At 45.4% G+C, this 130,518-nt stretch overlaps 24 protein-coding genes across 24 annotated transcripts in view; 13 read left to right on the top strand and 11 right to left on the bottom strand.

The window, feature by feature from the left end:
- Positions 1-2,609: 2,609 nt before the first annotated feature.
- PtA15_13A70 (uncharacterized protein) lies at positions 2,610-4,617 on the bottom strand (the record flags this gene model as incomplete). Its single annotated transcript, XM_053162749.1, has 8 exons — positions 2,610-2,625; positions 2,702-3,052; positions 3,171-3,241; positions 3,314-3,442; positions 3,522-3,573; positions 3,658-3,767; positions 3,840-4,070; positions 4,225-4,617. The coding sequence occupies 8 exons, from the start codon at positions 4,615-4,617 to the stop codon at positions 2,610-2,612; spliced, it is 1,353 nt and encodes a 450-aa protein (XP_053026226.1).
- Positions 4,618-16,156: 11,539 nt separating this feature from the next.
- Positions 16,157-16,585, top strand: PtA15_13A69 (uncharacterized protein; the record flags this gene model as incomplete). Its single annotated transcript, XM_053162747.1, has 2 exons — positions 16,157-16,368; positions 16,471-16,585. 2 exons carry the CDS (start codon positions 16,157-16,159, stop codon positions 16,583-16,585), a joined length of 327 nt encoding a protein of 108 aa, XP_053026225.1.
- A 303-nt stretch (positions 16,586-16,888) lies between these two features.
- PtA15_13A68 (uncharacterized protein) lies at positions 16,889-20,728 on the bottom strand (the record flags this gene model as incomplete). Its single annotated transcript, XM_053162746.1, has 9 exons — positions 16,889-16,892; positions 17,147-17,493; positions 17,582-17,789; positions 17,889-18,040; positions 18,122-18,215; positions 18,292-18,572; positions 18,678-19,748; positions 19,839-20,469; positions 20,535-20,728. 9 exons carry the CDS (start codon positions 20,726-20,728, stop codon positions 16,889-16,891), a joined length of 2,982 nt encoding a protein of 993 aa, XP_053026224.1.
- Positions 20,729-21,897: 1,169 nt separating this feature from the next.
- Positions 21,898-22,242, bottom strand: PtA15_13A67 (uncharacterized protein; the record flags this gene model as incomplete). The annotated part of the gene is made up of 1 exon (XM_053162745.1): positions 21,898-22,242. The coding sequence occupies one exon, from the start codon at positions 22,240-22,242 to the stop codon at positions 21,898-21,900; it is 345 nt and encodes a 114-aa protein (XP_053026223.1).
- Positions 22,243-23,574: 1,332 nt separating this feature from the next.
- PtA15_13A66 (uncharacterized protein) lies at positions 23,575-24,888 on the top strand (the record flags this gene model as incomplete). Its single annotated transcript, XM_053162744.1, has 4 exons — positions 23,575-23,680; positions 23,773-23,886; positions 24,037-24,545; positions 24,697-24,888. 4 exons carry the CDS (start codon positions 23,575-23,577, stop codon positions 24,886-24,888), a joined length of 921 nt encoding a protein of 306 aa, XP_053026222.1.
- A 336-nt stretch (positions 24,889-25,224) lies between these two features.
- PtA15_13A65 (uncharacterized protein) lies at positions 25,225-25,857 on the bottom strand (the record flags this gene model as incomplete). The annotated part of the gene is made up of 4 exons (XM_053162743.1): positions 25,225-25,332; positions 25,429-25,515; positions 25,603-25,711; positions 25,814-25,857. 4 exons carry the CDS (start codon positions 25,855-25,857, stop codon positions 25,225-25,227), a joined length of 348 nt encoding a protein of 115 aa, XP_053026221.1.
- A 249-nt stretch (positions 25,858-26,106) lies between these two features.
- Positions 26,107-30,789, top strand: PtA15_13A64 (uncharacterized protein; the record flags this gene model as incomplete). The annotated part of the gene is made up of 22 exons (XM_053162742.1): positions 26,107-26,172; positions 26,247-26,356; positions 26,471-26,549; positions 26,633-26,705; positions 26,778-27,407; positions 27,487-27,554; positions 27,638-27,705; positions 27,776-27,844; positions 27,912-27,933; positions 27,994-28,099; positions 28,165-28,238; positions 28,309-28,392; positions 28,472-28,546; positions 28,621-29,136; positions 29,219-29,321; positions 29,401-29,469; positions 29,538-29,616; positions 29,678-29,830; positions 29,898-30,032; positions 30,105-30,414; positions 30,487-30,681; positions 30,760-30,789. 22 exons carry the CDS (start codon positions 26,107-26,109, stop codon positions 30,787-30,789), a joined length of 3,114 nt encoding a protein of 1,037 aa, XP_053026220.1.
- A 9,887-nt stretch (positions 30,790-40,676) lies between these two features.
- PtA15_13A63 (uncharacterized protein) lies at positions 40,677-43,184 on the bottom strand (the record flags this gene model as incomplete). The annotated part of the gene is made up of 2 exons (XM_053162741.1): positions 40,677-40,725; positions 42,919-43,184. 2 exons carry the CDS (start codon positions 43,182-43,184, stop codon positions 40,677-40,679), a joined length of 315 nt encoding a protein of 104 aa, XP_053026219.1.
- A 1,044-nt stretch (positions 43,185-44,228) lies between these two features.
- PtA15_13A62 (uncharacterized protein) lies at positions 44,229-45,188 on the bottom strand (the record flags this gene model as incomplete). Its single annotated transcript, XM_053162740.1, has 3 exons — positions 44,229-44,616; positions 44,730-44,758; positions 44,853-45,188. 3 exons carry the CDS (start codon positions 45,186-45,188, stop codon positions 44,229-44,231), a joined length of 753 nt encoding a protein of 250 aa, XP_053026218.1.
- A 204-nt stretch (positions 45,189-45,392) lies between these two features.
- PtA15_13A61 (uncharacterized protein) lies at positions 45,393-46,710 on the top strand (the record flags this gene model as incomplete). Its single annotated transcript, XM_053162739.1, has 2 exons — positions 45,393-45,768; positions 46,151-46,710. The coding sequence occupies 2 exons, from the start codon at positions 45,393-45,395 to the stop codon at positions 46,708-46,710; spliced, it is 936 nt and encodes a 311-aa protein (XP_053026217.1).
- A 12,646-nt stretch (positions 46,711-59,356) lies between these two features.
- Positions 59,357-62,038, bottom strand: PtA15_13A60 (uncharacterized protein; the record flags this gene model as incomplete). Its single annotated transcript, XM_053162738.1, has 9 exons — positions 59,357-59,865; positions 59,955-60,173; positions 60,247-60,424; positions 60,536-60,739; positions 60,821-60,954; positions 61,125-61,152; positions 61,243-61,515; positions 61,601-61,779; positions 61,849-62,038. The coding sequence occupies 9 exons, from the start codon at positions 62,036-62,038 to the stop codon at positions 59,357-59,359; spliced, it is 1,914 nt and encodes a 637-aa protein (XP_053026216.1).
- Positions 62,039-62,430: 392 nt separating this feature from the next.
- PtA15_13A59 (uncharacterized protein) lies at positions 62,431-64,143 on the top strand (the record flags this gene model as incomplete). Its single annotated transcript, XM_053162736.1, has 5 exons — positions 62,431-62,792; positions 62,874-62,884; positions 62,967-63,038; positions 63,136-63,887; positions 63,979-64,143. 5 exons carry the CDS (start codon positions 62,431-62,433, stop codon positions 64,141-64,143), a joined length of 1,362 nt encoding a protein of 453 aa, XP_053026215.1.
- Positions 64,144-64,515: 372 nt separating this feature from the next.
- Positions 64,516-66,232, bottom strand: PtA15_13A58 (uncharacterized protein; the record flags this gene model as incomplete). The annotated part of the gene is made up of 9 exons (XM_053162735.1): positions 64,516-64,563; positions 64,675-64,749; positions 64,885-64,938; positions 65,047-65,217; positions 65,295-65,314; positions 65,406-65,457; positions 65,564-65,642; positions 65,720-65,879; positions 65,962-66,232. The coding sequence occupies 9 exons, from the start codon at positions 66,230-66,232 to the stop codon at positions 64,516-64,518; spliced, it is 930 nt and encodes a 309-aa protein (XP_053026214.1).
- Positions 66,233-66,708: 476 nt separating this feature from the next.
- PtA15_13A57 (uncharacterized protein) lies at positions 66,709-69,058 on the bottom strand (the record flags this gene model as incomplete). The annotated part of the gene is made up of 9 exons (XM_053162734.1): positions 66,709-66,848; positions 67,594-67,612; positions 67,695-67,769; positions 67,842-68,066; positions 68,143-68,162; positions 68,271-68,322; positions 68,397-68,475; positions 68,557-68,716; positions 68,791-69,058. 9 exons carry the CDS (start codon positions 69,056-69,058, stop codon positions 66,709-66,711), a joined length of 1,038 nt encoding a protein of 345 aa, XP_053026213.1.
- A 1,718-nt stretch (positions 69,059-70,776) lies between these two features.
- Positions 70,777-71,781, bottom strand: PtA15_13A56 (uncharacterized protein; the record flags this gene model as incomplete). Its single annotated transcript, XM_053162733.1, has 5 exons — positions 70,777-70,905; positions 71,000-71,198; positions 71,264-71,388; positions 71,457-71,520; positions 71,603-71,781. 5 exons carry the CDS (start codon positions 71,779-71,781, stop codon positions 70,777-70,779), a joined length of 696 nt encoding a protein of 231 aa, XP_053026212.1.
- Positions 71,782-73,460: 1,679 nt separating this feature from the next.
- PtA15_13A55 (uncharacterized protein) lies at positions 73,461-74,186 on the top strand (the record flags this gene model as incomplete). The annotated part of the gene is made up of 1 exon (XM_053162732.1): positions 73,461-74,186. One exon carries the CDS (start codon positions 73,461-73,463, stop codon positions 74,184-74,186), a length of 726 nt encoding a protein of 241 aa, XP_053026211.1.
- Positions 74,187-74,766: 580 nt separating this feature from the next.
- Positions 74,767-78,463, top strand: PtA15_13A54 (uncharacterized protein; the record flags this gene model as incomplete). Its single annotated transcript, XM_053162731.1, has 5 exons — positions 74,767-75,294; positions 75,389-75,643; positions 75,734-75,895; positions 76,040-76,302; positions 78,457-78,463. The coding sequence occupies 5 exons, from the start codon at positions 74,767-74,769 to the stop codon at positions 78,461-78,463; spliced, it is 1,215 nt and encodes a 404-aa protein (XP_053026210.1).
- A 7,865-nt stretch (positions 78,464-86,328) lies between these two features.
- Positions 86,329-87,168, top strand: PtA15_13A53 (uncharacterized protein; the record flags this gene model as incomplete). Its single annotated transcript, XM_053162730.1, has 4 exons — positions 86,329-86,351; positions 86,565-86,773; positions 86,838-86,933; positions 87,089-87,168. The coding sequence occupies 4 exons, from the start codon at positions 86,329-86,331 to the stop codon at positions 87,166-87,168; spliced, it is 408 nt and encodes a 135-aa protein (XP_053026209.1).
- A 9,777-nt stretch (positions 87,169-96,945) lies between these two features.
- Positions 96,946-99,050, top strand: PtA15_13A52 (uncharacterized protein; the record flags this gene model as incomplete). The annotated part of the gene is made up of 5 exons (XM_053162729.1): positions 96,946-97,342; positions 97,418-97,556; positions 97,667-98,029; positions 98,111-98,310; positions 98,383-99,050. 5 exons carry the CDS (start codon positions 96,946-96,948, stop codon positions 99,048-99,050), a joined length of 1,767 nt encoding a protein of 588 aa, XP_053026208.1.
- Positions 99,051-101,154: 2,104 nt separating this feature from the next.
- On the top strand, positions 101,155-101,856 carry PtA15_13A51 (uncharacterized protein; the record flags this gene model as incomplete). The annotated part of the gene is made up of 1 exon (XM_053162726.1): positions 101,155-101,856. The coding sequence occupies one exon, from the start codon at positions 101,155-101,157 to the stop codon at positions 101,854-101,856; it is 702 nt and encodes a 233-aa protein (XP_053026207.1).
- A 13,503-nt stretch (positions 101,857-115,359) lies between these two features.
- PtA15_13A50 (uncharacterized protein) lies at positions 115,360-117,138 on the top strand (the record flags this gene model as incomplete). The annotated part of the gene is made up of 4 exons (XM_053162715.1): positions 115,360-115,483; positions 115,597-115,641; positions 115,706-116,302; positions 116,396-117,138. The coding sequence occupies 4 exons, from the start codon at positions 115,360-115,362 to the stop codon at positions 117,136-117,138; spliced, it is 1,509 nt and encodes a 502-aa protein (XP_053026206.1).
- A 1,232-nt stretch (positions 117,139-118,370) lies between these two features.
- On the bottom strand, positions 118,371-119,154 carry PtA15_13A49 (uncharacterized protein; the record flags this gene model as incomplete). The annotated part of the gene is made up of 6 exons (XM_053162703.1): positions 118,371-118,373; positions 118,480-118,507; positions 118,595-118,732; positions 118,831-118,882; positions 118,954-119,019; positions 119,103-119,154. The coding sequence occupies 6 exons, from the start codon at positions 119,152-119,154 to the stop codon at positions 118,371-118,373; spliced, it is 339 nt and encodes a 112-aa protein (XP_053026205.1).
- A 1,063-nt stretch (positions 119,155-120,217) lies between these two features.
- Positions 120,218-120,743, top strand: PtA15_13A48 (uncharacterized protein; the record flags this gene model as incomplete). Its single annotated transcript, XM_053162692.1, has 2 exons — positions 120,218-120,452; positions 120,529-120,743. 2 exons carry the CDS (start codon positions 120,218-120,220, stop codon positions 120,741-120,743), a joined length of 450 nt encoding a protein of 149 aa, XP_053026204.1.
- A 9,332-nt stretch (positions 120,744-130,075) lies between these two features.
- The window catches only part of PtA15_13A47 (uncharacterized protein), a gene marked incomplete at both ends in the record, with an annotated part of 2,281 nt that continues 1,838 nt past the window's right edge, over positions 130,076-130,518 (top strand). Inside the window, one exon of the mRNA XM_053162681.1 lies at positions 130,076-130,518. This exon is cut by the window's right edge and continues 1,053 nt beyond it. Coding sequence (XP_053026203.1) covers positions 130,076-130,518 — 443 coding nt within the window.

Raw genomic sequence — 130,518 nt, 5'->3', positions numbered from 1 at the left:
GGAATCACAACTCCCCGCCTATGGATGGGCTGAGCTTGAGTATATGAGGAGGGGGGGCTGCTGTCAATTGTCCCCCCAGGGGTTATGGTTGCGTCCTGGCCCCTCCCTGCAGGCCCCCTACTTCGCTTGGATAGGCCCCTGCTTGAGAATAAAAAATGCTGACCCTTTTTTGCTTGTTGCACTTTCACAAGCTGGAGGGTCTATCCATGGCACACAGTGTTCGGGGGTAATCTTTTCAACAGTGGCCATTATGTGGCTGCACGTCAAAACTTAGATCTTTTTTGCTGTGTTTTTGTGAATTTAATAAACTTGGATTTTTAAGACAGAAACACTCTTATGAATTTATCAAATTATTATTAAATATATATACAACTATAAATATTATTCCTTCTTTGACCACTAGATAGCTTATAGGTTATATCTGCCTTTAGGTACAAACCCATCTTTATCAAAATGTACTTGACAGAATTTATACTTACTTAAAGAAATTATACTTTGGTTTTCTGAAATCTTTCAGTGGAGACTCATGCAGAGTCACAGGGGAGGAGTGAGGTGTTGTAGTTGTGATTTTCAAGGTTTTGGAGGTGGAGCAACCCGGGTTCTGGCGTTTTATTTGATTCAATATCAAATCTCTGTGGTGTAGATCCTTCAATATTTTATGGTCAGATATGTGGAGAGTAAGATGGTTCTGGATCCTGTAATTGTATGGTAGATTGCAGGATGAGAATACACTCTGGATCTTCAGCCTCTTGAACCTTGAGAGTGCCGTCTGTGACATGTACAACTAAGCTATGTAAATATGAGAGTCCGCGCTAGAGAATGTCAAAGTAGACCTGGGTACCGCCCTGTTTTGTGGCCAAAGTTGGTACTTGGTACCACACCCGGCACCGCTTGGTGGGTACTGGCGGTACTTAAGGCAAGTACCACGGGTACCGCCGGCTTTTTTCATCAAACAGGTCATCAAGAGGTGGCCTTGACGACCGGAATGGATCATTCATCAAGTGTTCTTACCCTTGATGACTGGAACAGGTTGGTCATTCAGCGGAGGACCTCTCAATGACCAACCCGTTCCAGTCATAAAAAGGCCAGCCATGGTCATCGAGGGTACTCCCCTCAACAACCAGGACAAACTGGTCATTGAGAGGAGTTGTTACTCCCCTCAATGAGCGCACCAGGACTGTCCTCAATGACCTGTTGTTAGTCATCAAGGGCAGTTCAAAGCGGGCCAAGGGGGTTACCTGCATTCCCCAGCGGGGGCAAGTGGTACTTGGGGCGGTACCCGGGTACCACACTGCTTTTCCAGCAAAAACACGGTACCTCATACCACACCCGGCACCGCCGCGTGGGTGCAAGCGGTGCCAGGTACCGCCCAATGGGTCTACTTTGAAATTCTCTAGTCCGCACTACAGCTCATAATAGCATCAGGTGAGGGGGAGAGTGTTGTTGGACATCTTGATGGGTAGTTCTAGCTAGGATGGTCCAAGTTTGAGTTGTGTGTGTGAAGGAGTCTGTTTTGACGGTCAAAGGAATCCTGAAGGATATTACATGAATACATTGATCTGAAGATCCATTTTTTGATTTCCTGATAATATGCAAGTTGATCCTATCTTGCAGGGAGGGACTGGCTGCAAATGTGTTAAGTTAGGGAAAAACTACTTTTTCTCCACTGCCCCCAAGATCACTAAGGCCGTGTTTGGCAGTGTCATATTACGCAGTTAAAAATGCAATACCATATTGTAAAAAACATATTTTTAGGATAGTCTTTTGAAAGTAAGCTGTCATAAAGCTATAGTTTACTTCCAAAAGATCAGGCCCAAAAATGATGTTTTACATAATACTAATAGGGGGGTTCACAATAGAATAAAAATAAAACTTTAGGGCTAATTTTAATAAGGCCTTTATGATCAATTTTTTAAAAAATGAAGAAGTTGCTCTGATTTTCAGTGGACACCCATTCCTGTCCATCTTGCCAGATTTTTAAAAATTTGTTGATGTAAAGGGGAATGCCCCAATTATTTATTTATGGTGTTCAAAATTGCATAAGATCTTTTTACATAAAATCATAAACTGCAATTTTGGCTGGGAGATGTCACTTAGTTTTATGCATCTCCCAGCCAAAATTGGCTTTATGATTTTACATAAATAGTGTCATATGCAATTTTGAACACCATGATTGTGTAATAATGACGCTGCCAAACAGGGCCTAACACATCCTGATAACTGGCTTTACTGCCAACGCGCTCTCAATACGGCATAAAAATTGGGAACCCCCCGCTGGGGCATGTGAAAAGATAGTGACCCCAACGTGACTTGAACACGCAACCTTTCGATGAACCAGAGCGCCGACTGGAGTCGAACGCGCTACCATTGCGCCATGGAGTCTGTGGGAGGCGGGACCAAAATCCGCAATTGGTTCTTGAAAATCCTGCATTGAGCATTAATTCACGAAGGCAAGATTACTACTGAGGTCTGAGGCTTCCAGTTGACAGAATGACGAAAGAGAAAGTTAAAATAAAGGTGATACCCTCATGAAAGGTATTGCAACATTCTTCAGGAAGCTCCTTGCCGCCACTTTGCATCCGAGGAGACGAAGAAAAGGTATGAGAGCATTATTTCCATTTGCGCCTACCATTCGTAACGGCAAAACATGTTTAGTGATAAGGCAAGTCGATTACAATCAACCGGGCGTGGAAAGACTAACATTTGAAGTTCTTCAGAAAACCTAGCTTGGACCAAATTAACAGTTTCGGGGCCCCAAACTACCATGGGATCTTGTCGATCAACTAGAACTTTTTGTTGATGAGCGTCAGCTTCTGCGCGATCCATGACGACGCAGTTGGTCCAGTGTAACTCTTCGTTCATGGTCCATCTCACCATGCAAGGATGGGAGCTAACTTTGAGAGTTGGATGGACGACCGATCGACCTCTAAAAAGATCCTCGAATATATATCCGATATCTTCGTCACTGAATGGGATCGTCGTCGCGCCACACAATCGAAATTCTCTGGCTAATAGATCGTTGAATATTCTATGGTAAACCTTTGTTCGGTTTCTAATGCATATCCCAAATTGGGATCATGGTCAACGCGGAAGAATCAAGCGTGATTTGATGAGTCACAAGGTTCATCTATCAACTAGAACATGCAAAATTTATTGATTATACAACTCACTTGATTGGAAGGGGTTGGGTTGGAAAATTTGCCAACTGGGTGATGGCATGGGCAGCCATTGCTTGTCCAAACTATTTGCCAAAATATCGAAGCAAACAATCGACTCAAGCTGGTGGATACAAAAATACTATTAAACGACATACCATTGATGGCAAAGGTCCTAAAACTGGAAGGATGCGCACACGAAAGTCCGCCAGGGCTGAAAGTTCGCCTACATTTCCTTTTTGAAATTCGTCCTCAGGTAAAGGAAGTAGTCTGACATTTTCGTTAGGCTACGTCCCACAACAGCACAGCAAGACTAGCATGTATTCAGTAAACAGGATCGGTTCCGGATCTTGGAATTTGACTTACCTTCTCGGTGGAGTACACAACTGGGACACCGCTAATAATCCCATTTTGCCTCCTGGAGAGACGCGCATGTTGTCATTAAACCTGCCCGCTGATAGATTTTCTCAAGAGTACGACCCAGTTGTGAAAGTTTACCAACAGCCTTCTTCTCACAGAACGTGCCAATGGATCTTCAAATGTCATAGATATGTCCGCTATCTGAATACGTGACGGGTCGGCTTTGGAGGCCGCGCCTAGGGCGGACAAGACCTGGGACAGGAACAGTAGCCGGATGAGCACGTCATGACACGGAGAAATGCACAAGTTAACGTCTAAACATACTTTTAAATCATTCTTTTTACAATAGGTCAAGAGATCTACTTTCGTAGTGATGTTATCTATGCAATCTAACACCCAATCTGGATTTCCTTCCAACAACCTCGGCGCATCCGATAATGTAAATTGCTCAACAAGAGCGTCTATCTTCAGCCAGGGTGCAATTTTCTGATAAAAGTTTTTACATGATACTACTTTTGCAACTCCCACATCTTCCCGGGTAGCTGTTGCATGCCTCTAATGGAGAATCGCCATCCAAATCAACGTAGGGAAGGACAAAAATAAGAGGGGTCGAATCGTCAATTAAGTTCACTTTCTTTTTCACGGCGGTCTGAACGCTGCGTTGGAAATTAAACATGACTTAATTACATTGATATTCAAATCAACATACATTTAATGAGGATAAAGTGACTTGATCAAAATCGATTAACCGAATTCTTCCTACTCCACTACGAACCAGGGAAGTTGCAGCGGCACTACCGACACCGCCGAGACCAACGATGATCACAAAAGCGTTTCGCACGTCTTGATTTCCCTGGGGTCCAAGAAAAGCCAAGTTACGGGCCAGTTGCTCAGTTATCAAGCTTTCGTCATGAACCGGATTGACCGTGGACCGTTTGGTTCGAGATTTCGGCTGATCTGGAGTGGGCTTGGGGGATTCTTGAAAAGAGTGCATCACGAATGCCGTCAAAGCTCCAGAAACCACTCCCAGGACAATCGCCTGCGTGATTGAAAAATGCGTTCGACTGGCGTTCGAAACGCAGCTGGTCCAGAGATGTGCCATCGGAAAACCGTCCGGTGGAATCCACGCGTCAATCCAATTCCAGAGGAAAGGCCCTAGTCGATCAAAGCAAATATGGTTAAGCGGCAGGGCAGGTGAGTTGTGAAATTTTCCTCGGATCGACAAGACTTGCCCGGCCTACGAGGGAACTAGTAGGGAAGATATCACATTAGGGTTCCGTGAGAAATTCTTCGTTAGTATAGAGGTCAGTATACCCGCTTGTCACGCGGGTGACCCGGGTTCAATTCCCGGACGGAGAGATGTGGCGGCCATTGGCGATGCTATTTTTGCATCACGTGGGCCTCATTTTCGGATGGTCTTGAAAGCTATGTGAATTCCTATCTAACTTAAAGTCCCTCCCCATGCGGGAGGTCGGAGTTCGGAGATCGGGTGGTGGTACGGGGGGTAGCTCATTTGGGTGGAGCTTAAGTTTGGCTGGTGGCGAAGCCACCCCTCCCGCAGGGAGGGACTTACGGGCCTAACTTATCAAAGTCCCTTCCCATGCGGGAGGTCGGAGTTCGGAGTTCGGGTGGTGGTACGGGGGATATCTCATTTGGGTGGAGCTTAAGTTTGGCTGGTGGCGAAGCCACCCCTCCCGCAGGGAGGGACTTAGGCCCTAACTTAACTAAGTCCCTCCTCTGCGTGTGGCTGGGGGGGGGGGGGGGGGGGGGGGGGCGCCGACCGCAGGGAGGGACTTATACCCAAATTTGAGCGGGGGTGCTCGCCTGAGAGCATCGGGCGGAAATCTGGTTGAACTTTGAGAGGCTGTAGCTCGGTCTTTATGCGAGCTACATATGAGGTTCCGACCATCGATGGATGCGAATGCATCCTGTCTGTCTTTCTATCGACTCCGTTATTGAAGAGAATCACTCGAACAAAAAATCAAAGGAGAATAAAGGGAAAAGCAAATTTCCCCGCTCGGACCTGCGGGGCCAGGCACCGCACAAGCAGAGGGTGGTCTTGAGGCTTGCCTCTTTCTTCAAAAACCAATCAAAAAATCCCTTGATGCTATTGCGATGAGCTGAAGAGCTTAAAAATTCAATGATGTATATAGCTGCTTAAGTCCCGACAATGGGGGGGGCAGCGTTGAAGCTGCAGGCTGGAAAAATCAAAATGTAGATTTTCATCCTTTTTTGGTGGGTGCTCTGCCACCCAAACAGTCGCTTTAGGCGTAAGTCCCTCCCTGCGGGAGGGGGTGGCTTCGCCACCAGCCAAACTTAAGCTCCACCCAAATGAGTTATCCCCCGTACCACCACCCAAACTCCGAACTCCGACCTCCCGCATAGGGAGGGACTTTGTTAAGTTAGACTTGGGCCTAATGTGGGGGTCGTGGCGCGTAGGCCACCCACCAAAAAGTGGCGAAAACACACTCTTTGAATTTTACAGCCTACAGCTTTGATGCTGTCCGTCCCAGCTACAGGAACTTAGAAGCTCGTCGATGGTGCTGATTTTTAGAGCTGATTGTCCCCTCACCCAGCCGACCAGAAGAATTTTTGTAGATTTTTGAAGCAAGTCAAGGCAAGCCAGAAACATCCATATCTCACGCGGTGCTTGAGCCCAGGGGTCCAAGCACAGCCAGTTTTTGTCTGGCTTCTTCATCGTTTCTTTTTTGTTTGAACAGATCTGCTAAAATTCTGAGTCAACAGAAAGATAGCCGGGATGCCGGAGCATCTGTTAATGCCTGGGAACTCATATGTAGCTCGCAAAACGAGCAAGCTACGGCCTGTGTAAGCTGAACCACACTTTTCCGAGATTCTCTACGCGCCACGACCCCCACTTTAGTCCTAAGTCCCTCCCTGCGGTCGGGTTCACTCTGCTCCCCACTCAGCCTAGCAGGGGAGGGACTTTGTTAAGTTAGCTTACGGGCTATTGCACCATTTGGGTGGGAGGCCATCCACCAAAAAGTGATGAAAATCCACACTTTGAATTTTCCAGCCTACAGCTTCAACGCTGTCCCTCCCATTGTCGGGAGTTAAGGTGATACAGATGTTGCACATTTTTTAAGCCCATCAACTTATCATCAAACCATCAAGTGATTTTTTGATGGATTTTTGAAAAAGGTTGCAGGCCTCAAGGCCACCTCTTCTTGGGCGGTGCCTGGCCCCGCAGGTCCGAGCGGGGAAAGTTTCTTTCCTCTTTATTCTCCTTCTCTTTTCTGTTTGAGTGACTCTCTTCAAAAACGGAGTCAATAGAAAGACAGACAGGATGCATTCGCATCCATCCATGATTGGAACCTTATATGTAGCTCGCAAAACGAGTGAGCTACAAGCCTTTGAACGCCAACCAGAGTTTCCGAGATGCTCTCAGGCGAGCACCCCGACACAAGTCGTAAGTCCCTCCCTGCGGTCGGTGGCACTCTGCTCCCCACTCAGTCCCGCAGAGGAGGGACTTTGTTAAGTTAGAATTCCTATATTCCTGGACAATTTCTGGTGAGCTGAAATGAAGCTAAAATTTCAATTGCGCAGCGTGCACATCTCCCCTGGTGAGGTGATAAAATGTTGCTGGTGAAACCAACTGTGAACCCCCCCTATTATAAATACTGGAGGACTTCCCATCACTTTTGAACAGATCTGGAATTTCAGATTTCGCAAGGAAATCTGAAATCTGGAACTCTGGATCACTTTGGGGATCTTCAGGGACCTAGATTTCCCTGCAAAATCTGAAATCTGGCTGGTCAGATCTGACTTTCCAGATCAACAGGAAGTCCTCCAGTATTGTGAGCCCCCCATTGCAGATGATGTGATCAATTTTGCCTGGCATTTTATGTGAAATCTGCACCAAAACTTCATCTGATGCCATGAGAATTTATAAATATATGCACTTCTTGCAATATATGCAAGCAGGGCCCAAGTCCTTGAGCATAGAATGTGCCCAAGCATAGCCAAAGCCAAAAGACACCTCATAGGCCAATTCCTGATCCCTTCTTCTATAGATCTGGAGAAATAAATATCCAACCACCCCATCATCAAATCTTCTTTGATGAACCAGCTGAAATCTGGCCACTCACCCCTCAACCAATAGTACTACCTCTTCAGGGCCAAATGCATACTTGACCCTGTATGTCCCTTTTGCACAGGAATGGAAACAACAATCCACTCATTGTCACCAGGGGAGACTTTGACACACTCTCCAGAGAGTGCCTGACTGTAATTTTATGCTGTTCTGGTCTGATGTCAGTCAGATGTGTATTAGGAAATGATTGGTAAATCATTTGGAATTGAATGGGAAGCCTGTCATAATTTGTGAGGAAGTATCACAGCACCTCATGCAATTTTGTACAGAACTGTTTCATTCTTCAAGGATGACTCAATTACAACCTGTAATGAAACAATATTTACTCAATGCCCAATTATTAATCATTTATGGCAAATTTCTGTTGACCAATTTTTCTATGTGCAAGGGGTTTCACACAACGTAAATGTGATACGTGGGGGCTTTAATGGCTTTCTGACCAGTTTGTACTTGTAATGGAGCTGTGAAAGGCCCCTCCAGTGATCTGTCACCCTAATGTACACGCGTACACAAATGTGACATTGGCGAAGTGGAAAACAGCTCACGTGCATGTGCATGGAGACATTGGAAAACAAACAAATCACAAGCTTATATCTGTTGAGAAGCCAGGATGTCTAGATGAAATCTGGTACCACACACCTCCAAGCTTGACTTGACTCATATTTTCACCCTAATTTCATCCTTTTTTGGCTCAATTCTAGATGATACCGGCCTTCTTTAGTGAAATATGCCAATTGAGATGGGCCTTTCACATGATTCTAGCAGGGGTGTACATGTTTTCGATCTGTGGGAGGCTCAATCTGTGAATAACCTTGTACATGCACACATGAGGGTTACTGTAGCAAAGTGAAAACAATGACCACCTTCATGTGCATGTAAATTAGAGATTGCCAAGTGGAACCGGGTACCTGCAGTGTTTTTCATGATATTCAGACACCCATACCCGCACACAACACCTGCGGGCGGGTACCGCGGGTACTTGTGCTTTTTCTTATCCAAATCCCCCTCTTGATGACGGGTACAGACCGTTCATTGGGAGTGTTGGTTCCTCTTGATGACCGGGGTCTGTCCCAGTCATCAAGAGCCTTGTTTCATATCAATGACTGGGGCAGATCCTGGTCATTGGGAGGAATAAACCCCCTTGATGACTGGGACAGACCCCGGTTATCAAGAGGGTTGATTCCTCCCAATGATGTTATGAGCCGCAGCGCGGGCTCTGCAGCGCAGGCTCTGCAGCGCAGACTCACATGTACATAGACTACACGTACATGTCACAGACCATACTCAAGGTTCAAGAGGCTGGAGATCCAAGCCTCTTCCTCATCCTGCAATCTACCATCTTGAATCCAGAAACCTCAGAACCCCAGACCCTAGACTCCATCTTCCTCTCCCCAGAACAGACCATAAAAAATGACCATGATCTATCCCGTTCATTGAAACTCTGAGAGGATTGATTCCTCTGGCACCCGCAAGCGGGTACCCGCCAGATGCTGACAGGTACCTGCGCGTGGGTCCACTTGGCAATCTCTAATGTAAATAATATAAATGGAACCCCAAGAATTCATCTCAATCAACACAAAGTTCAAATTGAATTATGATTTGATTGCAACCATTGTGTCTTAGTGGGTTCAACTGTGTTCCAGTTGCATTCCAGTTGACTTCTGCATGACTTCTGGGTGATTTATGCATTAATCCAGGATCAGTTTCAGATCATTTGTGGATTAGTTCCAGAATGTTTCATTAATTCTTACAATAATTTTATCAAAGGTATCCAGCACAGTTATAGAAAAAGGATGCAGTATGGCACTCTCTGGAGAGTGCGTCAAAATCTCCCCTGGTGCATGGAGCTGTGAAAGGCCCCTCAGGTGATCTGTCACCCCAATGTATGCACATACACAAAGGTGAAATTGGCAAAATGGAAAACAGCTGAAATGCATGTGCATGGAGACATTGGAAAACACAAAAAACTCACAAGCTTGTATGTGTTAAGAAGCCAGGTTGTCTAGCTGAAATCTGGTACCGCAAACCTCCAAGCTTGACTTTACTCATACTTTCACCTTATTTTCATCCTTTTTTAGCTTGATTCTAGATGATACCTGCCTTTTTTAGGGAAATACACCAATTCAGATGGGCCTTTCACATCATTCTAACCAGGGTGTACATGTTGTTGATCTTAAAGAGGCACAGCCTGCAATTTGTAACAACATTGTACGCGCGCACATGAGGGGAAAATTGGCAAAGTGAAACCAATTGACACCTTCATGAGCATGTGAATAATATGAATTGAACCCCAAGAAATCATCCCAATTAACAAACAGTTCAAATTTAATTATGGTTTGATTGTGGCCATTGTGTTTTAGTGGTTTCAACTGTGTTCTGATTGAGTTTCAGTTGGCTTCTGCATGACTTCTGTATAATTTATGGATGAATCCAGTATTAGTTTCAGAACATTTGTGGATGAGTGCCAGCATTTTCATTATTTCTTGCACTACTTTCACCAAAAGCATCCAGCACAGCTCTGAAAAAAGGTTACGGTATGGCAATCTCTGTAAAGTGCATCAAAATCTCCCCTGGTGTATAAGAAAAACTCACACAAATGATTTCAATTGAGATGCAAGAGATCCAGAGAAGCTTGTGTTTCTACACAAGCACTCGCCAAAGTTTGCTCTTCACCAAGCTTCAATACACAGTAACTATTCAAAAAAAACTGTTGAGTCCTTATCAACACTAAAATGGCTGTTACACAGGATCATCTAATATGTCAACTGGTGTCAGTTGCACAAGTTTTTCTTGCAGTTACTTCCTCAACCTGTGTCAAAAATGCTGGATTTTGTCTTATAATGTGTCTTGTGCAGAGTCTAAAAAGAGAAAATACCCTGGTGAGTTGTATGAGTTGTACATTAAATACTCAAACAGAGCACTAATAATATCCCGGCTCCTCCCCCTCCCCTTTCCATCCCAATTTAATTGCGCCCCAGTCTCACAAACTCATGCCAAACCCTCTGCTCCTGCAGGGCAGAGGCCCTGTGTGTACATAACAACATGGCCAATGTGGACATGTATGTTAATGAGGGCTCCCTGCCTGATTTCAACAACCAACTAGCAGAAAAGCTAAACTGATTGATTGACACATTGATACCTTGGTTTGAAATTCTGTAGAGAGCCGTTTCTGGACTGGCCTACAAGCCATCTGGGGCAGCTCAAGCAGCTAAATTAACTAAGTATGTGGTGGCACTTATGGCATATGCCTTATTGTTGAAGAAAAAGCTGAGTATGAGCTGGGCAAAAAAGCTGAGTATGAGCTGGGTACCAAAGCTGAGCATCAGCTGGACAGAACGGAGGATCAGTTGGGCTAATCAAAAACTGAACAGGACGTCCTTGGTATATTTTGGAAGTTGAGGAGATGGTTGGGATATTGGGGTAGATAGTGGATAGATATTGTATAGATGGCGGGTAGCTGGCTGGAGCTGGCATGATGTCACTTCTCATCAACTGAATATTTTATTTTCCTGGTGCTGTGGACTATTATGCTAAAGATCAGACTCATTGTGGAGTTCTGAAGCTTAGCAGAAATTGGTGGGGAAGAGTGGAATTCATTGGTGATCACTTGGCCTGGTACAAATTCTTGAAGAGAGGTGGACTCAGTCATTTCTTAACAGGACCAGTGTCAGGGCGCGTCTCTAAACCAGTGTCAGGGCGCGTCTCTAAAGTGGTGACGCCCTGAATAGAACAGAACAAGTAGTGAGTTCCTAAAGAGGAAAACACGCTCAACTCAACCGCGGAGCGGGAGGAGAAAGCCGCGCCTCTGGTGGAGGGGCTGGTAGAGCTGAGTCGTACCTGAACCTGAGAAGGTTTGTATAAAGAAACTCTAGCTTACCGGGTATGGTAGCAAGTGGAAGGAAGCAGAAAGAAAGGAGAGCTGGTAACCGCGGAGGTAGCGGTGGTAGCGGAAGATACAGCAGAGGCGGAGGTGAGGAAGGCAAGAGAAGAACAGACTTGAAGGTGTGAGAGGAAGTGAGATGTAGCTAGATAAAAGCCCCAGTTGTTTTGTATAAAACAAGGGTGACAGGTGTAGTAATCTAAATAATAATCTAAGGAACCTTCTTTTGCTCAAAGGTCCCAGGTCTTTATAACCTAGGAAACTGGACACGTGTAGGCTTCATGTCCTCACAATCTTCTTGTTTGATCACAATCCACGCGTAGAACATTCCCGTGTTTGTGCTCACTCAAGCACAACAACCGGTGAGAATCACCTAGCCAAGCGTGACAACCAACAGCAGGGAGTCACATCTGGTTGAATCCCCAGCTTGTTTGCACTTATGCGCGCACACATCATCTGTGGTGCGTGTTGTGCCTGGAATGGCATTTGGTGCGCACCCGTCTTCTGTGGCGCGTGTTGTGTCAGCGTTGGCACTGTCTGGACTAGCCAATGGCTGACAACCAGCCTTTATTTCTACAGCGGAATCTGTCAGCAATGGTGTGTCTGCTGTTGAGATAAAAGTGTGTTGCCTGATGAGAATTGGTGCTACTCCTCCTTCTTTGATAACTCTGGGTTTGAATGGCTATTGGCACTGGGTTTCCGCAATGTACAGACCTCTTCATCACTCTGCAATGAGCCTGATATGATCTTTCTAGTCTACATAATATTCAGCCATTCTGTTTGCAAGTAGCCAAACTCTGCAAGCAAGTAAGAATGTTTTGGGTGATAAAAACTCTCTATGTTGTAGCAATACACAAAAGCTCGGCAAGTGAGTCTTTAACTACAATAATACTGTATGATGAGTAGTAAGATAGTAGAATGAAGAAGTGAGAGAAAATCCCCCCAAAAGGTCCCTGTTCCTCCACTCCCTCCGCATAACTCTGCTCCCAGCCAACCTCACCCGCATCTTTCCTTTCCTGCACTTGTCAAACTCCGCATTCATCACTTCCCAGCCTAGCACATCTCTGACGCTTGTTCTCCTGCACCCTCTGACTAGCCTCCAACCCCAGTCTCTACCTGGGGCGTCCGCCCCAACGTCATCCGCTTTGATGCTGTCTGCTTCCGCTGCCCCAGTTCAGCTGGTGCTGGTCCACCCTATTCAGTCCGTCTGTGAGTCCTGCCAAAGTCCTACTCCAACCTTTCTGCTCAGTCCGCCTGTCCGGAGTGTGGCTCAAACCCCGTGACAAGTACCTGGTCCCGCAGCTTCCCCCTTCGCCAACTTTCCGTGTGCTTTCTAAGCAGTACATTCAAGGTTCCACTCAGTCTACGTATCAGAGGCATAAGCCTGCATGCTTATCCCCTTGTTTGGATATGTAGCCTGAGCATTTTCTCAGCCGCCCCACTGCATTCCTGCACATGCTACGTTGAGCAGACATTCTACGCCGCTAGCCCCATATAAATCACCACACCGCTGCACTACAGAAAAAGTGGCCTTTTAGGGCAGCACAGCGGTTGACCGCTACATGGCCAGACCAAAAAGCAATAGCGCAGCAAGAACACCACTGCGCTACTTGCTACGTGTAGCAATTGTCCGCTACCCTGCCAGTGTCATTAGCAAAAGCGAAAATTTGCTATGGTACCCGCTAAAATAGCGGAATAGTTTTATGTTCTAAACATATTTTTATGTGTTTTAAAAACTTTGTCTTTTTTTTGTTGTGGCTCCCACATGGCATAGAGAAAAGCAGTGCTGACCACTACGTGACTGCTTCTTTAGCAAACTTTCTTTTTTTTTGGAAAATCAAAAAGCGTGTAGCGCAGCAATCTGTCCACTGCACGTAGCACATAGCACAGTGATCTGTCCACTGCACGTAGAACATAGCACAGCAATCTTTCCACTGCACATAGCGCTTAGCACAGGAATCTTTCCACTGCACGTAGTGCGTAGCGCAGGACCCAAAAGATTGCTGCGCTAACCGCTTCACTGAACTAAACGCAGCACAGCAGATACACCTTTGCTGTCAGTATCTCATCTAAAAGAGGGCATCCAATAATGCCACAGAAATCAAGGTGCTGCACCTTGGAGAGGGCAGAAATGGGAAAACTCGTGGTGGGTCCCACAGATCCTCCAACCTCTTGTCTCTAAGAAAAACAGGGTGCATAGATGGATGATTTTATCCAATTTGGAGAAAGCGCAGCATTGCTATCATGCCTGACAGAGCGCTTTCAAACAGAAATTAGGTGAGTTAAAGCTTCTCCATTGGAGAAGAGTTCCATCCAGAACTGGGGACACCTTGGTTTTTCAGGCCTATAAGTGTTGGGGTATCTGTTTCCTATTTCATCTTGTTCTGTGCTTCCAACCATTTAACCTGTATTTCACACATCTGGGGCACTGTTGTAGGTAGTTCATCTAGTTCAATGGGTGGGAGTGGAAATTCTTTTCTTCATCCTTCCATGTACATACTCATCACACACCATCCATTAATATAGGTCAGTAGTTTCTTTCTTTCATCTCTCTTTTTTTTCTTTCTCTCAGTGCAATGAATCATCCTTCCACACAATGTATGTTGATTCATTGAAAAAATAAGCTCACCAAAGCCAAACAGCCCCCGCTGTTGAGCTGCTTTGTAAACCCAGCTGATTTCCAGCTCCAAAAACCCAAAACTGAGACCCCAACATTTCCCCCAATCACAATGGGAGAAATGAACCACTGTAGTTTTTATTCCTGTGTTTGCAGGAGGAAAAATTCCAAATTTTATCTGTACTCACTATAAGTCTAAAGATCCAAACAGAAAACAAACATGGAATCTACAGCCAAAATAACCCTTAGTCACCCAATGTAACCACCCTCTTATCTCTACCAAATCAGAAGATACATGAATCACACATTTTACACACCAGTCTGGGACAGTTTTACAGAGGATTTCTCACATTGTTTCACACCTAAACTCAGCTCTAGGATAGTTTGGATTGAATATGTGTTGGGTATGGTGGATGAATTCCTTTGTTTATTTTATTTCCTTCCTTTCATACCAGTTATTGCACATACATATATGATACTCATGTAAAATATTTTTTTTAATAAGATCCAGCATACCCAACACTAGGTCCCAGGTGTAGCGGATCTCATATTGGCATACTGGCAATGGTTCTTAGTGTATTTGTATTACATTGGAAACTCAATACATACAATACAAATGTATTGACTGTGCCAATCCACAAGATATTACATTTGGGGAGGGCAATACATTTATGGTGTTCAAAGTTGATTTGCATAATTTTATGCCTGCATAAATCATAAAATCATAAAATCTTTTTTGCAGGGGATATGACTGTCTGATTATGTAATACAAAATTTCCTCACCAAAATATTCTTATGATTTTATGATTTATGCATGCATAAAATTATGCAAACCAACTTTGAACACCATAATTATCAAAAAATACACCTTATTGTATTGGATAAAAATGCAATATAAATACAATGCATATGCTATGCAAAACAATAAAATACATGCCATATACAAATACATGTATTGTATTTGTTGCACCATTGATACCCAACCTGCCCTCCCGGATCTAATCCTTAAGCTGCACATGAATAAATGGAGGACTTCTTGTCAATCTGGGAACTCCGATTTTTCCAGATTCCACAGGGAAATCTGGGCTCAATGGTCCCAAATCCTAGATCTGCCTAGATTCCCCTGGGCAAAATCACCTAACTTAACACAAGTCCCCCCTGGTGGGAGCGCTGTGGCTGGCGGCGAAGCCGCCCCTCCCGCAGGGAGGGACTTGTGCATTATCCCAAATTTTACGCGGGAGCAGAAAGTTCATTTGGCTGAGAGGTTTTTAAAATTTTTATAGCTCCTCCCCCAGCCTCTCCACCAATATGCCCTATCTGTACCCTATGCTACTTTTCTTTCTCTACATTTTGGTCTACTCAGATTTTTTCTATCTCAATCTGTTGACCTTTTCAAAAGATCAAAAATGCACAAGTCTTCCAAATGAGGCTCCACTTGTTTGGGACTCCAGGAGTTGTTTTTCTGGCTACAAGATAGATAAGTGGCTCAAATTGATTGCAAGAACAGAACCTACAGCTCTGTGTATTCAGTTTTTCTATATTGGTTGGGATTTTTAGTGTAGCAGATCCTTTCTGCTCCTGCTTAAATCAAGACATAACTCATAAGCCTCTCCTGCGGAGAGCCCTCCGGGCGGGGTCCCCCGGACCCTCCGTTCAAGAGGCTTAGTTAAGCTAGCAAAATCACCATATCTTTGTTTGGAAGGCATCCAAAAGTTCAAAACCTCAGCATCAAGCTGCATGAAGGGATGTTTTGTAGAAATGAAATATGAGGAGAAGACGAGTCAAGGCAAAAAATCATGCCCTCGGCCAGGATCGAACTGGCGATCTCCGGATGACTCACCCCTCGGGATAATCACATTACTATGCAGCTACATATGAGACCGGCGCTCTAACCAGCTGAGCCACGAAGGCGATGTTGAGGGGTGTTTTTGCCGGTACCTATAATTTTGGCGCAGACAAGAGGGGTTAGCCAGCGATCTCGGGGATGGCGGTGTGACGAAACGAGCAGGACAGGACGCCAAGGGAAATAAAAGATGACGAAAGACGAGGCGACCGGCCGGACGGGTTGCTTGCCGGTAGCCGAGAACCACGGCCGTGGTGTCGATGACGACGAGCACGGCGTTGTGGAGGGCCCGTGCACGAAGATCCATCGACTCGATCAGTTCTTCTGTCAACCCGATACCCTTCGAGGCTCCCGCATCAGCCCGAAATGGACTTGTGCTGCTATTCATAGATTCTTCAAACTGTCAGTCTGGTTTTTGCATCAATCTTGATCGTGTGTTTTTCTTTTTTGGAGGACAGCTTTGATCTTGGGAAAATCAATTGATGAATTATTTTTAATCAAAAGATGCCCGAGTCTGAGAGACCCTGAACACCCCAGTAGGCTGATTTCCGTAGAGATCCAAGCGCCTCCAATAGAAATTCAAAAACCGGAAAAGGCGTTCGACTACTTGCGGGTGTGAAATGGACACCGGCTACTATGCAGGGACCTCGAATCCGCACAAACAACACTTTTTCACCGATAGAACTGTGCCCCTGGTTTAAAGTACAACACAAAAATAGATACAAGATTTCGTTATTTTTTTACATCATTTGAAAACAAATTCATGTGCATGTACACAAGAATATATACATATAAGTTATATCTAGCACTGATAAGTTGCGTATAGACAAAAGAACCAAGATGAGACAGGGTGGGGGGGGGTCAAATTTACCAACCTGGCCCACCCGGTCCATTCCCATTTTTATTACTGTTATTTATAATATTACCTGGGGAAGGATTGTTGTGATTAGACGAGAAGGAGGCGGATAAGTTCTGTAGAAGTTGTTGGGCGTGGGGATTGAAAGAGGACTGGTGTTGTTGGTTTTGGAGTGTCTGGAAGGTGTGCAGTTGCGATTGCTGCTGATGTTGATGCTGAAGCTGCTGTTGGTGCTGTTGCTGGAGTTGCGGGTGATGATGCTGTTGATGCTGTGGTTGTTGCTGTTGAGGAAACAGTTGGTTTCGATGTTGGTTTTGAGCCAACATTTGCTGGATCAACTGTTTCTGAGCAACTGCACCCAGATTAGAGGGTTGTTGTAAACTGGGATTGATCTGACTATTCCCGTTATGATTATTAGCTACACCACTCATGACATTGTTGTTATTAGAGAGCTGGTGGAGCAGGCCAGGTGAGCCAGTCGCACGTGAGTTTGGCCTTGCAATCGATGTCGAAGAGGAAGATGGTAGTGGGCCTGGTTGTTGCTGTGTGGGTTGAAATATTTGATAGGGGATCGGAGTCCTTATGAAGATTATGCCGGTTAAGCCTCGTATACTTTGGTTGTATAGGATCACCACGCCGTGGCCCATGTCATCGAAAGGGACGACGAAAGTCTAAATGATGGATCAACCAATTGAGAAAACAACCAATTGTTTGCCCAGTCTTTCCCATAGCCAGAAATATCTGAAGAGGAACACATACGTTAACCTTCGCTAACCGTTCGCAAAGTTGTTTGTGAATAATTTCATTTGGCAATCCCCCATTGCTAGGGCAGGGAGGTTCAGGTAAGAGATGGATTACTGTCCCAGAAATTTGTGCGGACTGAGTATGAGCGGAAAGCTCGGGCATATTTGTTGGTCTAATCGGATCGACTCTCCAAATCTTAGGCCATGAGTCAACCGTGCGTCGCCTGATTTTTGGTTAATGTTGGGAGCAAAATGAGAGCCGTGATGGATCAGTTCCTTGTCGTGGAATTAGTTCAGTGCAAAATCATTCATGTCTGACTTACAACCATTCATTGGTGAGCTGATTGGCGGTAGGGAGGACTCCGATAGGAATCGAGACATCCCTCGTTTGAACCTCATTACCGTTATTGACTGAGCCAGACATGGTGATGTTCCAAATCAATCGGCCCTTCCATAGGAATGGCCCATCGGACCTCTTAGAGCAGAATATCGAGTAGGATCAGCTTGTTATATGCTACTTCCGGTTTTATCCATGAATAAAAAGCGGACGACTGACCGAAGGTGGAGAAAGAGCAGGTGGTGGGATCGTATTCGGGTTTGGTTCGTTAGCTTGAGAAGCGGCTTGAGCTTTCATTAAGTGTGCTCGGATTCTACCCCAGCGGAAAAAAGAAGAAAAAAAATCGCTAAGCAGATTGGCAAGAAATAAACCGAGGAAGAGGGACCAACAGTTCATTGATCGTACTCGCAATCTTTCGATTGGCATATTGACGCTGATCCTCAGACAATTCACCACGTTTAAATTTTTCCTCGACAGCGGCCATTTGTTCACGGGCTCTTTTTTGGGCCTGTTCCATGAGAGACTTATGTGTCGGATGAACGCTCCTCCCTGGACCGTTAAGATTCATCAGCTGTGATTGTTGTTTCGGGGGTTGCTGTTGGCTTGGAACAATCGACGCTGCGGGAAGTAAGCTGGGGGTCAATTGAGATGAGATTGCAGATGAAGTGGGCTGGTAGGCATCCGCAAGTGTTGTTATAATTGTCAGCAGTTATTGTTTGTTCTTAGTTGTTCTAGCCTAGCAAAACAAAATTATTAGTTTGGAAGAGGTACTGACAGGACGCTGAGAGGCAGTATGTTGGGTCTGAATCTTGTGGCTCTCTTGGAGTTGCTGCAGCTGTTGAAGTTGTTGCTGCTGTTTTTGTTGTATTTGAGGTGGTTGGAAGATCTGTTGAGACTTTTGTGATCCGGTTTGGAGTAGTTGCTGAGGCTGAGTTGGATTAGGCGCCGAGGATGAATATTGGCTCAAAGGTTGCGAATCATTAGGTGAAGGTTGGGTGGGTTTCTGTGGGGAGGTCGGATGAGGTTGACAGGCGGGCAAGAGGTTCTGAGGGGCTTGGGAGGGAGCTTGTTGATTTGGGAGGGGCAAAGCCTGGCTAGATTTGCCGCTTGGCAGAGGGCCGGTTAACAGTGCTAATGCCTGTGAGAGGGCGTCAGTTGGAGGGGTCGCGTCAACTGATGCGACTCCAGGTGTCGACTGAGATCGGTTTGAGGCAAATGTGGGAGCCAGGCTAGAGTTTGAGTGATTCGCAGGGTCTAAGATAGATTGAGGTACGGGTGAAGACTTGTTTCCACCAATTAGGAAGGATAATCCTTGGGCCAAACTATTATCGGGCACATTCAAGGCCTTATCGGATTGTGCTGATGTCAACGGGGGCGGGTTGGAAGATGAAAGGAAGGGGGCAAGGTGTTGTGTTTCTCTTGATTGAGCGGGCTGATCTTGTGGTGGAATGACAACAGGAAATCCGATCATAGTTCCGCTGTTGGGTGCATGCCTGCTGACTGAGGGGTGAGGAGCACTGGAGACTGTGATCGAGAATGGGTTGGATGATGGTGCTAATAGAGCGTGATCATCGCCAGATTCGGTGCGAGGGCGCTTAACCGATGGGTGAAAGCTGCCATCTTGGATCCCATTGGTAGCCAAGTTTCTAGATGTGACAGATCCAGCCAGATGTGAATTGGGCGAGAAGGGAATTGGGCCGCTATTGGTGGACATCAGGGCGGCGGGGCGTTTATTGGAAGGAGCATTGATATCAGTCAGACAGTTGATGATGACTGAATGAGTGTGGTGTAGTGGCATAATCGAGCTTTGCTGGCGGAGCGCGTGGAATGTCTGGGGACCAAGATGCTATAAAAAAAAGCGAAGGAAACATACAAGTATGAGGGCAGCCAGTTTTTTTTTTATATTTATTTATTTAAAAAAAATGCTCGTGCTTACTCGTCCTGTAAAAGTCAGCAGACGTGGAGTGCGAGCGATTGAGATGAAGCCAAATACGATAGATTTCCGTTCGAGCAAACCGATTTGCTTGTCATGAATCCATCTTCCTTGGGTATCTTTGACGAATCGGCCGCAAAGATCGTGGAAGGTGAGGCCATCGTATTCAGCCATCTGGTTGAACATGGGGACTGTTCTGGGAAGGTCATCAGCGGCAGGCTCGAAGATCTTTTGAGGAGTGGGATGCGGCCCTGGAGGTCCGATATCTGATGCGGTGATGATGAGAATATGTTTGTGATGGGTATTCTGTGGCTCGGGCTTGGTTGTATTACGGGGACGAGGATGGGCGGAGCTGGAGGATGGGCTTCGGTCGAGGAGCTCGACTGCACAGACGAGCGCCTCCAGAATGGCAGGGTCATTGCCGCCATAGTCGAGCAAGTCATCTGGACCAGCAGGGTTATCAGATCGGGATCGCAAGGGCAGGAGATCAGGGATGATGAGTGTGAATTGGTCGAGATCCAGGAAGGGGTAGGGACGAGTGATGGATAGACTGGCGGGTACGGATGGGGGGAGCGAGGTAAAGAGGACCGGGACGAGTCGGAAGAGGGCGCCGGGATGGAGGAATTGGAGGCCTCTGTGGTTTGGGAATGGGATGAGTGGTGAGTGTCGGGCAGCAGATGTGGGTAGTCGCGCGCTGACCTTATGTAGGAGAGCATATACTCGGCCCCATACTCCTTCCAGTGGATCCGGGATCTGAGGGATCCATCGATGCAGAATACGCAGGAGACGACAGGCTGGTTCTGGGTGAAGCTGGGGAGGATCGATGGCTGGCTGGCGGTGGTGGAGGCGGATGAGAATGGGAGGAAGCTGGGCTGGCTGAGAGTGTCGGCCATGGTATCCGGGCGTGCGCTGCTCCTGCCGGCGTGCTGGCCGAGCCGAGCTTAAATAGCTCGGCGGGATATTGCATACAAGCCCCCCTCTGCTTGCAGCAAGCCCCTTGCCTCGTCGGCCGAGGCGCATTCAAGCGAGACCAATCTCTGTGATCACGGTTTGTAACGACATGGAGGGCCTGAGAGGCTTCAGGTTTTGATCCACAGGGGTCGGGGGGCCAATCGAAGCACTACGTTTTATTGCTCACTTCGGCGAGTGCAGTGCTCAGTTTGTAACACTTTGATTATATACTGCAACCAAAATTGCATGCCTTGAACTCCACCAAAATCGGGACATTTTGAATGCTCTTTTGACAGTGTCAATCATTAACTCCTTAAACTTTTTTTTTAGAAATGTGGGACAAGCAGAGAATCGAGACAGGACTATCAAAAATTATTGTTACCAGCAAACAGGCAAAGACTACAAATAAAAATCTGGAGATAATGGAGAAGAAATGTTTTAACAAAGATACTGATACTCTGATTCAACAACTTGGGAAACTGAAGTATACGATTGGTTGGACAAAATTGGAAGGGAAGGAGATGGATGGATAGATCCTTTCTTGGCGATTGTACTACGTTTTAGAAACAGATAATTACGGGTTTTGCATGATTGGCTTGAGTAAGATTACGGAGAAACAGAACGGATTGCTTGATGCTTTGAGTAAGATTATGGAGAAACAGAACGGATTGCTTGATGCTTTGGATTGGGAAAAAACTAAACTACTACTGTTAACTAAACTACTACTGAGGAAGATTAGAGAGGGAATTGATGTATACTATTACTGAGGAATGAAAAGGGACTACGTAGCGACCGGTGGTCCGTGTGTGCTATCGATAATTGAAAGTTGTTTGCGTCAAGTTTGATTTTATATCTGAAGTAAAGTACTTCATGTCCAGTTGAGCTTGTGCCAACATGGGGCAATCTGGACCCACTCGATGGGATTTTCCTCTGTGAAGAATCTTTCGATGATTGAAAGATCATCCGGAGAGGCGAAGAGAGAGTTTATGTTGGAAGGCGAAGGAAAGCTTTCAGCTTTGATGAGATATGAGCCATGAGCTGGTGCCATGCGAGCCATCCATATCCGCGAGTCGGAGCGGTGATGGTCATTCGATTCTCTTTTTGATGCTTCCTATTTGAACTGCCACCAACTTTTGATAGATTGGATCAAGGAAGGAGAGGATGAGGCGAATGATTTGTTGGAGGATGAAGACTGAGAGTACAGTGAGGCTGGCTTTCCGACGATCGACGGCGAGCGGGGTCCGACAAGGTAAAGGATGAGCTCAATTTGGGCTTCCCGGTGATCATCCCGCTGGATAATTGGGTAAGCCTCAGTAGCATAATCAACAAGTGGCTTGAGTGCTTTTTGGGAGAGAATTGGGGTAGCTGGTCTGGGTTGCTCGTCCATCTCGCTGACGAAATGGCTCTCGTAGGAAGGGAACGAGAAGTAGGTGGTGTGTGGGGAGTTTGTCATCATTTCTAGAAAAGGATACTTTGGTTTCAAACAGGGAGTCAGTTAAACCGAACTGTTATTGTCTTCTGATAGAGATTAAACCCAATTTAGACTCACGGGATGACTTTTTGAGATGTGACGAAGTTGCCTTTTGGAAGGGATTCAAGCTCGACTGTGGATAAGTTCCTGAATCTGAGAAATGAGGCCGGCCGAAGAGGATAAAAGTTATCTTCGGAGTATTCTGGAAGGGGATGAGGGAGGCGATATTGGAAGGGAAGCTGTTCAAGATGATCTTTTGAGTTGGGAGTCCAGTTGAGAAAATGGGTGGATGATTGGATGAGGGACACCAGAACAGAAGAAGTACACCTCCTTATATGATGATTAACATCAAGGGCATCTGCCAACAAAGCCATCTTGACAATATCCACTAGTCACTCCGTTAGATTGAGTGATTGCGTGGATCTTGCGCGCCATCTTCAAGTAGCTGGAAAAACTGGATAATTTGGCTTCAAACTGGCGCCCGGCACCGGGAGGGCTGGTTGTGATCGGCTGGATAAGGTCCGGATCCCTTGACGATTTCCAAATAGACCAGTGGCCCTAGTGAATCAGGGCTCTACGAGGAAGTTGAAGTTACAGTGCCAGTCGGCAAGCTGTGATTGGTCGGCGGAAGATGGCATTTGGGGGCCAACTGACACAAGAAGGCACAGCCTGGCCCTCTAGTCCTACAATCTTTCCGCTTCGCCTGACACAACCGGGTCATCTCCGCGAGCTTCTGGAGAAAAAAGTAGCGCCGGACCGTATCGGGCCCTACACGTTGGAATCTGTATGTACATCTGTTCATTACGCGAGAGGCTCGAAGGGAACGAACTTATCCCAAGTCCTCGCCTGCCAGGGGGCACGGCGCGAAGCAAACTTATCACGAGTATCCCTCCTCGGGGGAGCGTAGAGACCCTTCGCGCCTCCTCGGAGAGGCTTATTGAGCTCAGGCGCGAAGTGCCTCGCACAAAGTGCGACCTCCCCTGTGAGACAGACCCGGCGGCTCGCACAGGGAGGCTTTTTAAGCTCGCGAAGGGAAGTGAAAACTTGACAGCATGCTCGCAACCGGTCCCTCTTCGGGGCGGGCGGGCGCCCTTCTCCAGAGAGGCGTTGTCAAGCTCGGCTTGCAGCTTCGTGAAGCGCGACAGACGGTCCGGGAGACCCCGCCTGGGGGAGGGGGGGCTTATGTCTCTGGCAGCCAGTGCGCCTGCGGCAGAAATTCTGGGTCACCCACCGGCCCCTCTTGGGGGCTTGAACAGCAGGCACGAGTCTACTTCAACTGTCTCGTGACCCTGAACGCTTCCCAAACGACCAGCAAAGATGTCTATCCTTCGCTCAGATTCGCGCACTGAGGCCGATGTGCGCTCGTTGACGATGAGGATGTCAATTTTGTCGCGGTCGGATGGTTCTGGACAATTTTCCTTCGGTCAGTTAAAGATCTCTCCATTCCCTCTTTCAGATCCCAATCCCCGGACTAATTTGATTTCTTCCACTGAAAAAACCTGGTCTCAATTGAAGGTGACCTCAAGGCCTTGGGAGCGGTGACTGGTCCGGCTGAAGTTCGAATTAGGGATGAGAAACCTACGGAAGCTTCTCTCGAAGTTAACGTTGTCCCGGTTTGTGGTCTTCCGGGTGCATAAAAACTCGTTGGAATTAATAATAAATGATCAGACTGTTCTTATTGCCGTCCATCAAGAAGAACTTCCTGGAGTAACTTGAGATTACTGAGACAACTCGACTCTGACTTAGATGTTACCTTCATTGATCGTATGTGACCTACAGGACCCGCGACAAAATCTTTAGCTCATTCGATTAAACTGTTCTTTACGCCGCTGATTTTACTGAACAAATATCCGAGATCATTGATCCAAATCAATCTTCAAACACTCTCTAAGCCGACCGATCGCTGGACAAACGGGTTCTCGACGGCCTCCCTTGAGCAATCGCCGGTGCCCCTATTCGACGAGACCCAGAGTGTCACCGAGAAAGCCGCGCTGATCAACGCCGCCAGTCTCGCTCTGCTCGACGCCGGAGTAGGCATGAGGGGATGTGCATTCGCGGTCGGGGTGGCCATTATACCCGCATCCGCTGCTAGGTCCAATCACTCAGACCAAGCCCTCAACTCCGATCAAATCGTCCTAGATCCTAACCCGACCGAGGAGTCTTTCGCTAAAAGTTTGCATCTGGTAGGCTTCCATTTCGGCCATGGGTTCAATACTCAAACAAGCTCTGGCGATAGCATTGGTAAACTCGCCCTGTGTGAAAGTAATGGCACCTTTAGCTATGATCAGGTAAGTCATATCTGTTCTTCACTACTTGAAGCACCACCCCACAAGCAACCAGATAGACCTGCCACTTTTCAAACAACATATGAGGACTGCTTGACTGATCGAAAGATCTTTTTGGTTTCGTTCGCGTGACCGTATTTATTTGTCTGGCCAGCTACAAACTGTTGTCAAATTCAGCTCGTTGGCTACTCAACAGATCCTTGCCTTTGTGCGTCAAAGCTGTGAGACAGTATATCAGCAGGAAGATGACTCCAACACTGTTTCCGAAATTGTCGGGCAACCTTCTTCAACCGCTAACACTGCTGCCGAGAACAGGAAGAAAAAAAAATCTAAGAAGAACAAGTGACCCATTGTGATATACATATACATTTTCTTTGGTTTCATGTCATGTCTCTTGTCCCCATTATTACTAGGAGATCCCCAATGAAGACGACGCAAGGGAAAGAAGGACGCGGATAAATGACCATGTTCATGGGAATCCGGGCAAAAGCTCTCTTTTTTTCTGGGCGTATACATCTCAGACAAGTTCCCGTGCAACACATCGCAGCGCATACGCACCAAGAAACACTCTCGGGCGGTACATCGGTCTAGCATGAGCTCATCAGGAGCCGGATGAATGTGAGTTTGGAGTATGCACAAATTAGCCGGCTGCAGTACTTTAAAGTTGTTATGCGGAGTTAATTCAAGGGATGGCTTGAATGGGTTCGGCCTTTCGAGAGGCAGCAAGTGATAAGACTTGTTGAGCTTTCGATAATTCATCTGTCCCCGCCAATTCCGTCTGGTGTGCGTTCTGAGAAGCAATCGAGAAGAAGGAAAGTGAGAGACAAGAGAACAATGAGATTGGGCAGTCTGATCATTTGTTCAGCCAAACTAAAATTCCTCTTACCACCAAGTCGTTCAATTCTTCAACCGCTTTCGACAGCCTTTGCTTGACATCCGGAATCATCTTCACTGTCTCATCCAGGACTTCTTTCTACAAAAAAGCCACACAGCAAAGTGAATTCATTGGCTTTGGGGAACTAGACAGGTTTTCGGACAAGCTCAGGTAGGTAGCGCCAACCTGTTTGCGAATATTCCAGTCGTCATCGGGCGTGTCTTGCTTCACTTTCTCAATCCTTTTCAGTTGGTTATCGTACTCCTTCTTGTACGAGTCTTCTTCCTTGATCAAACTAATAGGAAAAGCAAGTAAAACCAAAACGATATTCATTTGGACAAAAAAACACAGCAATCAACGGAAGCTGACAGCGGATAGTAGTCACTGCAACACCCACCGTTCAACTACCCCAGTCTTGATCTTCAGAGGTCGGGATGCCATACTCTAGTCCTTCGGTATATATTCGTCTGGATATTCGATTGAAAATATATATGGATGGTTGGATCGAACAGAGAACCGTTTCAGCGGTGGGCCGCAGTGTCAGCCTCTTGACCATCATCAAACTTGACAAGACGCACATAGTCGGGACTGACTCACCATGACTTGGTGAAAGGCCTGCGCCCTGTGACAGGTGACCCATCGACAAGCTGATTGTTGCCCGGCTTGAATGGAGATGCCAGGAATCAACTCATGACCATGGAGCTGAAGCCGGTCTCACAAGGTTCGAATGCGACTCAGTCTGAAGTGTACTTTACCGTGAGAGCCATTTTACATTGATTTTGCCCTCATGCAGAAGGAAAAGCTGAAACCCATCTGAACCTCTTCAACAGTGCCTCTGGCGGAAAATTCAAACGCGTAAAAATAAAACTTGGGAAGGCGATGGGATCTTATGCATCCGAGGGTCTAGTTGTTACATCAAGTCCCGCGATGATGGTTCACAGTTGCGTCAAGCATCCTTTGATTCGATTCATTGGTTTTCATGCTGTTGTCTGCTGTTTTGTCCTTGAGTCCACTGTCTAACTTCAATGTCTACCTCCGCCCTTTGGTTTTCTAGGGTCGCATCTGGTCAGTGGGCGGCTGACCGTGAATGTGTCTCGGGCAAGATTTACATGATTGGGGGCAAGGAGGTTGAAGTGAGCACCTGATAACCAAAGATAGCTGCATTGATAATTGTGAACTGAGACCAACGCTCGTGAAATCGGATGTGGTTGACCAGATTGATCAATCAATCTCTCCGCAAGAGGTGGAACAGGAAGGAAAGTCAAGCCAATGGGAAAACCCAATTACCCGTGAGTTCTGTGACGCAAGACCACCATTCGCCACATAGTTTCATAATCATTTTCTCCGTGTTTGCCTTCAAGACGCACTTCCGGCCCTTCCTCACGCTGCCAAAACTACTCGGAACGTGGACCTCAAATTTAAACCTCCGATGCGCTTTACTGGCTCAACTCGGCCGTCGAACGTAACGCATGCTGACAAAAGCAAATATTTCGCCAAGCCAAATGCTCCGTCCACCATGCTCTCCAGCGGGCTCAAGCGGACCAAAGTAGAATGTCTTGCTCATGGTGAGATTGACAAGTTGACGACAGGAAAAGAGCCTAAGCGATTCAAACCTCTTCTACTCAAAACCTTGCAGAGCGCGCCCCAGACTAAGCCTACCTTGCAGGAGGCACATCAAGATCAAACTTTCGTCTGCTTATATCGCAAAATCAAAGCTTCCAAAAACTCGACTTGGGATGGCGATGGTATTCTGTGCTTAGTAGAATCACAAAGGGGTCCAATGGCTGTCTTAAAAGACAGTGGAAATCGTAAAGTCTTGGGAAGCATGCTGTTGGGACGCAACCCCGGTCTGCAAGACGGTTCGCTTATCCAGGTGGGAAGTCGAGAAGTTGAGATTCAGAGGCCAGCTACAGAATCGGAATCGTCGGATTTCAATAAGAATTCCCAGGAGAAAGTAGAGGCTGATTGGACCGATATAGTTAAGAACGAGGGTGAGCCAGCCCGTAGATGGATTGCAATGTCTTATTCTTGCAGGGTATGGCACAAGGTAATGACCTAACTCATCCACAGCTCCCGGTGCCAGTTTCAAAGATCCCATGCTTGTCAAACGCCTCAGCCACAATGGGCCGAAGTTCGATGTAGGTGACGTCGAAAAGAACACTTAATCCTATTGTACAAGACCTTATTCTGATGGTTCTATTCTTCTGTTTCCTTTTTTTAGCCTCAAGCCGAGGGCGCTTTGGTTTTGACAAAACCTAGTAAAGCATGGCTGTCGAAGCATGATCTTCAGTACGCCCTTCCGCTCTTATGCAATTCGTTCTATTCGATTGCCCGATCATAACTGATTTCCTCCGTTTAGAAATGCTGCGGTCATCGATGTAGTAGTTGATCCTTCTATCGCGCGATCACTCAGGCCACATCAAATCGAGTAAGTCTCACCGTCGAAAATTGTGCTGATATGAAGAAGTATCTGACATTCTGAGTGTGCCATCAAGCGGACTCAAGTTTATGTATGAAGTGTGCAGTTTATGTCTGGTCAGATAACATTCCAAAGAATTGACTCTCAATTTTGTTCAGTGTACCATGGGGCTTCGCGAAGTCGGTGGTAACGGCTGTATTCTGGCAGATGAAATGGGTTTGGGGAAAAGCATACAAGCCATTTCCCTACTTTGGACTCTCTTGAGTCAGTGTCAGATTCTTCAATATTTCTTCGTGATACCTCAAACTAACCGTGTTTTATCCATCCAGGGCAAAATCCTATCTCAGGTCAGGGTCCGGTTATCAAGCGGGCAATGATAGTTTGTCCAGTTACATTGGTGAAAGTGAGTTATATCAGTTGGGTTCAACCTGCTTCACAGGCTTGCTCATCATTGCGCAATATTTTGAATATAGAACTGGAAGAGGGAGATACGCAAATGGCTTGGGAGAAGTCGCTTGAATGTGTTTACAGCTGATGGAAAAGCCGACTTTAAGCAAGTCAGTAGTTTGATTAGCTTGACCATTCGGGAAGCAAATGAGGCCAAAATTGATTGATAAAATGAAATGCCTGATCCAGTTTACCTGCAGTCTATATTACAACGTTTTGGTAATCGGATATGAGAAGCTGAGAACTCTGTCCAAAGAAGTTAACGTTAGTCCACTATTCCATCACTCCTTCGTAAGAAAGTCTGGTTGATTGATCTCACTTTTGCCATCCACTATTAGTCTATGTATCCCCCGATCGGTTTGATTATCGCAGATGAAGGACATCGCCTAAGATCCATTGAGGCCAAGACGACGCAAGCTTTAAGATCCTTGAAGACCAAGCGACGCGTAGTTTTATCTGGCACCCCCATCCAGAACAACCTGACGGAATATTATGCGATGGTTGATTTTGTTAACCCTGGGATCCTGGATGACTATCGCACTTTCAAGAAGAAATTCGAGCAACCGATACTCAAGAGTAGGGAGCCTTGTTGCAACCCAGTTCAAAGATTGGAAGGCGAGGCTCGTGCAGAGGAACTGGCAAAAATGAGCCGCCACTATGTTTTACGAAGAGGCTCCGAAGTGATTCAAGAACACCTTCCGCCCCGCCATGATTATTGTGTATTCATCTCGCCCACCACTGTCCAAAAAAACATTTATGAAGCTGTGTTAGATTCGCCGGAAACCAGAGCTATTTTCTCGGGGGACATTAGCCAGCATCTCGTCCTGATGAATACTTTGAAATTACTCTGCAACGTGAGCAAACGTTATCCCTCTGTACTTGTACTTTATTGCGAGTCTTACTGATTGGACAACATTTCTGCTGGTGTATTCACAGTCGCCTGGATTGCTAATGAACGAATATTCAATTAAGAGCTTGGGTCAAATTTCTTCCACATTATTCCCGGCTTGGGTAACTCGTGATGATGTCCAACTCTCAGGTACGATGCAATCCACGAAATAGTTTCTTTGGCCTACTCCCTCGGACCAGCGCATGACTGACATATATTCTGAATTCAGGCAAATTGATAGCCTTGGCTAAGTTTTTAGCGATCCTGAAAAATAAGAACGAAGAGAAAATTATTCTAGGTACGCGGTCATTTGAATAATGTTATCAAATTTCCAGGAGGATCATTGAACCCAAATCATTTACGTAGTTTCCAACTTTACGAAAACCCTTGATATCGTTGAGAGTCTTTGTAAGGCGAGCCACTACTCATTTTGTCGCCTGGATGGGTAAGTGTCCTAAATGGATGAAAAAAATATCATATACACCACTGATCAGTTCGGTCTACAGTAAAACCGCCCAAAACCAGCGAGACAATATTGTCCAGGTCTTCAACCGATCGTCCCCTAGCGCCCAATTCATTTTCTTGCTCAGTAGCAAGTCTGGAGGAGTTGGATTGAATCTTATCGGGGCCTCAAGGTTGATCTTATTTGATGGGGATTGGTGAATGATTTTTGGATCAAAACATACGATCGTCCGTCGTACACATTTGACACACATTGTTCAACAGGAACCCAGCAACAGACTTACAAGCAATGGCACGCATATGGAGACAGGGGCAGAAAAAGCCCTGCCATATCTATCGCTTTCTCACTACTGGCACAATTGATGAATGCATTTTCCAGCGGCAAGTGACAAAAATCGGGTCAGCATGGATCATAAACACCGGAGAACATTTTATCTTTGACTGATGTGCTGTATTCTTTATGTGTGACAGTTTAGCAACAGATTTGATGAATGCACCCGAAGCTGGCGAGGAAACTGGTGGTGGTGGTAACACATTCACGAAAAGCGAACTCAAGAGGGTTTTTGAACTACACAGCGATACAAACTGTTATACACACGACTTGCTTGAGTGCCAGTGCTTGGAAAACAAATCAGTCGAAGCACCGGAGGAATGGAAGGATGAAGACCAAATCGAAGAGCCTGTGGCCTTTCTGGACCAAGCGGATTCTGAAGGCTCGCTTCCCGACTTAGACTCGATCGGATTCTTACCTGCATCTAAGTTTAAACCATTAGACAAAAAAGTAAGTTTTATAAATTATACTCTTGCAAAACGTTTGTTCGGGTGCTTACCGGGATAGAGTGAGGACTTTCAGGAGGATGCGTTCAAGCTCAAGAGAAAGTTGGCTGAATTGGAAAAGTGGGTTCATGTCGATGCTACTGATCCAAAATCGGTGGATGAGTTAGAGGACGAGATTCTTAGTCAGACTGTGTCGGCGTTGAATCCCAAGTTAACCAAGAACATCGATGAGTGTTCCAAAGATGATCAAACATCCAAAGATGGGATAGTTGTAAGTTTTTGAATACGGATCCTTTTTTCATGCTTGAAGAAGGCTTCAACCAAAAATTGATGTATCTGTTTCAACTAGACATTCATCTTTAGCAAATCAATCGGATAGCTTTCGGACAAGGGCAAATCATTCGGACAGCTTTCGGACAAGGGCCAAAATCTTCACACATGCGCAACCAAGGGTAAATGCAGTTGAATCATCGACCTCATTTTATCTGGACTGTCAATTTAAATACCACTAACTCTTTATGTAGACCATAGCAAGTTGTATGTAGGAATTCAGGCTCTTATCTCCACGTTTTTCGTTTGTACAATAGTGTCATGTCTTAATCAATAAGAAACATCCTTCGCTTCTGCGGTGTAGTGATGGCAGGAATTATATGATTTGACAATGGGGGCTATACGCCGGCAATGGAAGAGAAATTTAACAACAGACTCCATGGCGCAATGGTAGCGCGTTCGACTCCAGCAACGGTCATCGAAAGGTTGCGTGTTCAAGTCACGTTGGGGTCACTGTCCTTTTTTACAGACCAACATAAGGCTGGCACCCGGGGGTTCGGGCGGGGGGTTAGCCTCATCCCGAACCCCGCATCCGAAACCACCCGGGTGGAACAAATTTTTTGTTACCCCTGAGCTGCTGGCTGCCTGGCAGCGGAGTTGAGGCCGTGCACTCGCAGGCTTGACAATCTTTAGCACCCTCAGTCACGATGAAGCGCAAGAAAACATCTCACCCTGCTCCTGCTGGCGCTGGAAATTCCACCAGTTCCACCTTGAACCACCCCAATGTTATTGAGATCAATGTTGAAGATGAAGGAGAAAAATCTAGCCAATCTCAAGCTCATTCCGCGAAGCGCAGTTGGGTGTGGACCTATTTCAAAGAAACTGAATCTGGAACCCATGCAGTCTGCCAATTTGTGGGTAAGACTAACGTGATTTGTGGCACAAAGTTGAAAAAGGATCAAAGTAGCAGCACAAAAAACTTCCACGAACACCTTCAAAATATCCATCAACTTGTTGATCCAAAGCTCAGTAAAAAGATTGACAAATCTCAAGCTGGCATTGGACGGTGGACCAAGACTCATCAGCTGGCCCCAAAGGTAAATCTCCGGCAACTTAACTTTTGTATTTTTTTTTGTATCAGTCATGCTGAAGGCCCCACAATTTTTTTAGTTACAGTTGAACCAAGAGTCCCTGAAGACGGCTTTGATTTACTTTATTGCCGAGGCCGATCTCCCCTTTTTGGTTGTGGATAGGCCTTTGTTCAAAAACTTGATCAGACTCGTGAACGAAGAAGCGGCGAAGTTGATGGACCCCATCAATCGAAAGACTATGGCAAATCACCTGACGAGGGTGTATCTCCATTCTCAAGAAAAGATGAAGGCTCAATATCTCCAGCGCCAGGATTTCATCAGTTTTACCCAGGACGCATGGACAGCCCCGAACTCAACTGCTTTCATGGGTGTAACCGCCCACTTTATTAATAAAGATTTTGAGATGATTGATATGACCATTGGAGTCCCCAATGTACGAGGTACGTACTCTTGATTCATACTGCTTTCCTCCGCTCTCTTCATTCACTGTCTGTGCTCGATCTGATGTGATATTTGGACATATTTATTATCAGGCAAGCATACCGGAAAAAACTTTGCTGACCTATTCCATCGTGTGCTTGAAGACTACAACCTCCTCAGCAAACTACACACCATTACTGCCGATAATGCGACTACGAACGGAGCGATGGCTTGAGAATTGAAAGTTCAGATACCATCTTTCAACACCGAGACCCGCCTTTTAGGTTGCATTGCCCACATCATAAATCTAGGGGCGAAAGCGGGTCTTGCGGTCCTTGGCGGCGTTGAAGAAGACCACAATGGTCAAGAAATCTCGATGGCAGATGACGATGACGAACAGAATGCCAACAATCCTGATGCGCCCGGATTTGGCAACACAGTCATGCGCATCTCGCATCTGACCTCCGATCCGGAAGGCAATGGAATCAACCTCAAAACTATCCTCAAGAGAATCCATGGCATGTGCACTTACGTTTGGTTTTCTCCGCAACGCCGTGAACACTTTTGTAAGGTTGTCAAATTTGTACAGCCAGAGCTTAAGGAATCCGGTGCCAAGCTATTTTGCCTGGAGATTGATGTGGCTACTTGGTGGAACTCGACTTTTGCGATGTTCAACCGTGCAATCCAACTTCGCCGGTCTTGCATCCACTTCTGCAATGAGACTTCTGAGACGAGATCGTTCATCTTATCCATGCCAGAATGGGATCAAGCAGCTAACCTGATGCGCTTGCTAGAGCCTCTTAACAAAGCAACACAAATGCTCTGTGGATCCAACTACCCAACCTTAAACACCGCACTCCCTGTTTATATAGTCTTGATGAAGCACTTGAAGCGAGTTCAACATGGTCTATATGACCAAGCACAGCTCATCCAACCTGCCACCCAGATCATCAACAAGATCGAAAGCTACCTTTGCTGCGCACTTGGCAAACCAAGCTACATATGTGCAATGATCCTCGACCCAACCTTCAAGACTGCCGTCTGGAAAAGAAACAAAACCTTTATGGAGCAGCACTATGATATGCCAGTCGAGGCGATCCTCACAACTTTCTGTGGGGTTTCCAAGACTTTCAATGAGATGCCCGATCCCCCTCAGCAAACCCAGTTGAACCCGGGTTCAAAGAAGAAGACATCTAGCTTCTTCTCTTCTGAATTATACAAACCAACAACTGAGCTGGACACAGTCGAGGCGGAGATTGATCGTTATCTCAAAGAAGACCTTGAATGCAAAGGAAAACCAATCTTGAAGTACTTGTCTGGCCGACAATCAAAATATCCGATCTTGTCAAAGATGGCTCGGCGCTACTTGGCCATTCCGGCTACAAGTGCAGCCTTGGAGAGAGTCTTCTCTAAAGGCCGTCGGGTAGTCTCTTGGCAGCGCGCATCACTTGATCCTGAAACCCTTGAGCAGTTACTGTGTCTCAAGGGATGGTATCAGCTACTCGACAGCCCAATATAGTTCCTCATCCCTCTCTCCCCATGCATTTTTTCCCCCAACGCTCATATAAATTAGTTGATACATATGTTTTTTACTCCAATTGAGTTTTTTTTCACTCCATATGCTCCCCTGTCTACCTTCCTTGCCTCTAGGTACACACATTGCTCGCCTCATCGGAGCACCAAAACCCGTTATCTTGCTACACTTAACCTCCCAAGCCCGTCCATTAAGTACTGCCAAACCACCCGGGGGTTCGGGCGGGGTGTTGGCCCCATCCCGACCACCCGCACCCGGGTGGTTCCACCCGGGGGGCACTTTTTGGGTGCCAGCCTTAGACCAACAATGTGGTTGCCTCGTGCCAAAGACTCAATTAAATACATAAGCATAGGGTATTCAAAGTTGCATATGTCACTATTTACATAAAATCATAAAACCAATTTTGGCTGGGAGATGTCAGCATGCATAAAACTTAAAGTGACATCTCCCAGCCAAAATTGCAGTTTATGATTTTATGTAAAAAAAATCTTATGCAATTTTGAATACCATAACCATAATAACACCCTTAATTCTTGGACTCCATTTGTACACGTTTCATGCCTATCCATTTTTAATGCCTACCATTTATGGTGTTCAAAGTTGGTTTGCATAATTTTGTGCATGCATAAATCATAAAATCATTTTTGCAGGGGATATGACTGTCTGATTATGTAATACAAAATTTCCTCACCAAATAGTTTTATGATTTTATGATTTATGCATGCATAAAATTATGCAAACCAACTTTGAACACCATAATTGCTGACAAGGGGGGGAGGGGGTGATGCAAAAAAAACCTGGGGGCACCAAAAGTAAGCCAAGGTGTGCTGCTGAGAGGGGGAGGGGCTTTTCTGGTGCACTCTCAGGAATTTCATACGTCTTAGTTACTACCCTCCCTTACCCAGGAAGACACTTGTGGTGAGCGGGTCTGGGCCAAGCTTAACAGCCTCTCTGGAGGAGCACTCATGGCTACTACTCTGTTGTACATATACTATAGATAGACTCACACAAGACTTTCATGTTACATAGGGGCAGCACTTTGGGCCTGTTTTAAAAGATTTTCAGAATCTCCATCCACACCTCAATTTCCAGGACTTTGGCCCTGGAAATCCAGCTCCAAGTCCCCATCCTCCTTGGCCACATGCGTCCACATCACCCACCACCACTCAACCCACAAACTCACATCACCAACTGTTACAATACACATCACTAATGTAACACCCGTGCATTACTCCACCTGTAACCCGGCCCCCAACACAGCACTATCTCCACATAAATACCAGTACATCCTTGCTCCACCCATGTAACACTTAGTGACTATACACTGCCCTCAACACAACACCATTGCCTCACACCGGACCCGGCCGGCACCTGTAAATTGTTTCTCCACCCGTTTAACACTACCCTACCCCCAAAATAACACCATCTCCCTGCACTGGGCCTGTCTGGAACCTACGTGAAGTGTAACTCTTTATTGTTTGTTTTTCTTATATTCTACATTCCTATCTAATTTTATGGTTCCCTACGGGTAATGATACATTTCCATGTATATTTCAAGAAAACAAAACACAGAGAGTACATGATACATATTGTTTTTTGAGAGGAACTGAGCACAAATGAGAAGAGATTGAGACAATCAGCCAGAAAGGCCGTCCTCCTAGGTTTTCAGCTTTTTCCTTCTTGTTGTATATAGTCCCTCCCACCCCAAAAATTTATGCGGAGTGTTTGTGAGAAATATAACTTTATTTTCCACACTTGATCCATGTGAGAAAAAGGACAAAAAGAAAGCCTAGAGAAAACACCAACAACAAATCACAGAAATTTGCAAGCAGTGCCGCCCACCCCAGAATGAGAACCACTTATCACTGCACTACATTCTTACATTTTTATTCTTCTTTTTTTTCAACTCCGCCTTAAACACCATGAAAGAAACAGAGGCCAAAGAAAGCAATCCGCAATCCTGAACTTAAGAGAAAATGTGCCGCAATCCAAGAGAAATCATCCATAAACACCGCAAGGTACCTGGTCTGCCCCAGTCAGTGCATAGCACAGTGGTATTCAACATGTTTTTTGGGACACTCGAATACTGATTCATCAAATATTTGAATATTTGGAGATATTCAAAAGAAAACTTCCAAAAATCACAAAAAACATCAAAAAAGACATTTAAGGTGTTTTGGTTTGTTTCTGTAGATCAATAATTCTTATTTTCTGTAGTTCACTTTACTGCTACACTCCTCCGGCCGTTTCACATTGGTCTTTCTGTTGACACTCTCCTAGTTCAATCAAACTGGAGAATGTCTTGCAGCCCATTCTCTTAGCTTGAGAACGGGTTTTAACAAGTTCATTACTAGTTCTCCGGCCGTTTCTTTTTGGCTGGAGTTCTACCATTTGCCCCTCAACTTGGTCTTCATCGATTAGGTCCCGCGACTCAATGAGATAACTACGCCGCAGTCCTCTGATTGGGTCCCGCGACTCAATGAGCGGCGCTCTGCGCCTCTACTACTAAAAAGAACTGTAGTTTTTATCTTATCTTTAGCAGCCCTTTGTGCCGCAACTTCATATAATAGAATAGTTAGCCGGGCTCTAACTTATTATAGTAGCCCGTCTGACACATATTAAGACGCATTTTATTTCAATTTAGCATGTATACTATGTATTGCGTGTATTCTATGTAATCTTCTGAGAGAAAAAGGTGAAAAAAATGGAGCTCCTCCGGGGCCCAAATGGCCCCGGGTGGCAATTTGAGGAAATATTCGAGCAAAAATATGCCCTGGCATTATTCGAATCAAATCAAATACAAATACAAATACAAATACAAATAATTGAATTGATTTGATTTGAAGTGCTATGCAATGGCCCCAGTAGGATTTCCACTCAAAAATCCCCATACCCCGCTCCTATAATACAGATAGACAACAAGCCAGTGAAAAGTATAACAAAAATGAAAACAAACTCTATAGGGTAACAAACATCATGGGGTGGCTAGTAACTCTGTCTGCAGACCAGCTAGTGCACCCCCTCACCAATTAATCACTTTTAGCGGCCACACCCCACCCCGGTTGTTGGACGGCTGTCCCAGCGGGCTCCGCCAACCTACAACTTTTCCACAGGGCCATAATTTCTGGCAGCTTGTCCTCTGACGCAGAAGACTTGTCAAGATCCGCAACACCATTTTTGTCTGCAGAGCCAGAGCCAGAACTTTGTGTAGAGCTGTCCAAAACGCTGTCTTCCACTGGCAACACAATCTCCTCTGAGTTGTCAGAATCCGTAGTCTGATCAAAATTTGTAGTTCCGGGCACATAAAACCACTTTATTTGACTCTCCGCCACCCATCCTGTCAACAGAGTACCATCTAGCTCCTCCAGCTGATAGCTTCCACCCGGAAATTGAGAACTACGTGATAAGGTCCGTTCCAATGGCTAGCAAAAAGCTTCCCCCATTGGGACTCCAATTTCCGGGTGTAAAGCAGCACTAAGTTGCTCTTGTAAAGCGCATCCCGGATCCAATGAGCAAAATTCCTGTTCCAATAGCAAACCACTTTAGGCTGGCTTTCCCGCAACCTTTTTGCCGCTTTTGCCACAATGGATTCCTACTGCAACAATTGCTCAGCTCTTGCCACCAGCAATTTTTCAGCCGTCTTGACTTTCCAGAAATCAATATCCGATTCCAGCTAATTCAACATCTCAATATCTACCAGAATTAACGGCTGGCACCCAAATAGCAACCCTTCAGCTGTCAGCCCCGCCCCCAGTTTCGTGGAAATATAATCCGCAAATAACACCACAGGTAGTTATTGTTGCCACTTCCTCCCTTCCTTGCTGCATAGCCTGACCAGAGATTTCTTGATAGGTTGATTTCCCCACTCCTTCTGGGTAGTACTCCATGACATGCCCAAATTTAGCTCTGCACAATTCAACTATTTTCCGCAAGCTACCACAAAACTCCACTCCGCCATCAACCATTATAACTTATAAGACATATGCATCCAAAGCGCACAAAACAATCCTCTTACAATATTTGCTTGACCTTTTCCACCGTACAATTAAACAAAGGCTGAGCTTCTACCCATCCAGACAGATTGTCCCGGGCCACAAATAGATACTTGAATTTGCCTGCCTTTATGTGCACCACATCCAAAGAAATCCGACTGAACAGAGACTCCTCTCCTGTAGGGTTGTCAATTTCCTTCTGCTGGAAAAAACTCCGTCACTGACAAGCCTCACAACTCCAAATCAAATTGTGAATACTCCACATAACGCCAGTCCACCAGAACCGTGCCCTGATGCGCCACAGTGTTTCTGCTTCATTGCAATGACCCAATTCTTTGTGAAGACTCCACAACATGCATTCCTGATCCGCCGTCAAATTCACCACCATCAAAGGAATAGGAGAACTCCACAGCCACAGCTGATCACCTTGAAGAAAGAAGCTAGTTCACTTCCACCACACCCAATGCTAGCATTGGGCAGATACTTCACATGTTTCAGGTAGTGAACCAGAAGAAAATACCGCTCTGATTATCCCAATGGCAATCCAGGCCCATCTCTGCTGTCTCCTGCAAGGTTCACTGTTTGCAGGTCCAGTATCCTCCACTATGATTTCCAATTGGGGATTGGTACAACAGACTGCAGGCTGTTTGGGAAAAATATCTCCAAGCAGTTATGGCTTGCAGTGAGTCAGGTCTAAGGATATAATTTATGTACATGCCATTAGGGGGGTTCACAATTGAAATTTACAAAACATTAGGACACATTTTAAAGTGTTTATGAACATTTTTTCCAAAAATTGAAAAATTGCACTGATTACCAGCATCACCTGCTGCTGTGCATTTTCTCAAAATTTTAAATTTTTGTTCATAAAGGCCTTAAATTTGGCTCCAAAGTTTAGTAAAATTCAATTTTGAACCCCCCCCCCCCCCCTATTATATACATGACTGGCCGTCAATGAAGGTTTCAAATCTATAATCAGAGAGCCCAAATTTTTTGGTTGGGTTGGGGAGGTCAGGCTGACACAATTCCCCACCTTGGCCTTGTGTCAACTGTAAACCTTGGTGTAAGCCTCTCTGGTGAGACTGGGCTGCCGCCCAGACCCTCTCACCACGACTGCCTTAGCTAAGCTTGTGTTTCATGTTCCACACTGGACAGAGCCCTTCTATGTGGACAGCTTAGGTACAGCCGTGCACGCAATGTATGGGTGGGTCATGATGTTGGATTGGGGGATCGGCACAACAGACTGCAGGCCGCTCGGGACAAATAGCTCCGAGCAGTTATGGCTCGCGGTGAGTCAGGTCTAAGGATTAGTTTATGTACAGAGATTTTTTGCCGTTGTGTACGTGACTGGCCGCCGGTGACTGAGGTTTCAAATCTATAAGGAAGCCCACTCGCTCTTGAGGGAAAGGATAAAAGAAGGGCTTGAAGTCCCCTCTATTTTGATCCAGTCAACCTTGTCCCCGTATTATCTGTCCTCTTATAGCAGACAGTCTCTCATTGAATTTACACCAGGGCTCATCTTTAAGCCCTAAATGTTTGCTCGGCTATTGATTTATGGCTCCTTCTCAGCTTTCCTGGCGGTGAGAGCTGCTTTTGAACCAGCTCATGATGGTGCATATCTTTTTCAGACAAATCAACCCAGCTTGACTGACTACAAATCCGCACGGAGTACCGTATATGCTTGATGCTGATTGCTTTATTTTTTGTAATATCATTTGGCCCTGATCATATGCAGCTGCTGGTTCTTCTCGTTCATACCATCTTTCGGGTGAGGACCGTAAGTTCCTTTTTGGAAATGAGACATGAAGAAAATAGGAAGGATAATCTTATACTCATGATATCCCCATTTGGAACTATTTCCCAGCAACATCTGAGAAGGACAGCTACACAATCACACTAGATGGGCATATCCAGAGGCATTTCCCACCTAATGCTTTTCAAATTGGTAAATAGCCATTCTATGAAAACCTCATAGATGACTGATCACACTAAACTTGATTGTTGCTTATTTTCTTGTCTTTTATATACAAAAAAAACAGAAGGATTGAATTTGGGATATAACACACCAGAGGGAAAACACCTTCTTGACACAAAGAACCTTATTTTTGATCTGAGGGGATGTAAGTCATTCTTACACAGTTTTCTGGAATCATATCAAATATTTATGTTGCTCATTAAATCTGTATGATATCTTAGCAACTGGTTCACCGAATGGAAGAAAATTAAAGCTGGAAGAAAACAGATTGACTATGGAGGATGGAACAATCATTGAAATTCCTCAAGATGAATTCAATAAAATTGGTCAATAAACTTCCAACCAAATCTCACTACATGTTATTCAGCATGCTTGAATTAGTTAATTTAATATGATGTTTTTACTACAGGATCATTTCAATTGACTGAGGGAGAAAAAAAATATTTGGCTTCTTTGAATGAATCTATTTCACCAAACCAATCTATAGATACTTCAAAATGTAAGCAAAACCTTTAAATATACAAGTGGATACATACAGGTTTTTTTAACAAGTGTTTTTTGATGTTGACTCCAAAACAAATCAGTTGTGGTGACATCAAAACTTGTGGAAAGAATAAGTGAGCCTACTCAAACCCTGTTTAATAAAATTGTCATACTTGATTCATTTAATTTTATATGATTTTTCTACTACAGGATCATTACAATTGACTGAGAGAGGAAGAAAATATTTGGCTTCTTTGAATTTATCTATTTCACCAAACCAATCTATAGATACTTGGGAATGTAAGCAAACCCTTTAAATATACAAGTGGATACATACAGGTTTTTGAACAAGTCTTTTTTGATGTTGATTCTAAAACAAATCAGTTCTGGTGTCCTCAAAATTTGAGGAAAGAATAAGTGAGCCTACTCAAACCTCATTGGTTTTTCAACACTCCAAAAAGGATACTCATTTTGTTTGTTTTCATCAATAATCCAGGTCAACTAAGATTCCTTGACAATGATTTGGAGGATCTTGAGCAGTTTTTCTTTCCTTTTGATGTAAGAAACAAACATTCAATGGAGGAAGAATCAGACCACAGATTTGCCATGAGAAAGTACAATATTGGTTCAGAATGTCTTTTTCAGCTTCTACAATCTGCTAAAAAAATCAAAAACAAGATATATGTCTTGAGTCAAATCAAGCGTAAGGAGCTTGGAGTCTTGGGAACATTTCAAAGAATAAATGAGCTCATGTTTCAGCAACATACACAACCAGAAGAAGCTTTGAAATTGGCCCAAATGTTCATTCAAGATTCTCCAGCACACATGAAAGAAAAACAAGAAGCATATCTGGATTCATTTGTTCATGAAATCCAGGATTTTATGAGTGATTGGAAATCTATATTTGGTGATAAAAACAATAAGATTGTTCTTTATTCAATGAAAGTCATTGATTTCTTGTTCAAACATAATTTCATAAAACCAGAAAGGGTAAGAAAGATCATTCATGATGATGAAATGCTATGGATTGTATGTCATTGCAATTTTCATTACCTTAGTGGAAAGGTGCTATATTCAGCATACAATCCAAGATATGGAATGCACAAAATTACTCATCAATGGTTCTGGCCATACAAATTCCACTTTTTAAGTAGTAAGTTGCTTGATTTTGCAAATAATAAAGTTTTGGTGGATGTATACTAATTTGGATCCTGCTTTATTTAAAAATATGAACAAAAAACTATAGTTTTCACCAATGAAAAGGATCAATCAATAATAGATCTCTGTTTTTAATTTTCAACTTTGTTTTATTGCTTGGAGGACTCTGAAATGAAGAAAAAACCTGAATATGAAGCATGGGATAGATTCAAGAAGGATTTTTCAAGCAAAGTATACATAGATAAAATCTTGGACATCAACAAACCAGAAAACTTGGAATCACTGAATTTCAGAAAAGAGGAATTTAATGCCAGATTGTATATCCCAAATCAAGTCTTGAAAAATGTTTTCTACCTCACTGCATTGTTGCTGAATTTGTCCCCAGAGGGGCCTCCTGCAAGAGCGGTTTGTGAAGTTTTGGATTCAATTCAAAAACTTTATCCAGGTGTCATGGAAGAGGCACTGAAGTTGCAATACACCCAGGAACAAATTGAATACATAATTTGCTCAAAAAAAATAGGATTGGAATCCTCAAGGTACCAATATTTATCTCTTATGATGGCAGACTTAACCGATCAATACCAAATGCATGAATCACATGAGTACAATCACCGCTCATATCTGAGGACAGACTTTCACTTCAATTATCTGGTATTTAACTGGGGCTTATTTCAATTTGACTACCGCACTTCAATATCAAAGGCATCTAGAGAATTGGAGAAAGCTAAAGGAAAATTGGAAGTCATCTCACCAAAGTGTTGGGAAAAAACGCCACAGCTCGTGAAGTTCAGAAAGTTGATAGATTCTCAAACAGAGAAAAAAGCCTTCGAAAGAATTGATCAAGACATTGAAACACTTGCAAAGGCTATGATGGAAGAAAAAATTGCAAAGAATTATTGAAGATTCTTTTAAAAGAATGCATGACTTGTTTCTGTTTCACAATCATACTTGGTAAAGATTTCTAGGCATTATCTGATTGCACTCAACAAGATCTTGTCACTTCTGGTTTATTTCCCACATCTTTCTTTCTTTTCCCCCCTTACAGCTTGGTGGTCATTACTCATCTTTCTTCCGCTTGAAGTTTGGCATTTGTTTCCGTTCTTTCCTCTTGATTGTCGGCTCTATTGGGCTGTATCCGTTTCCTCATAAATGGATACTACAGCTTTGTGGGTTAGTTTTGCATATTTAGTTTCTCATGATTGGTTTAGTTTTGGATGTTTCCTGCAAATACAGTTTATGTCGTGATTTGGATCTCGCTCGTTCTGGTATCCATGGGTTTGACGGGCTTCTATTTGATCACCTTTGAACAAAGAAATGTTAAAACTGAACTTTATCGAACTTGACTATTGAGCCCATTCAATGTATGTATTCATACTGTGAATCAAATCAATATTCACCTCCACCAAATAGCAGACATACATACTGATTCTGTTGAACAGAGGAAATGGTTGACCACTTGCTGCAAGCCAGGCCTTACAAACAATGACATTTGAGGTACAACTACAAGCGAGAGAAATGAAAAGCTCCACATTTGACTCAGACTGCAAGATCGTGTCGAATCAGACCTATTTGTTGGTTGGAATACTTGGAGAATCTGGCGCGCTGGGAGGCTGGTGTGCGAGTGATGGTTTGAGTAACATCATTTTCAGACGATGTATATTCCTTCTTGGGACAATTTTTTGACTTTTGATGATTGATCGAAGCCGGCGACTGTTCGATTGACAATCCTTTGGCTTGGGGAACTTGTGGGAGGACTTCTCCAGGTCTTGAGGCAGTGTAGCCGTTTGTGAAAGTGTTTTTGGCAAACAGTTGCTCAGCTAGATCGGACCAAGGAATATGATTGGTTCTCATGCTGGCGACCTTTCCTTTTTTGGATGTTCCTGAAGTATAAAAGGCAAGTGCTAGTAGTTAGAAATCGGATCAACGTGAGTCACTATTGGAAAAGCAGACTGGACTGTAACCCTTATAAACGCTTTGATTGTCGCGGTGAGCATCGGGTCGATATACAGTTTTTGAAGTGAATCTTTCTGATTGCTGAGCTGACCAAGGGTGAGCACGATTCCAAAACGCTCGTTCATCTATTCGGCAACCTGAGACCAACCCTCGTTCTTCAAGTTGGCGTAATTTGTCCGCTTGCCCAACCCGACTTGAATTGGGATCTGATTTATCAAGAACGTCAGGAGTACGGTTTTCTGGTCGTTTGTCGAGTGATGGTTGCGCTTCTTGCCCGGTTGCTCCTCGTTTTCATATTCTTCTAGAGCCGACTCATCTTGATTGGATTCCGACGCAGTTTTTTTTTTTTTCTTTTTTCAAGGACATCGTTCAAGCAGCAGTCTTCTTCGTCTGCGACTGAGGGGTCAAGGGCGTTTGGCTTGCATCGGAAGTAGGCCATTTATTTTGCAATGACGTGAGGCTGGCGGGAGGTGTAAGGGGCCGTGTCTCTGGCGGATTGGTGGCTTGTTCGGTGGGCTTTAGCGAGCTTGAGACTGATCCAAAAAGACTGGGATCGATTGGGAGCAATGGAAGGTTGGCATTCAAAATACATCTCGAAGACAGGCTTTACGAATCGGAGAAAGCCAAGGGCCCGTTCGGCCGCGCGTGATCTCGAGGAGTCGAGATCCAGATACTTGAGATAACACTCTACCCGAACACCTCACAGTATCTCAACCTGGGACAAAAGATGCCGCATCAAGAATAATGCCCATCGTGACCGTTCGGAAAAGCAAGATGCCCTTTGTTTATTGAGATTATAAGCTTGGCTATACCCCTTTCGCATATTATACAAACATCACCGTACCAGACAATTGGAGGAAGTTTTACGGAGTAGCTGCAGAATGAAATCATGACAGACCATTCAAAATTCTTGTGAATGAAGTTGGATGGAATTTTGTCTTGTTAATGGTTTTTGGCGAGTAAGCGCGAAGCACCTGAACGGATGATTTGAGTGATTTCGGTTTTCTTTCTAGAGTTCTGATCGACAAAGACATGGACGAAGTTCCCAAAGGCATGACAGCCAATGAGATCGTCTCTTAATCTTGCTGGATCGATCCCCTCCTCCTTGGCCAATTCCGCGCGAGTGGACCATACAGCGACCCTCCAAACAACGCTCGATCTCCCGATATGTTCGGTGGCTAAACCGACGATGACCCGTGTTGGGAATCCGACCGGCTTCAGATAGTTGCATTCGGAATGGACTACTAGGCCCATCGATGGCTCTTCTTCTTTACATTCTTCTCGCAAGAATTTGTTCACTATCGTGTCAAATAGCTCGTAGTATTTCGTGCTATTATGTTCAAAAATGAACCATCATGGATATTCGTGATTGGATGCACAGTCAGCCAGGTTGCTTGCAACGGAGTGCTTGGATTGGATAAGACTCTACTGAAAAGCACTAACTTGTTCATGTGTCCATAAGCGTCATTGTCCTAGTCTCCGTCACGATGGGATTTGAGGCAAAAATATAGATTAGCAAGAAGTTTCTGCAAGGACTGGAGTGAAGCGATATGCAAGGGGACTTACAGACCAGCGAGTCTGAACGGGCAACCAATAACGATAATTGCTCGGATCTGACCATTCTATGCTTGCGCTCGGAGGGGGATTATGCTGGGTTGGCTGGTCAGGGGTGTTGGATGGCCGCGAAGACTGTTGGCCGGGTGGGGTGTTCGCAGGACTGCCGAAGATACTGCGCTCCTGACCGTCGAGGCTTCGGCCAACGGGACTGGCACCGGAACCTTGGAGATGGTAAGAGATTGCTGCTAGTCGTAGGCTGGCTGGACTCTGGAGGCTCGTCATCGTTGCGCGAACACCGCCACTCCGGCTGCACAGCTTGACGAGGACCCTTGCCATCGCTCGCATGGGATTCCCCCGGAGTTCTATATTTTTCTGCTTTTGGTCGGATCCGGGGACCCGGGAGTGCAAATTCCGGGGGTTGGGATGACCGTTTCCGGGGGTTCGGGTGACCGTTTTCAAAATCCTGCCGCTGCGGAATCTATTCTTGCGAGTGGTCAACTCCCCTCGGTACTTTTCAGGCACACATCTCCCCATCTCTCTCCACTCGCCATGAGCCATACCGACCCTCTATTGTTTCCAGTCGATCCCAGACTATTTGGATCAACATCAACCTCGCCGAAGCCCACTGGACAAGCAGCCCATCCGCCAGAGACACAGCCCTTTGCACCCCCCAGCAGCATCAAGCCATCGCAGAAGAAACGACCAAGCGAGACCCTCAAGACCCCACAATCACAGTCAAAGAAGACCTCTGCCTCAACGATGTCGTTCAAAGAAAGGAAGAAGGCTGCGTCAGAATCCGATCACGACGAGTCCGCTCCGGAAGAATCTGAAAACGAAGAAACCCCGAGCAAGAAGCGCTACCATCACTGGACAAACGACCAGAAGATATCACTCCTGACGTTCATCATCAATCAGATTCAACTCGGTTGGGGCAAGCCGACGAACAACGGAAACATCAAGGACGAAGGTTGGATTCAGGTCACCAAAGAAATGAACAAGCGCTTTGGAGTCGTGTTCACCCTTGATCAGCTCAAGAATCAGAAAGGTTCACTCCGAAAACTGTACATCGACCAAAAATTTCTCCTAGCTCATTCGGCTTTTGGGTGGGATGATATCGCCAGGATGGTCACCGCCGACGATCAAACCTGGACCGCGTTCATAAAGGTTACAGTCCAGTCTCATCTTCTCATGGTGATGCATGTTGGTCTGATTGCTAACCACTACCGCTTATCTTGAAATACTTCAGGCCCATCCCAAAAGGAAGTTCGTCCGCCTGAGAACTAATCCGATCCCTTGGTCCGATCTAGCCGAGCAACTGTTTGGCAGAACAATCTCCGCGACCGGGTACACTCCTTCAAGACCCGAAGAAGTCCCCCCACAAGCTGCCCAATTCGAAAGAGTATCAACGGATCAGTCGCCTGCTTCAATCAATTGCCGAAACTCAAAGAAGTTTTACAAAATGCAAGATACGCCCACGTCCGACAATGCTCGTCTTGAGACTGTTCCTCAAACCATCACTTGTACTGCATCCCCCAACCGCGTGAGATTACCCGATTATGAAATTTCGAAGAGCGAAGTGGATGATCTAGTTGACGTTCTTCGCGCGACTCACGGCAACGACGACATCAAGTCGGTGTCCCCGAATACCGGTGTGAGCGTCAAAGACGAAGGCCCCTCAGCAAAAGTCAGTGTGCGGGGCGAAGCACTGAAACTGCTCTCCTCGATGTTTCTCGACCACATTTCAACCGAAGAATACGTCCGATTTGTCAAGGTCTTGCAGTCTGAGTCAAATGCAGAGCTTTTCATTTCTTTGGCTTCTACATCCAATGTCTCTGTTTGTAAGGCCTGGCTTGCAGCAAGTGGTTAACCTCAGTCCCCTTGCCTCTGCTCAATGAAGAAAATATAAATTCTGTTTGTGCAGGTGGACATCATTTCACTTAATAGATGGCTCACCCAAGCTCTGACAATCCTTCGGTTCCAAAGCACGATATTGATATCAGATACTCCTAAAAAAATTGGAAGTTTTTGATTGACAGTCTTAAATCTTTGTGCAAAGGGGGTGTGAAAGAAAGCCTCTCAAACCCATGGATACCAGAACCAGAAAGATCCAAATCACAACAAAAACTGTATTTGGCAAGGAAACATCTAAACAAAATGAGAAGCAGAGTATCCATTTGTCAAGAAAAGTATATAACCTAATAGAAATGATAATCATGATGGAAGAACAAAAACAAAGGAAAATTTTGAGGGGAGACAAGGAATCTCAGTCTATCTATGGCCCTGTTTGGACATCGCGTTATATGTTATAAATCATCAATTTTATGCTGCGCGACCCCTGGAGGTCCTGGTGGAGACGGGGGGGGGGGGTTAATTTGGGGTTGCGCGTTGCAAATCTGATGATTTATCACGTGTACTGTGGCGTCCAAATGGCGCCTAAAGCTTCAAAAAATTCATCATGAGGAAAAATAGATGCTAAAAATTAACACAAAGTGGAAATATCTTTGTTGAGCCTGATATTGTAGCTTGATTTTCAAACTCGATCAGGTAATTAGCTGTCTTTGGAAATAAGCTTGCAAAAATCTTTGTGTGTTCTTTCTTTGATCATAGCCTGTTCAAGTCTTTTTGTCTCTTGATCAAAATATTCAAAGGCATTCTTCTCGTTTTGACAATGTGTCAACTGCCTCAACTGAGTGAGCTGTGGTGGATATATCTTGTGACTGCCTTCAATTTTGTTTACGGCTTTTTCAAAATCTTCAAAAGTCTTTGATATTGAACTGCGATAATAAACTTGGAATGATCCCCAGTTATATACCAGATAATTGAAGTGGAAAGTTGTTTTTGGTTTCTCAATGATTGAATAGTTGTATGGTTTGTATTGTGAGGTTAAGCTATTCATCATGAGAGTTAAGTATTCATACCTTGAGGCTGCCAGGAGTAAATTTTGTGATTCAACGATGTATTCAATTTGCTCCTTGGAATTTTCTGCCCTTTCATGCGCTTCTGCAATGGCACCAGGATAAATTTTTTCAATAATATCTAAAACTTCACAAACAGATCTTGTGTCAGATCTAAATTTGGAATGTAAGAGTAAAAAGGTGAGGTGGTAAACATCATTCAAAACTTGATCTGGAATATCCAATTGAAAATTATTGTTCTCTCTTTTGGCAGCCAGGAATTCCAGAGGTTCTGCTTTGTTACTGGCCAACATTTGATCTGTGTATAGCTTCATTGAAAATTTCTCCTTGAATCTGTCCCATTCTTGATTCTTATTTTTGTTGAATGTCTCAAAGCAATCATACAAATTTTTAATTGCAAATCGAAAATCTATCATTAATTGATCATCCTCAGTGGTAAAAACTTTTTTTTTCATTTTGTGTTTGTAAAAGCAAGGATCAAGATGAGTACACATTTTCCAAAACAAATTGTTTGAAAAATTCCGCAACTTACCACTTAGAAATTGGAAACCATATGGCCAGAACCATTGCTGAGTAATTTTGTGCATGCCATAGAATGGATTTTCATTGAAATGCAGCAAATTTGCTTGAAGATAAACAACATTGAAATGACACGCATTCCACAACATTTCATCATCTTGAAAAATCTTCCTTACACCTTGCTCTTTTATGAACCCATATTTGAACAAGAAATCAGTCACTTTCATTGAATAATGAATCATCTTGTCATCTTCATCACCAAAAATCAATTTCCATTGATGCATGCCATCTCGGATTTCATCTAAAAATGAATTCAGAAATGCTTCTTGTGTTTCTTTCACATTCTCTGGAACATCTTGAATGAAAATTCCCGTCCATTCCACAACTTCTTCAATTTCTATATTTTGCTGTTTCATTATCTCGTTTATTCTTTGAAGTGTTCCCAAGACACCAATCTCCTTCCTCTTGAGTTGATGTAGTACTTTTATCTTCTTATTAATTGTTTTGGCTGATTGCAGCAGCTGATAAAGCCAATCTGGATCAATTTTGTAATTCATGATTTCAAACTCAAAATTTTCCTTCATTGAATCTTTGTCTCTTGTGCTCAAAGGAAAGAAACATTGGTTAAGCTCCTTCAGATCATTGTCAAGGAATCTTAGTTGACCTGAATTTTTGACAGAAAAACATGAACGTCAGCATCATTTTGGGATTGGTAAAATAATAATGAGGTTTGAGTAAGCTCACTTATTTTTTGCTCAAATCTTGACATCACCAGAACTGAAAGTTTTCAAATCAACACCAAAACCTCTTTTAAATGAATCCTATCTGCTTATTTAGGAAAATAGTATACTTACAATCCCAGGCACTCATAGATTGATCTTGTGAAATAGATGTATTCAAAAAAGCCAAATCCTTTTTTTCTCTTTCAGTCAACGGATATGATCCTGTAATATACAAATAATATAACACCAATCAAAAAAAGTAACATCAATAATATAAATTAAGATTTGGTTAGAAGGTTATTGACCAATTTTATCAAATTCCTTTTTAGGAATTTTAATGACTGTTCCATCCTCCAGAGTCAATTTGTTTCTAGCTCGCTTCAATTTTCTTCTACTTGATGGCCTGGCTGCTAGGATATCATGCCAATGGATTGCATGAGCAAAAGAGATATTTAATCTGATTTTGTTTGATTTGGGAGATAATTAATTGAATGACCTACATTCTCTAAGATCAAAAATCAAATCCCTTGTGTCAAGCAGGTGTTTTTCCTCTGGTGTGTTATATCCCAATCCTTCTGTGTTTTATTTGTAAGAAAATGCAATGATTGTTAATCAGGCAAGTGTGATCATCCACATGTGATTTTTTCATAGCTATTTACCAATTCGGTAAGCATTAGGTGGAACATGCCTCTGTATATGCCCATCCAGTGTGATTGTGTAGTCATCCTTGTGGTCAGTTTTTGCTGTTAAATAGTTCCAAAGAGGAAAATAATAAGAATCACATCAGAATTTCAATTTTACTATTGTCTGACATGTCCAACAAGGAACTGACATTGATCCGGCTGCAACACTTGAAGTTGTGAGGGGCCTTCATGCCCAAGATGGCACGAACAAGAAGAACTAGCACCTGCATATTATTGGGACCATATGATATGATTGAAAAAGAAGCAATCAGAATGATCAATATGTGATCAATAACTTTGGTTGTTTGGTCTGAAAATACTGTTTACCATCACGAGCTGGTTCAAAAGCGGTGTCAACAGCCAGGACAGCTGAGAAGCCATAAAGTAAGAACCGGGCTAACATCCAGTCTTCAAAATGAGCAATGGTATAAATTAAATAAACAAGAGGATGTTGGCTACAAAAATGGTGGGAGGTTGACTGGCACAAAACAGAGAGGCTTTCAAGCCCCTCTTACTTACATTTCTTTTTCATCATGAGCAAGCATGTTGATACAGCAGTAACAATCGGCGCCCGTCACAACGATGGCTAGGGCCAAAACTGTAGCTTTACATATCCTTAGACCTGACTCAGCGGAGCAATGCTGCTCAGAGATGTTTGGCCCAAGAGGCCTGCAGTCTGTTGTGCCAATCGCCCAATACGACATCATACCCCCCTCATACATTGGGTGCACGGTTGGACCTAAGCTGCCTGAATAGAACGGCTCCGTCACTCAAGTATGGGAAGTTATCTCAGTACATACATACTCAGTGCGAAACATGAACCCACTACCTCGAATTGAGTTGCAAATGTTGAGCTGAGCGTGATCAAGTCGCAAGAGCAGGATCGATGAAGTGTGCCGGGCAACCATACGGCCTCCCGCCCTCGGTGTGCCATTTTCTAAGGAGCCAAAGGAGAAGACCGCATAGGCCACGTCACTCAAACCGGGCAAATAGTTGAATAGGTTAGAGATAAGCCCCGACACAATGTAGCTGATCTCGTCTGTTTTGATGCCGAATAATAGATGGCAAACAGTGTTAATTTAATTCAGATAGTTTGCAGTTCTGGGCAAGAAAAACACATTAACCATGATCCAATACAGCTAACCCAGGAGAGCTTGCAACTTGGCGCGCAAACTCCGAGACTTTGTGCCGCAGTGGCCAGACTTGTCCGCAGCTCCAGACATCCGTGCGCGCGGACCGTGCCCGGGGGAACCCGGGGGAGGAGCCTGCAGGAGAGCTGCCTGCCGCCGACCCAAACCCTGCCTGCCGCCACCACCAACCCACCACCCACCACCGCCGAATCGACTGCCGAGCGACGCCAGCCTGCCACCGCCACCAATTTCATCCATCCCCGTTGTCCATTCCATCCACCGCCGCTGTCGAATCCAGCCACCACCACCATCATCAAACCCAGCAGTCGCCACTGACATTGCAGCTTGGATTCTCTCACAGGTATGTTCCTATTTGATTTCCCTTGAATGTCACAAAGCTGATCCCTCCTCTAGACACCATGTTTGTCAAGTATTCAGCCTCCTTCAAATTCATCGTTGTTCGGGCAGCCCTTGATGGAAAACCACTCGCCGAAATCAACGCGGCAAATGGATCTGAGGTTAGTTCTGATTCCCTCCGACGGTGGTGTGTTCTATACGAAAAGACTCGTTTGGTTGTCGTCGATCCCGAAACGTACGAAAAAAGGGGGCGCCCTTTGGCTCTCAGTGAAGAAGAACGATTGTTTCTCTTGGAGCTAGTCACCGACAACCCAACGATCTACACCAGGGGAGAAAGTGTGGCACTCTCTAGAGAGTGCCAGGCCGTAATTTTATCATGATGCTGGTCTGAAGTGAGTTAAATGTCAGTGTTCACCTCTTGTTTAATTTTTTTTTATAACTCATTAGGAACTATTGCATGTGAGTATGATGATTTTATGCATGTTGGATAGTTCAACTCATGAGTCACTCCTCATGAATTGCTGTTCAACTTTAGTATATCTTGCTCATAAGATTAGATTTCTTCATCTTTCATATTCTGATTTGGCAGGACATGCCAATGACTGATCCTCAATTCCCTTGCCATAGGCATCGAAGTTTTTCTTTCAACAGAGAGCATCTGTGATAAGTATCTTCATATGGGTGTGTCATGTGTAGGCCAATTGGTGATCACTCATCCAAGCCAACTTGGCATGGGGGTATATGCAGTTGTATGAAGGCTTATGATATTGTCTTCTCTCCCTTTTTCTGGCAGGATTGGTTTCCTCTAACAAGTTGCTGCAAAGTCCATGTGTACAGTGCTTCCCAGAAAGCAAGTTTTCTGGGACCACTCACATTTGCAAGATTCTTTTTCATGTCACCAGATTATGATGCCTTGCATCCTCAGTGTACACATGGCTGTATAGGATGTGAAATGAATGCTGGGGCACTACTGGAGCAACTGCCACCTGCCCGCACTCAGGCTGGGTGCACCGGACTACTCCAAGTCCTGTGATTATGAGATGGCAATGCCACTGGACCCTACAAAGTGAGAGGATTTGTATGCTCCAGCTCTCAAGCCATGAATCTCAAAATTGTAGAAGTTAAAAAAATCCCTAATGGCTGTAGCCACACCAGGTTGAATACATGATGATGAGGCATAAGTGGTCGCTTAACAAGATAAAAAACTCAAAATTGACCCCTCCCTCAGAGCAAGCTTTTTAAGAAGTGCTGTAGTTTGAGGCACCAGAACAAGGCTGATGGGAAGTAAAATCTCCTCCCAATGACTTTTCTGTACCAGTTTTTGAGGGGAGTAACAACTACTCTGGAAGACCAATCTGTACCGGCAATTGGGAGGAGTTGTTCACACCTTGATAACTGGTGCAGGCGGAGTAACAACTCCTCCTGATAACTGGTCTTTACCATTCTTTGGGAGGAGTCGTTACTCCCCTGAATGCTCAGTACAGGTGGTCATCAAGGGGAGCAACGACTCCTGAAGACGGGTCTGTACTGTTCATTGGGGGGAGTTGTAACTACCCTCAATGACCAATACTGAGCAGCCATTGAGGGGAGTTACACCTCCCGATGACTGATGGCAGCTGGTCATCGAGGACTTGTGACTCCCTTTGATGGCCGGTCAGTACTGGTCATCAAGGGGAGTAACAACTCCCCTTGATGACTGGTCTGGGCTGGCCATCGAGTGGAGTTACATCTCCTCTCAATGACGGGTACAGACCGGTCACCGAGCGGAGTAGCAACTCCTCTCAATGGCCAGCCTGTACTGGTCATCGAGAGGAGTAAGTTTACCCTTGATGACTGGCACAGGCTGGTCATCGAGGGGAGTGACAGCCTCGACGACCACCTGTACTGGTCATCGAGGGGAGTAACGACTCCTCCCGATAACCAGTACAGCTGTTCATCAAGAGGAGCTGTAACTCCCCTCAATGACCCGCACGGGAGTTCATCGAGGGGAGTTACAACTCTTCCCTAAAAGTGGTCATCACAAGGAGTTGTGACTCCCTTCGATGACCTCCCGTACGGGTCATCGAGGGGAGTTACAGCTCCTCTCGATGAACAGCTGTACTGGTTATCGGGAGGAGTCGTTACTCCCCTCGATGACCAGTACAGGTGGTTGTCGAGGCTGTCACTCCCCTCGATGACCAGCCTGTGCCAGTCATCAAGGGTAAACTTACTCCTCTCGATGACCAGTACAGGCTGGCCATTGAGAGGAGTTGCTACTCCGCTCGGTGACCGGTCTGTACCCGTCATTGAGAGGAGATGTAACTCCACTTGATGACCGGTATAGACCGGTCATCGAGGGGAGCTACTCTCTTGATGACAAGCTGGATTGGCCATACCGGTCGTTTGAATACTGGCACAGCTGGTCATCCAGATTCTTCAATGTCTTCGATGACCAGCTGTTATTGATACATACATAACATATTTCCTAGCACCCTGATGTGTGGCCAAGCATCATCAAGGGTGTCCTGGTGGACCCAGCATGTATGTGTCCACCCTAACGTTCGGCCGAACATAGGAGTGGACATGTCACGCAAGTGACACAGAAATGATGCCCCATGACCAGGCAAACTCACCAGATTGTGTAGCATCTCCACTGCTGATGCCAAACCAGGTTACTAAACCAAGTATGGCAGCCCAAGCCCACTCTAGCAATGTCACGGCGGGTGGCAAACCTGCATCAAAGCCATGAATTTGCCTCTTGGGAACTATCCTATTTGAAATTTGGAAGCAGGATACCACCCCACCTTTGTGAGTATCACACATATCCATTGTGATCCTCCCTCCACCTCCCCTGACATTAAACCTATACCGCCCAATTCACAACCATAAGCAGCCAATTATGACAGCTTGCAGTGCTAAGCTCACCCATTACACAGTGCTAAAACTGTGCTCCGGTCACTGGACTCAAGGATTTGGAAGCATCATTTAGATCCTGTGGTGGAGATGCTAATCCCCACCACATGTCCCCATTGACAATTACCGGACTGAGCCCAGGTCTAATGTGGACCATGAATCAACACTGAGAAGAAGATGTAGCTCCTGTGTGATTATGGCTCAGAGGGGCTGGTGAGAAAGCAAGGACCAAGAAACTCATACATGCTCCGCAGCTGCAAGTTCCATCATCATACTTCACAGATCCACCTGGCTCCAGGAAGGATGCACCATTGAGCCTACTCTAACCACCTTGGAGGTCTTGAGATTCTGCTAAAGAGAAATTATAAAATATTGGGCTCTATGAGGTTTGATTCAACCTCCCTGAAATTATAATCTATGTGCTGGGACAGACAGATTTATGATTCAGCCTACTGCTGCCCTTATGTAGCTATAATTTAGAATCATACCTCATGAGATCCCACAAAAGAATCATTGTTTTTGCATCTTAAATTTGTGAAAGTAGCCCATGACCTGAGCCCAGAGCCTACTAAGCCTTCAAATACAATTTAAGTTGATTTGCAATGGATTCATGCATTGGCCAAGGTGAAAATCTGTTTTTCTGCCATATTGAGTTACCAATGAGATCAGCTTTAGTTTGAAACAACATCAACATTTTCTGGCGCTTGATTCACACATACACAAACTGTTGAAATCTGACACAGTTCCCTAAGGAACATACGGTCTGGCACTCTCTAGAGAGTGCCACACATTCCCCCCTGGTGCTACCTACAAGAAATTCAGCAGGCACTATCCACTGAATGCAACCTCCAAATCTCAGTCCAAACCATCTCAAACGAGCTTCATGGACGCCTCCAAATGAGTCAAAAAACTATGCGTGAGGTAAATCCGAATCAAGACCGGACTCAACGAGCCAAGTACCTCCTTTTGATGGCCAACTTTGAGCCTGAATGCCTCGTCTTTACTGGTCAGTTTTATTTCTTCTCTCTCTGAATTTTTATTTGTATATAGTAGCTAACACCCTCCCTCTCTGAAAGATGAAAGCGGGGTATGTTTGGATGCAGTGATCCGCACTCGGGGTTGGGCTCAAGTGGGTGAGAGGACGTCACGGCTCCCGGTAGCGCGGGCTACCCACCGCTTCAATTTAATCCCAGCGGTGGCCCTGAGTGGGCTGGTTGCAGTGATGATACAGTCTGAAACTGTCAAGCGAATCGATTTCGAGACATACTTAGAGCATGTGTTGGTGAGTAGCTTGATGGATTCTGCGCGCGGCATCCTAACTGACCACTTTTTTTTTTGAAGCTTCCAAATATGAATCCATACCCAGGACCCCAAAGCATCGTTGTGATGGATAATGCGCAAATCCATCACAACGGGAACATCGAACGCATAGTCGAGGATCACGGCTGTCTGCTGATCTATCTTCCGGCCTACTCCCCCGACCTGAACCCAATTGAAAAGGGTTTTAGTGTGTTAAAATCATCACTCAGACAATATGGCGAACTTGATGGGGGCGAAACCAATGGGGAGGCAATCGAGGCCTTTGCAAGGCTTGTTTTCACCGACGAACTCATGCGAGGCCTGTTCCGAGGGTCTGGTTACACCGATTAATGGATCCCCGGACTACCGGCTGCCCGTTTTTTTGACTACCGGCTGCCCGTTTTTTTGTATTGATAAACAACTTGCTCAATTCTTTGTAACATTACTTTGTAATCAATGTGCTCGATTCTTTGACTTAACATTCGGTTTTTCTGCATATTTATCTGACTCCGGATGTAATTAACCACAAGATTGAGACTTCATTGGGAAAACGGGTCTGCTGAGATCCACCACAAGATTGAGACTTCATTGGGAAAACGGGTCTGCTGAGATCCTCCCGTTCCAAGAGCCTCCCATTCCAAGAGACCCATGTGATGCGCAAACTCATCTTGGACCAATCAAATGGACTATTGATTGCTCCTTCAAATGGACTATCGATTATAACAACGTTAACCAGTTTTATTTACAAAAAGAGATGGTTGGAAGGAGGTTAGAATTTACATAAAGAGATGGTCGGAAGGAGGCTAGAATGCTGGAGCTACAATGTATTGATGACTTTGAAACAATAAGGAAAAGGAGTACATAAGAATGGATCGGGGGAGTAAGATACTTATTGGTTTCTAGAAACCTTCATTAAGTGATGCGCATATTTCTTTGCAGATGAGACAATGGATCGGGCGGGGCCTTCGGGGATACCTCTGCTGGCAAGCTCGTCAGAACTGAAGGACTTGAACATAGTCCAGTGAGTGATCCCAAGGGTTCCGATCCCCTCAATGACTCCGGGGGAATCTGGATTGACGTGTGCAAATTCGAGGAAATCCTCGAGGCTGTGGTCCTCGCCGCTTGGAGGGGTTATTGGTGACAAAGCCCGGGTGGGATGTTCTGGGGTGCTGGGGCCGGTCGGGCCGGTCATTGAGTTCGAGGCGGCCAGTTGCGAGGCGGCCAGTTGCATTGGGTTCAAGAACACTCCCGGAGGCATTGAAAATCCAAACTGTGTTGGATATTGGAATCCGGCCGACGTTGTTGGATACTGAAACGCGGCCAAAACGGGAGCTGGAAGTGTGGGGTGAACTGGAGCTTGAGGCGGCGGTACATCCTCCTTGGTCTGAAATTGAAAGCTGTCCGATTTTGGGGGAACACGGAGGGTGACTTGGCCGGGGTTGGTCTTCTATGAATCTCATGAGCAGTCAGATCAGATCCTCAGCCATACATCCCAAGGGAATAAAGGGAATAGAACACACTCACAATCGCTTTGGCCCACATAGCAATTCGCTTGGGAGTCATCTTGAAAAACTCGTTGGGGTTCTCGGGATTGATGAACACGCCGACCTCGTGACTTCTAGTCAGGTGTTCAGCGGGTTCGTGGATACAGCCAAGTTGCTGCACCAAGTCCGTGAGGGAAGCCGCTTCCTGTGCACCTGCGGAGGGCCCATCGGATGGAGTTTCTTCAGAGCTGGGACCGGCATGCATGGTCCTGAGGTGTTTGTAGGCAGATTCTTTCTAAAATATCACACAAAATGAGGTCAATGATGTTAAGATAGTCTACCAGGGTTTCCTTTCTTTTTCTGTTTCTGCTTCTTTGTCATCTGCCACATACATGTCACACACATATTCACTTCATTTCACATGTTCTTTGTATACCTGAGACAGCGGGCGTGGAAGGCTCCTCTCCTCATCCTTCCACACCATACTCACACTCGACCCGCCTCGTGCTCGCTGCTCTCAGGTACGGTTATGTTTCTTCTCTTTCTTTCTTCATGTTTTCTCTTTCCTTCTTCTCCTTTCTCTCATGATGTGCAATGATATGATCCTTCCACACCATACTCACACTCGACCCGCCTCGTGCTCGCTGCTCTCAGTTCCCTGTCTAGCTCATCAAATGAGACATTCCGACTGGGTTGAGGTGGACAGGAAAAAGCCACTTACCTGAGCTACAACTATCGGATCTTTCTGGACCAAGCAACATATAATCTGGCGGCTTTCCGGAGTGCCCTCGGCAACCAGGAGGAACTGGGTGAATATCTCATCGGAATCGATTCTTTTTTTTTGGGCTGCTGAAAACACGCGTCCATTTGGGATAATCGCATTCCAAACAATGTTACCTTTTAGAGCTTGGGCTCGGGCAAAGAATCCAAGCCCCTCGTCTTCGCTGTGTTCAATCTCATTGATTGCTGCAGCTTTGAAACTCTCGAGATCGTAGTTGTGAGTGTCCCAGTTGATCATCAGCTTGCCAGGTTCCGATTCGACTTTATTGTATTGGGGGCCAATGGAACCAGCTAGGCTTCGTCGCTTGCGGGGGTTTGCAGCAGGAGGTTTGGGAAGGGGCGTAAATAGGATGAACTCAATACTTATGGGAACCTCAGGGCGGCCCGAAGTGGATCCTGCACGATTGGGAAGTGCCTGGCTGTGTTGTTGAGAGTGTAGCCAATGATTGAGATAGTATCAAGTCGCTCAATCGGCTGGTGGCTGCGCTCGATCGGCTGGTGGCTGGTGAAGCTGGAGGTAAGCCCGAGAGTGATGGGTCGACGTGAGACGGTCTTTGCTGGCTTTGTATGAAGGCGTCCCGGCGGCGGTTGCGATCCGCGACCAAGTGAGCAGTGCCATCAAAAAGCGAGGGCACGTGTCTGTCGGCAGGCGGCGTCAGTGGGTGGTGGAACCATTCGCGGTATTCGGACGGTGAAACTGAACGATAACGGGAGTTATTGTCCATCCCGAACCTGCTACTTTTACGGAAATGATCAATTGCGGCATAGAAATTAGTTCGTGGTGAGAAAAGGCCCACACATGATGATGATAAACCAAAATAACTCACGTGTGTTGGATTGTTCCCCAATGGCACAATGGTTCCAAAGGACCGTTGGGGTTGATTTTACTGGGGGTGGCGGTGGCGGGGTTGATGGATTCGGCGGTGGTGGGTGGTGGGTTGGTGGTGGCGGCAGGCAGGGTTTGGGTCGGCGGCAGGCAGCTCTCCTGCAGGCTCCTCCCCCGGGTTCCCCCGGGCACGGTCCGCGCGCACGGATGTCTGGAGCTGCGGACAAGTCTGGCCGCTGCGGCACAAAGTCTCGGAGTTTGCGCGCCAAGTTGCAAGCTCTCCTGGGTTAGCTGTATGTAGCCAGCTCTCATGTTAGATTTGTTGAAAGTTGAAACACTTCTTGTCAAGCCCCTCTTTAACATCTTCCTGTAACATGCATGATCCTTTCATCCTCGTATCTATGTGCATGCTATGTACATGCATATATTCATGTACTCATGTGTAAGTCAACCAGTCACTAAAAACCATACAAAAGTATTTCAGATACATAAACAAAATAAAGGTTTTGTTATTTCCTTTTTTGGGGAGGGAAAAAAGGAAAAATCGAAGTGAAGGGAGTCTGGAGATAGTTGGGTTGAGGAAACAGACCAGGGATGGAATGAAAAAGAGGAATCCAATGTAAAATGACGAAGGCGTGGAGGCAGGGAAGATTTAGATGAGAGGAGCACGCCATGCTTGTTGTAGGAAGGTTTTTTGGGGGTTGTTATCAAGAGGATTACAGCGCACGAAATCCTGACATGGCTGACAAGGGATCAGGTGGTTAAAAGGGGGATCTGAAAAGATATGATAATAATCAAAGAAAGGGGGAAAAGAAACCTGGTTGTTTTGAACACGAAGAGAATTCTGTCGACCAGCCGAGAGAGTTTGACAGAGCATGCCAAGGGGGATGAGGGGAATGGTTCATGTTACGTGGCGGAGGATTGTAGGAGGCTTCGGAGGGCGATGATTTCGCGTTCGGTGAGCTCGATAGAGCGAGCGATAGACCGCCCGAGTCTCCCGCCACCATGGACAGCACCGAAGCCGATGCGTGCCTCGTCCAAGGCGGCGGCCTGATTTGCCCTCAAGTTTTCAAAGAGCTGCAGTTCGAGTTTGATCTGGCGGGCATTGGTGGGCTTGGTCTCGGCGTCGACAGTCGACGCGCACATGTAGCCATACACCTGTGCGATCACCGATCGCGTCACCACACTACTCGGATGTCCTACCCCGTAAACCTCGTGCACGCCGGTCAAGATCTGCTGCACATCGCTCGTCGCTTGGCTGAGGTTGCTCTTCTGGGATCGCATCAGATAGCTCGCCATCCGCATCCGCCGGAGATCTAGAATCGGGTAAAATCCGGGTCCAAATGTGAACGGCGACAGTTTGCTTTGGAACCATTCCATAGCCTTTTCAGCATAATAAGCCGCTTTGGCTGGCTCTATTTTTTTTTTTTTTTTTGGAGAAAACAAAGCATGCAAATCAACCCTTCTCCTCAAAAGTTAGGCCTATGTTGAGAAAAGTACCCACCCTTGGCAGGATCTAACGCTTTGCCTGATTTTTTAATAGCTGACCGCTGTCCCTCCACGTCAATCAACCTAGAGAATCCACAATGTGGACAGGCGATTTCCTTTCTGACAGCCCGTTTAGAAGAAGATGGACCGGCATCTGGACGACTACCACCGGGTGAGGACATCTCGAAAGCTGGGGAAGATATATTACAGGAATCTGGCGCGTTTGGCCTTTTTGCTAAAAAATAAATGAATGACCAATAGCCATCTTAGCTCAGTGGTTAGTAACACAGGGTAGTGATGAAGCTTACGGCCGATGGAAAACCAATTGGTGCATTTGGGACATTTGAGCGCTTCCCGTGGATCGACTTGCTGATCGTTGGATTCAGATTGACAGGCCTGACAGTCGCAGACGAACTTGTAGCGTTTCACGAGTTCATTCCGACGTTCTTGTCGGGTTCCGGCAGAGTCGATGTAAGAGGTAAGAATCTGTAAGAAGGGCGTGTCCCGCAAAGCAAAACCAAGAGACAAGACAGTCAATGTAATGCCTGGGCAGCCTGTGTAGCGTTTGGACACATCTTTCTAAATAAAATTAGCTACCTCTTCTCCAGGTTCGATGGGCTTGATCGCGATCACTTTGACCCATTCTTTCCCAGCCGTGCTACCAGCTCCTTCTCCTCCCTCAGGAAAGACAACGACTGCGTTCGGGGTGCAGGAATGATTGATGAAGGCGGCCGAGGGAACGAAGACGACGCCGATCTGATCGAGAATAATCGAAGTGAGCGTGAAAGAGTTATCGATGAACTGGAGGCATCCGAAGTCAGCTGTCTATTCTTAACCGCCAGGCTAAAAATAAGGATACATTTTTTTCGGAATCGCACTAACCCGTGAACATAATGGCAGTAGAGCTGAAGCGGAGTCAAACACTGCTAGCAATTCCGGATTCCCTACGTATCGGCTGAGAGTGACACTGAGTTGCATGAGCGATTCTTTTTGAGTTGAGTTATATTCATTCAAGTCTGATTGGCGTATGTTTTTTTAAGATACGAAGGGCGTCAGAAATCGATCAGTTGTGTGAACCCAAGTCTTGATGATGGATTTTGTTTTTCAATTGGGACAACGAGATTAAGATGTAGTTCTCAATTATAACCTCCAGACAGGAAAAAGAAAGAGAGAAGATCAAACTAACGGTGTTGAAGCTCGCTCAATCCTGTCCACTTAAATTCAACACTTAAATGTCAGGAGTTGTTGGGGTTTGGAAATGGGAGACTGAGAAGATGATGGGCAGATGAAGTGAGATGGCACACCCAGTCGGGGTTGAGTTTTTCTTCTTTTCGTTTCTTCCAGATCAGTCTTCCCAAGGCTCGTACGGTCGCGCTCGGGATGCGTGAGATCGTCTGGGGATCGTTCTCGGGTTCATCTCCTCCAAGTCCGAACGAATCTTTCAGACCGATGCCCGTCGTGCTACTCGTCGACTTGGATTTTTGATTGGCCTTGGTGGCGTCTTCTGCTAGTTTCGCGTAGTTTACCAAGGCCGTGCATTCGGGTTTGTGTGATGCCCAATCCAGCTGTTGGCAGTTCTATACGCGATCATCAGATATCAGCTTGAGTTGTTTAATGTTTGAATGTTTATTTGTTTATTTTAGTACATCAACCAATACGAACCGAACCGCAGTAGGCTATGACCTTGCATTTTCCACACCTTCGTATCGTCCGATTAGATGGAGCGGATGGGTAGTCGAGTTCGAAGTCTTGCTTCTCCAAGAAGCAGCAAGAACATCTTGAAGATAGGCAAGAGGTATCGAGCACGGCGACATGAGGGGTTAAATTGAGTAGGGTGGTGCCTGTAGAGGTAGGTCATCAGTCTCGACCAATCAATCAATCGGGTGAGCTGTGAGTTTAAGTTTTCAGACCTGGTCTGATTTTTGAGTTGAGCTGCTTCTTTAGGAATAGTCCTCTTCCCCTCGAGGGTTTGTTGGAGTCGATTGAGATGTGAGTGAGTTTATTATTTTTGAATATTTTTGAAGAACAGTTGTTCGGCTGGTCTGAGCCGGAGGGGGTCATTGCAGGTTGGTCGTGGCTGCTGCTGGTCTTGACTGTCATTCTTCTTCTCGTGGCCGATGGTGCGTTGGCTGGCCTGCTCTCTTCATGGCTTGCTGCTGTTTTCGTGGTTGTTGCGGTAGGGATCCGAGTTGGACCCCCTCTGCAGCCCGCCTCGGGTTAGGGCTCACCAGTAAGCCCCCCTGGAGCACCCCGAACACTGAACAGGCGGGCGACATCCTCGCCCTGCCGCTCGGCCGGAGGTTCACAGCTCAGCCAGCGTCGCCAGAAAACCGTCGCGACTGTGAAGGCTTCGGCTCAACATATTTATTTAAAATCGAGCACAAAAAAGTATCGACTCAGACCTTGCGAGTGGCACTAATCACAGAAGGAAGTTATCCCTACTTCGAGACGGTCAAGCTGAAAACTCGTGTGGACACGTCTCAGAGGAAAAAATGGTTGCAAAGCCAAAGAAACGACTGGCGTCGGGCGAAGGAAACTTGAGTCGATCTCCCTCCGCAAAACTCGCAAGCCCCAAAGGACACCGCAAACAACCCAAACCACGAGCCCTACAGTCTCAGCAGCATTCTCTACCCCAAGCGCTGATTGACCCAAGAGACCACGAAGGAGAAGAAGAAGAACAGCAGCAATCAAATCCATCTAGTCCATCAAACAATCATATCATCCCAGATCAAAGGCCATCTCTATCCACTGGTCGAGAGGAACACGACGCTGAGGAAAATCAGGAGGAGGAAAGTCAGGAAATGATCAAAGAACGAGAAGCCAGAGAAAGAATATTCGATGAATTCAAAGACGAGTTGAGTCGATTTGATGATCATCAGCTAGGGCCTAAAACTTCACAAGGCTGATGGGAACTTCTATCATCCTCAAATCTAAGATACGTTGACAGTACGTTCTCCGATTCCAACCAAGGCCTGCATTGATACAAAAACATCACCCACTCCCCTTGACGTTGTCTTTCTGCGAATAGTTATTGACCAAATTCCACTCGACCTCAATCGGAAATACAGTTGCATCACCGAACTCGAAGAATCACTTGAAGGTTCGTCAATAGAGTCGAAGCACTTCCAAAGTACACTCAGAAGAGTCCTTCATTTAATACCTGCCTCTATCCTTCTCACTACCATAATTGATCGCAGAATGTAGACGAGAGCTGCATGAAGACTTGATAGCATATACCAACTTTGCCAAAGAGATACAGTCAACATCAGGCCCCGAACCGATGACTGGCGGGCCAGCGGTCGAGGCGCCGGACGACATTGCCAATAGACTGCGGGCCTTGGCACAACCGGCGCTCTGGGGAGTTGTCCCAATCCCCCCGATAAGCTCGAGTACATCGTCGACCCTGCCCGAACATCTGAAAACCTTACTGATCGAGATCTCCGGAAAGATCACTCGTATACAAGAGCTCTCCCATGACAAACTCAATCTGGCCGAGTCGGTCTATCTGGCTTTAGACCGGCAACTCAAACGGCTTGATGCTGATCTCGAGACCTATCAGGACTTAGAGGACCAAGACGCTCAGACTGAACGTCACCACCGCGAGGCCGTCAATGATAATACCGAGAGGGATGATCAATCGAACGAGCACCTGAAACAGCCGCATCCCGACCAGACTTCTCTACGCGAGCTACAAGCTGAGCAGACTCCCCGGGAGCCCCAGTTGACACCCCGGAAATCGCCAAGTCGGAACCGCTCGCTGCCCGCCACCCCTGCCTCAACCCGTCGCAACCGCCAAACGCGCCTCGCCGAGGAGACTGAGGAACTGCCAGTCGAGCCCTCAGGATCGTTCAACTCTGCAGACAATCAGATGCTCTATTGTTATTGTCAACAGGTCGCTTTTGGTGATATGCTTGGCTGCGATAATCCAAATTGCCAGGGCGGTCAATGGGTAAACTCCCTTCATATCCCCTTCATTTTCTAACCAAATTCCATCATATGAGTAACAAAAAAAGACTGATGTCATATACGGCTTCCTTTAGTTTCATTTGGAGTGTGCGGGGTTGGCTGAATTACCTAAAGAGAGTGATACAACTGAATGGTTCTGTCATCGTTGTCTTGCCGAATCATCTCCTTCCAAACACCCCCCTTCTTCTGCTTCCAATCTCGGCAAAAAGAAAAAGAAGAAAACCGGTCGCAGGAATTGATTTGCTTCTCCTTTGCTTTTTTTGAGGAGGGTTATTGGTGTAAATATGTTCGGGTTGGGGACTCATTCTTCTCTATCTGTTTTGAAATAAATATTGTTATATATTAATCGATTACAAATTTGTATCATCCCACACCATGAACTGTTTTTTTCTAAACCAATCAACATCAGTACTGTTTCAAAAAGGGATAGTAAAACCAAGCTCAAAGTTGACTTGAGTTACTACAGTTCCATATTAACTCATCTGGGTGAAAAACAGTGTTGAGATTACATATAAAATATTTCAATCCAGAGTCTACATAAATGATAACAGGAAGAAGAGGACAGGAAATCTACTTGAAACTAATAAATCAATTAAATAATTGCATTACAGCTATGTAAAGCTACCAGGTAACGGGGTACCGCTACAAGTCCAGGTTTCCTGTTGATGATGAAATTTGGTGAAATAAAACATGGGTTTAGTATAGAATGATCACAAGATGAAAATGGCAAGGAATAGCAAGTCAATGCCATTTTTAAGAATTTTACTTACATCCCTGGATCCGGGTTGTTGAACCGACACATACCAATCACTAGGATTGGAGCCTAGATTCGAGCAATCAGGAAACTGATTATTTACCAGACAAAATATCATGAGCCTGTTAGTCGTCATTATTCCAAGGTTTGCGGTGTTTACTTGCCCTCAGGTTTTTCTTGAAAGTACATCATCATCTGCAGAGAAACAAAATGAATACAATCTTACCGTTTGTAAATTGAATCCTTTGCCCTTCAGAATTGGGATGACACCTGGTACAACCTGAACCGGAGGATAAGTGTTCGCAAGACATCAACAAAACTTGTTTTTCAAAGCAAGGATCTCAGAAGAGACTGGAAACTGTTGAATCTGCACAAAAACTCGACTCACTTCATCGACAGTGAAGGATTTCGTTTCATGATTTAATACGTTGGTTTGTTCCGGGTAAGAGCGATAACTTTCAATGATTTCAGAAGAGCTCGGAGGTGCTTCTAAACTGTCTGCTGAATCTTGTGACCACATAATTAATCCTTTGTACCCTCTGTCTTGCAAAACTTGTAACTGCAAGGGCAATCACAATACCAAAATAAGTTCAGACACAGAAAACCCTTCCTTCATCTAAAGATTCATTTGCTTACCACAAGGTCGTTGTATTCCCCTGATTTCAAAGAATGGGTTTATTGAGATGAACCATTTATCAATTCTCTTTCAATATGTATTCAAATCAGGGATTCATATCTTTGACATACCATAAGGAGGTCTAAAATATAGTGGTTTAACACCTAAGATTTTTACCATAGCCTGGTTTCATTTCATACGTCGCACATTGTTAAAATGTCAGTTTCATCACATATGCTATGTGATTACAATCAGCTGATCCACGTTTGGTGCGCAATAAAAAACTTACCGTCTCAATTAATTCCAGTTGATAGGATATTTGTTGGTAATCCCCTTGATTTAAATGGACATGAGACCAAGTATGGCTCCTACGTATGGGCGCCGTAATTGTTGTCAAAATAAACTGGAAAAAGAGTAGGCTAGCAATGTAACAGAGCATTCTTACGCAATCAAGTGTCCTTTGTTAAACCTTTCAACTAGAACCCCTGCGTAATCGTAGATACAACCAATGTTATTCCCGTTGATGAAGAAAGTTGCTTTGGAATTGGAGCCATCCAATGTTGCATCCAACCTTGAACTAAATTCGGAAGGCCCATCATCAAAAGCTAATGGTAAGGAGATAGTGTAAATTACATTGAACTCAAGTCGGACCATCAAAGCGTGATTAGATGGAGAGATTATATTTACTGAGTGAAAATGATCCAGGTGTGCTGCAGGTAGTGTACACCGGAACGGCCGAACCAGCCCTGGCAGCAAGACTCCTAGTGTTTAGCGACGAGTTGTGATACATAGTGGTACCAATCACTGGGGTATTTTTCGAATCCGCATCAGCGTTGCTTAACACAAAAGCAGGGCTGTGAGTCTGACGTGGTTGCACCAAGCTCGAATCAATCAGAATGAAGAAAGCGATAATGGAGTTAAGCCATTGCTTGGACTTCTTTCCCGAGTTTTGAACCATCCTGAAAATTTCCACGTCGACCTCCGCGTCCTCGCTCTATCCACTTATCCGCGTTGCGGGACTGGTCAGACTGCGATAAGCCGTGATAATAATCCTGTTGAAGAAAGAGTTAGACTGGCTACGAGCGGTCCAAGGGCGAAAAATTTTATGGTGCACCATCAAAAGTTTCTGCCGCTTTAATAGCCACATGTCATGCTCAATGGGGCACACCTCTGAAACTTGCCCAGAGGATGAGTCGGCTAGGGAGTTGGAAGGGTGTCTCGGTTGCGTTGGAGCGGCAGCCTACTGCCGCCCAGGGCTATTTAGCGCTCTTGCCTACCTTGGGCTGTTTAGTGGAGTCGTTCACCAACAGCTTAATGAAGCCTGCTTCGGCAAGTGGTTCAAGTGTATCAAACACGGGAGTAACCAATCAGCGGCTCAGATCAAAGGCTCAGATGCAGATCTGAAAATCACGGCGGTGCCGAGGGATCCGCAATTTACAAATTGATGCCGCTGTCCTCTCGGTTACAGACACCAGTGTACAACCGACATTGCTCGTCGTCGACAAGCGGCACCTCCACAACATCAGTCCGAATTTTGCCATTAGAAATCAAGTGAGGTCGGTTAACCGTCTTCGCTGGGCCGAGTGTCGCCGTTGTCAGTCATGTTGATGAATCGTACTTTTCGCAAGGTTATGGAGGACGAAATTACGTAAATATTTACATCGATATCAATCCGCGAACGGGTTGCCTCAATGGCGTGAACGGTAATATGTGACATTCTCAGCAACACTTTCATAGTAATCTGGCAGAATGCTACGAACTTCGAAGGGCGAGACCCCCAGAATTTTTGGCGGTCCCTCAGTTACAATACCACACCAACTTGCAATAATCCAGCGCAACAAAGTGAGTAATGCGTTTGTACTTGCAATGGTGGATAACATCGTTTCAAATCTGCGACCCTCGCAGATGTGAGAGTACATAGGCACAAAAAGTGTTGATTTTCTTTTATATGGTCCCCACATCACTTCAAAGGTCATATTTTTCAACCATGAAGCGTATCTCTAAGTTATTGATATATTAATGTTTTTTTTGGAAACATTCAACAGATTCTGTGGAGTCTTGGCCTTAATTGTTCAATGGAAATTAAACTGGTTCAAATTCCATCAATGCTTAGGAAAAATGAGGTGTACAGTTTTATTAGATGAGCATCATAAAGAGTTTGGGAGTTAGACTTAGTCTTCATAAATTAATAACGTCGAATGCCTTTTTGCAAATAGTGTCAATGAGAATTATAGCTTTGTGTAAATTAAAGGGAGAACCTCAAAAACGTTTTTCTATGCGCTGAATATATTTATTCAAACATTCCCGGTGCTGGCGTACCATCACAAGTCCATGAATCCTGTGATTTGGGCAGAACGAGAACCACAGTATCAGTACAGCCCCAGGTTAGAAGTTTGTTTTCAGGCTTGATAGAAACTTACATCCCTGGAGCCCGGCATTTGGACGATTTCGTACCATTCATTAGGGGTGGAGCCCAATTCTAAGCAATCAGCAACCTAATCAGTCCAGAGGAAGAATAAATATCAGCGCGTATTCCAAGATTTCAACCAATACAAGGAAGAACTGACCGGTAGCAACTTGAACCCCTTCGCCTTTAGTTTCGGGATCACACCCGGAACAACCTCATCAATCATAAACTTGTGAGTTTCATGGCTCAACACTACGGTTTTGTCAGGGTAAGATTGATAATTTTGAATAATTTCAGATGAGCTGGGTGGAGATTCTAGGCTGTCTTGTGAATCTTCTGACCAAAGAATTAAGCCCTTGTAGCCTCTTGCCCTTAAAACCTTGATCTGTAAAAACGAGACAGATGCATGGTTAATTTCTACGATGGCCAGATCGAACCTTTCTGAACAAAAACACACTCACCACATCATCGTTATATTCACCTAGGAGAGTTGTATAAGAGAGTTGTAATTATTATATAGAAAATAGAAACATTTCTGGGGTTAACCGATTTACTTCATGGAATCAGGATTTCAACTGATTTCACACACCATAGGGGGGTCTGAAGAATAGCGGCTTGACTCCCAAAATTTTGATCATAGCCTGGTAAGTTATCAAGCAATGATGAGCAAGTTTTCTTCGTTTTCAAGGTTATGGTATCTTTTCGGCGAACGTACTCGTTCGATCAATTCAATTTGGTGATCGATTTGCTTGTAGGTACCTTCGGTTAAATGAACATGAGACCAAGTATGGCTCCTGCAAATCAGAGTGAGGATAGTCAGTTGTTCATTTTTATTAAAAAACAATGAAAGAACCAGACAATCCATGAGTACTTACCCAATCAAGTGGCCTTTTTTGAACCTTTCTATCAACACGTCACTGCGATCATAGACACAATCAAAATTATTCCCGTTTATGAAGAACGTCCCCCTGAGGTTAGCCTTTTCCAAAGTTTTATCTAATTTCGCGCTGAATTCTGTTGGGCCATCGTCGAATGCTAATGAACATGCAAAAATGAAGCTTCAATATACCTTGAATAGGGAATAAAAACTAACATTCTCGGTCCCTTACTTAGTGAGAAAGATTTAGATAGACTGCAAGTGTGGTAGACCTTCAAGCCCGAATGAGCATGGGCAGGGCGGTTTCCAACGGCTCGTGAGTGATTCGAAGGTTGAGGGTGGTTAGCATGTGTGTTATCAAAAATTGGTGGAGAGGTCTTCTGTCGTTGCTCTTGATGTTTCTCTGGTTGATTTTCTGTATGTGAAGGTAGAGTCACAACTTCAATACTGAAGACTGCTGCTGGGAGTAGGATTAGCGAGAGAAGTATCCAAAGGTTCATCTTATTTGAAGAAATATTCGATGTTCCTGATGTTGGCATTTTGTTTGCTTTTGGCAAGGATGAGAGTTAAGCAAGAGGAGTGAGTAGTTGGGATAAGGGAGATGGACAACCTGGAACGGGGTTAAATAATCTTCGAAACGAGCTCTTGCTTTGGAGATTAAACCAGTTTCTGAGAGGGCTGTTACAAAGCGTTTCTCGCCATCTCAAGCTTGGATTATTCTGAACAATCAAAGCAAGCCCGATGGTTTGGGCTCGTTCGGACAAGATTCGTTCTCGTCATGTGCCCCCCTTGCTCTGAGAGCATGTCCGGATATGTACCTGATTCGCCTTCTCAACTTGCCGGTCACACTGCAAAAGACCACTAGAAATATTTCCAAGCATCTTTTGTTCGGGCCGCATGTGACCAGACTGGGTTAGGCTTAGTTACAGTGTCCGTTGCTTGCAAATTTCAAACCCGGTCTAGTCTGTCTGTTCACGGCACACAACCATCTGTGGAGGAATGTTTGCCCTTCCAGTCCAGCTGTGTATGTAAATATGTGACGGAAAGGGTATTTTAGCATCGGGGTCTTCTGTGGGGTCACGAAAGCACATATCCTCACTTTTAACCCTTTTCTGCTCAGAAACCTAGTATGTCAATTGTTTACAGTTGGCCATCATCAAACAATGAGTCGATGCTGAGACTTCAGAGGAAATGCGGTGTTTTAAAGTCGAGGGGAGAGGGGTCCCGAGGCAAATCTTTAAAATTCATACATGGTTGCCAATGTCATGAACGAGCCGATAAAATCGATTTGGAGCCTCACTCAAAAAAGTCCCTGGCGGCTTTTGGGTTGATAGTTCAAGCCATCGGGATGTGTCCTTGGGGACTTGTGTGAAGTTGGGTGAGAGGAAGCGGCCTTGGCTTGGTCTTGATGTGGTTTGAACTTTGCAATGATAATCATGTATTATGGTGTTGCGAGCCGGCCGACCCTAAAGCCCGGTTAGCCTTTTTTAAAATTTTGCTAAGATGCATAGGAGCAGGTGATTCCAGTGCAACTTATCAATAATCTTTTAAAAAATATTCATACATAAACACAAATGTGTCCTATGTAATTGTGAACCCCACTATTAGGTTTCTGTTAACACTGAAATCAGCCTTCAATAGGTTTTATTCTACAGGCGTAAATAGGGTCTTACATGGCTACATGATTCCCTAATCCCTCCTCCTTCGGAGGTCGCGTCCCTGCGCGACGGCGGCCCCCCTCCAATAGAGGGACAGTTAAGTTAGACACAGGGTCAGCCTTGAGCCATCTCATTGGAAGGGAATTTTGAGTGAAACCAGCATCCCTTCACTGGTGATTGAAAGCAACTCCCCAAAACTCGGATTGCAACCTATTGCAACCCCTAGGTTGCACAAACCCAAGTTTATTTATATGGAGAATCTACGTAAATGTAGACAAAAATCTTATTTACTCATTTTGAAAATTTGGATCTGGCTTCAGTTTGCAGAGTTGAGGCTTAAAAAATTCCTAACAGAGCACATTTGGTTAACTAAAACGTGATTGAAATTCCAATGCTCAAATGATCACAGTGTCCTAGTGACGTGTAGAGCAGAATCGCGGGTCCTGAGGGAGAACACTTGAGCGCTGCTTGAACAGTTGGATTCAACCCATGTTGTATGTTGTTTGCTTGGGACACGTGGCGAATAAGTTCGGATTCGCAATCGGTGAGGACGGGGAGATCTATTTAAAGACTAATCGAGAAATTATCGAAGTCTCTAGGTAGACAGATCCCCACAACCCAGGCGAGTTGAAGTTCTGACCAGATGAAATCAGGACACCGTGGCCTGTGTCGCCAAACGATACAAGAAGCTGCATCATTTATGAATCCACAGCCCGGAAATCAAATGTTAGTATCAGTTCTATCTTCACCTGAATGCATACTTGCACCGTCAATCGCACGTACCAGACGACACAAAAGTTGTTGGAATTTCGCGAAAATAGCTTGGTTCATAATCCCTCCACTAACGGCGCTGGAAGGGTCCTCCAGCAAGCCAATAATAACTTCAATGGGCTTGGCAGTCATTGTGAGTCCGATCAGTTCCATGGGCATCGGCAGGTCTTCGATTTTCCAAACTTGTGGCCATGATTCAGTTGAAATTTGCCTGAAGTGCATATCAGAATTTGGATATCAGCAAGATCGATTATTTGAGGGAAAAAAATGTCTCACAAAATCTTTTCTGCGTTCTGAGCGTTGTGCAGATAAACACCGATAGGAATCGAGATCTCCCCTTTCTGAGTTGTACCAGGAATGGGGATGTCCCAACTTAGTCTCCCCCGCCACCAGAGTGGGGGCTAAGATTTGAATCAATTCGTCAACTTATTTCTTGAAGAATTATGGATCAACCAAACAAGCCACTAACGGATACCGGTGGTAGCACACTTGGAATCGATACATTGCTAGCTTGCGCCCCGGACAAGGAAATCCTGCGAAATAATAAAGCAATTAATACTATTTTTATCCTTTGAAGCAGACCGGACGTTAGCTCAAGGGCGGAGTGGAGCTGACAATATTAAGACCGATGAACAGATGCTCGACGAGCTTTCTTTTGCCGCAGCCTCCGAAATTTCGCCCCTTTTGAACTTCTGATCGATAGAGGTCAACTCTTTACCATAATGTCCAATTTCTAAGTCCAGCGACTGCTGCCAAATAAATGAAACACTGTATTCCGAGCTGGCAGGGTCCATTAGTAACTTTTCGCGCCGTGCCTGTGTTTTCTGGTGGGTCGGAACGATTCGCGCAGCGGTAAGTAAGATTGTATTAGTCGGTTAGAAAACTTAGATAACGTTTTCTCTGCAGCTTGCGGCTGAGAATAGGGTAAAGTGTCCAAGTTGATCATTGTAAATGAGCAACGGTGAATGAAGACCAAAACCGACGAGGCTTGAGTTCAAAGGCTCGGAACATTCTGTGATTCCTTTGAAAGCTACACACAAGCGAAGAAACGGTCTATGGTCATTTTCCTTTGTGCATCTGATTAGGAGTGCTGTATAGAATCTTTACCCTCAGGCTCCAGCTACTTACATACGCCACGCGTGCAGCTTGACTCCTTCATTTATTTGGCCTCACGCGACTTCGTCGGCGTCTCAGGAGGAGTCAGGACTATTCTCCACTTGCGAATATGGATCAACTCATGTCATATTAAGGATGCGGTCCTTGTCACGATTACAAAAAAAAATTGGTACTCGTAGATACGGCAGCGCCTTGAAGTGTCACAATATTCCAAGAACAAATGAACCGATTTTTTGCCGGAGCCAAAGTCGGTGTCGAAACAGTTTTACGCGACTTAAAAGGGCCAATTTTTATCAACAGAGCATGTTACTACTACATGCTATGTACTTCAATCCTTTCATACACCAGCAATTGTGTAGCCATAAAAAAGGTTGTGACAAGCTAATCACACGCGGTTACTTTGTGCCCCTGAATCCAATCTGAACACTGGCCTGCGAATCTAGTTATCTTGAATACGACGCTGCCAAGCCCAGCCATCAAAACTCAGAAGGGGCCGACAAGCTTCAATCACATCCCAAATAAAGTCCACAACAAGCCGGTTGGAGGCCTCCAAACACCGCGTGGCACACGCCCCATGAAAGGCGCCGAGCTGCCATCCTGTTCCTCAGTGGCCTGCGCAATCTGCGGGCCACTGCTGCGGCGTGCACATCTTAATTGGCGGACGGATTGCATTTGGCTATACAATATGGACACTTTCCCCCATTCTGTCTCTTCAACTGGAGGTGCCGGAAGTCCCTGCATCTCTATCCTCCCAAGAGCGGCCTCATTTTCCACCCCCGTTTAATTTAACTTCAAGTGAAGTGGATTTTGCATATCCATAATTTGTACAATATCCATAATTGAGCCGTATGCAAGAAGACCCAGATTACGTAACTGGAGAATTTCTGATGATGGTCGCGACGAGGCTTCCCTTCTTCTCTCCCACCACAATCGAGAGCCATTGGGGTGTCCATTGTCTGTATGTGTACGTGTCATTCTTGACGTAATTATAACGTCCTTGACTCACTCTGTCTTTGTCGAACGCGCGTCCTTTTTTTTGTTTGGTTGTTCTTCTGGCGAGAGGCTGAGTAGCTCGGCTGAGTGTGCCTACATAGCTCAGTGGTCTTGCGCAGGTTCATGAGCATCTTTTGATGGGCTGGCTTTATTCGAACCCGGATGTTCCATGCTGATGCATCTACCAATTGAAGGCCGGATTACATACATATTTAACTCGCGTTTGAATTTGGTGCGGATAAACATCTTTAAACATCTCCCTCGATGCAGCATCTTTCTGTTTTCTTGCTCAAGTTCCAGAGATCGTTGAATTTGGTAGTCCTTATAACCGTCCACTTGTGCCCCTCCGTCCTACAGATCCAGCATGTCCTCCTCCTCGTCGGCGTCGGTGTCGGCCTTTGCTGGTGAGGATCACAGTCCCAAGCCAGCAGCGAAGGACTCGTCGAGCCATGTTTCATCATGTTCTACGCGATCATCCACCCGGGCCGGCTCAGAGTGCAAGGGGAAGAAGCAGAGGAAGCCGACGGCCGATGCCGGGACGGCGGACGATCAAGTCATCTGGGCATCCCCGCCGCAATCGCAGATCGTTGGGCCGATACACCTTCTCAAGCTCAGCTCGCCCGACGGCTCGACCGGCGATCACGACCCGGACGGACGGCCGCTCCGAGCGCCCGCTCGACTGGGCGGCCCGCCGACGGCTATCACCTCCGCGATCCCGCTGGTCGGTACGACAATGCTCGACTCCGCCGAGCCTCACCCGGAGCCCAGGCCGGCGCCGGCTGCGCCCCATCTGGCCAAGGACCGTGCGAAGCGCAAGAGGACTCCCGACGAGCAGCAGCCGCCGGCTACGACCACTCCTCCAGCTGGCGACTGTCAACCGGACCCCCCTCCCAAACTGGCTGGATGGAACCGAAAAACGATCCCACAGTTGACTAGCATATTCATCGCTCGCCCCAGATCCTCCGCTCTCTTCCGCCTACCCAAAAGACCTTCCCACCGCTCCAAAAAACTCTCTTGCTCGCATCGCATCATCTTTGGTCGTCGACCCGCCTCCTCATCTAAACCCAGGCCAAGAACTAGACCATCCTGACTACATAGCTCCCATCTATTAGTCACTACGCTACCCATTCATACCCCTTCTCAAAAAGAACACTAACTTGACTCCAAAATTAGAAAATTTGTAACACCCTTGAAAAAAAAACTTCTGCCTCGTGATAACTTTATTCTTGAAGCTTGTTGTACCTCTACACCCCCATCTTGCTTGCTTCCTCACACCAAGATAGGGGCTTCTTGCAACCCTCGGACTGACTCGATACTGTTTCTTGATTGCGTATTTCTGCGTTTTCTCTTCCTTGATGATCCAACCCCCCTTCCTTCCCTCTACTTGGTTTATCAGAAGCGAGGCCACAAAGAGATTTTTTTTTATTTTTAAAAAAAATAAGTGAACTAGAATGTGGACTGTTTTTCTTGTGTGTTTGGATGTTGTTGTTGTTATCAGTTAGTGTTTCCTCCCAAGACGAAAGTTCAGAGAAATCATACATCGTTGAGTGATCTAGTGGGTCCATGTGACGTCTGGGGTGCCGGCCCTTTGAGGGTGCGTTTGTGTGCACTTTGTTCGCGCCGGCCTCCTCGTGCGGGAGATGATCTGACTGGCAACCAGCAAATTAACGATGCACCCCGCCGGCACGCCCTCGTCGACCCGCTCGAGCCACTCGGCGACGGCCAGTGCCGCTGCCAGCCAGGAGGCCGACCGAGGCCTCGTCTACTGGGACGAACGCAGCCAGCCAGCCATCCCCAAGCGCACCGCCGCCCTCGCCGGGATCCCCTCCCCCTCGAAACCAGCCACCCACCACTCGCCCCTCGTCGACAGCCTCAACCTCCAGACCAACAAGCCCCTCCGATTCAGCAAGCGCAGGAAGAGCAGGACCGACCACGAGCCACAGGAAAACCGAGCCCCAGCCGAACCACCCCTCATCCCCAAGAAGAAGGCATGGGCCGAACTCACATCCAGGCTCAAACGACGCGAACTGGACGCCGCCGAAAACACGGCCGACCCACACATCGACCCCAAGACCAACCCTGCTGCTGACAGCCTGCCACCACGCGTCGGCGCACCCTCAAATGCCCCTGATCCACAACATCAACCGAACCCTCTACCTAACGAACCTCCTCAACTTCCGCCCCAGACTACTCCTAACGTCGGTTTTTTTTCTTCTTCATTATTTTTCATTCTCTTGTACCGCTAAGACGTTGGCCCTGTGACTCAATGCTTCTCTTCTTCCGCTTATCAAGGGGGAATCCATACCCACCAGAAACCATCCAAATGTACCACGGCAACCTTCTGCACCGATTCGTGAGGCAGAGGAAGACGCGTCAAGCCACAAGCCTGGGCCAGCACCGACCTTGAAGAATGATGATGAGGGGAAGATGAAGGAGCAGAATGGGTGCGAGCCCTGGGAGGAGGACGAGGACCCGGACTTCGGGAGCCAATTGCTGCTGCTGGCTGAGCGCGTCGAGCAGGGACAGAAGGCCAGCCAGGAAACCGTCGTGCCCTCGGACAGGAATCTCGAAAGCCCAGCCACGACTACTGCAACTACAACGACAACAACGACCACGTCCGATCACAGCTCTGCCAAGAAAACTATCCTCGCTCCTACCACTGCTACTAATACCTGGAAAACCGTCGACCACAAAAAGAAGCCTCTCCCCGCCCCCAGCAAACCTCCTCTCACCCACCCCCACCCACGGCCGTTGGCGCCCAAGACGGCCGTGCCCACGAAGACCGTGTCCAAGACGACGGTAGGCAGCAGGACGATGATGGGGAAGCAGCCGCAGCCGGCGGCCCCAGGCGCCAGCCGGAGCCCGATCATCTACCGGACCGCGCTCGTCTCCAAAGCCGCGCTTCCCACTCATGTCCAGCATCCGATCCCGATGGCCATCAAGAGCGGGGCTGGGAAGCCCAAGACTGTTGGCGATGGCCGATGGAGCGTAGGCGGCGGAGGGGCGAAGCTGGCCGACCAAGGACAAGCGACGGCGAGACCGGAGAGCGCGGCCCCGAAGCCCAGCTACTCGGACGCACTCCTCAATCGCCCCACCCGCCGCCCGGCTGTCCGCATCGACCCACACAAACTGTCTGGCCCCCCTCCCAGCGCTAAAGACCTACCCCTCATCCCCGCCCGCCATCCAGACCTAGACCTCGACTCCTTGTTTTGTGGCATCCAGGGCGACGATCTCGATTGGGACCCGGACGATCAATAAGCCTTTCCGCCGCTCTCCTTCTGCTTTCTTCTGTCGTCTTTTTCGGACTTCTGTCCTTTTATCCAAAACATACCTCTCACGTCTATCTATCTATATATATATGTCTTCTCCTTCTGTTATCTCGTGTACATATATGTGTTTTTTTTTGTCTAAGTTTCATGATTTAATGTGGTGTTTATCTCGATACCAATTTCTTGGACCAAGAGCCAGAAACACCATCAGCCTACATCGGTATCCCGAACTTCGTCAAGAAGCCCTCGGCCTCCACTCCGACAAATTGGATCTAAATAATCATGTATCCATCAGCTCGGCGAAACACTTCGCATTTGTGGACTGTGGCCATCGCTATCGGGCCAGATACACTATCTTTCAGCCGACTTCCAGCTCTGTACACACAGGGCCAGCCAAAACTTTTTTTCCAAAAGTGTTGGGGATGTGGAGGCGACGATCACCCATACATACCTCCTGGCCCGACCCCTCGTTTGCTTCGTTGTCGACCTGCGAAGTAAGGTTATATTTCAATCGACTTCGGAGTCTTATCGGGTCGTCTTCCTGTCAGTGTAGGCCTCTAATATATACGTACCTGACTGACATCTTTGTAAACCATTTTTATCAAACCGGACATCAGCATCGAAATCCTAGATAAAACATGCAAAGCTTAGATTGTAACAGTATCGATCGCCGCCGGTTTTCCAGTGTCTTCATTTTAACACCGATAGGACGGTTTGGCTCTCATTTCTACCACCTGGGCCCAGCCAGAACCTTCTTTGTGCCGCATCCTCCATACTCTTGCGCGCATTGATGGCGTAGATCGAGGCGGGGCTCGACCTCTCTCTAGAGAGAGTCGAGTCCTTCTGACATCGGCTTGATGCTGCAGTATTGGCGGTACTCGCCCAACTCAGCCTGCGAGTTACTTTGGAGCATGGCACATGTCAACACCATCACGGCGGGCATTAATCAGCGGGGTTGGCTTGCATTTTGTTATGCTTCTAGGGACACTTGCAGCAGTATGCTGTCTTTGCGCGGTTTGAGGTCTTGCTCCCATATTCACTTGGCAGGACAAGCGTTGGGACGGAGCCGCAGTCACACACCTCTTGCAATCAAATGTCAGTTCCACACTCCGTTTCCATCAGTCTCTATCAGTTTCTATCACGGTTTGAGGCCTTGATTGCTCACCATTATGAGGTCACTTGGCAGTATTGATAATGATCGGTCCGGTGCCATGATTCATGGCACCCGACCGATCATTATCAATACTTGTCATGGATTCATGGCCCATGAATCCATAACAAGGTTCATACAACGCGTCTACAGCCCTCCGCTCGATCATCAACAGGCGCTAATGACTGTGAGTGAGGGGCTCGACGAGTGTTCACCTGAGAGAACATGCGTTGTGACGAAGCCGCAGTTGCACACTTCTTCCTATCCAATGTCTCCGTCACATAGTACTCCCTTTCTGGCAGTACTTTATATTGAAGCACCGCACGCATAATATTGCCCAGATGATGCTTGGATGGCGATCCAAATGACATCATGATGCCCATGTACACCTCCTCTTTATGGCCCTCGTGAATTCTTTGCCTGGCTTCTAGCAACTTCTCTGATCTGCCTTGCCCATTTGCACTCGTCATCCGAGTGGAAGGTTTCGCCCAAATGACGCCAAGATAGTGCTCTATCCTCATATAATCACATAGTCCTGTTTTATGTATCCTAGCTCCGTCATTCTTTCTTCCTAATTTGCATCAATCATGGCAGTTTCCTCACTGTTTTTTCAAATTGCAGCTTTGCTGGTCTTGGACCTCTTCAAAGCACACCAAAACATGGCTGCACACGGTAAATTTCCTCAGTTGCTTACGGATCTAGATGAGTTGTGTTGCATTTATGAGATGCCAATTGGGTGACTTCCCATCAAAATCTGGGGACCATGCAGAATTCATTTAGCGCCTTAAAGGCTAGATTTCTCAAACAAATCTAGACTCTTGGGGTCTAATTGAACATCTGCAAAAGTCACAGATTTGATTGGAAGTCTCCCACCATTGGAACTTGTTTATACATTAAGACTTATTTTAACTTCTGCTGATTTCTTCTGTGGCCTTATCTAGTACCTAGGCCTGGGATGATGGCCAAAGATATACCGGATTCTGCAATGGCCACCATGAGTGATAACACAGCGCGCTCAGCTGAAGTTGGCTTGGTACCCACATCTTCAGCAGAAGATGAAAAGCTGCGCAACAGGATAGATACTCTTCATGGTGAGCTAGGGTTGACAGTTATGATGGGGAGAATAAAGCAACTGAGCAATCACTTCCCTTGTTTCATGAATTATATGAAAAAAATGTTTATGTGCTAATTGAAGATAGGAAAAATCAGATGGAGATTGATTTTCCAGTTCTGAATTGGCATATGAAAAGTATCATCAGGAAGTCTGATATGGGTCAGCTTGATAAATTCAATTCTGAAAGGAATCAAAATTTAAAAAAGCATGTTGAAAAATTGGTATCCACTCATCAAGTCTTATCTTTTCAAACACAAAAAATGATTTTTGAATTGAGAAGTGCTATGAATACACTTAAGAATTGTGAAATATGGGGAGAAACCATGCTTTATGACCATGAAGTCCTACCATCTTTCTCAGCAAAATATTCATCAGACAGTTCACTAACAGTTGAGTTAGATCCACATTCAATGCTTGTAATAGATGATTCATTTTTAAAAAATATGCTTGAGGATATGAGTAATACTTTACATGAACTAAATTTGTTAAAAGCAGAAAGCCATCCCATCCAGTACTATAATGAGAAAAATCTTATAATAACCAAACTACAAGGTATTATTTTCCAACAAATTAACTACATGTATAAGCACAACATCATATCTGAAGCACATTTCCAGGAGTTTTTCAGAAAAAATGATAACATCAAAATTGCTGCAAAAAACTTGATTGAAACTTCAAAAATGATCTACAGAGAGTGTGCTTCTCATGCCATTTTCCCAAGTAGAGCTGTTATTCATAGGAACAAGAAGTTTGCTCATTTCAGGAGCATCATTAATGGTGAGTGGAAATATGTGTTCATCAAAACTTTTATCCAGTACATTCCAACACTGACTGAACATTTTTTATTACTCTTGTTTCAAAAACATAATAATCTGGTAGCCCTTGAGGATAAGGATCAAAGATACTTTTGTTTCTCAGCTTTTAAGGAATTTATACTATATCATACAAGTGAATCTGATTGTTTTGCCACCTCGTCATGGCAAAATTACTTGAAGCACAACACATTGTTTGAATCATTGGAAGATAGACTTGAGAAGACAACTCAGTCAATGCATAATCATGGAATTGAAATTAAGATTAGTCCATTAGATATGTTTTTGAAACTCCAAGGCACATTGAATGATATGGATGGAGATTCATTTGAAAAATTTATAACAGACAAGATACTCTCATCCGTTGCTGTGGAATTTCATGAAGAAAATTATGGTCAGCTCTTCTCAAAAGAAAGACTAACAGATCAAGAGTTACCATTAAAATTGAAAGTTATGTCTTCCATCTTTCATGCAATGGAACAACTTGGAAACATAAAACTGGAAGTAAATGAAATGAAGACTTCAAAATCTCTTGGAGAAAATGGTCTTTATATTGATCAGACCCCAGAAAAACCTGCAGAATATTTTTTCAGAGAAATTGAAAAGATATCCAAAGGTTTTAATGACAGTATTTCAAAGAACCAATTGGATGATCAACTAAAACTTCAAGATATAATTCAGCTGCTCAAAATATTTGAAGAGCACAAAGATCATATAAATAGTCAGGTTAGAAATGCTGGTTTAAAATCTGAACACCAGCAAAAAAGTCTACCAAAGGGCTTCATTTCAACATGCAAAAGTGTAATTTTGCCGTTAGTTGATTTTTCATGGGAGACTTTCAGGAGCATTTTGTTCTAGCTGTTACCTCAAGGTGTTTTGTATCTTTAATTTTTTAAACTGGGTCTCAGGGATTTGGAAACAATTTTTTATTTTTTATTATTTTTCTTTCATATCAAACTCATGTTCATCTTTTCACTGTGTTCCATCCCTATCATGTGATGTAATCATTCCATATGTTAATAAAAGTGTGGAATTGCCAAAAACCCAGATAGTTAATACATGTTGATTTTTCAAGATTTTTGGCTTTGAGGAATATTTTTTGCTTTTGCGGGCACGTGCAGGAGCGCTAGCATCTTTGCAAGGTTTGAATTCTTGATTGTTCCCAGTAAATATGAGGCCATTTGCCAGTGCTTCTAGCTCACTGCCAAACCCAAATTCTTGGAGTACAGTTTTTTCCAAGCAGTTGCTGAAAGGAATTTGCCTGAAAAGTTCTGAAATCTTCTTGATCTGTATTGCCAAACTTGTTTGGAAAACATGTCCAAAAACTGCTTGGAAAAAACTGTCCAAACATTTAGTTTACACACAGATTGTATATCAAATACATTGGTCTTGGGTACTACAATTTGAATACACAACTCACATAACAGTCATATTCATACAGAACATCCAAGTACCTTCGTTTGATCATTTACAGGACCTGATTGGGTTAGGGGGTCAAAAACTGTTCACTTTGGAGAACATGTGGTATCAACACGCCACTAGCACACTCAATCTTGCCCAGATGAAGCTTGGATGACAAAACAAATGAAACCATAATGGCATGCACATGTACGTCTCTGTCCAGAGATCATGGAGTGTATATTCAGGGTGTAAACGGGTTGGATTTGGGTTGAAAACAGCGCCCTAACCCAACCCAACATTTAGCGCGGGTTGGGTTGGGTCAGGGCAGATTTTAAAAGATGCTGCCCAAACCCAACCCAATGTCATACTTTTTTGGGTTGGGTTAGTTTGGGTCTTGGGTCGACCCGACCTATTAGGCGCCAAAAACCCCCAACTTGATTGTTGGAGGCGCCATAGTTGGGTCGCAGGCTGACCCAATCAGGAAATAGGCTGCCCGAACCCAACCCAAAAACTTTACAAGTTGGGTTGGGTTGGGTTTGGGTCATGTCATTTTCTTTAAGAACGTGCCCAAACCCAAACCCAACCCAAAACCCGCCCAAAACCCGACGGGTCTTGGGTTGGTTTTGGGTCAGCCCGACCCATTTACACCCTGAATGTATACCCAATGTCCATCAAATTCTGCAACACTGTAGAAATAAAGGCTGGTCTTTCCCCTAATCTTCAGTGCTCTGCAATGAGCCTGATCTTTAGCATAATAATATGCAGGTGATAGACACCACCCCAAAAAGGATGGCAATGAGTTCAAATTGCCATGCTCTAACATTGCTCTAACACAACTCTATATGTATCTTACTTCCCTCAAAAACACCTCTTACTTTCCTGAAACAACCCTCTTACTTTCATCAAACACCTGGCACCACCCCAAAAAGAAAGGTAATGTGTGCTTATGGTCATACTCTAAAGCTTCTCTTACTTGGATGATTCCCTAACTTAACACAAGTCCCCCACTTTGGAGGGCCCTGGTACAGCCTGGGCTGGCGCAAAGCGCCCTTGCACAAAGCGCAACCTCCGAAGGAGGGACTTAAGACTAATGTCCACTTTTTGGCATGAGGGTTTGAGGCCTTTTGTTGGGTGTTTTGTGCCATTCAAATTTTGACCCTGTTCCCAAAGGGCCCCAGGCATGCCCTTTGGATCATGAAACTCGTCTCACTCTTCCCTATCTTTTGCCGCTACACAAGTCTCTGGAAGTCCAAGCGTTCTCCTCCCATGACCTTCCAAACTTATGGTCTTTGGGGTATTCTGGGCTGTATGACATGTTGGATTGAACTGACCTCGGAAAACAGTATGCTCATTCAATTCAATTCCACAGGATCCAAGCTCTCCAAGCTCTGGTCAATATGCCTCGGCCAATCCAGCTCATGCATCCAATCCTCATTATGAGGACATGGATATGAAGCCAAGATGGTCAGCTATATTGACCCTTCAGGGCTTCAGCAGAGGCTTGTCAGTTTTTGCTGTGTGGAGGACAAAAGGAAAAAAGGGCATAAAAAGCCACAAAAGCCCCAAACTCTCAGGCAAAAAGTATGACATAAGTCATAAGCCTCTCCTAAGGAGAGTCCCTTTGGGACGTTGGGGTCCCCCCCCCTCCGTTCGAGAGGCTTAGTTAGGCTAGGATAATTCCAGTGTAGAGCCAGGGTGCTCAGTAGTGATTTTGGACGATTGTCCAAAATAACTTCCAGGATGTATGTGCAATATGAGTAGGGAGGGATGGGATTAGTTAAACAAGTAAAAACAAGTTTAAATCTCAGTTACATGATTGTATCACAAGGTTATACTTGGTGGTAAGACCGGGTAAGACCTATGCAATAGCAATGTATTTGTTATGAGCTGCACCCGCGCGCCGTAAGCTGTCCCAGGGCATGTCATCTTGTACATACATGTCACAGCTCCACTGCCTGTAGTGTGAGCCGGGGGGAGATCATCCAACTCTCCCCAGCTAGCAATTTACCACCTAGCTAGAAAAACCCGCGCACCAGAACCCCAGACCCCTCCTCACTGCACAGCCCGGCCCTAACAGCATTGATCATGGCAATGTGTGCACATTGCCATCCTTTTTGGGGTGGTGAGAGCTCTGCATTCCGTAGGCACAAGTCTACAATAGCAATTAAGGGTAAAGGGTAACATAAAGCTCTTCTAATACTCTGAGTACCATCCACAAGTAGGAAATGCCTCAGCGGACAAGGGTGCTGTTGGCACCAGGGTACTGCACCCGTTTTTTTCACCCAAACCTGACACCTGGAAGGTACTGTGGGTAATTTTGGTGGGTACCCCCCTTAAAACAAAGTGATTGGAACTTCAATGGAAGGACCCCTCCTTCCGGTTGTGTTGGGTTGTGCCTGTGCCTCTCAGCTGATGAGTTTCTGAGTAGTGATCAGGAGGAGGGAGGAGCCCCTCCTTCATTTTGCTTTGGGTTGGGCCTGTGCCTCTGAGCCAATGAGACACCAAGGCTCAGCAAACCTGACCAAAAAAGCGATTGGAAGGAGGGAGGAACCCCTCCTTCTGGTTACTTTGGGTTGGGACTGTGCCTCTCAGCCAATGAGATTGTCAGTACTGGCCATTTGGAGAGTGAATGCCATCTCTTGATTGCCTGTACTGGCCGCCCAAGGCTCCAATTGCCGAGAAAACTGTTGAAACTGCAACTACCCAGGTTTCCATTTCTCTCACTGTCACATCTCTGTCACTCTTTTTCTCCCTCCTCAATGAATATGCATGTCCACCTTCTGCCCACAACCTGTCCCTCAGTTGTAATAGCTATAAAAGTTTGTGCATCTAGATAATAAATCATTATCAGTTCCTGTGCCTTTTGCCTGAGATCAAGTCTCTTGTAGTGAGAGCATTTTTCCCTCTCACAAGCTAGCAGCTTAGCCCCCTCTGAGGGCTTCCTTGTTTTTGTTCACAAACTCAGGCCTTTTTCCTTGGGTCTTTTTTCCTCCTCTTGCCGACTCAGAGACACAATTTCATCAAAAACTTGGGGGCATTTGGCGGGTTCTGTGGGTGCGGGCGCGGCCAGCGGGTACCCAGGTACTGGTTTGTTTTTCAACAAAACCTGACACCCAAAACCACATCTGGCACCGCCTGGTAGGTGTGCGGCGGGTATGACAGGTACCTACCTGCGGGTTCCAGGTACCCAAAGGTATTCCCTATCTGCAAGCTGTACAGTGTAAGTAAAATGATGAGTATTGAGATAGATGATAGAAAGAAGAGAAGATAAACCAAAAAAACCCTCCCCTCTGCTCTCCAAGCCTATCTGCTTCCTTTGCCACCCAAATCCTAACTAGTCTGCCATCTCTGCCTGAGCATCCACATGCCACATTTCCAGGCTCCACTCCTCTCTGATGATTGACCTCCCACATCCTCTGTCTAGCCCCCAAAAGTCAGTCTCTCACCAGCTCTACCCGCTTCACCTGACCTGGCTCACCTTCTGCCATGCTGCTTCTATCCAGTCCACACCTTTGGTCTGCCACAGTGTAGCTCTTGCCCTCTCCCCCAGTCCATCTATCTGGTACAGCTACCAATCCATCCTTCCCGTGATTTGTACCTGTTGCTTTCTTTCTGTATGCTGTGATGAACAAAAGTGGTCCCTGCGTAGAATTGGCAGGACATGCTGCTCCAAGATAACTCCCGGGTCAAGTTGGGTGATCTGGAGAAACTCCCTCCGCAGCTCCTCCAACGTTGTAGGGCTCTGAGCAGGGTAGAATAAAGTAAAGTACGTAAAATAATAAAGCTCCGCAAAAGTAAACCGTCAAATAAAGCTCCACCACATAAAGAAGATAACTCCGCAAAACGCAAGAAAACAGCCGTAAAGCAAGAACAACCGTGACAGATAAAGCAAGTCCGCAACATAAAAACTCCACTCTGCAACATACACAAAAAGTAAAAGAAGCACAACAGTCCGCAAAAGTAAAGTAAAAACAGCAAAATAGTCTGTGGGGAGTATGATGCAGAATCCTCCCTCCCCCACCATGGTTTTATAGAGAAAAGGAAGAGAGCTAAAAGATATCCTCTGCCCGCCTCCCACGCACGCCATCCGCTAAATCTGTTCACACGCGCACACTTGTCATCCGCCAAGCGCTATAGACACATGCACATCATCCGCCAAGCGCTATAGACACACGCACATCATCCGCCAAGCTCCGCTCTCACGCTAACTCCTGTTGTCTCTGCCGCTTGCCTTTGACCGCCTTCAAACTCCTCTCCCTAGCTTCCACGCCCCTGTCTAGCCTATGATGTCAGGATCCCACACACCGCCCTTTTGGCTGCCACAGCTTCCCAAAATCACCACCTCCGCTAGCCAGTCCGCGCTGGCCTGCTCAGTATGAGTCCAGTTCCGCCGTCAAGCTCCGCGCGCCGCTGCCTTCAGTTGTGCGCTCCGTTCTGCTCCGTTCTGTGTCGTCTGCACTCTGCACCGCCCGCACTCCGCACTGATTGCTCCGTGGACAATTTTGACACGTGTTCCAGAATTGATCATCACAAAGCATTTGCCTGTGATTCCTGAAATTGCCACCTGTGCTTTTGTCACCAAATATGTGGTGAGCTCAGCAGTGCGTGCATTCCTGTCCGTGCTATTGCCAAGTGAACATTCTGTCAACATGTGCCCATATAAACCACCATAACACTGCTTGACCAGGTGCAATTTCAATCAATAATTACAATAGATCAGATTATGCTCCTAAAACTCACTGTTTTTCTTGTTAAAAGTTTCCACTCCAATTATTCTTTTGTTTGTCCTGGCGCCGCATCCGGCACCACCGCGCGGGTGCCCAAACAGCATGTGAGGTACCAATCAACATTGTTTCAAATTTGGGGCCATATGAGATTTTATTATGAGAGAAGTTTTTTCAGACCAGGAAGCAAAATGATCCAAGCTTCTTTGTGAAGATGTGATATTCATCTTCTTCCATTTTTCACTTGAGAAAGTCAATCAATTCATGAACTGAAAGTGGAAATATTGATAGTTTTCCAAAACTTTTGGAAGAGCTTATTATCTTTTGAAGCGCCAGGGTTACACCAAAAGTCACTATACTATTTTCAAGGATGTCTCAAGAGTTTTCTCAAACTGTATCCAAAACGCATCGATTCCTTAACATTGATGAGCCCTAATTAATGATGTTTTTCAGTGGCAGAGATGAAATACATTATAGAGTGGGGAGAATCTCACAAGCAGTTGGTCAAGGGTTCTTGATTTAGGTAGCAAGATTGTTTCATGGTTCTTTCCTGATGGATGGACTAAGACTTGTTTGCCTTATGAACTCGAGAAGCGTCGAGAGTTGTGTCTGGACAGTACATATTCTGATCTGCATATCACGCGGGCTGTTGGCTGTCGAGTCAGCCTCGCTGCGCCCCGCTTAAGTGACCCCGCTGCATCGTCGAGCCTGTTGACCACCAACCGGCAAGCCCAAGTCGAGCGAAGAGTGGCGAAGACGACGATGGCCATCTCAAATCGAACCTCGTTCTCATCAACATCAACCCAGACGATCATCGAGCCAGAACAACAGCAGCAGCAGCAGCAAGAAGCAAGAAGCAACAGCCACGACAACATCGAACCACTACAACGACAGCACACCGAACGAGGCGAAGGAAGAAGAAGAAGCGAGGCAGAGGATGAGGACGAGGAACATGAGCGAAGACTACGACTGATCGAGGTCAATCGGACTCGGACGAGGCTGATCGAAGAAGAACAGGAACTGTCCCCGGCGGGCTCATCCCCTCCAACCGCCGTCGTCCTCAGCAATGACTGTCAACCCTCAAAGGAACCTCTCATCCCCCTCGAGATCATCCTCAGTCCGATCAACCAGAAGAAGGCCTTCCATTTCGACCATCTCCTCACCATCGCCCAACTCACCAGCCATCTCCTAAACGATTGGCCAGCCGGTTCGTCATCTCCCCTACCCCCACACCAATATCTACATCTCTCTGACTTCGATCTCTCTCACAGATTGGGCCCAGCCTGGCTCGACCGTCCCTCATCATGCAAATCAATTTAGGATGGTCTACATGGGCAGGTTCTTGGACGAGCAAGAAACCTTAAACAGTTGAGACCACAACTCCCTCCTATCTCTTTTTCTATCAGTCTCTCCGAAACAAGAAAAAGGTCACAGGAAAAACCAAATCTCATCTATATCATCTTGACAATACCTAACGTAATCGTTTTTTTCCTTTTTCTTTTAATGATAAAAACTGGAACAGGTTTGGGAAAGAATCGGCCTATCATCATTCATCTAGTAATCAAGCCGGACGAAAGCGCGGCAGAGGAAGAAGGTAGTTAGATCCCAAGACCATGATCATCATCATCATCATCATCATCGTTGGCGCCGCCGACCCCCAAAATAATATGGAACACGACTGATGGGTGTATGTGTTCTAAATTTATGTGGCTGATGTGAGACAGAAGTCGACGAAGAGAAGACGAGGCTCTGCGGCTGCTTCGGCGGTCTCCGAGCCAGATCGCCCGGCGCTTGCTCGATCGTCTAACCCCTCCTCCAGAACCCCTTTCTCCTGGGCCCTACTCTTTCGAATCGATCAACTCATCTCATCTCACCCCTCTCTCTCTCCCAAAATTAAAAACAAACTGTCGGTTCCCTTCCTTGTACACTCTCACACCCTTATCCTGCTGACAATCACTACCGATCCTCAAGCTCGTCACTCTATTTATCGCGCTTTTCTTTGATCCACGTGCATGCGTTTCTCTCCAGCTATATATATCCACAGCCTCTCTTTCTTTGCCGTTATCGTCCATGGTCACTGGTATCTACTTCATTCTGATCAAAGTATCCAGCCTCTTCCCTCTTCTTCTCTTGATTTTACGCTTTTGTGGTGGTTGTTCTTCTTTATGCGTGGTTTTGGGTCAGGACGTCAACTTGATTTTATTTATATTACTGCTACTAGCTCAAACTCCAAAACAAGTGTTTACAAAACAAGTTTCCCTTACCCCTCCCATCTCTTCTTCACCTCTCCTTTTTTCTGATATCCTATTACCAAGGGCACATGTACAATATACCCTCTCCGCTTCTAAACAATTCTTTTTGTGCTCTTTTCCTTCTTGCAAGTATTGATATATGTATTCATGTGTGTTATTTGTAGAGTTGTGCTTTGCGAGTGTTGGTATGATCAAGTGAATGATAGCCTTCTTTTTCTACACTTGTTCCATCTTTGGAGTTGCCAAACAAAGAGAGTCAACAGATAGCATACACTGAAGTCTAAAGAAGGGACAGGTGTCCAAAAAAATGATCTATGTTACATGTCCATAAACACATTTCAAAGGCCAGAGTTGATGATTTTTGTCACATCTCATTTACCTGTGTTTGATACACACCATATATACAATTGGGTTGCCTGACCCCCCTCTACCCCATCCTTCAGGTATCACCACAGGCACACATATTCACAATGGGGATGTTCAATTTTGAAAGTCCATTTTGCCAAGGCCTTGTAAAAAGCAGGGGCTTGCAAAATTACACATTGCTGGGCAAATGCATAATTTTCCAAGCACCTTGCCAAAATAGGCACATCACTAGCTTGACTAAGCCTCTTGAACGGAGGGTCCGGGGGACCCCGCCCGGAGGGCTCTCCGCAGGAGAGGCTTACACCTAATGTCTGAAGTCTGGCAGGGAAAGGAAGGATATTCAACCCCAAAATGACTAAATAATTATTCAAAAATCAGCAAAATATATACAAAAAAAAACTGAATAGACAGTTTCATTGGCAGTGCTGATGCGCACCCTCACCCAAAAGTTTGAGCAAAAAGCTCCAAAACTGATTGAAGGAATCCGTTTTGAAGGTCAAAGGAATCCTGAAGGATATTAAATTGCTCTGAAGATCCATTTTTGGATTTTCTGATAATATGCACAATTGAATTTCCTATCTGCAACAACATGCAACACTATATGTGTAGGATCTGCGGGTTTGTGGATCCAGGATCCACCAGGCATGATGGTTGCACATCCTCACTACTTAGCTTACATTTCTTCATGTTTTTCTCATTTTTAAAACATTAGTACAGTGCAAATGGTGTGGATTGAGGAGATGAGAGTGGTGCCAAATGAAAGCTGAGGTCCAGAAGTATCTTTTGGCTCTGGGGCAGGTCCACAGGACCTGAGAGGGAGGCTGGCTGAGGCTTCATATTTTCCCTACAGGATTTTGTGATTTTTTTCCCAGCCAAAATTTTGACATTACACGCAAGTCTCTCCCTGCAGGAGGGGCCGCTTTGCGGCCAGCCACAGCGAGCCTCCCACCAGGGACTTGTGTTAACTTAGGGCACATCACAACTCAGGGGCTTGTCAAACACAATCCAGAAAATCCCAGATCAGTGTCTGCATATTTAATCTACACTCTTACAAAGTTCCCCCGCGTACAAAAAGGACTTTTGAAACTCATAGGGAAGTCCTTTGATTCAGAAATTTTACAAATTGGTATAATTAAGAATGAAGGGTAACCTTGAAATGAACCTTGTACACTCAGCAACTAAGCAGATTTAATTAAAATTTGCAAGGAAATGTAACACCTTGTAAACAAGGCATTAGCCCAGCTCACATTGGCCGCTCTACAGTTGCACAAGGCAATAACCTGTACCAACTTGCCTGCAAAAAAGGACCAAATTTGAGGGCTTATAACTTGTGTAATATATATGCCAAAATTACATCAAAAATACCTTTGGAAACTACCAAAGCAGTAGAACATGAAAATATCTAGTGACAGCCTGTAGCAACCCTCATTTTTTCTTTCCAAGTTGTTAGAGGCATTATTTGGGTATTTACCACATATTTTCATGTTCTCACACTTTTGTAGTTTAAAAATATACTCAGTATGTAACTGTAGCATGATTATTACACGAGTTATAAGCCCTCAAAGTTGGGCCTTTTTTGCAGGCGAGTTGGTACAGGTTATTGCCTTGCGCAACTGTAACACCATTTTTATCAAATTTTATGAGTAAATTTAGTGGCTTAACTGATTAGGGGGGCTCACAATTGCAATTGAGAAGTAAATTCAAGGCCTTTTCAACCAAAATTGAAATATTATGGCAAGCTGCATGTGACTGAAAGTTACTGATTAATCAGGACAAAGTATCAAATTTAAAAAAACAATTGTTCAAAAAAACCTTGAAATGGGCTCTAAAGCTTTGCAAATTTCAATTGTGAGCCCCCCTGTAGACTCCCAGGAATTCAACTTCCAACTCCAAAAGGGAGCAGATGTCCCAAAGACTGGATTTTGACTTCTGGCCAGAGTCCACAGGACCTCCTGGGGAGAATTTGGAAGTTGGAAGTTTTATAAATATTGTTTGGGAGTTGGAACCCCAATTTTCCAAAAAAAGTCCCAAGAAAAAAATTATAACTTCTCTCTGGGGTGCCCAAAGCCCATCAAGATTTTACAGCAGGTGGTTTTTAAAATTTATTAAGAAGTGAGGCAGGTAGACTTATTCTGGTCACACTGCAGCAAGAATTGGCTAATGTATAGCACTACAGGAAAACTCTAGAAACTGCTAGCAGTTGACATCCAGCATACTCCAGTGTAACTGCCATTGCCACATAATTACATCATTCCCTTTCATGCACAGTCACTGTGCAATGTGCAGAGTGACTGCATTCAAACTTGGTTGAAATAAAATTTTAGAAAGGCTTCAGTATCACCTCAATATTCCTTTGAGCTTCTGCATCTCAACTGCTAGCAGTTTCTAGAGTTTTTGTGTAGTATAGGGATTTCTGATTATCCAAAACATTTGAGGGACACTATGAAAGAAAAAACTCAAGAAACCACTGCCAGTTGACATGTGGCATACTTGAGTCAATACTCAATTAGAACCATTTTCATCCAAATAAATCCCAGGCTGGGACAGCCTGGAATATTTGAAAGTTGCTCAACATCATTCTAGTGCACAGTGAACTAGACAAGACTGAGCTCTGAGGGATCATGAGCTGGGATCCATGGTATCTGATGCAAATGCTTAGCTGGGATCCATGGTTTGCCAAACTGAGCTTGTCAGCCAGCATCAGCCCCTCCCACCGGGTCAACAAGACCACACCATTGTTGACCAGGCAGAATGCCTCCCCCTCAGTGTTGACTAGGAAGAAGCCCCTGGTAAACAACAGGAAATCATGTCAACCAGAAGCAATCCCTCCCAGCCAACAACAACATACAACAGATGGCTGGGGACAGTACCTCCCGTCCAACAACAACATCCACCTGTCAATCAGGAGGAATCCCTCCTGTTCAACAACACCATCCATTCATCAAGAGGGTACACAAACCACTTGATGACCGGCACACACTGGTCATCAAGAGGGTACACAACCCACTCAATGACCGCCACACACCAGTCATTGAGTGGGTCTCAGCCCACTTGTGTGTGGGTCATTGAGTTGGCTGAGACCCTCTCAATGACTGGCTTGTGCTGGTCATTGAGTGGGTTGTGTACCCACTCAATGACCGGACTTTGCTGGTGAGTGGGTTGTGTACCCACTTGATGACCAGTGTGTGCTGGTCATTGATTGGGTTGTGACCCTCTCAATGACCGGACTTGACTGGAAGGGATTGCTCCTCGTCAACACGCTTGTACCCAGTCAAAGTGGATGGCCTCTTTCCTGGGAGGGAGGCGTCCATGAGGTCGCACCCTGGGCTTGTGCAGTCACTTGTCCAGGCTGAGTGTCTGAGGACAGCTGGAGGCACAGTGCTCAAAATTACGCACTGAATTGTGCCTTGTGGCTTAGCACCAGGCCATGATGAGCTATGCTGGAAGCAAGCTTGAAGTACCCAGGAAAAACCCAAGTACTGATTGAAGTACTAGCATGGTAACTGCATGTCAACTGACATAAGTTTCTCAATTTGCTTTGTAGTGGGATCTTTGTTGGTTGCTTACAGAGCTATTTCAAACTTCATGTAAAATGATCTTTTTGGTCATTTCTTTCATTAAAAAATCACCAATAACAGATAATTCCCTGTAGTGGAGGTTTTGGAAACCAAAATTTAAGTTTTGCACTACAGCACTTGGACCCACAACCTCAAACTCCATGAATGATGCTTTTACCGACTAAAACTACAGACAAACAAGTGTTTCTGTGGGCTGAAGCATCACCCTTTGTTGCATTTGGGGTTGCATCCACTTTCACTGTGCCTACTTGTGCATTTTTTTCTGGGTTTCAGGATGCATGAGAGCAGATTATAAAATATAATAGGAGGTGACTTGCAGATCCACCTCAGATACTTAGCAAAGTTTGGGTTTTATTACTGTTGGGAAAGTGTATCTCTTCCCTTTTGTGACCTGTTACTTGCTCCTCCATGTAGCTCTCTGCTCTTTCCAAAGATCCAATCAAACATGACATTGAGTGGTGATTGGAGGAGGCAAAAAATTGGCAGGGTGCTCTACATGAGGCTAAGGATAGACTTCAACAAATCAGTAAATTTCACATGAAATCTGCCCCAGTGCATGATTAAGTTGTCAGATTTCTTAATTTTACAAAGCCTTATTCTTTCACAAAGTGGCCAAAAATAATTCTGAAGAATTTATATACATATGCGGACTTACTTCGCGCATGGTGGGAAAATCTTCGCGCGCTGTGCAGTGCACAAATTTCCAAACTCTTTGCTCACTGCGGGTGAAGGAATCAAAGTTTTCAAGTTTTTTTTATGAATCAATAGAAAGGCCTTTGATTTCCCTCTGCAAATTTTTTAGGGGTTTTTTGAAGCTCTCTTGTATGCTGAAAACACCCATTAAGGAATAAAACAAGTTCAGTCATGTGGGGAGCTTGAATTAAGGTTCCTGCATGCCAAAAATTCCAAATAATTTATTGAATCATGATAGATATATATTCAAGTTTTTCAGAACTTTTTGGCCACTTTGTGCAAGAACATGGTTTTGAAGAATGAGGAAATTTTGCATGAAATCTGTCAAAGTGCGCCAGTAAGTAGTGCTATCTCCTAATCTTTCAAAGCCTTGTTCTTTCACAAAGTGGCCAAAAAGCTCTGAAACACTTGAATATATATCTATCATGATTCAACAAATTATTTGAAATTTTTGGCATGCGGGGACCTTAATTCAAGCTCCCCGCATGACTGAACTTGTTTTGTTTCTTTATGGGTGTTTTCAGCATACAAGGGAGCTTCAAAAAACTCCTAAAAAATGCGCAGAAGGCGATCAAAGGCCTTTCTATTGATTCATCAAAAAAAAGCTTGAAAAATTTGATTCCTTCACCCACAGTGCGCAAAGATTTTTCCGCTGTGCGCAAAGTAGGTCCGTACATATGTATCATGATTTGATAAATAATTTGGATTTTTTGGAATTTGGGATTGTGAGTTCCAGCTCCCCAAATGACAGGACTTTTGTTTCTCAATGGGATTTTTAGCATGTAAGGAAGCTTCAAAAAACTCCCAAATATCCTCAGAGGACAGTAAAAATCCTGTCTACTGATTTGTAAAAAAAAACACTTGAAGTTGCTTCCTTCACCCAAGGGTGAAAGTGCTGCGCTTCAAAAAGCGCTGCGCAGCTGCTTTGGTCGCTGCTGCGCTGTGCTGAAAGTAGTGGCCCCGCCCGCTGGGCTACAGCTTTTGGGGTTGGGGAAAAAGCTGGGGCCCGCTACTCTCAGCGGTAGCGCAGCGGGAGGATCGCTGCGCTTCCACTGATTGGCTGGCCGCTGCAGCGCGGCAGCGCTGTGCTGTGCTAAAACGTGCGCTTTGTTGCAGCGCAGCGCAGCACTTCACTTGCTTCGCCCGCAGCGCGTGAAGCGTTTGGAACTGCGCGCACTGCACAGTGCAAGAAGAGTTTTTTACTTCTGCGCAAAGTAAGTCTGTTTGAATATTCAAGTACATTACAAAATGCTAAATTTACGCCCCTCAATGGCTGTAACCAACCTGCCATAGAGGGGAGCTAGTCTGTCCTTGAGGTGATATTGGGGGCGATGTGTAGATCTCCGACTGGAGGAAAGCATTTTGAGAAATCTGATGAACCCTTGTGTTAATTAAGACCAAGGAACATCACACATTTTCCCTCTGAAAACTAGACATCTGAGAGGTCCCAAGAACCGACAGGAAGTCACCCAGTGCTAAACCACTCCACGGGTAGGAGGGTAGGACCGTTAAGGCTCAGAAAAGTGAATGGTGCGCGCTGACCACTTGGCTACCAAGTCGGCCCCCTGCTGCACTGTGACGCAGTCCTTCAACAGGGACTTGGTGAAGTTAGCATATCTACCCTTGAAACGTCAAGTTTTATTTCCCGGGGAGCAAACCAATACCGCCACATTTACCGCCCAGGGTGGGGAACATAAAAGGGGTTTGCACTTGCAATTTAAACCCCGCGGTGGAGATGCTCTAATTGAACCAAGCCTCTCTACTAACTTTAAAGAATTCATAACTCCACCAAGCATTGTGTATTGTGCAAACCCGGTTCACAACTTTGAAACCTTTTCATAACTTGAAACATTCCTTCCCAGCATTCTGAAACTGTATGTACACGCTTCTGTGCAATAGATATTACATATTTACTGAACTGGAAACATTTCTCCAAACCAGGTCACATTCAAAAATGTTTCACTTTGTCATCAGCCGCGGTGATGATAAACAGACGAGGTCTCTGGTCAACAAAAATTTCAGACTGTCAACTAGCTCACTTCGACATTCACAACACCGGGGTGAGCTTTCTACTCTCACTACTCATAATAAATCAATACCCTTCTCCAACCCATAGTTTCTCCTAATCTCAACTGAGACGAGAACATGATCTTCACCAAGATACCGTTATTTTGCATTTTCGTCCACGTGCTAGGGGCTGGTCAATTGTTACTGTGCACTGGTATGGAGGACTACAGTAAGATATTTGCTTACTTATCTTGTTAGAGTGAGTTTTCCTCCCTCCGTACTTTGACTGATTTCTGTCAAATTTTGGCACGTTCTTACAGAGGGTGTAGACACAGCCTCTTCTTTAATTCGTGAACGCTTGGCTGGCCTCTCTCTTGATAATCAAAAGGAGGCGCCAAGGGATGCCACAGTCGTTCGGGTTGGGCAAGATAGGCAACGGAGAATCAAACATGGAAACATTGACTACAAAGGTGAATAAGAGCATGTTTTGTATTCCCTCGAGATAGTCAAACGTCCTACTGATGAGCTATTTCTATAGCAGCTAGACGTAGGATCATAGAAGAAAGCGGACGCCGAAGATACCGCGTGCGAATGGAGGCTTTTAAGAATGCCCGAGGGAGAAAGCAATACATCGCCCACATGCAAGGTTCGTAATTGATACATATAAGCGATTGTCACTCCTTTCGTACTTTGACTGACTTGCTCATGTGTCAAATTTTGGCACGTTCTTACAGACAATTTGGATCCAATTTCTTCGGTTAATACCCGCGTTTCTGGGCTCTCTATTAATGATCAGAAAAGGGAGGCAAGGCATAGCGAGGTCAATCGGCTTAGCCAAAATGTGCAGCAGGCAATGGAACATTTAAGCTTGAATGGCGAAGGTAAATAAGAGCATGTTGTGTTTCCCCTCTGGAAAAGTCAAACATCTTACTGATTAACTATTTCTGTATTGTGCAGATAGTAGGAGCATCTTAGAATCGGAGGAAGGCGATGGCGATAGCATACAAAACGTGATTCTTCGAAACTTCCAAAGGAAATACAAAGCCTTCGCCGATCTGGAAGGTTCAAAATCGATCGAAGCAATTGTTGGCATTCACAATGAAATAGAGAAACGGGGAGGTACCACCACGTCAAAAGACACCATTGATTTGACGCTGCATCACCAAGAACTTGCCAGCTGGGTGAGCATCAGACTGCCCCCCCGTCGACGGACATATATAGACCACCAATACTTTGCGGACGTTCAAATGTCACTTCGCGACTTGACATCCAATCTACATACGATCCTAAATCCATTGCAAGAAAACACCAGGGGCACGCAAAATGTGATTCTTGGGATTCTTAAAGAGAAACACAAAGATTTCACCTACATGGAAGGCTCCAGATTGATAGAAGAACTTGTCAAATTGCAAAATGAAGTAGAGAAACGGCAAGGTATTATCACTTCTGAGGACACCATCAATTTAATGGAGTACCATCAAGAGCTTGCTGGCCGCATGACCATTGCACTACCCTCCAATCAACCAGCCCTTGTAAACCATCGATACGTCAGGGATGTTCAAATCACACTTGAAGAGTTGACATCCAATTTGCGTATGATCCTACGCCCATCAGAAATCAATCCCAACAGCTTTCATAACAGCATTCTTCGGGAACTGAAGGAAAAATACCAAAAATACCCCGACGCAAAAGAAATTTTGAGTATAGTAGAAGGAATGGCCAGAGTTCTAGATAAAATTGATGCACAGAAAGGTGTTCCAGCGTTGGGAGACCTCAATGAATTCTTGAAGTCGAGCATCGCAAGACAAACCTGGCATGAGTGGGCGGACACAAAAGGCATACATCAAACCCCAGAATATGTTACCGACGTGAAGAATGCACTCGAGAAAATATGGCACAAAATACATGAAATTTATTGATCTTATGAATACGGGTTGCGATTCCCCGAATTTCCTAGGAGCATAACGTGCTGAACAAAGAAAAAGTGCTCAATTGACCAGAGAAAAAAATATGCAAACAAATGACAAATTCATTGATTATTGATCAAAGATTTGTTGATCCTCCTTCTCAACTATAGCCCAATTCTGGATTTCCCTTACAATTGGAATCTAGTAGGCTTTTTTCTACATTAGCATCACATGTGACCCATTATTCCCTCTCAAAACATTCTCCTGGTTTTTGGATGACACACTCACCAAATAAATATGATTTTATGCTTCCTTGGATTGTCATAAAAAAGTAGAAACTTGATTCTGTTTTTTTTTTCAATTTCACAAACCTTGCATTTTGGTCTGGAGTAAATCATTTACTACATCTATGAGGTCCGCAATTTTTGACAGAGGTACATGTGCACGGAGACTGTCGGGGAGCGCTCGGTGTTGGGTTTTGCTCCCGGGGCACCTCGGGGGGGCTGACACGGGGAGTCTCGAGTCCACTGAGTCGCAGTGGCACTGCCCCCCACCCCCACCCATCCTGGAGCAGTCATGTCTGCCGAACACCAGCAACCAGCGACACACTCGCCAGAAGAAATTGAAGCAGAAGACCCATCGAACCCCAGACTCCGCTCGCGAACCTCAACGACAACGACAACGGCCTCGACGAGCAACTCGAAAACAGACCAGCCGTCGGCCGCGCTCAACAATAGCTCCTTGCCCTCACCCGTCATCCCCCAGCCGATCCCAAAACCTCAGAAAAGCTCTCGTGGTGGCACTCGCAAATCTAACAAATCGACCCGTCGCTCTAGCCTCAATCAGAAGAAAGACACAAAGAAAAAATCAGAATCTACCCATTCTCCTCCTACCCTTCCTAATCCCCCTCAACCGCAGGAACCCATCCCGGAAGACGATGCTAACATCACCCGCTGCGTCTGTGGAGAAGACAGTCAGTCATCCTCCTCCTCTTCCAAATGCTTCGATCTGCTAAGCTTTGTTCCCCTGGAAACCCGCCGACTTGCAGATGAGGAAGCCAACGATGTGATCATGTTTCAATGCGACAAATGCTCCGTTTGGCAACACGGACCGTGCGTTGGACTCTACGCTGAATTCCCCGGCGACTACTTTTGCGAAAAATGCCGACCTGATCTCCACACGACTGGGTAAGAAGCCTCTCATATTCATTCGACAGTTCCGCCTTTTCTTGGTTTACAATGAAAAATCAACTGATTCCTGTCTTTTTCAAAAATATTCACCGGGTTTTATTTTGCAGGCAATACCAGAAATCAACTATCCATCAACCATCTCGTCGGTCGCCATCGTTCACGTCCAGTTCGAGCCGAAGAGAGCGAGTGAATCCAGATGCAGCCTCTCTGGCGGCGTTTCTGACGGATGCAGGGGTGAAGCCGGAAGACCAACTCTCGTTGGGCGGGTTTGCCTTGCCGACGTTTGCCCAGACCAGGAGACAGTCCAACATGCTGGTCGATGGCGTTGCGCCCCTCGTTCAGAAGAAACAATCAGCCGTGGATACCAGTAGCTCTGGGACCACTGAATCCATCCTCCCTAGTGCTCTCAATGATCCCCACAAGACTAAACGCAAAAGACCCTCGCTAGACCAGATTGAGTCTCCTACTTTGTCAGTTGGCCTCTCTGTTATTCTGCCTCTTTCTTTTCCACTATCCTGACTCCCTGGCTATCCTTTTTGGGATCTTCGAAGGCCAAGTGTCGAACCAACTGTTGAAGATAAACTCAAACGCCCTCGGATCAGTCCTGCCGCCGAGCTCCCCTCACCAGCCGCATCAGTTTCAACGACCACCAGCAAGCTATACAATCCTCCGAGTGCGACCTCTCTATTCTCTGGACCGATCGGGAAGCACAAACGGGGCCGAAAGGTAGACGACACCGACGAGTCTGGCAGTGAGTGTTTGCTCATCACAACTGATTTTCGTGCCGCTCACTGGTCGTCTGACTCGATGATTTTTGGTCTAGATACAGTTGTGACAAGTAACAATAAGAGTAAGGCAGCTGGGGTTTTTGCCAATCGGAACCCGGTCCCTGTTTCCACCTCAAGCACAGGCAAACGGGGCTCACCAACAAAACGAAGCAAAGAAGACGGGCGGCGGACGAAGCAGCAGCAGATCACGGAACAGCAACAAGCGCAACAACAGCAACAGCAACGTCAACAGCAAGTAGAGGCGCTGCTTTCCGAGGGCTGGGGGCTTCCGGACCATCTCTCGTATCTGGACTATCTCCTCCCTAGCCCGTTCCCTCAGCCATTGGTCATCGAAGGCCTTGGGGATGGCCCACAATCGAAGATCTTTGAGACCCCCGCTAAGGTCAAGTTCCCCTCCAAACGTACAACAATCGCCGACCTCCGTAAACGCTCCAAACATCTTGTCGATTATCTTCAAAAAGTTCAGATTGAATCGTCGGATCGAGAGAAACGTAACGAACTTATCGCTAAAAGTCTCAGCTCTAAGCTCAGCCAACCTCCTGCAGACAACAGCAATAATCCGCAGGATCAGAGTCATCACAACCCTCCTCCTGTTGATTCTTTTGCTACCGTTCAATCCGTTGTCAGCCCCAAAACTCTGGAAATCATTGACGATCTGTCTAGACAATTGTATCATTGGCAAGAGAAATTCAAGCAAAATTAGCTTTTCCTTGTCCATTTTTCTTAACTTACATAAGTATCTTTTTTAAAAAAAAATCTATCTAGATTCAAAATTAATCAGTCCATCCATTCTGATGTGGTGAGCAGCCCCTCCCTCCCCCTCACGCGAAACAGACTTCGAAAAAAACAGCGAATTTTGGCGTGGATTCATTCCTGAGAGCTACTATGGGGAAGTACGCTCAGCTGGCGTTCCCCGTTCGCGGAGCCCAGGTGGCGCCCCCGAGGGCGTTCAGTTGGCGCTTCGATTGTCCGAGTTTGTAGCCGGTGTAGAATCGAGACCGTCATTGATTGTCAAGGGTATTTTTTCCCCTGTCATTTTCAACCTCCTGGACGCGCTCTTTTTCTTTTTAGTCGCAAATGTGAATTCATATTGATTTGAACAATTTTTGGAAAGCAATCTTTTTTTGGTTGCAAGAATTGTCTTGATGTTGTTTTGGCTAGCTTAATAGAGGCAAACCAGCCTGTATGTAACGTTTAGCAACAAAAATTTTATGCGCATCAAAACCATACAGGGACATGCTAAACCATATCCAAGTAACCCCTTCGACTCTGTAGGGAGCAACAGATTCAGATCTGCAGCCACTGGGACTACATAGATTTCCCCGCGAAAAAGAGTCGCTATACAAACTCCACGCGGTGTGCAAACCCGGTTCACAACTTTGAAACCTTTTCACAACTCGAAACATTCTTTCCCAGCTTTCCGAAACTGTATGTACATACGCGCTTCTCTGCAATGCTATGTACATTTACATAACTGGAAACATTTCTCCAAACCATCTCACATTCAAAAATGTTTCACTTCGGCAGCAAGAAACCAGCCATGGTGTTCATAAACAGACGAGGTCTCTGGTCCACAGACTTTTCAAACTGACACCTAGCACCGGGGTGTGCTTTCTGTTCTCACTACAAATACTCATCCAACCAAGACCCCTCTCCAATTCATAGGTTCTCCTGTTCTTAACTGAGACGAGAACATGATCTTCACCAAGATATCATTATTTTGGATTTTCCTCCACATGCTAGGGGCTGGTCAATGGTTACTATGCACTTGTGTGAAGGACTACAGTAAGATATTTGCTTACTTATCTTGCTAGATTGAGTTTTCCTCCTTGCGTACTTTGACTGACTTCTGTCAAATGTTGGTAAGTTCTTACAGAGGGTGTGGACACAGCCTCTTCTTTAATTCGTGAACGCTTGGCTGGCCTCTCTCTTGATAATCAAAAGGAGGCGCCAAGGGATGGCACAGTCGTTCGGATTGGGCAAGATAGGCAACGGAGAATCAAACATGGAAACATTGACTACAAAGGTGAACAAGAGCATGTTTTGTATTCCCTCGAGATAGTCAAACGTCCTACTGATGAGCTATTTCTATATCAAGCAGCTAGACGTAGGATCATAGAAGAAAGCGGACGCCGAAGATACCGCGTGCGAATGGAGGCTTTTAAGAATGCCCGAGGGAGAAAGCAATACATCGCCCACATGCAAGGTTCGTAATTGATACATATAAGCGATTGTCACTCCTTTCGTACTTTGACTGACTTGCTCATGTGTCAAATTTTGGCACGTTCTTACAGACAATTTGGATCCAATTTCTTCGGTTAATACCCGCGTTTCTGGTCTCTCTATTAATGATCAGAAAAGGGAGGCAAGGCATAGCGAAGTCAATCGGCTTAGCCAAAATGTGCAGCAGGCAATGGAACATTTAAGCTTGAATGGCGAAGGTAAATAAGAGCATGTTGTGTTTCCCCTCTGGAAAAGTCAAACATCTTACTGATTAACTATTTCTGTATTGAGCAGATAGTAGGAGCATCTTAGAATCGGAGGAAGGCGATGGCGATAGCATACAAAACGTGATTCTTCGAAACTTCCAAAGGAAATACAAAGCCTTCGCCGATCTGGAAGGTTCAAAATCGATCGAAGCAATTGTCGGCATTCACAATGAAATAGAGAAACGGGGAGGTACCACCACGTCAAAAGACACCATTGATTTGACGCTGCATCACCAAGAACTTGCCAGCTGGGTGAGCATCAGACTGCCCCCCCGTCGACGGACATATATAGACCACCAATACTTTGCGGACGTTCAAATGTCACTTCGCGACTTGACATCCAATCTACATACGATCCTAAATCCATTGCAAGAAAACACCAGGGGCACGCAAAATGTGATTCTTGGGATTCTTAAAGAGAAACACAAAGGTTTTGCCGACATGGAAGGCTCCAGATTGATAGAAGAACTTGTCAAATTGCAAAATGAAGTAGAGAAACGGCAAGGTATTGTCACTTCTGAGGACACCATCAATTTAATGGAGCACCACCAAGAGCTTGCTGGCCGCATGAACATTGCACTACCCTCCAATCAACCGGCCCTTGTAAACCACCAATACGTCAGTGATGTTCAAATCGCACTTCGAGAGTTGACATCCAATTTGCGTATGATCCTACGCCCATCAAAAATCAATCCCAACAGCTTTCATAACAGCATTCTTCGGGAACTGAAGGAAAAATACCAAAAAGACCCCCATGCAAAAGTAATTTTGGGTATACTAGAAGAAATGGCCAGAGTTCAAGATAAAATTGAGGCACAAGAAGGCAGTCCCACATTTGGAGACTTCATTGAAGCCACCTATTTAAACGTGAAGGAATTCATCTGGAATGAAAGGGTTGATACAGAAAGTATACATGAAACCCCACAATGTGTTTCCGATGTGAAGAATGCACTCCTCATAATACAGCGTAACATAGATGCAAAGCGTGGATCTTATGAATACGGTTTGAAATTCCCATAAGTTCCTAGAAGTCTAGTGTATTTAAAAAAGAACAGCCTCTCAACTGAACAAAGAACAAAACATGCAAACAAATGAAAAATTCATTCATTATTATTATTATTTTTGATCCTCCTTGTTAACCACATTGTTAGCCCATTTCTTAATTTTCCTTATAATTGGAATCTAGTTGGCTATATCCTTACACATCACAGTTGAAAAACTATTCCCTCTCAAAATGTCAGCCTCGAGCGTGTTGAGGATGTTCCTCAAAACACGCCATAAGGCCGCAAAAGACCTATGCAAGAGCCATAGCGCTAAAAAAGGAATTAGCTATTCCCGTTAGAGAAGAGAGCTTCTTCATTGAGATATCTAACCGAGCGAGACGCGTCGGTTAGAGATCACTTAAAGGAGGAACCTCCTCGGCTGGAGGATTCCCCAGTTCAGTTTGACCGGATACTCTCGGAATTGAAACTCTACCAAGCCCAAGCTATTACAACTCTCGTCGTGATTGGGGCTTTTCCTCTAGTTATATTCCCTTCTTTCTCCCTTCTCCTTTTCCCCCTTTCCTCTCTCCTCATTGCTTCATCTTATATTCCTCCGTGTTGTATCCTTTCCTCCCTTATTCGCCTCTCACACCAGCATCTTTGTATCCCTTATTCTCGGTCTACGTCCGTTTCAGCATTCAGAGGTTAGTCACTTTAGAGACTACCCCTGACATTTGGGGGCCTCATCGGGAAATTTTTCACCCAAGATATTTTTCTTTTTTCTTTTATCTTCTCTATTCCTAAGAAGTGGTCGTTTGACACTCTTACTCACCAAGATTGTTTGATTTGGTATTACGCACTAGAATCGGTTGATTTAGTTGTCGACTCACTAAGATTGTTTGATTTAGTTGAAGATAAGATTATCGCGGATATCTTCCAACCAGTAAGCCGAAAATAACCTCGAGCTATATTTTCCTGAAAGAGTTCAGTTCAACTTACTCAGTATTACACTTAGCTCGGATACTTTTCCAGCTTCCTGATTTCAGACCTTATCTTCCGTTCTCAATTTGAACAGACTACTTCTACCTAGTAACCAGTCAAACCTCAACAGTAAGCTAGTCATACACAACACTAGTAGACTCCTTTCTACCAAAAGCTGAACAGTTAATGTTGTGCCTGAATTCAGTGTTGAGACAACCGTCATTACACAAATTCTTTCCTTTCATTGGTCTTTTGGAGAACCCCAACGCCAATCCTTCTAGTCCTCCCAGCAACACCAGCGTAGCAGACTCGGTTAGCATAGGACAATTGTTTGCAGATTCTTTTCAACCGCGAGGACAGACAGCTCCGCCTCAAGTCCCCACGGACAGAAAGACTCAGACATAATAGAGATTAGTTAGTACTATTACAAATCAAACAGTACCCATGCCTCCCAAATCGGACAAATCTGACCAAGTTTCCCGTGCTTCTTCCACCAGATCCGCCAAACCGGCCCTGGTCCCGGCAGGGGAGTTTAAGCGTGGAGCAAGTAAGATGCCTACGCCAAGCCTGGCTGCCGGAGGTGGAGTTTCTGATGCAGACTCACGAAGCCTGCAAACAGCAATACCTCCTAGCAGTGGCGGGAGGGAGTCTCCAAGGGATGGAAGTCCTACGGAGACAGGCCACGGCGTCCCACCGGAGCTTGGAAGCGTTGATAGGACAAGAAGTGCTTCTGCTTTTGATGGAGGGTTGGAATCCATTTTTGATACCACAGGCTCGACCGCGTCCGAACGTGCCACAACCTCCAACCCACCCGTACCACAGACCAGCGGACCACCACCAGAACAACCAGGGAGCCGGGAGAGGAGCAGCTCCGAGAAACCCAGCAGGCCCGCCTCGAGGTCACAGGAGGATGGGAGGCAGACAGCAACATTGTCGTCAAGTCTACTCCGAACTGTTTTGTATGTCCAGAACCATCCAGGGGGCGTACCAGCACCTGGACGAGACCTCCAGAGCTCGTCGTCAAGAGAACTAGGTCCTTTGACCATCAAGGATGCAAAGAAAGTTTTTTCACTCCTTTTTAATCAGATTGAAGGAATAGTGGATGGTAATAGTCGCATTGTACTAGATAACCTCCAGCCTTTTATTGCTTCCCATTTCAACTCTTCAGCAAACTCCTCTCACCAGCGAATTACTCTTCCTATCTCTAATTTAGTTAAGAAATCCTTCGACAGCATAAACGATCATATTAAGTCAGTTAAACTGAACATCACTAGCCTAAGTAATACATGTAACTCCCTGTCTCTACAAAGTGGCTCTCATCACAAGCAAATTAAAGACATTTCTAAAGCTTTACAAACATTGACAAGTAAGACACCTGATAAATTGCCTTTGGGTACATGTGAGTGCAAGTTCAACAAGATGACCTTTAAGGAGGACTTGTTGGATAACCACAAGAGCTTTCAGAGTAAAGTTGAGATACAAATGGATAACTTGACTAAAGAGATCATTGCCATAGCAGAAACAAAAGACGCTAAATTAGTGAGTGTAATCCAAGATCTTAGTGCTAAAATCGAGTCAGTGGCTGCTGAGATTACAGCGATTAAGTACGACAAGATAGTAGAGCAAAGAGAGACAAGTTCGAACTCGCAATCAGCGAGACAAGCATGTAATCCTACAAGGGATGAAAAAGAGACTGTGCGCCAACCCAGCGAGAGTAATGTGATGCTGTTCGGCATATCGCAAGAAATAAAGAGCTTGACAGCGGCAGTACAGTCGAAAACAGATTCTATCGTAACAGAAAACCAGTTTAAAACTGCGATGGCTGAGTTAGATGAGTCACATAGGAAGGATTTCCTTTCTTTGAGCGAAAAGCTTGACAGGATACTCAGCCAGTTCCGCGAGGATGGAGCAGAAGTGAGGGCTGAAATATCGGAAATCACCGATAAACTAGAAGCATCAGCTATACGTTCAGAGGCTTCAGTCAACCGAATGCCCTCTTCAATAAGACAAGAGTATGAGAGTGAACGACTTAACAAAGAAGCCGGTTTCCAGGCAAGGTCTGAACCTCAACCATTTAGTTACCAAAACCCGGGTATGAGCGAGATGCAGAAACAATTATGGAATGCCGTTAACAAACTCAATTGGCCCAAGTTCTCAGGGCAAGGCGAGTACGACCATACCGAATTCATAGATTGGATAGACACTTGTAGAGCAGAAACAGGAGTTCCGGACGAATATATCCAAGTCAAATTATTCTCAATTCTCACAGGAGTAGCCGGTATTTGGTATAAAGCTATGAGAAAAGAACATTTGACGGAGAAGTGGGACTTCTGGAAGAAACAGATCATAGCCCAGTATGGCACTTCCAATTGGATGCGCCGTAAACAAGAAGCGTTTGACAAGGACCGTTTCATAGCAGGAGATACTCCGGTATCATCCTGGGTTACCCGTCAGTACCGAAGACTCAGAGCCTTTGAGCCTTTATTGACTCAGCAGTCCATCAATTTTAAACTACTAGGGTTGATGGACCGAGAAGTAGAGTATGCGGCCAAGACAGCCATGAACTCCACTAGATCAGATATGAGTTCTTTGATTAATGTTCTCGAAGACATAGTAGAAAAAACCAGATTGGGAAGACAAAGGCAACTCACCAGTAGCCAGACTACGGAGAAAACCGACACAAATAAACAAGACAAATCAAAATTGGCGAGAAATTCGACTGAAGTAAAATGTTACAACTGCCAGAAATTAGGGCACACGTCAAGGAATTGTCCAAAGAACGTTAATGCAATAGGGGAAACCGCAGATCCTGCAGAAGAAGATGCAGGAAGTGAAGTTAACAATGATGAAGATCTTGTTATAGGTTCCTCACCGGAATTAGCAGTTACGACGCTGGAAGGCAGAAATAACCTAGTAAAGATGAATTGTGCCGGGAAAAGTTGTACAACCTTATTGGACAGCGGAGCAGTAAAATCAGTAGTAGGAAAAGCCTATCTAGAAAGATTTTGCATTAACTGGAAGGATTTTCTTTTACCAGTGAAAGCAGGGAAATTCCACAGCTGTAGCGGAAGTCTAAAACCCTTAGGAGTGGTAAAAGTCAAGCTTACCTTCCACAGCTACAAATTGACAGTGCAATTCGTAGTCATGGAAAATATGCCGGTGCAATACTTCATCATTGGAAATGATTACTTATCACACTACAAAATTTCTCTCCTTAATGACAAAGGGAGACATTTCTCCATCATGGGAGAGAAATTTGAGTTTGATTCCGCTATCAACTCCATACTAGTAATAGAAAGCGTTGTGGATACGTTTGAGGAGGAAGTCCTTTGAGACGCAAAAATAGGACCTCATTTGATTAAAGAACAACGCGAGCAACTGTTGAAATTGTTGTCCAATAAACGCAAGGCATTTGCAACAGTAGAAGAACCTTTTGGGGCTATTAGAGGGCACAGAGTGAAGATTACTCTAACCATTGATAAACCCTATCCACCAGCGCTCAGGAAAGCACCTTATCCTGCGAGCCCTAGGAGCAAAGCGGCTCTAGAAGAGCACATTGAACTTCTCACTAAAATGGGAATCATCCGAAAAGTCGGGTGTAATGAGAATGTTGATATCACTACCCCAGTGATCATAGCTTGGCACAATGGCAAGTCACGATTGGTAGGTGACTTTAGAGCACTAAACAGCTATACGACCCCGGATAGATACCCAATGCCTAAAATTATGGAATCACTTACAAGGCTCCATAAAGCGCGTTTTATCACCTGCATGGACGTCTTGAAGGGTTTTCACCAAAACATTGTACATCACAACAGCCGCAAATTCTTGCGCATAATCTGTTAGGCATCCACAAATATCTTTGGATGCCTTTTGGCATTAAGAATGCCCCTTCGCATTTTCAACGGATGATGGACAATGAGTTCCACAAGGAATTGAGTGAACTCTGGGTTATCATTTATATAGATGACATTATCATTTTTAGTGAGGATTGGTCAGAACACCTGACACGCGTGGGGCGGATCCTGCAAAAAGCAATTCGAATGAATATGAAGATATCTTTGACCAAATGTTCCTTTGGTTTCACGGAGCTAAAAGCTCTCGGACACATTGTTAATGGCCTCTCACTAGCCATAGACCAGTATCGTGTCGCGGCGGTATTATTAAAGCCTATCCCATCCAATGTTAAGGAGCTACAATCATTTCTGGGGTTTGCGGGCTATTACCGACTACACGTGAAAGATTTCAGCTTAATGGCAGGATGTCTTTACAAGCTATGTAGTCCGGCGGTAGGATTCGAAATGACGAAAGAACGAGTCCAGGCCTATGAGGATCTGAAATTAGCTCTGACAACAGCGCCACTTCTATTCCATCCAGACTCCTCTAAGCCTTTCAAGTTATATGTAGACGCATGCATGGAAGGACTGGGCGCAGCACTGCACCAAGTCCAGATTGTTAATGACAAACACGTAGAGGGGCCAATCTGTTTCATTTCTAGGCAATTGAAAGATTCAGAGAAACGGTATGGAGCGTCGCGATTGGAGTGTCTTTGCTTGGTATGGGCCTTGGACAAACTGTACTATTATTTAGACGGCTGCGTTTTTGAAGTCATAACTGACTGTGTGGCGCTCAAATCCTTGCTAAACATTTCAACACCTAGCAGACACATGCTGAGGTGGCAGATATCTATCCAGGATTGGAGGGGCTCCATGACCATCACGCATAGAGACGGGATTATTCATAAAAATGCTGATGGCCTGTCACGCTGGGCCTTGCCAAACAATGACTCTAACCTAAAAGAAATGGAGCAACTGAAACATGTATTTCTCCATTAGAGTCTAGGTACAATTTTAGGGATAAAGAAAACAAATGAGAATATTTATCTGTGTACCTGAAAGCAGGCTAAGAATTGCCTATGGCTTGAGTGAGTTTGAGTGAGTTGGGAGAAAAGATGGCGAGGGGCAGTGGTTGTCGTAGATCGTCAACTGCAGTGCGACTGGCCGCAATCTCCTCTACATCAGTTTCTTTCTGTCTTGTCTATGCGGCTGCAAGACCTAGGCTTACGAGCTTGCGTTTGCTATTGCAGTCGCTTGGTCTTGTCCTGGGATAAAACGTTATCCGCTGTTTCTTGAGCTACGCAACGAACGGGGTTCGGACGTGCGTTAGCTTTAGGTCTGATCTGTTTAGTTGAATCTTCTCTAGTGCTTACGGTTAGCTCTAGTGGCTTCCGTGATCCTGTAGAGCAGTTCGGCTTGGTTTTTGTGTCTGATGCGTTCCGCAAGAGTGCTACGACGGAACCGGACTTATGTCAGTTCTTACGAGTAAGTCTGCATATATCTAGCCTCAAGTACTCACAGAGTTCTTGGTTCCGTCTGCGTCTTTGGGTTGCTTTGTCTGTTGGCCGATAAGGTTTTGGCTGGGGCTTTGGCTTCTGTGGTCGACGTGGCGATACACAGGTTAGCTTTTCACCTGGGTTAGGTTTTAGGTCTTTGGACTGCGAAAGGGGCTTAGGCTTACCTTTCTGTGCAGCTGGGTCTGGGTGCTTTTCGAACCTCGCTAGCTTCCGCGGGGGTTGCTGCGGGTCTGGGTCTGGGTCTGTTGCAAGCTTCCGCGAAGGTCGCTGCGGGTCTGGGCCTGGGCCTGTATTCCTACATAACCCAGCATCTGATCAAGAGGAAGTAGAACAAGAAGTACCTATAATGGCGATCTTGCTGAGCGGCCTTTCCAGCGAATTTTGGGATGCAGTTGAACGTAGCTATCATACAGATAAGAACTCCCTTTGCTTGATTGGAATTCTCCAATCCAAGAATCCCCGACAAGATCTCATTGCACAATTGGATGAACCATGGAAATCCCACTTCCATTCAGGAAGGTTCATTCTTCTCAACAGCCTCTTATACCATAGATCAGAGAACCACTGTGCACTTGTACTAGTTTCTAAAGATCATATATCAACTATGTTGCACGAATGTCATGATAACATTGGTGCGGCTCACTTTTCAAAAGAACGCACAACAGAGAGGGTTAAAACCCTAGCTTGGTGGCCAAGATGGAGATCGGAAGTCGAGAAGTACTGTGAGTGTTGTGATTGTTGTCAGAAAGCGAATAGAACGACGGGGAAGAAGTTTGGACTCCTTCAAAGGATTGAGGAACCAAAGAATCGCTGGGAAGTCATTAATATGGACTTCGTCACAGCTCTCCCGACGGCGGGTAAAGATAACTTCAACGCAGTTCTAGTTATCGTAGACCGTTTTTCTAGAAGAGCACGCTTTATCCCTTGCCACAAAGATAACACGGCCATGGACGTAGCCCTTCTGTTCTGGAATAATATTGTTAGTGACGTAGGTTGTCCGCAGGTCATTATTAGTGACAGAGACCCGAAGTTTACCTCGGAATTTTGGAAAAATTTGTTTAATATCCTAGGAACCAAGCTGGCCTTCTCGACTGCTTACCACCCTCAAACGGATAGACTCGCAGAAAGGATGATCCAGACGCTGGAGGATATGATTCGCAGATATTGCGCCTACGGGCTACAATTCAAAGACGCCAAGGGCTATACTCATGACTGGGTTTCATTGCTTCCAGCATTGGAATACGCGTATAACTCTAGTAAGCACTCAACGACAGGATTGACACCTTTCGAGCTAGAAAGAGGATGGCTACCAAAGATGCCCAAAGATATGCTTCTTAGCAATACAGTCCAGATTCACCCATCAGCTTCCTGTTTTCAAGAAATGATGATTAAAGCGGAATCTAAAGCTAGCGCGTGTGTCGCGGAAGCTGTAGAATATAATAAAGAACGATGGGACCGTTCACACAAAAACCACGACTTAAAAGTCGGGGATCTGGTTCTTGTCTCAACTATAAACTTCAGTAATTTAGGAGGCTCTAGGAAATTGAAAGATGCGTTTGTAGGCCCTTTTGTGATTAAATGTTTCCACGGCGACAACGCTGTAGAGCTGCTCCTTACAGAAGGATTTGATCTCAAGCACCCCACTTTCCCTATCAGTCTGGTTAAAAAATACAGACTACCTGATGGCGAAGATGCGCCCCCAGTCGCAAATGCGACTCCGCCGCCGCCCTTCGATGAACCTACGGATGAGGATACCCCTTCTTTAATTTTGGACAAGAAGCTCACTAGACAAAACGGTCAAGACTGCCGTCTTTATCTTACCAGGTTTAAGAAGAAACCTGCGGACGCCGATAAATGGCTGCCTAAAAATAAGATACCAGGGGCAGATGTTTTACTGCGCAGGTTTCGCGCGAGTAAGCGCTCCAAGGATAGCTCTGGTATTAGAGCCATCCTTTTTTGTGGGGGCGATTGTCAGCCTCGAGCGTGTTGAGGATGTTCCTCAAAGCACGCCATAAGGCCGCAAAAGACCTATGCGAGAGCCATAGCGCTAAAAAAGGAATTAGCTATTGCCGTTCGAGAAGAGAGGTTCTTCATTGAGATATCTAACCGAGCGAGACGCGTCGGTTAGAGATCACTTAAAGGAGGAACCTCCTCGGCTGGAGGATTCCCCAGTTCAGTTTGACCGGATACTCTTGGAATTGAAACTCTACCAAGCCCAAGCTATTATGACTCTCGTCGTGATTGGGGCTTTTCCTCTAGTTATATTCCCTTCTTTCTCCCTTCTCCTTTTCCCCCTTTCCTCTCTCCTCATCGCTTCATCTTATATTCCTCCGTGTTGTATCCTTTCCTCCCTTATTCGCCTCTCACACCAGCATCTTTGTATCCCTTATTCTCGGTCTACGTCCGTTTCAGCATTCAGAGGTTAGTCACTTTAGAGACTACCCCTGACACAAAAAATTCTCATGGATCTTGAGTGGCACATTTTTTAAAGCAAGCTGTCTTTATGCTTTATTGGGTTGGAATACAAAAGTGGAGAATTAATTCCATTTGATTGTTTTAACACTTCAAGGATAATTAAATTTCCCAAAAAAAATACTCAAAGTTTGAGGTTGGGAAAATCATTGAAAAAAAATCACTCTGTACTGAAAAAAATGCAAACTGAGCGTGCTCAGCCAAAAAAATAAAAATGTGTCAGACTGAGTAAAAAACAATGGGGAACATTTTTGGGGTGATTTGTTGGACGGGCCTGCACAAGGCCTGCATGGGCCCCTAACAGGCCCGTTGGGCCCATTGAAAAAGTAGTATTTGTTTGGAATTCCTATGCTCTGCTAAAATGTGAAATGGGTCAAACTGAATAAAAAACATGGGGGTACATTTTTGGGGAGATTTTTTGGACAGGCCTGAATGAGGCCCACATGGCCCCTACAAAGCCCACTGGGCCCATTGAAAGGGTAGCCTTGGTTAAGAAAGCATATGCTCAGCTAAGAAATAAAAATTTGTCAGACTGAGAAAAAACCCTAGGGGCAACGAAGGGTAGTTACGCTACGCGTAACGCGTAGATAACGGTAACGTAACAAAATTTTTGTCGTTATCTACGCGTTACGCGTAACGGCAGTGCAATTACGTTATCACAACACGTTGAGCCGGTTTTTTTATACTCGTTGCGTTATCCGGGCACGCAGAGCCCTTGAGAACAGGCAAAAAATGAGGCTAAAAAGCCTTAAATGGTCCGTTATCGCGTTATCCCCCGGATAACGCGATAACGGGCCTCAAAAATCAGGCCCGTTACGTTACGCGCGGGGCCTGAAATGACCCCGTTACTAGTAAAGTAGCGGCGGGCCCCGGATAACGGGGGTAGTTACGTTACCAAAATTGCGCGGATAACCCAAAGTAACGTAACTACCCTTTGTTGCTAGGGGCACATTGTTGGGGAGGCTTTTTGGACGGGCCTGCATCAGGCCCGTACGGGCCAACAGGTTTCCAAAGGGAAGGAAAGGGCCTGGAAATACATTCTGTGAGTGCACAAATGTCATGCAGATGTCAGAAGCCCTTCAATATCTTCTGTTGATTAGTGGTCAATTGGTGCTGTTCTGAAACATCATGTGGGCATTCTTAACCAAGACTACTTCTGGGTTGGCCAAACCAGCTTTGGGTGGGCCCTGACAGGCCTGATGCAGGTCTGTCAATAAGCCCTCCCCAAAAGTGTGGCCCCATGTTTTTTACTCAGGTTGACACATTTTTGTTTCTTAGCTGAGCATAGGCATTCTTGACCAAGGCTACTCTTTCAATGGGCCCAATGGGCTTTGTGGGGGCCAGGTGGGCCTCATTCAGGCCCGTCCAAAACATCTCCCTGAAAATGTAGCCCCTCATTTTTCATTCAGTTCAACCCATTTCACATTTTAGCAGAGCATGGGAATTCCAAACAAATACTACTTTTTCAATGGGCCCAATGGGCCTGTTAGGGGCCCATGCGGGCCTTGTGCAGGCCCGTCCTACAAATCAACCCAAAAATGTGCCCCATTGTTTTTTACTCAGTCTGACACATTTTTATTTTTTTGGCTGAGCACGCTCAGTTTGCATTTTTTTTCAGTACGGAGTGATTTTTTTTCAATGATTTTCCCAACCTCAAACTTTGAGTATTTTTTTTGGGAAATTTAATTATCCTTGAAGTGTAAATTTCAAAAACATCCCATTTTTGTCTGCAGTGAATCTACAAGTTCGACCTAATAAGGGGAAGCTGTCCCTCAGGCAACTTCCAAAAGAGGGACATATGTGCTATGTTGACCTCACAGGACACCAACAGGTGTCATTTTTGAGAAAAAAAAGGAGGCATTACCCAGACACATGGCAGGTACCAGGTTGATAATTTCCATATTTAGGTTACACCCGCCAGGAGTTGGCAGATTCCTCATTTTGGTCAAACATCAATCAGGCAACCAGGTAGCACCAGGGATAGATGTGTAATCAAAGTTCTTTTGAGGGGGAAATAAATTGTATGATATGTTGAAAGGATATTACAACTTATTAGCAACAGTGGGCCGCTATTCTAAACATCTGTAGACTGTAGTGTGCGCTATCCGCTAGCTTAGTGTTGCATATTTCCTGACACAGTAGTCCACGCTGGCCTGCTCGGTTTGATTCCAGTTCCGCTGTCACGCTCTGCGCGCCGCCGCCTTCAGCTGTGCGCTCTGCTCCGTTCCGTTCCGCACCGTTCTGCACCACCCATGCCCCGCACTGATTGCTCCGTGGACAATTTGACACATGTTCCAGAATTGATCACCACACCCCCCTTAATTTATGGTGAGGAATCTGAAGCTGCATTAATAACTCACAAATTATCGTTATTTACAATGTTATTGCAGACTTTTGGATACCTGATGTATCTCTAAGGCTGACAATAAGCGTATTGGAACAGTTGCAGTGTTGGTAGTTACGGCCCCAACAAGTGGTTCCGGAAGCGGGGCCGGGTACCTGTTTTTGGTCAAAAAAACAGGGTACTGCTCGCACCCGGGTTCCCAGGGAGATTTTCTGGCTCTGATGACGTCTTTGTTTTGTGCATCTATGCGGCAACTTAGGTTGCCCTGCATGAAGCAGATTTCGTGGTCAAAGATGGACGAGCTGCCAGGTTACCCGCCAAAAACCAATGAACTTATTAAATCAATATATGGTTTGGATGAAATCTCCTTCAAAATATTTACGTCGCGCTGTGCGGAAACTTATATGAATGCTATTATGTATAATCTGACACGTAATACGTAGTGGTTGAATCTGACCCGCTGGTCCTTGGTGTAGCCGTGCTACAATTTGTCACGCGACAGGCGCCCATATTATGGGCGCACTGTACGCGCTAGAGATTCCCGGCTCCGGCTCCGGCCCCACTACAGGCCAGGAGTTATGGATGCCGAAGCCCTTGCATAGCACGCAAGGGGGTAGTTTCCTTTTCGCCATGTTTCCTTTTCTGTTCTTGCATCAGACACGTCATCCTGTACGTGTCTGTATCCCTGTACCGTTGAATTCTCATTCAACGGCTTTTCTTTCCGTTGTGTCTTGTTTCCTCCTGTCATCGGCTCTTATATCAGAGCCGCCTTTGTGTCTGTTTCCCCTTTTTTCTTATCCATCTATTCGAGTGGAAAATCCAGACTCGCTCTTCTCTCAGTTCCATCTTGAGCCGCGTGTAGCCTTTGCTCCGCCGCAGACCCACTTCATCCTTCCTGTAGCGCGCCCTGCTACATTGGTACAATAGGCCGTAAGATTAATGAATGTGAGGTTCTGCGTCACCGAGGTATCAAGGCCAAAAAATACAGAGCTTTTTATAAACGTCTGAAAAAACCCCTCAAGGGGAAGCACAGTCTAGAACATCACCCCGAGTCCCATGACCAAATTTCACGCGCATCCGGTTCTTTGAGGATGTAAGTTGCCAGCATAAAAATTACGCTGTCCGCATGTTCGTATGGTCTCCCTGGTCTTTATCGATTTGTTCGTGTCAAAACCAGTAATTGCCGCTCTGGCCACTCAGGAGCTTCGCCTGGCGTATCCTTCATCTTGTCCCATTCATGACTTGGGGTGTATTTTACGAGGCAAACCCAACCAAACTGGTCCCGCAATTGCCCAACTGATTGCTGCGCAAGGGTCAAACAGGAAATTGCAAGGTTATTTCAAGGTTTAGCTTCCCCACATGCATAACCTAGGCATAAGATAGGGAGGAATCAGGATCCCCGGAACTGTTACACAGTGGATCCAGAAGCCCGCGTTTGGCTGTTATGGTCGGTGCCCTCTCATAAAGATAATGGAGGACTTTCCTTCGTCTAAATGACATGATTCAAAGGGGGCGCTAAACTTCATTTGCTGAGAAAATCTCGATCTCGATCGACTTTCTCCAGCAAATAAGGTTTGGCCCTTCCCTCTATGTACATTAACAATTTTAGACATACATTAACAATTTTAGACAACAGGGAGCCCTCCGTTGGAGGACTTCCCGTCATTTACGGGACCCCTACAGATGTTAATCTGGGCCCGAAAGTCCAGATACTCTCGCAGGGAAATCTAGGATTTGGGATTTTATATCACTTCGGGCCGCGGGAAGGCTCCCAGATCGCGACGGGAAGTTCTCCATGTTGTAATTTTCTTATGAAGAGCTAAATTTCATGATCAACTGTGCCAGCCAAACGGAGCCGTTGTCCGATGGATGAATCCCAGCATCGAGGGCTAGAGAATGCACAGCGCATCAAGTTTGTTATGTCTCCCATAGCGGCAGCACTTGTTGATCAGGAATACGAGTGGGACATTTTGCTGGGTAGTTTGAGTCCTGCGCCTTGGGTGCGGAACCGTTCCGATGATTCTGTTCGACCACATAAATTTTGTGTCATGGCGGTTTTTGATGGCATTGCCGAAGGCGATTTCCCTCAAGGTTATCCGCTGCATGTATCTGAGTTGACCCATTGGTGCTAAACTTTGATGACCTTCTCACATCAGACATGTATTGATTATTGTACGATTCTCGAGTATCAGTCCTCGGGGCTTTCCGTCCCCCCCCCCCCTCCCTGATACATACCAATTTCATGGTCACGAGCCAAATCTGAAGTCACGGCTACTGCAGAAAGAGAGATATAAATATCATCATGAACCATTAAAGTGTGACCGGGCCATATCATTCTTCTCATGCGCTGTAGGCCCTGTCAGCGTTAAACAACCATCATCGCAACGAAAATGTTTTTGTTAATGAAAAGATTTGCCCTGCTCTTTCTGCTTCTTCCGAGTGAAAATTGTACACCTATGGGATTGCGGGATATTCAATTCGGGGAAAAGGTTGAGACGTTAAACCATGCAAACGGTGCGGGCACACTTTCTCCACTGTTTATCTTCTTCATCACGTGTGACAACATAGTAGAAATGCGCATCCAACAAAATGGGTTTGATTGATCCACCTGGATTTTTTTTTCTCAGAAATGGAATGCAGCAAGAAGAAATTCATGTTCAATCCACAATTAGGTAAGAAAATCCTGCTTCATACTCTCAGCAAAATGTAACTCAACAGTGTTTCTTGGGATTCTAGAATCACAGAAGAAAGACTGGCAATCAATGATACAGTCTTACAATTTATTTATAGGATACACTGATGAAATGAAGGAGAAAATAAATGATGAGCAATTGGAAAATGAAGTTCAACTGAGTAATTTGAAACCCATGGATGATGTGGGTGAGACATTGATCATGTGTCACAATTACCTTATTCATATTTTTGGAGTTCCAGGAAAGTCATACCAAGATTCTTTGGGTACAAACAGTGATCCATTCAAAAGGCTTAAACAAGATGAAGTTCAATACAACAGGTCAATCTATAAACTTGTTTTGGGTTTGGAAACTCCAATGCAAATGCCTAAGCCTCTCCATCATGTACAAATGGCTGTTAATAACTGTGTCTTACAGACCCTAGGCTACATACGTAGATACAACCTTGCTCCAGCTGTTGTGGCTAAAGAAATTAATAGCTTATACAAGAGTCGGAGTGGTATAGAATGGCTCGCAAAAACCTCTATACAAATATTCAGAAAAGATACAATGTTTCATAATGCTTATCATGTAAGGCCATTTGAAGAAGTACAATTGAAAAATCACTTCCAGCTGACAAACTTCCATGAACTATATCAAAGTAAGTTCCTAATTTTTCTTTGATTTCTGCCAAATATTATAAAGCAGGCCTCCTGATTTCTTATAAATTATCAATCAAAACCCCTGCTCATAGCTCTTTCAAAGAGTGAACAGGATTGGTGGATATTTCAATATTTGGCAGCCAGAATGAATGCCAGAGCAGAAAAGGCAATTTCAGAAGATGAAGTTTGCCCAAGAGGGTTTTTCAAACCAATGTGTACTCTGATTCAATTTTCAATCAAGCTGAAGAAATTTCTCCTGAATGAGATGGAGCACAGCAGCCTAGATTCAGGTACCACACTATTGAAGGATATGAAAGATGATGTGCTTAGAATGGTTAGATTTATTATTGAACCAAATTTAGAGACTGGTATGAAATTATTTGATCTCAAAGTCATTGCTGGAAACACATTTGCAACATTAGACTTCATCATGGTCAGATTTGGTTCAGGTTACAAAGAACCAGCACAATTAGTAGCAGATGACAAAGATGCAGTAGAGTTTGGAGAAAAAATGAAATTACTCCGACTGACAACCAATATATTTATATGGAAGAGTATGGTCTTTGATTATGATCACTACGTTTTGAAATTTGAAGATAAGAATCACAAGATACCAGTAAATAACAAGGAGTGTACAAGCAATTTTTATTGGACAAATTTGATGGAAAACATTGCATCTTACAAAAGAACAAGACATGTTCAAATGAATAAATATCCCAACTGGAAAGAAAAGATGCAAAAGAACATCTATTACAAGCACATCATAGAAATGTATGATCAAGAATGCAAAGAATTGGAGGCACAATACAATGATTTTCAAGTATCACATTATTGAAGAAGGCTATCTAGCAAGATTTCTTTGGAATACATCCTAATTGGGAGTTTAGAGTTTGTTTATTCTGAATTTCTGTCTTTTTCGCGAATTCTCTAATGAGATACTCAAAAATCAATCAAGTGAAGATTTTTACTCTCCGCTTTATAACATAGAAGAGTTCCTGTGATATGAAAGTATTACATCTATAAACAAGAAATAAGTGTGATTTTGATTTAAATCTTCCTGAGCTCAACTGTATGCATGGAAATACATGTTCCGAAACACTAGAAAATATAACCGTAATGATAAATTTCATGGTTCATTTCGCCAATTATAATATACTCAACTTTTAAGACAGATTATCTCATGGTGCCAAACTTACTATCTGTATGTTGGATTCTCATGTTCTTTCAGGTTATCTAGTAGCGAAACTGAGCCTTTTTTTGTCAGAGAATCGAAACAAACTCACTTAGTCTGAAAAATATGCATGAATTCTTTGCCGTCAACGTCTGTCTTTAATTGCCGTTTCCCTTCAGAAATCATGGCTAATTGAGAGTCTGTCGGCAAAACAATCAGATTCTATATCCCATATCTGAGGTGCCTCTTGAGTATGTTGAGGGTGGACTAGCTAGAAGATTGATAATATGGGCCTGGGAGGAACGATAGGTAAATGCATTAGTCAAGTCAAATCGAGATTTGCTTGCCCAACAGCCAGAAGACTGGCGTACCTACTAGTGGATTTCGTTTTTGCATAGATCAGTGAATGTGAATCACAGACTCTGATTTTCCAATCATGTCACCCATGCTACGTCGATTGTTTGCCATTCAACAACGAGTTGTTGTGTTTTTCGATTGACAAGCGCCTTTGCTAGCAGCGCGTGCATAAGCCATTTGGTCTAAAAAACTAGTCATGTCACGAAGGAATTTTTCTACCAATTACACCTTCGGGTTGTATTTTTAAGAAATCTCATCGGCGGTGAAAGTGAAGATCGTTCTTCATCAATTGGGTTGTCGCGTCTTTGTGGGCATGATTAGCCTTTCATTTGTCAGAAATCCAGCGCACCATTTTATTCCACCTTCTTACCAAGTGGCTTACCAAAATTGGTTCCAAAAGAAGTAATGGCATACGCAAACGAAGACCACAATTATTGTAGATCACAGGTTTTCCTCAGGTTAAATTCACGTCTTACATGCCTGAGCTGTGTACTTTTTTTGGAACTATGGGTAAGGTGGGATATTCCAGCGGAATGGTTTTACTAAGCGGAGGATGCAGAAGGAAACGCATGGCATCAGTGAGAGGCAGCCCCGAAAAATATCAATTTCAAATTTTTGGTGAAGAATGGTCAGAAGGGGTTGGCTTACTATGTCTAAGAAATCAGCGCATTCCAGTCTAAAATAGCTCAAAATAATTAAAGCATTAATATACCCATACCATGTAACTGTAGTACATGGATATAGTCTTCCTAAGATTACTAACAGTTGGAGTGCTAGCTCTATGGGGATCTGGTCGTCGAAGTTATGAGCGGATCCTTTGACGGCAGATTGGGCATCTGGTGTCGTAATGTGATGATGTCTGAAAAGCAGGTAATGGCACAGTTTTTCGACTACCGGAGCCCTGCACGTATGCTTGATTTTCCATCAGAAAGCTTGCGGGTTTTTTTTTCAAGTAGGGTATCAGATATGAAAGAAATAAAAAGTCAAGAAAACACAAACGAATGCATCAGGTTGACCACCCCAGATTCAGCCTCCAGCATACCAATGTCATCTATAATAGGAAGGACATGAGATCAGTCATTCGTGTTTAATTAAGCCTTTATTTTGTGATAAGTTTATTACCTGAAAGCATGTCTTTGAGTGTATTCGACAGGACTGCCGCTTGCTTCGGAATGATAAACCGGAAACCTACGCGAACATGCCAGAGATCTGAGTAGCTGCTTCCAATTATTCGCCTACCATGAGAATGATCGATTGATCGATTGACTGACCTTCTTCAGAGACAATCGTCACGTACTTGGAGCCAGTCGCGTCTTGGGCCATGGTGGTTGCTCTTCAAATATGCACCAACCGTCTAGATTGGAGTGCCCGGGGCCCGGACACGAAGCCATATGCCCGACTATCCGCCCCGGTCGGACGGCGCGTGGTCAGAAGGCGTGAACGGATAGTTGAACTTAATCGGGTTTTTCGTATAAGCTCTGAAAGTTGATATTTACTGTGTTTTGCAGAATGGTTGGATTTTTCTCAAATGTCTGGTTTTGCTATGCACTTGACTTTAAATTAAACTTTACACCAAACCTTAGGCCAACCTTGCATTCAAGGTTTTTTAAGCACATGCAGACAAAAATCCACACCTAACTTTAAACCCAACCTTCAGATTGACTCCCGCCTGGGATATCCTTCTGTAACGACCCAGCGCTCGGTCGGCCCCTCCCTGCCGGCAGAGGGCAGCGGCCAATGGCCATGGGCAGTGGAGGGTAGGGTAATGAAGGCGCTCCGGTTCTGAATATGAACTTGGTTTGTCTCTAACCCATCTCCAAGACAATCTACACAGCGGTTCCACATCGCCGCCAATCCGGCCAAAGTTCGGCCGTCAATTTGACGGTTCCCCCCCAGCCAGTGTTGACCGTTCGCATGCCGGCCTCCCGTCAACCGTCAAGCGGACCGCCGAACTTGGCGGCACCCCCGCCAATGCGCAAGCGGACAACCCGCTGGCAAAAGTAAGGGCACATCGACCCGTCCGGCAACACGCCGTCCAACCCGAGCCCCCCTACAAAAGCGGTCAGGGCCGCTTGCCCACCGTTCGACCACCATTCAACCACACACCACCAGCAATTTGCCGGCCGATCACATTACTCACGGGCACTTTCAGTTTTGGTTTAACGGCCACCAGGGCACTTTTTTGTATTTTATTGCATTTTAAAATATTTTATCTTGTTTCTAAAAAAAATCTTGAAATAGACTGTGTTGCTTTCTCGTAGTGATTTTGGTACTCTTAATGACCTTCTTCTTGAAGTATAAGCCGTCTCCACGCTCCCGATCTCGGGCGACAACGGTGACAAACGGTTCATCCACCCGGTCGCGAATGGCTGTGAGATGGGCAAACATGGAGCGCGGTTCTCGCAGCACGCAGAACGATGATTCATACGCCGATGCGCTGCCCGGGGACAGTGGGATGGTGGAGGACATCAGGCCTGGCGGGGAATTCCACGAGGTCGACCCTGCTGGCTTTGGCGGCTTCGGATCTTTCCGCGCCGGCAACAACTTACGGAAGACCCCAGGCTCTATGGGCTCGAGTCTGGTTGGCACCGGACCCAACGGGACCCGGAGTTTCCTCAAAGGTAACTCGTTCTTGCCTGTCTTGTGTCCCCCACCGATTCTACCGTGCTGATCATTTTGCTACCCTCTGCCGAGCAGGATGGTTTGGACTGGATGAGCCCACTAGCGCCGGCTACAATACCCGCCCAGACCAGCGCGAAAAGTCCGTTAACGGCGACGTGCTTCCAATGCGTGCGACCAACGGTGACGCCACCGAAGACCTCCATCCCCACATACCTGTAGTCCCTCACCACCGCATTCCGACTACGGAGGATCACGACTGGGAAACACGCTCGCAGGGCTCGAATGTCTGATCCTCCGTTTTTGTACAACCATCCCGCGTTTAATTGCTTGCGTCTCCCTTCTTTCCACTCGCCCCCTTCGCGCCGGGTCCTCGGAACGTTCCCTGTGGTTGGAAAGATCGATCAATAGTAAAAATCAGCTCAGAAGCGAGCAGGCGAGGAGGAGCAATAGTCAGGGGAACGTGGCTCGGAAGGAGCCGAGCGAGGTGCGGAGCTCGATGGGGGATGTGATGTGGAGGTGGGCGTGCTGTGGATGGGGTGTGGGCCGGGCAAGGAGGAGGCAGGCGCAGAGGGACATGTCTGAGGATGTGGTTTGGTGAGGGTGGGGGAGATGGAGGGTGGCGGTGATCCAATGAGCGGACTTAGGAAAAATGAGGCGGGTGGATGGATGAGGGCCGAGGGTGACGTGTCCCTCTGATGGGCGGACTTTGTCTTGGCCCCCTCTGCCCTTTTTTTGGGGTTAGCCTGGAGCTTGCCACTGTTCCCACCGGGTCAAGCACGTTCGTCGGCAAACCGGCCCCAGGCAAGTTATGTTAAACTTGCCTGGAGTTAAGTGCCGGCGGTTCGGCTGTTAATTCGGCTGATGGGGGCCGTTAGGTGAGCGGTCAATCTGACTGTCACTTGGCTCTGACGGCAGTTTTGACGGCCGAAACCCTAATCCGTGCAACTGCCGTGTACCGGAGGACATTGGCTCCGGGGGTGGATTTGGCCTTGGGCCTCATCTGACATCTGCCAGGTGCACCATGCGGAAAAGATATAAAAATTATGTGATTGCCCCCAGTCAACAAAACCAGAAGTTTTGGAGAATGAACCAAGCATTCTGCAAAACACAGTATGTACATATCCTAAAGGATACACCACGGGTGCACTAAAAGAGGACCCTGGAAACCCCCTATAAATGGCATGTAAATTCATGAATTTTGCCTAAATTCATACCTTGGGGGGCACCGGGGAATTGTTTTTTTTGGCTGATTCATACCTTTTCATGTGTACGCTTAAGCTTAAATCCAACCAGGGGTCCCAAAAACCCCAATTTTGTTCTTTTACTGGGAGTGGAACGGGAGGTGGGATTGGTCCACGGTGCCGTTTATCCCATACAAGCCAGCGCAGCAGGGACCCTTCCCCATACCGCAGGGACAAGGTTGTCAAGATCTGATGCAATACTGGGGTCACGCCTCATCCAAGGTGAGGTGACGCCCTGGTGAGTACAGGGAGGAACCAGAGAGAGGACTCGTAGGACTGGAGGACCTGGCCCCGCCAGGCACTCAGATTGGTTTCTTCACCTTGCAAACTTGTCCTTCCTTCCAGCACTTTCCCCCACTTTCTTGATCCAACAACTTAGCACAGCCTACCCAGTCTACACAGGCTCAAGAGACAGACAATTTTCTTTTTGAATATAGAGTAACTAAGTAGATAAGAGAACAGAGACGGTGTGGTAGACGGAAAAGTGAAAAATCAAAAGTTTTTCTCATACATATATTTACTCACCCTAGGCCTCAAGATACCACCAAATGGACCTCAGAAATGGATTCTACGGCCAATTTTACCCCTAGTCACCACTGGAAGCATCGCTGGAACCCCGCTGGATTGGAAGTTAAACCCTCTTGGACCCTCATGGACATGGCCAGCCCCACTCATCAACCTGCCACAACCCTCAAGTCACCTTTCCCAGGTATACACATACTCAGCCCCAGCCAAACACATACTCTTTTCTATCCTACTTATCTCCACTGCATATGCAGGGGACCAACCCCATTTCTTCTGTATTTGACATGTCCCTGCTTCATTTATGCACCCCTCGCAGCTGCATGCAGTTTTCTGACCCCATTTCTGCACTCCTTGCATTAGTCTGGCACCACTCATGCACCCCTTGCATGAGGTACCCCTGTATTTGACATTTCCCTGCTTCATTTATGCACTCCTTGCATTAGTATGACATAATCTTTCATTTCTCACCCCACTTTTTGCCTGTATTTAGTATCTTCTGACACCACTTGTATGCAGCCCACCAGCTAAAATCCCTCATCCATGGCCCCCCTTGTAGCTAAAATCCCTCACATTTGTCTATATAAGCAACGGTGGGCCGTTACAGTTAACCGTAACTGTAAAGTATTGTAAAGTATTGAAAAATAAGTTACAATACAGAAAATTAAGATTATTGAGTGTATAAAATAAGTTAACTATAGCACCCACGGGTGCAAAAATATGCAAAAATACCCTAAATAACAGCAAATATTGGCCATTTTTCATAGATACAGCCAAAAACGTATTGTAATTTATTGTAAAGTATTGAAAATTCAATATTTTTTTGATAAAATTAACACCTTTTTCTTAAAAATAACGGTTGATGTGTTACATGTTTAGGCCTAAATATTGTAACGTAACACATCAGCCCACTGTTGATATAAGGAGCTCTCTCCCCCCCCAGTTGGTTTTCCCTCAGCTCAGTACTCCCCAGTTATTTACATACCACCTTCACACTTATCATCATCCATACATCACCGCAACCCTCATATATTTGCAAATAACCACTGAACTCACTCTCAACTCTCACTTACCTGTCATCAAACAACTTCATCTGGAACTAGACCAGACCCATCACTTGATTAAAACTTGCCAAGCTTAGCTTGGTGGGTCTTGTTATCTGATAGTATAGAAGGGCAGAGTTTGCACCTCCATCATCCCCTTCTCCATTCAGCAAAAGGGTTTCACAACCACTTTAGAGTCTTGCAGTGGAGAAAGAATAGATAGAGTTAGACCACAACACCCAACCACATCAAACCTTAAGTCCCCCTTTTTTGTAAATCCCAGACGCAAATCCCACACCCCAGTCCTATAAGCATCCCCCTTATCCCTCCAAAACCTTACGTAATGTCCAACCCCATAGCAGAAACCAGCAATCAGCTCAAAGCGTCTACAGAGTTAGCAGTAGATACAACACAACATGCCCCCCCAAACCCCACTCCTTCAGACAGTAACCAACCAGACCCCAACATCCCAACCATCCAGGCACCAGCAGCTCCGAGTGCCCAAGCCCCCAAAACAAACCCCCAGAGCGGCAAAGACCACAGCCCCCAAGAATACCTCACGGGCCACAGTCAAACCACCAAAGAAACCCAAAAAGAATCCAAACCAAAAAATCGCCAAGACAGCCGTTGAGCTCAACCAGCAGGACCCAGAGATGGCAAGAGCCTTGGGATCGGTGCATAGTGAGCCTGATTTCTTCTCTCAAACCCAAAGATGGGATGAGGAACTAAAAAAAAAAAAAAAAACAACAACAACAACAACAACAACAACAGCAATTGAGGACGCAGGGAGAGAGGAGGAAGACAACGGTGTGGAACTCCTACCGTGCCAGGCGGTAGGCAGAGCGTCGAGGGGAAAGGTGCTGTTGAGGCTGCCCTTGTGGTGGTCCGAATGAAGAGCAATGAGGATCAGAAAAGGTGATAGCGTTGGGGGGAAGGATTTTGTTGAGACGACAGGGATGGAATACCGTTGGCGGTGGTTAGTTTGTTGAGGATCAGATGATAATGATAAGGGGATCAGGGATAAAGGATCAGGAATAGTGCTGGGGATACTGCCAGCGGATCAGAAAGATGATGGAATTCCTCGTGGATCAGAGCAAGTCCCATGCCGTCCCATCCTACAAGTTTGAACTCAAACTTGGACTCTGGGGAGTGACATGTCACAGGACATGTCATCACATCCCTAACTACAAACATCAAACAAGAAAAGAGGAAAAAGAAGAAACACCACAACACTCAAACAAGAAAAAAACCATAATAAGAAAGGAAGAAACCAAGGAAAGGAACAGAAAGAGCAAAGAAGAACAACAAACAACACAAACAACCAAAACAAAACCCACATGACTCATGTGTTAGGACCAAGAAACATGAAAAAGAGCATAAGGAAAAATCTGGGAGGGATTGAGAATCTTGACACCATGGGAGTTTGTGTGGCACTTGTGTGCAAGTGCCATTGCACAATATTGTTTAAGAAACCTGTTAGATATATCCTGGAACTTGAGCCTCAATGTATGCTAAATTCATGATGAATTTACGTTTAACTTATGCTCAATTGAGCTGAAGGCACTTTGGAAAGGAGTTGAATTCAATTGAAAACCAGCTCCAACTTGAATCTAGTTATTACTGGAAATATTGTAGAACACATTTTCAACTACATTGCAAAGCAATATCTAACAATTGGCAGAAACAAGGAATTTACCACGGGAATCATATATTTCTAGAGCTGGCCCCTATCATCCGTTGGCGGGTACTTGGCACCCGCAGGCAGATATCTGTGGCAGTGCGCAGGTATCCTCCAACTGGTGCGGGTGTCCAGTCTGGGTCCAAATTCAGGCAGGTTCCCGCACACAAATTGCCATTCTGTACAGCTCTGCTTGCCCCTAGTGCCAATTGGCGGTTACTAGGTACCTGTGGGCGGGTAACTGTGAAAGTACACAGGTAAAAGCCAGCGGGTGCCGGGTATGGGTGCGGGTGTCCATTCTGGGTCAAAATTCAGGAAGGTACCTGCACCTGCTGCGGGTACCCGGGTGCAAAGTGCCAGCTCTATATATTTCATTCTATCATGTGTTTATCATAAATCTCAAAAAGCTTGAGACATGTTAGTGCAAAAAAGGCACACATGTAAGTTTGTGTGACACATTCTTTAGTTGCTGAAGTTTTTCAAAAAATATTTGAAGTTCTGGGAAAAGTACAGCGGAAAAAAACCTCATGTTAATCAGCAGTTGTGTGTGACTTCAGAAAATATCCCCAAAATCATTTGTGTACATATGGCTGAACGTTATGAACAATTTTTGAAGGGTCCACCTAAGCCCCTGGCTCTGCATGAGCACTCAGGCTGGCATCACTTGGCTCAGTGATGAAAAATGTGACACACCAGCACACATGTGTAAATTTGTGTGACACATTCTTCAGCTGCTAATTTTTTTCCCAAGGGAGTTGGAATTCTGGGACAAGTCCAGGGGAACCTCAGATTACCCAGGGTTTGTGAATGAATTCAGGAAATCTCCTCAACAAGATTTCTGTACTGATGGATGAAAATCAGATACCATTCTTAAAGGATTCAGCTAATTCACCCCTGGGATTGCGGGGCACTCATCTTGGCATGATATGGCTGGGTGATGGTCTACATGTCACACAAACGCACACATGTACGTTTGTGTGACACAATGTGACACAGAAACCCACAAAGGTTACATGGTTGTATGACAGCTGTCCCCACAGCGCCAAAGTCAAACCGTAGTACCAGAGCAAAATCAGACCTCCCACTAGAGCTGACACTTTGCACCCAGGTACCCGCGGCGGGTGTGGGTAACTGCCTGAATTTTGACCCAGAATGCCCAGAATGGACACCCGCACCCGTACCTGGAACCCGCTGGAAGTTACCTGTGTACTTCCATGGGTGCCCGTCCACAGGTACCTAGTACCCGCCAATGGGCACTAGGGGCAAGCAGAGCTGTGCAGAATGGCAATTTGTGCGCAGGTACCTGCCTGAATTTGGACCCAGACTTGACACCCGCACCTGCACCCGGCGGATACCTGCGCTCTTCCACAGGTACCCGCCAACAGGTACTAGGGACCAGCTCTACCTCCCACAGTATCACTACACTCCATACAAAGTTTTCACCATGTGTAATAGAAACAACTTAGAAATAACTGGCAGCTTTTTGGTGTGTGCCCTGAAATATATACAAATACCATTTCAGAGAAAACTACTGGGTATGGGTTTCCAAAGAGTTCAAAAATCATGATAATTGAAATATGAGGAACTTTGGTCAAGCTTGAGGATCAAGTAAAACTTATCATTAAAATGGCCTTGTTTTCAGCATAGGTGTGGCATACATTTTACACATACATTACACAATACATCAAGTATTGTTCCAGATCATTTCAGGATATTTTGTGGCAGACATGAACCTTGCCTTCAAACCAGCATCTACATGAGATCCAACCAAATCTATGACTGAGTTAAGAGATGGCACTTGCACGCAAGTGCTGAGGAAACTCCCATGGTGTGAGGAAGTGGAAAAGTATGAGAAGGGATCTTGAGGGATCTTGAGGTCAAAGTCTTGCTGGTGACATTGCTGATCTTGCTGACTTGAAGATTCTGATGATCTGGAGGGCCTGTACCGGTATGACCACCACAACGGCGCCATCATCAAGCTTTGGGAGGATCCAAAAATTGCAAAAGATCAAGCAGCCAACATGGTCCTTGAGAAGGCACTCAAGGCACAAGACAAGGGCAACAAAGAGAAAGCTGACTGATTGCTGGTGATGTGGGACAGGCTAGGGGGAAAGACAAGGGCAACGGGAGGGAAAGCTGGAGCCAAGACGGGAGCAACAGAACACCCAAAAGCCCAAGAAACATCCCAAATGATCCCATTGAAGCAAACGGCAGAGGACCGCACAGATACACAAGTTGGCACCACTAAGTTTGTCTGGGGTGTCAGCAATAGCCACAACAATGGAGGATTCACCCCCTACTTTAACAAGCTCATCCTTGAACTGAAGGGCCCTCTCCCCTTCACCATCTTCAACAGAGAGTGGCAGGAAAAAGTGCTGGTATACCAATTGTTGAACAGACCAAAGACCAACAAAACTGCGGCGGAGAAAGGACTCTGCTACCACGGATTCCCAGTCCCAGACAAATGGCAACAAACCTTCATCAACTGGACCCTTAACCACGCCTGCGCCCACAAAATGCTAGGCGTCAGCGCAGATACGTGCAATTGCGCTAATGCTACGCTAAAAAATAGCGCGTTTATGCTGCGCTACGCTACACCACAGTCAATAGAAGGTGTGCCTGATGTGTAATACCTCCTTGGAGCTTATAATGTTTTCTAGAGAGTGAATTATTATAGCAGAAAAAATTTGGGGCTGTTTGGAGCACTGTAGATAAGGTTTTGGGGGTTTGCCTTAGTAGGAAATCCGCCAAATCCGCCCCCCAGCTACACAGGGTCTCCCTGAGGAGGGCTAATGCCGTGAAGCTTAAAATATGTTTTAAGGAGTGTATTCCTATAGCAGAAAAAATTTGGGGCTGTTTGGAGCACCGTAGATAAGGTTTTGGGGGTTTGCCTTAGTAGGAAATCCACCAAATCAGCCCCCCAGCTACACAGGGTCTCCCTGAGGAGTACTAATGCCATGACGCTCACAATATTCTCTAAAGAGTGTATTTAGATTGCTGTAAAATGTTTAGGGTGTTTGGGTACAACAGTGACAAGATATAAATTATTTTATATATTCCGTCATTTTATGTTCAATTAATAGATCGACTCCCATTCTCAAGAGGGGAATTAAATAATTGGCTCCCAAAATGCTTTTGGGGCCGCGCGAGGTTCCAAGGACCCAGGGGGGATTTCCCAATATGGTCCTGGCAACGTAAACGACTTTTGGGAGTCAATTTATTAATTCTTGGGAGTTGATTTTTCAACTCCCTATGTATTTATTGGTTTTTATTTTTCTTCAACCAACCTCCATAAACATTTGTGCACTCAATTCCTGGGAGGGCATAGGTCAATGGGTGTTGTAACCTAACCTGTTAGGTTATGGTATGTCACACTTGCCAAGACTCGAGACCATATCTAGGCCCAAACTTAACACAAGCGTACCCTCCTCAGGGGAGCGTAGCGACCTCCAAAGGAGGAACTTGCCTCTAAAGTTGCATGTCTGGCCCTACAGGATTGAGACAAATGGCAGGGAGGACCCTACGTTCCCCATTTTCCCCAATATCACCCTCTAGACTTCTGATTCTCTCTTTGCCTTTGGCACCATTACAATCACCAGCTTCTTAGCTTATTTTCCCCCACTTCAAAATCCCCCGTATCCATCCCCCCTTGTAAGAAACGTCCTGTAAATGTTGTTACATGGTGGAGTTCTGTGCCCAATCCCCCCCTTTGAGCCCGCGCGGGCTCAGGGAATTTCAAATTTTGAGCCCAAAAACCGCTGGATCACCACTCCAGAACCACTTCACAGTAGGTCAAGTGGGCTAGTAATTATGTGTGTCAGCTAGGTAAAAAGCTGTGAAATGGAAGCTGAGATTGCAGGCTACAAGTCTGTCTACTCAGTTTTTTTTTAAACTAAAAACTACATTTTTAAAAACATTTTGAAAAGAAAATATGTGTTTTTTTGCCAGAAATTCTCGAGTCTGTAGGGCCAATGGTGTGACTTTAGAGGTAAGCCTCTCCTTCGGAGACGCTTCGCGCCTCCCTTTGTTAAGCTCGATCTAGGCCGGAGAACAAGTTGCAGAGCTTGTTTCCGCACTTGCACTACTACATCCTTGGTTTCTGTTACCACAATGGGCACTTGTTGCATTGGATAGGAAACTTTTACATCTTTTTTTTAAAACCTAGGGCCAGGCAGCTATCGAGGCTGCACGGCGCCAGTGATGAGGAGTTGATGACTCATGTAGAATCTTGTGTGGCCCTTTAGGGGTCCTGGCCAACTTGCAACAACTGTTGCATCATCTGCGGAGTCTCCAGGTTGACCATGCAGGCAAATTTGGGAAGAAAACCACACATCCCGGCGGAGGGCGAGGCCCATGGAAATTAGTGCGGCAGCGGTGCTTAAGGGATCAATTCACCTTGTTGCCCCTTCATTTTCGGTATCTTATCGCATTTGCTCGTCGTTGGCTCATCTTCAAGGTCGGGTAGGCAACTAGCCATCGGACTGTCAGTGTCTCCTTCAGCCTTGGTCGCCCCTAACACTGGTGTCCAAGGCAAAGTGTCGTCCTTGCTACTCTCAGCCAAGGCGCCATGCCAGTCCGATATGAGCCAATACAAAAACACTCCCTTGGCAAGCAACCTGAAATTCAAGTACATAACCCACGTTGTATGTCTCACGGATCTTGATGAAGTTTGAGCCGGGCTGTATCACCGACGGTATTGACTCGCTGCGACCGGTTGACGACGTGTCAATCTGTACATGTTTCGTTGTGTTGCAGGGCAACCCACCAGCACATCGTCGAAGAAGGCCTGGTATAGCTTCGTACATAACAGGCTGCTTGTCCCTCTGTTGTTTGCCCTCCGGATTATATGAAGAGTGAACACCTCTTGAGGATCATCTATCGACGTGTTTCGCTCCTGAACTCCAAGACTCATACAACTATTCGGAGAGTTTCTCTCAAACCACAATCATCATCAAAGAACTATTTGGCGAGTGCAACATAAACTCACCAGCCGCCCAAGCCTACAGGTCCATTTACCCTCCGCCCCTCAGGTTAGCAGTCTCAAATCTCATCTCACATTGTTCCAAGGCATAGGGTATTGACTGGGTCTGCCCTTTACAGCTTGCCAACTGTGATCACCCGGCCAACAAACACCAATAATGTACCGCCCCGCGGCAGCGAAAAATGATCACGCTGCCTTCGACATCCCGACTTCTCGGCCGTTGACATCACCTAAGCTGCACACTCGTCATAAACGCTCCCGATCCCGCTCAAGGCTTCCACCTGCACTCTATGATATTCTATACGTTTATCCGGCCTCCTTCCGCACCCTTCTATTTCTCCTGATCGTCGGTGGAATTTTATTCTGGCTTTCAACCCATCTTTTCGTATTTGCTCGTTTCATGTTTGTGGATACAGTATTTTCTGCAGGCTGGTTTGCATCACATCACTTGGCGCTTAGGAAACAGCCATTGCTCTTTGTCCATTCGCCTTGGTCAGCCGCGATTGTATGGGAGACCACTCAACCCCGATCGGAAGGAGACCACAAGCATAGAGGCATCGGATTACGTTATCGGAAGCAGATTCAAACCAACACCCGCGC

Source organism: Puccinia triticina, chromosome 13A, assembly GCF_026914185.1.
Source record: "Puccinia triticina chromosome 13A, complete sequence".
In the NCBI taxonomy this organism is placed as follows: Eukaryota; Fungi; Basidiomycota; class Pucciniomycetes; order Pucciniales; family Pucciniaceae; genus Puccinia; species Puccinia triticina.
The sequence above is the reverse complement of the archived record's forward strand: the minus strand, read 5'-3'. Positions and strand labels throughout refer to the sequence as shown.